Source organism: Copidosoma floridanum, unplaced genomic scaffold, assembly GCF_036245765.1.
Source record: "Copidosoma floridanum isolate Cflo_tuat_1 unplaced genomic scaffold, Cflo_Japanese_pri ptg000029l, whole genome shotgun sequence".
NCBI classification, from domain to species: domain Eukaryota; kingdom Metazoa; phylum Arthropoda; class Insecta; order Hymenoptera; family Encyrtidae; genus Copidosoma; species Copidosoma floridanum.
This window is the reverse complement of record NW_028321906.1, coordinates 4,151,132-4,295,310: the sequence shown is the minus strand read 5'-3', so window position 1 is coordinate 4,295,310 and position 144,179 is coordinate 4,151,132. Positions and strand designations below refer to the sequence as shown.

General features: G+C 34.6%; 2 protein-coding genes across 2 annotated transcripts; one reads left to right on the top strand and one right to left on the bottom strand.

Moving 5' to 3' along the window:
- Positions 1 to 46,997: 46,997 nt before the first annotated feature.
- LOC106637631 (uncharacterized) lies at positions 46,998 to 138,679 on the bottom strand. The gene is made up of 18 exons (XM_089595910.1): positions 138,521 to 138,679; positions 133,905 to 134,376; positions 130,187 to 130,197; positions 85,801 to 86,128; positions 84,819 to 85,246; positions 83,653 to 83,991; positions 82,480 to 82,627; positions 80,953 to 81,316; positions 73,434 to 73,791; positions 71,985 to 72,185; positions 70,810 to 71,334; positions 67,826 to 68,110; positions 67,442 to 67,739; positions 63,178 to 63,444; positions 50,647 to 51,056; positions 49,798 to 49,983; positions 48,424 to 48,770; positions 46,998 to 47,614 (listed from the first exon to the last, which is right to left on the bottom strand). The coding sequence occupies exons 1-18, from the start codon at positions 138,677 to 138,679 to the stop codon at positions 47,563 to 47,565; spliced, it is 5,178 nt and encodes a 1,725-aa protein (XP_089452036.1). The 3' UTR covers positions 46,998 to 47,562.
- On the top strand, positions 99,123 to 129,943 carry LOC149373698 (regulator of chromosome condensation-like). The gene is made up of 7 exons (XM_089595911.1): positions 99,123 to 99,207; positions 99,333 to 99,428; positions 128,034 to 128,153; positions 128,376 to 128,752; positions 128,857 to 129,220; positions 129,300 to 129,572; positions 129,654 to 129,943. Coding segments are annotated over exons 1-7 (1,413 nt in total). The 5' UTR covers positions 99,123 to 99,206; the 3' UTR covers positions 129,836 to 129,943.
- Positions 138,680 to 144,179: the final 5,500 nt, after the last annotated feature.

Genomic DNA, 144,179 nt, shown 5'->3' with positions numbered 1-144,179 from the left:
TTATAAAATATTTTCTCAAGTTTCCAGAGCATAAAACAAGTCCTTAGTAAATGCATGAAAATAAAAAACTTGTACTTTTTTAGTCATACAACTTCTAAACAGACAATTTTGTGGTAAAATATGACTTTTATGCTGTAATCAGCAAAAACCAATTTAATAGATTGAAACATCTATTGCCTTAGAGACTGTGTAAATTATCATTCGAATAAAAGTATTAGTAATACAAAGATATATTTTGCACTACAAGTGCAAGTACGTTGTGTTATTCTTTAAACGGTCAAAAATATGTTTATAACTCGCTATAAATAAATTTACCACGCTTCACGTAAATAATGATAGGTATAGCATTTTTATTTGCTTGAACATGATTAAGCTTGTGAAGAGATTATTGTGAATCTGACGACTATTCCAAAAGAGAGTTTGAAAAAAAATAATTTATTGCTCTGAAGCAACATCAAGTCACGTGGAAGCGCGACAATGTAATTCCGTAATACTAGACCATTAAACTTTTCAATTTTTTTACGTACAGGATCTTGTCAATTCTCGACTATTTCATAAAAATATTAGTGAAATCTAAATCTTGACTTACTATAATTGGTCCAACGCTGAGCAACACGAATAAAATGAAGAGACACATGCCAAACAACCCATTGAATGAATCTTCTATTGTATCCACAAGACTATGAATATGTTAAAAAAACATTTGATTTTGTTACTTGATTTAAGTAATCAAGCATTAGCTACGAAAAACTAAATTGTTTAAACCAATAAATCTTACTCTCATGTTAAGAGAAATATGACATACTCCAGAAGGCTGGTATATGAGGTCTCAAGGTAGAGGTGATTTCACAGAATAAACAAGTCACGATAAAGGAAATTCGTAAAAATTAAAGTTAAATCGTAACTTTGGTTATTATAAAAGATAGGAATGTCTCTAACAGAGATAACAAAATATGTTACATTCAAGTGTACGTCACTAACTGTGCTGTTGTTTACGCCTAGTCATGATTATCACTGTTTGTGTGATTGTGTGCTAATCAGTAACTTTCCAAATCGTACTTACTCAATATTATCTTCTTACATCATCATATGAGACGTCTAATTTGCTTATGTCCCTTGTATTGATAATAAATCAAATACTAGTTTAAATTACGATTTCAGTAGCAATCAGTTGCTAGACTTCATTTACTTTTCTACTGGAGTATATCAAAGCATATGAAAGTCATTACTAATAAATTATAGAAGCACTAAGGGGAAAAAAAATTTCTATAATTTTTATCGTGACATTTTCTACAAGAGTTACCATACTGCATAGTAATCGTATAGGATAAAGCAACATCGCGGGACTTTTTTCTTAACTTGGTCCTTATTACCATGATGCACAGTAATAATCGTTGGGTACACAAGAAAATTTTCTCTCTCCGCTCTTATCTGATAGATTGGAGATCATATGAATAACTTGATTATACTCGGAAGTAAAATCACAAAATAATTTGACAAAAGTTTTATACGTTACTCATTGGGTCTTTGTAACAACAGTATTTATCGGATATTCGAAAACATGATTCATGCAAAAATAATTTTAACCTAAAAACATGCAACCTGCACATTCAGTCAAAGAAAGTATGTGATGAAATTCGAAATACTGTCCTTACTTACAACATTGTTTAATCAGGGCTCAAAAATACACACGTGCATTAATTTTTCCGTTATATTATAAAACAACAAAACTTTTATGAGCTATTTAGCTTGAGATATATACAGGAGTCTGTATATTTTGCAAAGAAGCTCCCAAAATATTGAATATTTAGTTTTATACGCGTATTTTTGCAACCAGATTAAAAAATTATGTACGGAGAAAAGCGTAAGCTTAAAAAATTCATAATAGATTTTCATTGATTGAATGTGCGTGTTGCGTGTTTTTAGGTCAAAATTATTTTTTTACAAATAATAACGTTTTAGATCATTAGATAAATTCTGTTACTTCGTAGACAGAATAAAGAACGTGTAATAACCGTGACCTATTGCAACAGTATTACAGGTGAGAGCAGTTAGCATTATTATACTCCATTAATGTATCAATTTATTTTTGACATTTATAAATATTGAATGGTGTATGGCAGCATCATCTTGGTAGGTATAGACGAACTACGTCAACGTGTACTCGAGAAACTTTTATGCGTTAATTTCGGCACTTAATATGCTTACATGCTTGGATAAAAGACCCTTAGTTTTGAAACAAAAATACCAAATTTACGGCACCTAGATTTTTATTATATCGTAGAGTAATAGTTGTGGAAAATTACTTGTTTAGAGATTACAAACAATTTCAATTTCGAACTAAATGAGGTTAAAATATTTCACTGTATTCACAACGTGTACGTTTTCTATTTCTATTTTCATGACAGAGCTCTTACAAAAGACATTGAAACTCCGATACCTTTTCTTGCATGCTGTTATTGAGTTGGCATATGTTAGTATTTTTTATAAAACATTAACTAGTTAAAGAATTTGAAATAGATTTTACTTACGTGCATCTAAAAAATTGAGAAATTGTTGAAGACAAGTGGAATTCGTTAATAATGACGAAAATACTTCGTGACGGATACAACTTAAGCTCCTTACATGCAAGAAAACAATTTAAGTATTGGAGTTTTAGTCTCTCGCCGCGAAAGGGCTTTTATTTGTCAGTATTGATTTTTTGGTGGATGTGGGCACAGAGAATATTTTATGGAATCAGCTTGTTACGTTTTCAGACGAACCGGCATGATTTTTTGTTTCGTTAAGCTCGAACAGAACGGGTTACCTTTCGTTTGAGATTAGGACTTGGACTCGTAAGTCTCGTATACCTAGCTATCTGAGCTACAAGCTGATAACTAATTGTTTATAAAATGCTCTGCTTATCGCTACTTAATGCATACTCAACTTTACAGACTCCTGGTGTAATTCTATAGCGGAGATAATCATGTTGGTAACTTCCCTCTGTTTCTCTAAGAAATCTGTCGTAGCTTTTTGTATTCGGTACCTAAAAAAATTTGTCGTTTATTAGATGGATTAAGTTACTGAAAAAGAAAAAGATTTTTTTATATTCCATGGAAAAAATCTGAAATTCAACAAAACCTTAGATCACAGACAATTTATTAAAGAATGATCTTGAGCGACCCAATTCTTTGAATCAAAGAAATTTCTTTACCCTCATTCCGTTCAATATTTTCTTATGAGTAAAAAAATATAAGTTACTTGAAAATAATATTATACTAAATTTAAATTTTCTTTTCTTAATTACGAATTTCTCATTTAGTTGTACGAAATATTTTTTTGGATCGACTAAATTTGTTTCAATTAAAAGAAAATGTTTAATGGAATGAGGGTAAAGAAATTTTCTTTGATTCAAAAAATTGGGTCGCTCAGTGTATACTGACATGGTAAGTACGTGTAATTATTATGAGGACTGTCATAAATTTTTTTACCATACTGCGCTGAAAGTAGGAACTTTGGTCCCATTTTGCGAAACGAAAATTTTTTCTTTTGGTGTAAGATTGGTGAAAAATAGAATACGAATCACGTTCGGAGGTTAAGAAATGCATTAGATTTTACGTTAACCACTTGAAATCTAAGACATTTTTAACGTTGCTCACTAGGTGCTTAATATACTATTTCTTCGAGAGTTCATACAGTAACTTTTAAGCGCAAAAATCATGAGAGAATGGTATAATTATCAACTTTAAACGTATAACAAAAGTTAATACTATGTAAACAAACTATATACTCCACTCAATGTGGATCGGAATTGAGGTATAAAGGAAGTTGACTAATAATAATAAATAATAGCTATTTGTTGATATGGTGTTAATATAATTTAAAAGCCGACATTTCTAATTTTTTTTTAACGTGATTTATATCTTACTTGATAACATTTATTGTTCCAATTACATGAAGCAGACCATTTAAGTAGTTTAAGAAAATAACTAGGCTCGTATAGGTACTAATAGCGAAGATAACCACATGTGTAAAAAAATATTGAAAATAATATTCATTTGGACCGACGATGAATTTTCCTTTTATAAGAAAATATCTTGTTCGAGGTTTATCTAGCGGAATAACTAAGTCCAAAGTTACGGGTAATAATATCAACTGAAGAGACGCTGCGAAACCTATAATTGTCATTCCTGTATAAAAACATGGAAAAAAAATACAAAATTATTTGTATTGTTGTTGTTCACACAATCAGGTTTCAAAGTACAGTTACTAGTCATAATAAAATTCAGAAGGGATTCAAACTCAGCCTTTTTTGTCATGATAGCCTTTTCATTGTCATCGCCCAGTAATGTCCAATTTTTTTCGATTCTTTTGTAAACAAGGCGCAACTTATAAAAAGAGGAAAACCACAACTGATTAAAAGTATTCATGAACGAATTGAAGTATAAATATAACTTAATACCTTTTCTTCATTTAGTATCACAAAACAATATTCCAACAGTCCCATCGTTAGAAAAACAGCTCCACACACGTTTTCAACACATACTAATGTATCATTACTCCAGTGCTGCATTGCACCTAACATCTGTAAATTGTTTTTTATTATTGTTAATAACGGTATATTTTGAAAAATTTTCTATTCAGGAATAGTTATTATTTATTACACGCCTAACCAGTAGAAGCTCCATTACACACGAAAATCTACGCACAACACAACTGACCTAAAACATACAGCATACTCACATCACCCGCACACATACGCAAAACTTGACTTACTTGACACTCGCCACCGATGTGACTTTTGATAGAACGTTTTCATTTTGCCTATTGAGAAAAAGCACCTCTTCTTTTCTGTCTTTGGAAGCTATTTAAGCAGAAATTGAGGTTGGGATAGGATAAAAATGTCTGTTTGAAAGGCCTTAAAAATGATCCAACTTAATAATTTTGGTGTCTGTTTCTTGATGATAGTCGATTTAATAATACGTAGATGGAAAACTTACTACTTACTAAGTTTCATTTTACATGGTAACACAAAACTCACTAAGATTTTTTACAAGATTATCACTAAATACGCACACTGTGCATATTGCGGCACAAGTATTATTTTGCCGTAGTATGCTCAGTGTGCGTATTTAGTGATAATCTTGTAAAAAATCTTAGTGGGTTTTGTGTTACCATGTAAAACAAAACTTAGTAAATAATACATTCTCCATCTACGTTTCATTTAAAAATTATGTTTTCCAATACTGTACAGTTCTCAAAATTCTTTTGCAGAACAACGGAGAAGTAATAAAATATAGCCTTTAATATTAATGTAATAATTATGTAGGATTCCAATTAGATTTTTAAACTTGAATATTAATAATAAACATAAGAGATTCAATGGTTTGATGGTTGCCTCCAAATATTTTGTTCATGAAATAAAGGAGGACAAAAGTGGAACATTTTTTGTGGATATACTCATATGCATACACGTATAATAAAAACAAGGGGGTCGCCAGACCCATTGAAAGAACGAAGCTCTATAAACGTTAATACTGCATTCATGTAGTTCACTAAACAAAAACTTGAAAAACGAATAAAAAAAAAAAATAAAAAAAATAGTTCAGAACTCACGATGGTTGAACTTCGTGAGAACGTCGTGCATAAATACAGTACTCACGAAGTTCAACCATCGTGAGTACTGAACTATTTTTTTTATTTTTTTTTTTTATTCGTTTTTCAAGTTTTTGTTTAGTGAACTACATGAATGCAGTATTAACGTTTATAGAGCTTCGTTCTTTCAATGGGTCTGGCGACCCCCTTGTTACCTGAGAAATTGTGTTTTTATACTCGTCATGTTCAAAGAACTTCGTTCTTACCGTGGGTCTCATGACCCATTTATCCCCCCTGGTTTGTTGTTGTTTTTTTTTTTATTTTTTGTTTTTTTTTTTTTTTCTTTATTTCTTGTTTTATTTTTTTATTTTTTCATTTCTTGTTTTATTTTTTTTTTATATTTCATTTTATTACATTTTTTTCATTTTTTTGTATTTCCTTTATTTAATTTCTTTCTTATTTTCATATTTAATTTTTTTTTTTTCATTCCCTTTTTTTTCATATATCATTCTTTTTTTTTCATATTTAATTTCATTACTTTTTTTTTTTTACAGCACATGATGCCATTTATAAACAAATCAAATATTTACTTTAATACATACTATTTTTCTTTACAATAAATAATTATTTCGTTAGAGGCGATACAATTAAATATTTATTTGGCTAAATGAAATACTTACCCAGTAAAGAAGTGAATGTTAAAGAGAAATAATCATTGTTTTGAATATTCGTAATTAATAGGTTTCGGCCAATCATCGTTCAAGCCAATCAGAAATAAATTACAAAAAAGAAGCTCTTCAAAGGCACTGCTTTCCTGATAGCTAATTCTTCAAAAAAGTGATGAAACAAATTAGTTTCTAGCCAACGTACGTGTCTATAAATGTACTGACAACTAAATTTTTTTCCCGTGAAGTAAGAATAGCTAAAAAAAGACAGAAAGAACCAAAGTACTTGTTTTTAACTCAATAATGAAGAAAATATCTTCAAAGTAAAGTTATAAATGTACCTACATCTAAAATTGCAGATTGTAAATTAATTTCTTTCATTCTGGTAGCTACATTTACATATTGAGCGAGTTTAAAGTTTATTAAACTTCTAATTCTTTGAGTTTCCAAATTCGAAGTTGCAACGCATACTATACTTCATAACTCCTTAGTAACATAGGCTCCTAATTTTGTAGTATGAAATAAAGGCCTTGTTAAGAACACATCGCCTCTATAATGCTAACTTACAGTTAGCATACTTAAAATGAAAACTACCAAAGGTTCACATTACATATTCTTGTGCAGCAACTAAGTTTGAGGACTTAAATTTCTGTATCATGTAACAAGGAAGCAAAAATAATAGGCGGTCTTTTTACGAAGCTAGAAAATCCATTTTAAAGCAATTTAGAGAAAACTTCAGAAACTGGTGTAATTAAGGTCGATAATCACTATCTTATGAATAATACTATTTCTCGTACAAATGATAAAACTTCGCGCTTGTTTTAGTACATAAACTAATTTGAACCGTTTGATGCAGCTATTTTTTTTATGAAAAAACAGATCGATGAGTTTATACCTCTTCCTCCCATATAAAATAAAAAAAAATAAATAAATAAAAAACTGAAAATTAACACAATAACCCTGAAAAGTCAACGAGTAAGCCGTAAAAAAAGTATCGTTTTCTCAGATGATCATTAAAACGACAGATTTCTTAAGATTTCTGGCCTTATTAGATATTTTGAATCATCAAAATTAAAAATTAACTTGGTTGAATTTAGTTGTTAAAATATATTTATCTTCTCAAACAATTTTTCTCGGTGTCCACAATCAAAATTTAACGTATTGTTATTTATTTTTTATGACTGATTGTGAAATTGCGAAACTATTTAACCACCTTATACGTCTACTTTAAAGTAAACTCCCGCCATTTCAATATCTCTTTTACAAACGCTTTATATTCCTTACTTTTAATTGTTTAACAAACAACAATAGCGATAATGTAAAAAAATTTATCTTTGAAGTATCGTGTCAAAAATCACATGCATCTTATCCGTGTATTATTTAACTTTTTTATAACTTATTTAACACCCAATTGTGTGTATGCTGTTATTGTTCAACTGAAAATGGCTCTGATTCCACTGTTCTTTTTGCTGCTTTGTATTTTAGTTAGTTCGTAAGGCAATGTGGGTAATGGCAGTGCTGCAATACTAAGAACAATAGCTAATTAATTTTAAAAAATGACGTCCGTTGGTAAAAATTATTATTCTATATTTTATTAAACAATTTTTGAAAATCGTAGCATAAGTTGTGGTCATTTATGATTATTACTATTTTTATTGTTACCATTATCATTATGATGATGATTATCCCTCCTATTGTAGTATTTAGTTATTATTTTTTTTTACTCTTATTTTTATTATTTTTAAAATCAATATTTGGATCAAATATGTGGTCGTGGCTTGAGTGAAAGGCATTGCCAATTTATGCCACATTTCTCATGTAGACTTATATACATTTTTTTTATCATATACGACCTGTTTAAACATTTTTTTACTACTTCACGTTGCTACTTGAAGATTTGAGAAACCTTTTTTCGACCCGACAAGGCCAGATCCGAAATGGTACTTGTGATCCTATTTGACTCACAACCATTGTAAAGAGAGTCGGAAAGCATTCGCTTACAAAACTCGCGTGGTTTAGTGTCACTAGGATATACTGCAAATATGAAGACATTAAATGTGTATATGATAACATCTGGAGACAAAGAATGCGATATTACTCACACCAACGACTCGAACAAAATATCTCCTGGCTTCTTTGTACGAAATCGTTCACGCAAGCTTACACGCAAGCAATCGTACACTTTTGAAGAAAAAAAAATGTAATTATCTATTTTGTTTAATGAGGCTCGTGAATTTTTCTTTTTATAAAAATTTTGACATCGAAGTATGAAGATTATAGTTCATATCTACTGACTTTAACAATAATTTTTAATGAAATCCATTTAGTTTACTCAAACTGGCCTCTTTTCTTAATTGTTTTTTTTTTTTGAGATTTTTTTTTTTTTAGGAGTAGATGTACAAAATCATAGTGCTTTGACAAAGAAGCCATGCATGCAGGTGTGCTCATATGCTCGATCACTACGCAGTACAGCACTGTGTTTATATGCGTTGCATTTCAATATCACCCTCTTACTAAGTCTTGCATGTGTATTTTTGTACAAGTACTAGACGTCAAATTACAGGAATCTTAACTGATACAAAAAGGCATTGTGTGCGATTGTGTTGCGTTTTGAATAGTATATATTGCGTATTTCAACTCTAACATTTTGCAGTATTTGTATTTGAAGTACCCCCCCCCCACACACACACACGCACACAAAGCGATTAAATCTGAAGTTTTTTTATATTTTTGAATTTTTAATACTTTAATAGCTTGAAGCATTAATATTCGTCAAGTGATAACATTTCATCAAGTAAGAGGCTCTAAAAAAATTTATTAATATCAATTGAATATTCGTGGTATCATTTCTAATTTACATTTAGTTTAATTATTCACAATCCAAGTTAACAAAATCACTGCTTATTTAACTTGTTTTATTTCATTGAAGAAACTGAAGAGACCTTAAAATATACAGAATAGTCGGATAAACACAATACAATAGCGTAATGTAATTGTTGTAAACAAAAAAATTTTTATCGATGAGAAAATGTTTTTTTTTTTTACAGCACATGATGCCATTTATAAACGAATCAAATATTTACTTTAATACATACTATTTTTCTTTACAATAAATAATTATTTCGTTAGAGGCGATACAATTAAATATTTATTTGGCTAAATGAAATACTTACCCAGTAAAGAAGTGAATGTTAAAGAGAAATAATCATTGTTTTGAATATTCGTAATTAATAGGTTTCGGCCAATCATCGTTCAAGCCAATCAGAAATAAATTACAAAAAAGAAGCTCTTCAAAGGCACTGCTTTCCTGATAGCTAATTCTTCAAAAAAGTGATGAAACAAATTAGTTTCTAGCCAACGTACGTGTCTATAAATGTACTGACAACTAAATTTTTTTCCCGTGAAGTAAGAATAGCTAAAAAAAGACAGAAAGAACCAAAGTACTTGTTTTTAACTCAATAATGAAGAAAATATCTTCAAAGTAAAGTTATAAATGTACCTACATCTAAAATTGCAGATTGTAAATTAATTTCTTTCATTCTGGTAGCTACATTTACATATTGAGCGAGTTTAAAGTTTATTAAACTTCTAATTCTTTGAGTTTCCAAATTCGAAGTTGCAACGCATACTATACTTCATAACTCCTTAGTAACATAGGCTCCTAATTTTGTAGTATGAAATAAAGGCCTTGTTAAGAACACATCGCCTCTATAATGCTAACTTACAGTTAGCATACTTAAAATGAAAACTACCAAAGGTTCACATTACATATTCTTGTGCAGCAACTAAGTTTGAGGACTTAAATTTCTGTATCATGTAACAAGGAAGCAAAAATAATAGGCGGTCTTTTTACGAAGCTAGAAAATCCATTTTAAAGCAATTTAGAGAAAACTTCAGAAACTGGTGTAATTAAGGTCGATAATCACTATCTTATGAATAATACTATTTCTCGTACAAATGATAAAACTTCGCGCTTGTTTTAGTACATAAACTAATTTGAACCGTTTGATGCAGCTATTTTTTTTATGAAAAAACAGATCGATGAGTTTATACCTCTTCCTCCCATATAAAATAAAAAAAAATAAATAAATAAAAAACTGAAAATTAACACAATAACCCTGAAAAGTCAACGAGTAAGCCGTAAAAAAAGTATCGTTTTCTCAGATGATCATTAAAACGACAGATTTCTTAAGATTTCTGGCCTTATTAGATATTTTGAATCATCAAAATTAAAAATTAACTTGGTTGAATTTAGTTGTTAAAATATATTTATCTTCTCAAACAATTTTTCTCGGTGTCCACAATCAAAATTTAACGTATTGTTATTTATTTTTTATGACTGATTGTGAAATTGCGAAACTATTTAACCACCTTATACGTCTACTTTAAAGTAAACTCCCGCCATTTCAATATCTCTTTTACAAACGCTTTATATTCCTTACTTTTAATTGTTTAACAAACAACAATAGCGATAATGTAAAAAAATTTATCTTTGAAGTATCGTGTCAAAAATCACATGCATCTTATCCGTGTATTATTTAACTTTTTTATAACTTATTTAACACCCAATTGTGTGTATGCTGTTATTGTTCAACTGAAAATGGCTCTGATTCCACTGTTCTTTTTGCTGCTTTGTATTTTAGTTAGTTCGTAAGGCAATGTGGGTAATGGCAGTGCTGCAATACTAAGAACAATAGCTAATTAATTTTAAAAAATGACGTCCGTTGGTAAAAATTATTATTCTATATTTTATTAAACAATTTTTGAAAATCGTAGCATAAGTTGTGGTCATTTATGATTATTACTATTTTTATTGTTACCATTATCATTATGATGATGATTATCCCTCCTATTGTAGTATTTAGTTATTATTTTTTTTTACTCTTATTTTTATTATTTTTAAAATCAATATTTGGATCAAATATGTGGTCGTGGCTTGAGTGAAAGGCATTGCCAATTTATGCCACATTTCTCATGTAGACTTATATACATTTTTTTTATCATATACGACCTGTTTAAACATTTTTTTACTACTTCACGTTGCTACTTGAAGATTTGAGAAACCTTTTTTCGACCCGACAAGGCCAGATCCGAAATGGTACTTGTGATCCTATTTGACTCACAACCATTGTAAAGAGAGTCGGAAAGCATTCGCTTACAAAACTCGCGTGGTTTAGTGTCACTAGGATATACTGCAAATATGAAGACATTAAATGTGTATATGATAACATCTGGAGACAAAGAATGCGATATTACTCACACCAACGACTCGAACAAAATATCTCCTGGCTTCTTTGTACGAAATCGTTCACGCAAGCTTACACGCAAGCAATCGTACACTTTTGAAGAAAAAAAAATGTAATTATCTATTTTGTTTAATGAGGCTCGTGAATTTTTCTTTTTATAAAAATTTTGACATCGAAGTATGAAGATTATAGTTCATATCTACTGACTTTAACAATAATTTTTAATGAAATCCATTTAGTTTACTCAAACTGGCCTCTTTTCTTAATTGTTTTTTTTTTTTGAGATTTTTTTTTTTTAGGAGTAGATGTACAAAATCATAGTGCTTTGACAAAGAAGCCATGCATGCAGGTGTGCTCATATGCTCGATCACTACGCAGTACAGCACTGTGTTTATATGCGTTGCATTTCAATATCACCCTCTTACTAAGTCTTGCATGTGTATTTTTGTACAAGTACTAGACGTCAAATTACAGGAATCTTAACTGATACAAAAAGGCATTGTGTGCGATTGTGTTGCGTTTTGAATAGTATATATTGCGTATTTCAACTCTAACATTTTGCAGTATTTGTATTTGAAGTACCCCCCCCCCACACACACACACGCACACAAAGCGATTAAATCTGAAGTTTTTTTATATTTTTGAATTTTTAATACTTTAATAGCTTGAAGCATTAATATTCGTCAAGTGATAACATTTCATCAAGTAAGAGGCTCTAAAAAAATTTATTAATATCAATTGAATATTCGTGGTATCATTTCTAATTTACATTTAGTTTAATTATTCACAATCCAAGTTAACAAAATCACTGCTTATTTAACTTGTTTTATTTCATTGAAGAAACTGAAGAGACCTTAAAATATACAGAATAGTCGGATAAACACAATACAATAGCGTAATGTAATTGTTGTAAACAAAAAAATTTTTATCGATGAGAAAATGTTTTTTTTTTTTACAGCACATGATGCCATTTATAAACGAATCAAATATTTACTTTAATACATACTATTTTTCTTTACAATAAATAATTATTTCGTTAGAGGCGATACAATTAAATATTTATTTGGCTAAATGAAATACTTACCCAGTAAAGAAGTGAATGTTAAAGAGAAATAATCATTGTTTTGAATATTCGTAATTAATAGGTTTCGGCCAATCATCGTTCAAGCCAATCAGAAATAAATTACAAAAAAGAAGCTCTTCAAAGGCACTGCTTTCCTGATAGCTAATTCTTCAAAAAAGTGATGAAACAAATTAGTTTCTAGCCAACGTACGTGTCTATAAATGTACTGACAACTAAATTTTTTTCCCGTGAAGTAAGAATAGCTAAAAAAAGACAGAAAGAACCAAAGTACTTGTTTTTAACTCAATAATGAAGAAAATATCTTCAAAGTAAAGTTATAAATGTACCTACATCTAAAATTGCAGATTGTAAATTAATTTCTTTCATTCTGGTAGCTACATTTACATATTGAGCGAGTTTAAAGTTTATTAAACTTCTAATTCTTTGAGTTTCCAAATTCGAAGTTGCAACGCATACTATACTTCATAACTCCTTAGTAACATAGGCTCCTAATTTTGTAGTATGAAATAAAGGCCTTGTTAAGAACACATCGCCTCTATAATGCTAACTTACAGTTAGCATACTTAAAATGAAAACTACCAAAGGTTCACATTACATATTCTTGTGCAGCAACTAAGTTTGAGGACTTAAATTTCTGTATCATGTAACAAGGAAGCAAAAATAATAGGCGGTCTTTTTACGAAGCTAGAAAATCCATTTTAAAGCAATTTAGAGAAAACTTCAGAAACTGGTGTAATTAAGGTCGATAATCACTATCTTATGAATAATACTATTTCTCGTACAAATGATAAAACTTCGCGCTTGTTTTAGTACATAAACTAATTTGAACCGTTTGATGCAGCTATTTTTTTTTATGAAAAAACAGATCGATGAGTTTATACCTCTTCCTCCCATATAAAATAAAAAAAAAAAAATAAATAAACAAGAAATAAAAAAAAAAAATTAAAACAAGAAACAAAAAAAAAATAATACAAGAAATTAAAAACAAACCAGGGGGTATAAATGGGTCATGGGACCCACGGTAAGAACGAAGTTCTTTAAACATGACATGAGTATAAAAACACAATTTCTCAGGTAACAAGGGGGTCGCCAGACCCGTAGAAAGAACGAAGCTCTATAAATGTTAGTACTGCATTCATGTAGTTCACTAAACAAAAACTTAAAAAACGAATTAAAGAAAAAAATTAAAAAAATAGTTCAGTACTCACGATGGTTGAACTTCGTGAGAACGGCGTGCATAAATACAGTACTCACGAAGTTTAACCATCGTGAGTACTGAACTATTTTTTTAATTTTTTTCTTTAATTCGTTTTTTAAGTTTTTGTTTAGTGAACTACATGAATGCAGTACTAACGTTTATAGAGCTTCGTTCTTTCTACGGGTCTGGCGACCCCCTTGTTACCTGAGAAATTGTGTTTTTATACTCATGTCATGTTTAAAGAACTTCGTTCTTACCGTGGGTCCCATGACCCATTTATACCCACTGGTTTGTTTTTAATTTCTTGTATTATTTTTTTTTTGTTTCTTGTTTTAATTTTTTTTTTTTATTTCTTGTTTTATTTTTTTTTGATATTTCATTTTAATACATTTTTTTTATTTTTTTGTATTTCCTTTATTTAATTCCTTTTTTTATTTTCATATTTAATCTTTTTTTTTCATTCCCTTTTTTATTTTATTTTTTTTTATTCCGTTGTATTTATTCATGTCTTTTGTAATTTTATTTCATTTTATTTTCATATTTCATTTCATTAATTTAAAAAAAATTTTTTTTTCCACTTATTTTTTTGCGATTTTATAGCTTATTAATGCAATTTTTATTTTATTTTCATATAATTACTCAATGACATTGTGCCATTATTTGTTTATCAAATTCAAAATAAGTACCCTTAAAAACCATTCAAATGATATGAAACTCGAATTATATTTATATAATGATCTTACATAATTCATTTATAATTGATTTACTTTGAATTACTTTATTTATATAATTATGTGATAATGTAACATAATTTGTTTATCGAATTCGAAATAAGCGCCTCTAAAAACCATTGATACATTCTTTAACTCTATTCCAAGTATTTAGAAAACAAATACAAAAACAATTTATCATAAATCGAATGTATTATCAGTGAATGCATGTAAAAATGGAATATTTCAGTTACGAACTACACCATAAGTACAAGAAATCAAGTTTCTATAAACGGCAGCGCTCGTAGCAGAGTGGGTAAGGTAATGGACTCACATGCAGAAGGTCGAGGGTTCAAAACTCTTTATTGGATAATGTTTTTTTTTTTTTTTTTTTTTTTTAGAATTGTAAAAGAAAGAAATTCAAAGTGAAATAAAAATTATTGTGAGAAAATAAAATTGGGAGTGTGAGGGAGAATGGTGGGCAAAGGTGTGTGAAAGAGTAACACGGCACGGTTGGCCGATATACATATATAGTGGGGAGAGGGGAAGTGTATAGAGAATAGTCGGTGAGGGGAACGGGGTAAGGGGGGGAAACTTGAGAGGAAAAGGAAACCACTTTCGTTTCAAAAAAAAAAAATCTGTCGGTTTTAAAATTCCAGCCCCCCGAGTAACGCGACATAAAGAACTTCGTTCTAAAAATAAAATGGACTTCCTTGAACGAAATTGGTGTACAATATTACATATAATTAAATATATTTTAAAATCACTAAGGACGGTCATTCTATGTATATATATATATATGGCAGCACAAACTACTGTTGTTTTAAAAACCTTTTTTCAATTTAACTAGAAAGTAACAAAAATAATTTTAAATATTTACTGTAGGAATAAGTGACATTTGTATCAATAGCACGGATGATATGTTTCCTTAGTAAGCTTCAGGTTTTTTAAAAGTTTTCTTTGGAAATTTTTTACAATATTGTCGTGCATGAAAATAACGAATTTTTCTTACGAAAACATCAAAAATCATCGATCACACAATTATAGATCTCACTTTCGTTATTATGATACTAATATCTTATTTACAATGAAACAAAAATACATGATGATAAATTGATCCTACAAAACGTTATTTAATCTCAATAAGTCTTTGATCACGTATCCGTATCAAGCCCTGATTTTCAGTCAAAATTTTCTTATTTTTGCTTGCATTAGTAGCCACCGATGTACGACGCAACTTCTGATTTTTCCAGTTTTTCCCCTCTCACTTATCTTTAAGTTTTGTGCAAAGTAGTCAATAATACAGGACCAGGCACTATTTCCATACTATGTTGGTAAGAGGCTCCTGTTTTTTAGGCAGGAAAGCTGTTTTCAGCAAAGAATAGGAAAAAAAACTTGGTTGCAGACTAAAAGTAATTCACTTTGACCTATTGTACTGCCCAAAAAATTAAATATCTGCCTTTCATGGCATGTAAACTAAGTTAATAAGGACATGCTATACACGTTCCGTTCATTATTAGTTCAAGCAATTTCACACTTGCAATCTCGATATAATATTCAGTTTCACTTGTTGCAGATACTTAGAAATGATGCACAAACAAATATAAATGCAAACTTACTTACAAACATTGATATTCCAAGCCCCATTGCGAATAATACAATGAATCTTACAATTAGTTTTTCCAATTTAGGTCTATAAAACCATAAACCTATAACGGTATTGCTGTATTGGAATGGCTTCAAATATTTGTTGTTGGAAACATGATAGGTCGGTTTTGAATCCATTTTTTTACTGAATCTCCACGTCAGTCTCATAGACAACTGGGTATTTTCTTATACGCTCCGTCTATTCTATGACAGTTTTTTTTCTATTGACTTACAACACTTGCTTTTTATGACGTTAATATTTTATATTACGTTTGCGTAAGCTTTTGATTGTAGGTCAATTTGCATGCATAATTTTTTTCTGGTATGCCTATAAGCTTGAACGTTTTATAAAACTTAATAGTAACACAGACTTTCATTACCTTCTACAGTTGAGCTTTTTATTCAAAACTGAAGATGTGACTTTGTATGAAATCTTAGTTTCTTAAGTAATTGCGATTAGGTGAAATACACTAGAAAATATACTAATTTCCATTATGATTATATTATAATTCATGAGGTGTTTTTAATACTTCTGCAGTTAGTTAAAGGCTGACTGTAAAAAAAAAACTAAGGTGTTAAGTTTTTAGGACTCCTCCTGGCGTAAGTGATACTTAGAAACGGGGTTTTACTGTAGTTGATTTTTATAGAATTGGAATAATAAATAGGATTATATTGAATAGTATTATTAAAAAAAAAAAAAAAAATTAATAATGTAATATATGACAGACAGTTAATGAAATAACATGAGTACTGTACTAACATGATTGTTGAAGATGTTATTTACTGATACTTTTGTTACACTAATACTACGAAATAAACGAGATCAGTTTGTTCTGCTCTAGCCTGACAAAATTGAAACTATGGTACGGACTTTAGTGTTGTAATTTTTTCGCCGTTACTAATGTCAGCCAAACTCTTTGCTTTTACAATTGACAATACCAACAACTACGATTTTTATAGTTTTTGTCACTTGTCTTTAATGCTGTACATAGTAATCAGTCAATAAATATAAATTCTTATAACAGAAGATGGTGCCAATATAATTTTTCGGACATACATGGCAGAGGCACGTCGAATCTTCTTTTTTTAACTAATGTTATTTTGTAGCTGCTGAATTTTTGTTCTTCTTTACTTCTTACCCTAATCTTGAATACCTGGATTCCTTTGCATGTGAGATCGTGTTAATCAGATTCTTGGTAACGCATGCCGTTTTTTTCCTCGTCTACCTCATTTTCCGAAGTCCTACGTAAAAAGATCCATTTTGAATATGACAACTTAAAAAATTTTTACGTTTCGTACTGTGACAAAGAGAAAGTTTCTACACATAAGAGCATAGAAAATGAGTACTTACATTAAATTTAAGGTGCAATTGGCATGGTTTCTTTTGTACTTCCGGTGGTAATATGGCTCTAGGCCCGTGCTTATCCTGAAATCTTTAATCACATAACTCAGTAAGCCCCCACGAATTGAACCCCGTGTGCCGGTAACCCTGGTTTCAGATAAAACTTGCAAAGTAGGATCGCTTTTTTGCTTCAGATCAATTCATTACTATTCAACAACTTATAATAAATAGAAGACATTCACTAGCACTACAATCTACTTTTAATGTATAACTAGAAATAGTTTATGACCCTTTTAATCTGGACATAAATTAAAAAACTTTTCACGTATGAACCTGAAATTTTCTTGGAACAACACATGCTGTGTGGTGATGATTTTGTATCAAAAATTGATATAAACTCCGAAACCTCATATATATCCTTTTCTAAAGCGATTTCACTCAAAATTCGTTACCTAAGACTTAATTAACCTCACCACCGTAGAATCCCATTGTTCCATACTTTTGACATTATACAAGCTGTTTTAAGCTTTTTTTTACTGTTTGACTTATCTAAATAAGTACGTTACGATACCTTGAGATCAGCATAGCACTGGCGAATCCTAGGCTATAACCGAGCTCTTATTCTGGAAACTTCCAGAGGCAAAATACAGCATTATGTTCAATGAGGTTCCCCATTTTGTGCAACAACTTTTTAAAATACCACGGAGTTTCTAGAGACCAGTACCTCATCTGGATTAAACACATCACAAAGCCATGATGATACTTAAAAGAGTTTAGACGCCTTCAAAAATCTGTAGGAGATGCATACGTCTTTGCAAGTATGTAGGAGGCATTTCCACCTTTGGAAATAATAGGTTATGGGAGCATTAAAAGTCTTTGTTATTGTGCGCGAAATATACAAGTCTTCGTACACCAGCTGTAGAGGATGTACATCTTCACGAGTCTACAAAGTACGTGTACGATGTGTGAACGTGTATAAAAGCCACGTGTCATCACGAGCATGTGGGACAGCGTCCTTTAGAAAAATTGCAAACGATTGCAGAAGTATGAGATATTTATTTACGTATAGTCAAGAACATGGAAGGTCATTTATTATTGAGCGTCTGTACGAGCGCGTGTACACAGTACATCGATCCACACGAGAAACAATATGCCTTTATATAACACGGTATATGGACGTACACACACGTAATTCAAAACTTTTTTATAAAAAATAAAACTTTTTATACTGTCTATTTTTTATACAAGAGGTTAAAAAAAATCTATTTTTTTTGGAAATTTTACAGTCTTTAATCTAGGTAGGTATTTAATGGTATTTACTAGCCCCCAGGTATATTTTAAGTTAAGTAGTACCTGACCTTGCTCAGTATTGGCTTTGTCAATTAAAAAACTAATTTATGTATTTTTATGCAGCAGCTAATGCATAGTATAGCATTTTATTGGTCATCAAAGTCAATATCCATCCGTGGATGAACGAATTAATAGGCTTACGTTAAAACGTAATTAAAAAAAATTATATTGATTCATATATGGCCTGGAGATACTAGTATGTATAAATTGAGCCATGCGTATACGCTCTGAATTAACTACAGTGACTTTAAAGTATTTGATCAACTTTCACATATTTTCTGAAAGTTTTCAAGAAAAAACGACAAAAAAATTTTAGGAAAATCGTAAATTTCATCAAACTATTAAATTAAAATTACACTAATAAATTATGTGCTCTAAACATATCACGTGATCAGTTCGGAGGAATCATACAATGATTGAAAAAGTAGAGTTCCTAGTGGTTGAGTGGTAAAGCGCTTGTTTCACGGATTTTGGCACTGACGACTTTTTTGGGTATCTACTTTTTTTTATTAATTTTTAAAGATTCTTGTCCATTCTTTTTTATTAACCAAAATTTTAATCATTTTTTTTAAAGTCGGTTTTTTTCGTAAAATTTTTTGATAGAAATTTCGTACGTAAGCGAAGTATGTACTTAAAAGTATTAAATAATATTTATAAGTTCATTGTAAATAATGAAAAATCAGAGTAACATACTAACGTGTCTTCCGGCTTACACCCTGCACTCCCCTAATATTAAATATTATATGTCATAAGAGTGTGCAGGACGTCTATGACTGTTAGTGGGGGAAATGTTTAAATAGGAGTTTTTAGAGGGGGAAGGTCAAGATAAGGGGAGCTAAAACAAGTAGTAACACTGGGTGTTGTTTTGCTGGTATGAATACACTCATACATACACATTTACGGATACTCTGCCCCTTCTTTCTTATTGTATTAATAATTAAATGAATATATTTGAAAATTTAATGTAATGGTATCGTATTTTACAAAAAAAATTAGGAGATTCCTGCAGGTCATTTCCTTACAAGTGTAATATTACTAGACTCTTCCATAAGATCGTATCTTCAATTGGGATTAAAAAAAATTAATCGTGTAAATAACGATACAAAGAATTTATCTGAAATTTTATAAGGGATATTTATGTATTGTACAACGAATGTATTATAGACGTTTAAAGTTTCAACAATATTTATCTGAAAAATCTAAATGAGATGGACGTAAAAATAATCACTTGGTATACCCTGTGAGCATATGCAGGTACAACCTGACAAAGCAAGCAAATAGGCCTCGTTATCATGTAACACACGTCATGCGAGCGTAAAATATTGTAACCTGTCACAGCATACTTACGGATTATGAGACACGTTGGCTGTCTCTGAATATTTGAGAGACTCTTTAAGAAACAACTAAGTACGAGCAGTGTCTCGGGAATACAGGAGAGATACTTACCCTATATTATTCTGAATATTAAAAACAAAAAATAAAGAATAACTACAATAACAAACATTCGTCAAGTCAATCGTCGATTTGTATGTCCCACAGAAAAAATCCTCTCGTAAAAAGAATGAAATCATTAAAACTTTACTTAGATCCATCGCTCACATTTTAATGTCATTATAAAAAAAGGTCCCCTTTGCTGTCGTAACTGATTGATATCACAATTAAATCTGAGGCGATTTGTTGCTATGCCAATGACGATAGCATACATATATGCATAGTAACACAGTATTGCAGAGCCTATTGGGCACAGTTGTCAGAAATGGCTGTAAATTATTTAAAAAAAAAAAAAATGAATAAATAAAAAAATAATAATAATAAAAAAATAAAGTAGGGTCTTATGCAAACTTCAATCCTTTTGATACATAAAAAATATATTCTCATCAAGGACAGTGTACTTTTAAGTAGTTGTACAATTTTAACGCAAAACTAATTATTTTATTTATATTATGCATAAAACATTTCAGTATGAAGTACGAACAAACTAGAATAACGTTTTTAAATGAAACAACTTATTACTATTTTTTAATTTGTTAACAACTTTTTATTGCCAATTATTTGTATATCTAGTCGAGAAAAATTGAATGATAAAGTTTTTATCTATTCTTGAGAGTAGATGAAGTTGTGCCATTGGAGTTTTCTTGAATGTTCCTTGGATCATAAATTACTGTCTTACGGAGCGAAGAAAAGCATTAAAAGACCAAGCCGTTTTTAACATCTGAAAGATAAGAAAGTTATGTAACATGTGATGTAAAAAAATTTATGATACAAAAAATGTATATGAATATTGTACGCTATATTTACAAGAACTCGTGACCTAAGTAATTTTACATGGTACTTCCTAATTGGTTGTTTACTATTCCATACCTATATATATTAGTAGTACATAAAGGAATTCATTACTGGCTGTTTTTCAGCTTAAGTGCTAAGATCTTAATGAAAAATTTTACGAGGCTTTGCATTTCTGATAAGCAGCGCATTGTTTTTTGTTATTATTATAGATTTTTAAATTTTCTTTTATTTTATCGTGAGTCTTACAACAATAGACATCGATATTTTGCGTAGCTTCTCTTCATTTTCCTACTATCAAAGTAAGCATGTACACAAGTTATTTCACAGGTATTAATTTTAAGTCACGTGTTAAACTCTTTCTGCCAGAGTTAAAAAAATCCATCGAGTGTCATAACTTTAGTTTTAGGATTTGGATCCACTACACTACTTTCTGAGACGAGAAAAAAATCTCAAGTGCAGGTGAGGTGACGAATTTTTCAGTATTCACTATTTCGGCCCTTGTCTCGTCCCTCTTACTAAGTGGAGCTCTTACTTGAAAATGGAGATACTCATCAAATAGAAATATACGGTTTTATCAGGAAATTAATGAAACAAAGTAAACTTAATCCGAGATTAAAAAGTACCTAAATTTTTTTACAGTTTATTAATGCACTAAGAGCACATGCAAGGTCACCGTAATAGAACTGCTTAACCACATGGTATATAAAAGTAGCGAACTTGCGCTGCTACCTAAATATCTCGTTTGATATTTCAATAGATGTATGCTTTTACTATTGTAAGTTTTGTCAATTTGACCTAATTAATGTACTTACCGTGATATGCAAGACTTCGAAATATTTAAACCAGACTTATGTAAGTCATCGTAATTATGCTGGTGATGATTCAAACCATTGAGTGACGTGCTAATAATTTTTAATCTCTTTCATTTATTAGCATACAATTATCTTACATAACGTGATAATGCAGCTACGAGGTCATTTTAAAACAATGATTAAATGTCTTACATGAGAGCTGTGTGCTGTTATTTCGAAGGTCTATGCATCGTACACTACCTTTTGCATTGTCATTAAATGAATTATCGATTCACCCAAAAATACTTATGACACATTTTGATAATTTATAACAAGTGCATTAGACTATAACTATGCTGAATTGACTACGTCATATAAACTTTGCAAATGATATGAGTATGCATAAAATTCAACTCAATGTTGAGTTAAAAGCTACTCATAGCAGTATTCTACCATTGATATGGATAAATAAATTCCATTCGAGACATATACATTTTTAAAGGTACTCAAAGGTAAATCTTTAACATATACGAATATACACGTTTTGGATATACTTGCCTGTCCATAGGTCTCATAATTTAAGAAACGAAATCCTCCAGCGGTAAAGACAGAAGGCTGCATGCATCGAAATCTCATGATTGTAAGTAATTTTTTGGTTCCTCTAGGCAATTCGTACCATTCGCCCATGTACCTTCAAAAGTATGCTTGGATAAGTTATCGTTTAATTGATCAATGACAGAACTTAGACGATGGATTAAACATATTTACGTTGATGTAAGCAGATCATTACTCTCGTCTATGAGACGTTGTCCAGGCCAATTAAGCATGAATAACATTACAGCTATGGCCCCTTCAAACATACTTAATCTGACTACTTCAAAAAGTTCCTCCTCTTCCATTATCTATAATATTATAATTTATATCTACAATTATTATAAATATTAAAATTTTATTTATTATTTCTTTTAAGTATGTAAATTTACTAGTACATTGCTCAATTATGTCACCAAGATGATCCAGTTATAAGCTAGTTTTGCATGCCCCAAAATTAATAACCAGGAAAATACTCAACTATAACGACAGTTTTTCCAAAGTACCTTAGCACATATCAAATTGCTAAATTTTTTATGCTGAAGCCAAATAGAACTCACTCATGTCTCAATATTTATGTATGATCGTAGTTTTGTCAATACAATTTTTCAAAGACAGGTGAGCAAAACTAGTGCTTAAGTACACGTGATCATCTCAGTAACGATAAAGGCTACAAGTAAATATAATAGGTATAGTAGGTGTAATAGGTAGTTCTAATAATTTTCTCTGAGAATGTCGTGAGGTGAATGTATTTAAAGTACCAGACTCAACAAAGAGCGCTGGTCCTTTGATTAAGTTCAGGTAAGTTGTAGGCGAGTCCCATTAAACTGAAGTTGAGTCAGCTTTTAGCACTTTTTTACTCACTTACGATATTAATGTACATTTTAATGGCTTGCTTTTATTATTTATACATTAAAAGCGAATTATAACAACTATTTCTAGTCTAGCCAAAATTTACTGTTTATTTTTAATGCAAGTGCTAACAGATGAGTTGACTGTACTTGAAATTGCTTAATCGAAAATTTGAAGGAAAAAAGTACCAGTCAACGCTTGCAAATAAATATTGCTATTTGTCTTTCGAGCCCTGGTTATGCTATAAAAAAATTAAAATACCAACTCATATAAGTTATCAAACTAACTTTTGTGTTTTTTTCCAGAAAAATTTTTGTGACTGTTGGAGAAGTACATATAAATTTTAGTAGATATAAACTTACAACAATGGGTCCAATGCTGAGCAATGCTAACAAGGTAATAAGACCAATGCCAAACAATCCATTGAACGAGTTTTCGATGGTATCTACGAGACTTTAAACATATTGAAGAAAAAAATATTCAAATTTTATTTTCACTTAAGAAGAGGAAGTATACTTCATAAAATAAATTACGTTTTTAAATTCACGCAATTAATTAATTCTATTCATGTAAAAATAGAGGATTAAAATATTCCTGCAATCATGGAGGTGCGTAAGATGGCAGTAAAAGTATATGTGATCCGTAAGTTACTTTAAGAAGCACAGTATCCACTGCTAGGGTTTATATGATAACAAATTCTTGGTGATGGTGACTTCAATAGTGCCGTTACAAAATACAACACTACAATAAACAATGTTTAAAACTATGAATGAAGAGGCTTTGGACGCGTAAAAACCAATCATTTTTGATAGAATTATCATTTTCCTAAGAAAACTTTTAAATATTTCTTATCAAATGACAGATATAATAGTTAGTTTTAAGTGCTTTAAAAACTACGATCACTTTTTCCTGAGTTTAACTTAATTGCACTGTCCATGAAACATTCCTATATACCAATTCTCAGGGTTCTAATGAATAATGTGTATTCTGTAAGGCCTCATATATGAGTCATTCTACAAAAATCGGCATATCTGAAAAGCCAGAATAGATGAACATTGAAAATAGGTTTTTAATTATTAAAATATTTTTTCTGTATTGTCTATGAATAAAAAAAAAAGCTAAAATTTTTTGCCCCTTGCTGGATGTGCACGAGAAACTTTGAATTTATTTTTACATTTATATCATGTACTTACTATTAACATTCATACAAGTCATTATCCAAATCAAAATTGAATTCAATCTAACATTAAACGAATATAAAATGAGTTTTGTATCGTTATGGGATAGCGTTACGAGCTCTTACAAATTCGTTGAAAAATCTATATTCTCACGCACCAAATAAAAATTAAACTTCACCACTGCACTTGTATCATATACAAAATAGCTACATGTTAATCCGCCACCTTTCAAATTAACGATTTAACTCCTGGCAACGTTACATAACATTCTATAGCGTTACGGGCTCTTAGTTTTAATTTTGAAGTGATCGAATTTACTGATTTGCGAGCCTGTAGCAATGTCTTATCGGGTTATAAAAATCAGAAAAATATTTCTACAATATCCTTGATCCCCACAGAATACAAAAATTTTCAAATTGAAATGTTAAAATTTATTTGCTTGCATTTGTAAGAGAATTTTCTATTGCAATGTTAAATTTTTCAGGTTTTGGTCCCACAACTCAAACACTATCCAAGTCTTCGATACAATTTCTTTTGCTTTTCTAAAATACGTAAAAATGTTGTCTGCGTTAATAGCTTTGAGGTCCCATACCGTAGAAAAAATAAATAGTCCGAAAATTTCTTACACGTGTCGTTAAAAATGAAATTTTTCGAATGAGTTCCGAGTCGGTAACACTAATTTAGCCTCTTTTTTCATCTAAAACTAAAGGAGTATTGGTCTTTTTGATGGTCTGAATTCTGTTGTAACTCTAGCAGGAAATATACATTAATTATTTAAAAAAATTTTCAGATCGATATTTTCTTACAGGACGTTGTAATCGACTACGACATAAAATACCGTTTTTGGTAGAATTACCCATATTTGCATAGAAAATGGAGAAAAAAACTTTTGTATGTCTCATTTTCATTATTTGATGCAGCTAAAAAAATAGTTATAGATGTAAGTGATTGTTAATCCAATAATGATTTGTGTTACTACATGGGAATATGTAAGCTTTTCCCACGTAACATACGATTTTAGACTCATACTTAAAGTTTATCCGTACTTAACTCTAAGGATTCTTGGTGTAATTTGATAGCGGAAATAATCATATTAGTAGCTTCCTTTTCTTTTTTTATGAGCTCTGTTGATAAAAATTGTATACGATACCTGGAAAATTTAATGGATGACCTCAGTGTTTAAGACATAGTTTGCAGTTTTATAAGTTCATCACATTTTGATTAATTCAAGTTGTTTATTACAAGTTGAGTGAGAAGTTATAGCTCATGAAGTCACACATTTAATATAAAAGATAGAAGAAGGGACTTTTAAAACATGGGTTACGTTAATTATGAACTATAAATGTTTAATCTCCCAACAAATAGTTTTTTTAATTTAGCAAAATCGAAAGTCGTGTAAACACAGGGTATCAACTATTACTAAAAAAGTTGGAGTATAAATATTACTGAGTGCCTTAAAAAAGTTCTTTCTTTGAAAATTAAATATGCTGTATTGTAGTTTTTCCAGTAAGATGATTTTTCAGGTTACTGTTAATATTTAACTGCAAACTTATTCTAACGAAAGTTGTAGCACTAAAAAATAGCATACTATTTTGAATTCAAAAAAACTATAAGTTTTACTTACTGTTATTAATATGAGTGGGGTATAGATAAGATGTACATTTTATTTTAAAGGTTAACGTTTGAAATAAAATAAAAAATGATTTGTATCTTACTTGACAACGTTAAATGCTGCAATTATTTCGTTTAGAGCATATAAATAACTGAAAAATATAGTTAATGCCACATAACTAGCAATTGTAAAGATAATTACATGTGCAAAAAAATATTCAAAATAATATTTATTTGGATCAGCAATAAATGTTGCTTTTATTATAAAATATCGTGGTCGAGGTTCATCCAACGGTAAAACAAAGTCCATAATTATTGGTAATAAGACTATTAGACCAGATGCAGCAAAACCTATAATTATCATTCCTGGAAAAAAATATGGACAGAAAATAAAATTACACTTTCAACTTCGTGATTAACTTAATGACGTTGTAGAAACACAGTTACTTGTTATAATATAATTTGAAAGTAATCCAAACTCAGCCTGTTTTATCATAATAGCTTTTTCGTTGAGATCATTTATTAAAATCCAATGTTGTGCTAATTTTTCACACATTCGACGCAACTTGAAAAAGTTATATCATGGTCAACTACAATAATTTACATTTAAATTCAATAGTCATTTTTCGTAAATACCTTTTCATCATTAAGTATTGCAAAACAATACTCTAATAGTGCCATCAACAGAAAGAAAGCTCCACAAATATTTTCAACACATACTAATATATCACTGTTCCAGTATTGCACGATACCTAAGCTCTGTAAAAAGAATTGCTTATAAGCCTTATTTTTTTTTTTTTGTAACTTCATTCTTATACTCAGAATTTATTATAAACTGCGTTGGTTCTATAACGTTGTTAAATTCAACTTGGCCAATGAAACAAACTATTTTACTTCCTTGCAGACAAAAAATTATAATTTTTAACCCATTGTAAAGATTTACAAATTAAATTTTGCTTTCAATGATTAATAAAGTAAGTGAATAAAATCATGAAAAATTATATTCTCTGATTATTAATCATATCTTAAAATCAGGAAACGCTACATACGCTGATTAATACATTTTGAACTTTAATTTACTACGTAGTCCTAATATTCTAATATTGGTAGTGTAAAAAATAAACTTACAAATAATATTAAACCACACATCATTCCAAACATCACAATGGATCTCAAAATTATTTTTTCAAATAGAGGTCTGTAAAACCATAAGCCTATGATAATGTTGCTGTTTTTAAACAGCTTGAAGTATTTATTGTTAAAAACATCATGGATTTCTTTAAAATCCATTTTTCACTGAATTTCCTCGTTAATCCTACTGAAAACTGAACCTTTTGCCAAATGCTCTATTTCTTTCTTGGAGATTCATTTTTTATTTAAAGACTGAAATTGATGTTAATAACAATAGTAACGCAACTATCTTAGTGCGTTTGCGTTGGTATACAGTTTTAATTGCGGGTCAATTTGCATGAGAAATACTCCGTAGACACTTGTTCACTAGTTTGCCCTTGCGTATAACTTTCAAGGATTCTAGAAAAACAAACAAAATTTTAATAATTGTGGCAGTTTTTTTTATACACTACTACTACATTCAGTAAGAAAAGCTACATGAAAATTTTTTTCTTGTTTGGCAGGTCCGGTGAGTTTTCGAGAACCATGGGGTTAGTATTTTTTTTTACATAATCAATACATTGTTACACCGAGGCTGAGCCTAACCTACCTCATTTATTTTTTTCTTTTCTCTTCTTTTCTCTTCTTTTTCTCTTTTCAAACCCACGTTTTCATATCAATCCAAATACCATAATATACATTTGCCAAGCAGCAGAGCTAGTGCTTTGTGACGTACGTATAAAGAGACCGAGTAAGGTAAGAACTACGTAAGAAGTAGTCTGCATGTCCTTCTCTCCTTGTGTGTTGACAGATTATCCATATCGTTCGGTGAAATTCAATAATTATTTTCTATCTTCTCCTTCTCTTACGTATTCGTAAACAAGGTGACGTAGTTAAATAAGCCAATGGAAGCCAATGGAGAACCCGGTCGGTGCCTATACGTGACCTGGATAATCCGGTCCATTCGTTTCGACTTAAATTAAATCCTGGATTTTGCCTTGAGAGACACCTTTTACCCTCTTCTAGATAAAAATCAAAGTGAGTATATTTAATAGTAATATTTATATTCGTAGTTTATTTTTACGTATTCTCGATATTTTTCCGCGTAAAATTCACTATTGCGTACGATTCAATCCGCATATTGGTGGTCAAACAGGTTGCAAAAGAAAAAAAAAAAAAAAAAAAAAAAAAAAATAAAATAAGAAAATAATACCAAGTTGTGTGCCAGTTAGTGTGAATTCCGACAGCCATGTATACAAAATACATGGTGGTAATCAGACCGACTGACTTGAAAACGCACTTGCCACTCACGGAACAATCAAGCGATGCACACATTTTTAATTGTTTAGTAGCCTGAGGGCTTAACTTTATTTCTTTTCATAATTTGATACAAAAAGTACTCAAAATTATTAACGAATTGGACATTCCACACACCATCTACACTATTTAGCTGAATTAGTTAATGATTTTCACGGATACAGGCTTTCTTTTTATCATACCAGAGGGCTTACGTGCAGCTGTTCAGGTCCGATTTGTACATTGTACATTCATGTGATGCTTCTGTGATCCTGATGTTTGTAGTGATAGAGAGTAGGAAAAACAAAGATAACATTACACTTGGAGACATACGTATAAATTGTATATATACCAAAATCGGTGAGGTTGATAAAACAATTATTAGAAACTGGCTGAGATGTTTTCAATTTTTTGAGTTGCAAAATTTGATTTTGTTTAAGAAATGTAGTTGTACAGTACGTTAATTACAATATATTTACTAAAGCTAAATTACAATATATCGAAGACTATTCCCTGCTTCGAAGCCTGGACGAAGACTATGCCCTTTTCTGGAGTATGGACGAGAACTATGCCCTTTTGTCTGTTCCAGACGAAAACTATGCCCTTTTAGGATCCCGGACGAAGACTATGCCCTTTTCCGGATTTCGGACGAAAACTATGCCCTTTTTTCGAGTCCGGATGAAAACTATACCCGTTTTTTCTAGTCCGTGTGAAGACTATTACATTTTTTCCGAGTCTGGACGAAGATATTGACTTTTTCTGGAGCCGGGATGAAGTACAATTCATTTAAGCTCACCCTACATTTGTTTTTGTAATTAGATATATAGTCAAATATACTTATAAAGTGGTTGTTGTTTACATTTACATAAATAATTGTAAATAATAATACAAACTCAGGAATCGTTTTATAAGTATGGTAATTTGCAATTAATGAATATGAAAGACTATTTTATGTTTTATTTTCAAATTTAATTTCTTTTCTACATTTTTGTTGATTATAATAAGTAACTAATATTATTATTGTAACTTGAAGTTAAAAAATTAATACAATTTGTACGATTCGTGATATAATAAAATATAATATTCTTAAGAAAATTGAGAAAAAAGTAAACTTTTTTTTATTAATTAATGTTTGCAAGGCACGAATATTTAGATTACAAAGTGTTTTTTAACACAAGAATAAATTAGCGAGTTTAAATTAATTACAGTTATTGTTATGTACAATTCAAGGAATCGTTTAAAAAAAGCTCAAAAACTCCTTTTTTCAAACACTTACCAAAACTCCAAATACTGAAGCCGTTAGACCTGCTAAGAATAATGATTACGTGTTGTTTTTTTACAAAGACGTCTGTAGATTCACGTGCATGTGAATCTCGATGTGAAAATATAACTTATAACAAACGTTTTGACACAAGTATCGCGAAATCTTAAAATGTTTAATCGTTTTCAAAAGCTTCGTATTCGTGAGCTTCTTCCAGCGTACTAGTAACTGTTACCCACCAACCAAAAGCATAAATCAGCAAATCTGGAGGGTTTTTTTTGTTTAGAAAAAGTAAAACACAATAGGGGTTAGTAATTAACATTGGGGTGTTTTTTAACTTAGTTTTCGTCTGAACTCGAAAAAAAGGGCATAGTTTTCGTTCGGGGCCAAAAAAAGGGCATAGTTTTCGTTCGGGGCCAAAAAAAGGGCATAGTTTTCGTCCGGGTTTGAGAAAAGTGCATAGTCTTCGCCCGGGCTCGAAAAAAAGGGTATAGTCTTTGTCCGGGACCAAAAAAAGGGTATAGTTTTCGTCTGGACTAGAAAAAAGGGCATAGTCTTCGCCCGGGACGTCGAAAGGGCATAGTTTTCGTCCAGGGCCAATTAGGGAATAGCCTTCGCCCGGGGCGTCGATGTTACGAATAACTTTTCTATTAAGATCTCAAAGTGACACTTTAAAATAATAATTAGCTTAAAAACTGAGCGATATTTTGCAAAGTTGCGAAGCACTTTTTGTTGAATTCGTTATGAGCCATAAGTTATTGACGTTACATAAAATTTTGTGGATCAGATTTTCATTGTGTTGGTGTCAATATTTTTGATCAAATAATTTTTTTGTCGTTTTTGGCAGTTTGTTTAAAATAAGTAATGAGAAATCACTGTAGCCGAACCTTAAGAGATATGAGAGCTCTACCTAAGAGATCTATCGTGTGAAAAAGTGTATGGTATTAATAATGGTAGTTTTTAAACTTGGTTCTGAGCTTCATCAACATTAAATAAAATAAATATTGGTAATTTTTTTATGAATACCGAGATAAATAAATATTATTGACTTTTAAGGAGATTTCATCGCCATAGTACGGCAAACCTATACGTATGCTATTAAATAGTTTTAAAATCGTGCTCAATCTAGTGGTGCCTTTTTTTTATGATTCCAACCAGTCAGAATTTATAGATATTCGATTTTTGTTAGGTATCAGAGATTCGGTAATACTCAAAGTAATTTTAAAAATTCAAAATTTTTAGAAGAAGTTTAGTCATAATTGAAAGAAAAAAGAAATTTTACATCAATTTATCAAAAGTGAGGGTGGTGACTACGTAGAGAATTGAAAAATATTTTCCTACGAGCAGTGAATATGATTTGTTATCTGGAAGGACTGTAGAACCTTACTCTCTGAAAGCAGACAAAAAATACTTGTTTCGGTGGGAGTAAGGAAAAAATAATTTAACACCCGCAAGTGCAAAGCGATGAAAGGTCACATAGGCCTCGCTGCATAGGCCTTACTGCTGAGCATGCAAATCAACACCTGAGGCACTATTATGATCACCCTGGCAAGATACGGAACAAAGCAAACGCTTTTTTTCCTTCCCTATAAACGTTTAAGTGTTAAAAAAATTCATATAATTAAAAAAAGTATACTACAGAGTTTTATAATAATCTCCATATAAAAATTATGTTAATAATTTATTATGTGAAGAAATTATCAACTTATAAGAGACTTTGGTTTGAAGAACTTTGGTTTCGCTTTTAGATAAAATAAACATAAAAAAATAAGATTTCCTTAATTCTTTATAGAACAGTAGTCTAAAATTTTTTCGTAATTATAATTACAATCTTTAATAAAAAAATCTTTTTCTGTAAAAAAAGAATCAGTTCTAAAAGAACAAATTTTCAGATGTTCCATATTTTCTAAACTCCTTGAGAATCATAGAAAACAGAAAGGCAGGGAAACAACTTCCAAGAAATGTTACACATGCAAATTGACGTAAAATTAAAATTTTATGTATACGCAATGTTACTGTGATAGTAGGGTAGTCATCAATGTTAGTGCCTGAATAAAAAATAAGGTGTTATGGATCCAATGGAGTACTTGGCTAAGGACTCAGTATTCAGCAAGGTTTTGGCTGAACATTAGTAAAAAAATGAATCCTACAGAATTCGATGATGTTTTTGACAACAAGTATTTTAAACAATTACAACATTCGTTCACAATTATTGGCCTATGGTATAAAAGACCTTTACTGGAAAGAATCATCGTAAGATCAATTGTGCTATGTGGAATGATTTTTGCAATAATCTTATATGTAAGTAAGTTTTTTTATTAACAAACGGATGTGATAGATCACAGTCGTACGGAAAATGCTATCTACTACATGCCAAAATTAAATTTTTTGGTTCAACGTAATGAGTCAAAATGGATCATTTTTAGTATGCCAGTAATCGAAAAAAAATTAGTTTACAACAGTTGTCTTTTACTATTGATTACAACAAAATTTAAAATGTCACTCTTAACTCGCAGGATTCTTGTAGAGTACTGATACTTGAAAAAATACTAATACTTAATTTTTTTATAGTTTTTGGGTGCCATACAGTACTGGAGCATCGATTTATTAGTATGTACTGAAAATATATGTGGAGTTTTTTTTTTATCAAACACAATAATTCAATATTTGTGCATGTTGCTTACTGATAAAAAGGTATTTATGTGAAACAATCAGTCAAATTTATGTAAATAATTTCAATGAATCATCATCTCACTGTTTAAACTGCAGTTGCGTGTACTTTATCAAAAAATGGTATCAGATTGGGCATCAATAGATCATTACGATGAAAAAACTATTATGGTAAAACAGATTAAAATTGGATACCTTGTAAACTTTATCATGTCAAGTAACTGTATGAAAAAAATGTCATTACATAAAAACAAAGGTAAAAACTAAAGTTAATCCATATTCTTTTCCAGGAATGATTATTTTAGGCTTTGTAATATCTGTGCAGATAATATTATTACCAGTACTATTGGATTTAATCATACCACTGAATGAGCCTCGACCACGAATTTTTATTATAAAAGGAAAGTTCATTTTGGATCCAAACGAATATTACTTTATATATTTATTTGTCCACTTGATTGTCTGGCTTATAACTAGCTATACGACAGTAATCATTTTTTTCAGTTATGTTTTCACTATAACTAGAATACTTGCAACACTCGACATTGTCAAGTAAGCTAAAAATCATTTAAAAAAACTGAAAATGTCATCTTTTGAAATTAAATCTACACTTTTTTTGATACACTTTTTTTATCAGCAAGATTAAAACAGTTTGTTTGCATAAGTTTAAAGTAAAATATTGATTTCAACCTAGACTTTTGGACTTTCATACTGAACAATGGATGTGTCGTATTTAACTGTAGATTTATAAAAGAGTGATGTTAAACCTTGCTTATTTCTGAATTTTGTTTTGTAGGTAATAAAAACATTTAATTTTGAAGGTTATTTTTTATTTTTCTATTTACAAAAGGGAGAAAAATTTCTAATATTTGCGCTCTAATTTATCAAACAACCTTAATTCTTTTTAGAAATATCGATTCAATTTAACCTTATTATCCTCAGTGAACTCTAGTACCCGCTTAAATATTTAATAAGTGTGATGTAAAGAACTGCGAGTTGTATCTGAAATAGTGAATTAACCAAATAATTTTCTTAGGTATCGAATAGAAATGGCCTCGACAGAACTTGCAAAAAAGTGGAAGGAAGCTAATGACGTTATTATTTCCGCTATTAAATCGCACCAAGAAGCTTTACAGTTAAGTGTGCATAAAGTTTATGTTGAGAACCAATGCAGAGATGCTCATAAATTTTAGTATAGTAATGAATATAATAGTTAAAGAAACAAAATTGATAAATTATTAACAATTTAACCAGATCTACCCAACTAGATAAGAATTTTTCCACATTTAATTATTCTGCTATCTACAGTCATATAACATCAATAGTATTAAAAACATTGTTTGATTCTGAAGAACGAGTAGAATAGATGATAATTTATTATTTAGTAGAAGATTCCGAGTGCTACGTAAAAAATCAATATCAATTTTAATTACGTCCTATTGACGCAATGATTTAAAAAATTTGGCTTAATAGCATAAACAAATAAAAAAAATTATTACCAAAATATCCAAAATTGGCAAGTAGGAGCAAATTTTTAAACTTGTTTTGTATTTGTATATTCTTCCACCTTATTTGTTCTTACGTTTACTTATACTCGAAAATTCATGATAAAGATTTTAGCATATAATTTTTCATTTCTATTTTCATTAACTACCGAATTTCAAAATCCATTTTATTCCGATTTTTATTTTTTTCATCATGATTTTGTTTTAAAAAAAAGTAAAAAGCTTTTAACAAAAATTAAAGTTGTTACAAAAGCTTTCATTTTACTTCGTAAGCATATCAAAGGAAGGTCAGCATCAAAAGTTATGAACGTTTAATATAAATATTTAGATTTTTAAGAATTTCCGAACTGTAACTTATGACGTTAATTACTTTATATAAATTTTTCCAACGTTTTTAAATGTAAATTAAAGATTAAATCAAGAGTTTTAGTTTTCGAAATTGAAGCGAGACTTGGGAAACCATCATTTATTTAAGTTATTTTTAGACAGCATAGTGTTACATTTTTTTCTTTATGGAATTTCGTATGACGTTTTGAAGCTTCGATACGATGGAAAAATTTAAAAAAGTTGGACAAATGTTGTCTTGAAAATAATCTCTGAAAATTTAGTAAAAGATTAAAAAAAAAAAACATTTTGATACTCAAATTGTCTTTTTAAAGTATATTTTACATGCTATTAAATTTCTAGGATAAAAAAAAAGCTTGATATTATCCCAGATCTAAAAGTTATAAACAGTTTCAGTTAGAAAAAGTTTGGCTAAGGCTCACTCACATTCCGAACTTTCAACGCTCATAAGTTATGTTGACTCTGATATTATTCTTAGACATTTCAAAAAAGAAATGAAAATTTTTCATATGCACTGTCTTTTCTCATAATAGAAGATTTTTTGGTGACTTTTTGGAGTGAAAGTAAAGTGAGATGGTGAAAAATATCTAAATAGTACGCCAGAAGAATTTCTACTATTTTCATCGTAATTTTGCACAGAAAAATCATAGGAAGTTGTTTGAAAAAAGAAAAATACATCGTTCGGTTTGATATTCAGTTAACATTTTGAAACATTAGAATAAGTGGTAAACCTGAAAAGTAATAATTCAAAAATACTCAAAAATTTAAATATTTGTGAAAATATCGCTTAGTCGTAGAGTTATTACTGTTTAAAACTTTTGATACAGAATTTCTTTTTGTACGTTCAAAAACAAAGTTAAATCTTCTCTCATGTATTTTATTATTTTTATTATTTTTTTAAAGAGATTTTTACGTCTTTTTTAAGCAAAACTATGCTGAAAAGAGTAAAAATCGTCGTAAAACAAGTATTTTTATTTAATATTGAAAACTGTGTTGTCATAATAACTTTTTTATTTTATAAGCTATGTTGGAACAAAAAAATGGTGCCCAAAAGGTGAATCTCTCCATTTAAATGTAGCATTATTTCACCCCGATCATTGAAAAACGAATGAAGATTTTCTTATTATATGAATGTTATGCTTACTCATAAACTGCATTATATATAAATGTAGACGCATGGCAATAGAAAATACATGAACTACCATGCAAGCAGTGATGAAAACAAGAGGTCAATTTATTCTTACGTAATTAGGATGACTTTAATAGAGCTGTTAGAAAGTATGCAAAAATAAGTACTGTCTGTAGAACCTTAATACTACGGGCGCTAAGAGGGTTTCGTAGCCAAATAGAGATCCCCTACACTACCAAAATTTTTTTATGTATTTTGACCTCCTGAATCCAAATTTTAAGGGTAGAATGTTGTTAAAGACTGAAACTAGTTGTTATAAACAATTTTTATAAACAACCAAACAGAACGAACGTTTCTATCAGTAAAAATTGTTTTTTATATTATTTGTATTTATATTAAAATTACTATCTATTCTATGGAATAAACTTTTGGCGCGTAAGATTGCGCGCATGATACGAAACTTTAATGTTCAAAGTAAAATATGTATGTTGTTAAATCCAAAAATTATTATTGAAACTCGTCAAATATAAAATTGTTTAATTATAGGATTGTATACGTTTTTCTTATGCTTACAGTTGTACTGACGTGGTTAAAATAAAACAAAAATGTACATTTTTTCCTAAATTTTTTGCTTTTCTTATTTAAATTGTAAGCTTTTTTGAAGAAATTTATTTGTTTTTTTTTTTTTTTTTTTTAATAGAAGCCAAATAAGATGAAATTAGATAAATAAGTTTTTATTAAGAAAAAAATAAAAATTCAAAAATTTGTCCAATAAATTTGTATAACAATTTGAAATACTATTGTTTATTGTTATACTTTTTAAATTGATCTGATCAACAAAAATATTGATCAAACTTGATATAACTTAAATCTTGGTAGAACTATGGATCTAAACTGTCTTTGATAGGAGACAAAAAATGTTTAGTCACAAAACGTCCAATACACTAGTTGAAACATGCACTTTTGAAAATTTACTAATAAAAATTATGAACATTTACAAGAGTGGCATAACCCCATCATCATACAGATAAATTAAACTTACATTGAAGGCTTCTTACACTTTTCAAAATATACCAGAGAAGTGTGGTATGGACCGGTCAAATAACTAAAAATGCGAGTTTTTAAGTTTTTGCTGATTTTTTTTCTCAAAATCTACTGTTTTTTAGATAACTTGTAAAGACAGTTTTTTTGCTCAAAAAAGCCCAAATAATATAAAAAAAAATTTTCTGACAGAAATGTACATTCCGTTTATTTGCTTGTTTAAATTATTCTTTATTAGGACGTCGAGTAAATATAAGATCGGCAGATCAGCCGTAACAGATATTTTAGAGTAGGCAGATCGACGTGGAGGTCCGGTTCGAAAGTCCCCAGCGAAGCAGGAGGTCGAGGCGTGCACACACGTTTTTGTTCCACTCGAAAAATCAGTTCGCTCGCGCCGGCAGAGACCACGGTGTAAGATAAGACAGGTGGTCCGAACAGCGTTGGGTTAGGCGGATTCAATATCGGAAATTTTTCCCTAGATCGTATATATAGCTATACGATCTAGCGAGAATGTTCCGTCGAGCAGACAGCACAGCAGTGAAGGGGCATTGCCAAAGACACGTGGAAATTCAAAATTGTAATATTAATAACACAAGTGCCTATCACCCAATGACCCGGGGCGCTAACTGGCCACTCTTTTAAATTAATAATTATTAATAACATAAGCGCCTATCACCCAATGACCCAGGGCCCTTACTGGCAGCTCTGTTAAATAAATAATTTTAAATAACACAAGCACTTATCACCGTATAACCTGGGGCGCTAATTGCAAATCTAGTAAATAAATAATCATTAATAAATATGTCAAGCACCTTTTTCCTAATGATCCAAGACACTTATTTGTAACACTATTAAATAATAAAAACTTGATCGATAACATATGTAAACCTATCACAATTTTGATTGCCTATCTAGTACGACAAAGATCGTTTTAAATGGCGCTCTTGTAATTCCTTGATAATTTATTATTCAATAGTAGCCAGTAAGCGCCCCGGGTCATAAGGTGATAGGCGCTTGTGTTATTTTAATAATTAATTATTTAAAAGAGTGGCCAGTAATCGCTCCAAGTCACTGAGTGATAGGCGCTTGTGTTATTAAAAATTATTTATTTAACAGAATGGCCAGTTAGCGCCCCAGGTCATTGGGTGATAGGCGCTTGTGTTATTAAAAATTATTTATTTAACAGAGTGGCCAGTTAGCGCCCCGGGTCATTGGGTGATAGGCGCTTGTGTTATTAATATTACAATTTTGAATTTCCGCGTGTCTTTGGCAATGCCCCTTCACTGCTGTGCCGTCTGCTCGACGGAACATTCTCCCTAGATCGTATAGCTATATATACGATCTAGGGAAAAAGTTCCGATATTGAATCCGCCTAACCCAACGCTGGGTCCGAAGGACCACCTCTATGCATAGAGAGGCCTCTGTGACTATTGTGTCTTAATATCAGAGATGACCGCTAGATGGATCAGTGTTGAAAAGGCCGTAGCAGACTAGCAGTGGTTGTAAACCCGCATCTCTCTCTCAACCATGCAGTCTCGCATGCATCAGTATACTGAAATAAAAAAAATAATAATTTAAGTATAATTTTTACAATGTTTAATAAATGTTGTGTAAAAAAGTGTCGCGAAAACAAAAATGACAAATTATCTGTGTTCAAAGTTCCAAAAGATGAAAAGTTGTACAAAAAGTGGATGTGTGCCTTGTCACACGTTGATGTAATTTTGACAAAAAATAGTTACGTTTGCGAAAAACATTTCGATGAACATGATCAACATGATCTCATAAAAGAAAAAATTATCCAGGATGCCAATGGAAAAATAATATTCAAGGTATATTTGTAGTCGAATCCTGCACTTATTTATTATAACCTTAAAAATATTATACAATATGTTGAATCCATATGAAGTTTATAAATTTTTTTTATTTAGAATCCATTGAAAAAACGACATTTTTAAACATTCAAATTCTGTCAAACCAGAAGCTTTACTAGTGAATATACGAAATAGGGGAGGACTTATTCATGCAAATACTCTTTTGTACAACCTGTTTCAAGAAATTGAAAAATATTTCACTGAAGCTACCGACAACAAGCTTGTAGATGTTTATGACTATGTTGTTGAAAATCTTCTAAGAAATTATAAATTTAATTATCCATGTAAGCAACACAAAGAAGATGTAATATCCAAATCAATTTATTATTATATTTATATGAGAATGCGTCAATACGTTAATATACAAAATAGAGATGTTTTGAAGAAAAGTAGAGAAAAAAAAAATTAGCGAAACTTGTTTCAACTTAATTATTGGAGAAAAAAATTTATTATTTCAATGTTACAGCCTTATTTTTTTATTTATTTCAATATTTGTAAATAAAAACAGGTGAGAGTGGATAATTATAAAATGATGTCATATATTTGTGTGCCTTTCTTACTCATGCGCCACCTGGTGGCTGCCCATGGTATCACGACACAATTGCTTCTCGGTTGAGAGCGACTTCGGACCACCTGTCTTATCTTACACCGTGGCAGAGACCAAGCGAGCAGCAGCTCCCTCTTCTTTGAGCAGAAAGAGGGGGAGGGGAGGGCATGGGCGCGCAAGACAAATCTTGCACACTTATAAAAATTGTTTATAACGATTAAATACAGTCTTTTACAACATTCTACCCTAAAAATTTGGATTCAGGAGATCAAAATACATGAAAAAAATTTTGGTAGAGTAGGGGATCTCTATTTGGCTACGAAACCTTCCTGGCGCCTGAAGTATAAACACAGTAACGTGGATGAACGCAAACAAAAACATAGTAGTTAATACGCCTACTAACTAAAAGTACAAAAATATTTATTTTTCATGTTGCCGTTTGCACTTTCTCAAGATTATTACTGTTATGGTAACCGTTCGCCACATAACCACCTGAAAATCACCTTCTTTTTATATCGTATTATATGACAGGAAAATTTAAGCCATCCCAATTAGTTATATTTCTTGAATGTATTAAGGAATGCTAAATTTCATCACTGCCCTTACGTTAACTTATGCAATTCATATTACTAGTACCTTGGAACCTAATATGCATATCTACTAAGAGTTACTATTAATGCTTCTCTTTTATATTAAAAGGCTCATAGATATCGTCGAAGACACATTCAACTGGTTATTCGGAATAGGACTTATTACACTATTAGCGTTGCTCAGCATTGGACCAATCGTTGTAAGTTTCCACTTGTTTTTTAACTAATGTAGATCTGTATCCTTATTTTTTTATGATTGACAAACTCATAAACTTAACCATCGTACATTTTTTACACCAAAACTCTCTTATTGTGCAAAAAGTAATCAAAGACTTAATAGTTATTTACGCAACAAGTGTGGAAAAGACGATTTCCCGCACGAGTCGTGATTGACTCGCACGAGTGGCCGGAGTTGACGGGAACGAGTGCGAGTCAAACACGACTCGTGCGGGAAATCGTCTTTTTCGCACTTGTTACGTAAATAACTATTATTGAACAATTAATTTTCGGTAAAATAAGAAATTTTTTTATTTAAAAGATTTTTGGCAGAAGTTTAGCAAAAGATTATTAGTAATCCAACAATTACTTTAAAAGACGACGATAAAAAATATTACAACCCTCAAATTGGCATCTCATTTCTTAGCCTTTTTTACACGTAAATTTGTATTGGTAATTATTTATATTAAATTTTTTTAAAGAGTATTTTAGTTTACACTGATACAAATCTTACTCTTTGGGGAATAAGTATTAACTGTAAGTTACAACAACAACTTACTACATTTTTACTGCTCCCTTTTTTTACATTAATTGTTGAAAGACTACTGTGGATATTAACAATATTAAGAAACGGTAGTCAAAAAAGATATTATATACAATTTTGTAATATGGTTAAATTGGATTTTCTGGATTTTGCAGTTTGAATCTGATTAAGTCCTTCAAGTAAGCAAAATTTATATATAAAGTCCATTATAGTAAAGTTAGTTAACAGTATAATTATAAGAAGGTGATCCTTGGGTTTCATAACAGCTTTGACTCTAGACTTTTAATAATTAAATTTTTACTGAGGTTGTGTTAAAGAATATTTCTTAAGCAAGGCAATGACATACAAAATAATGTACAAGAGTTAAATTTTTTACAATATTTCAGATAATGGAACAAAAGGACATTTTTGAAGCGATCAGATTAAGTACGTTTGAAGTTACCGTAGCAGTAATGTTGTTTCTTGTCAATTGGCCTGGACAACTCCTTATGGACAAGGGCGATGAGTTATTTGAATCAACGTAAATATATGTTATATATTACTCATAATATACCGTACACTACTTTTATAATAATTTATGGAATAATTAATTATTATATTTATTATACTTTTACAGTTATATGGGCGAATGGTACCGATTGTCTGAGAGTTCAAAAACATTACTAAAAATAATGAGATATCAATGTATGCGGCCTTGCGCCTTAACTGCTGGAGGATTCTGTTACCTAAACTTCGAGACCTATGCACAGGGAAGTATTTGTATGGTTGATTTGTTTGAGTCAATGATTAAGTATCTACATGAAAGTGCAAGAGCGAAGCTCCATTCTCACTTGGTGCGTCAGAATCTCAATTTTACGACGATTTTATAAGAGCCCATAACGCTAGTCAATAATTTAGTATAAGTTATTTTTTTAGTAGGGCCCAAAAATCATGAATCATGGTAAAAAAAATTCAAAAACCTTTTGTAGTTTTTGCCCATTCCAGTCTTTGGTACATTTCATTTTTCATACTTAGAATGACCCGTATATGAGAGTATTCACAGAAAATATCTCGTTTTTATCCGCAATTTCCGAATAAATTTTTTTTTTCCGCCCTCGGGTGGTTTTTGGAGGCTGGTACTTCCTCGGGCAAAAAAGCAGTTTTCCGATACTCGTTCGAAAAGTCTCCTTTACAAACCTCGTTACGGACCTCACCTTCGGCTCGGGCCGCAAACCTCTCGGTTCGCAAACAAAGACTTTTCAAACTCGTAGGAAAACTACTATTTTTGTGGCACACCCTTGAAATCAGGCTTTTTTAATCGTATAATCACGTACTATGAGAGAAAAATTACAAAAACGGGTTTCAGTGGAGGTAACACCTTTTTTCCGCGATTGACATGTTAAATTTATAACTATTTATGATATGTATAGATATAACAATGGCATGCAAAATCGCAAAAAAAGAGTGTTTCCTCCACTTAAACCCGTATTCAAGATTTTTTCCTCGTAGTACACGGCATTGCGAAGGTGCGCTTAGAAAAAATTTTTATTTAATAACTAAAGACAAACAGCAGATATTTTTTTGGATTTTTTCACATACATACACTTGTTACGTACCTCTGGGAACTAATTTGTCCTGAACGCAATTCCAAGCATAGTCCGATGGTTCGGAAGTTATATACAATAAAATGATCCTATTTCTATGTAAGTGATTGATTCACAAAAAATCTGAAGTGGTTTTTCACTACATCAATGATGATAGCATATATACACATGTACGGTAATATAGAAATGCAGAGCCCTTGTAAAAAAATATTTAACTATAGCAACTCGGGCATGAATATGAAAGTTTTACTTGCGTCTGTTATACGAAATGTATTATTACGAACTTTATCATAAAATTCCTGAAGTTTTTTTTAATGGACACAATAATTTATCTACACTTATTTTCATTTTTCAGATGGTAAAAATGGCATGGTCTTTTAATACTTGTCTACGCTCCACAAAACAGTAAGTTGAGGTCCAACCACCATACACAGAAACTCCCGTAGTATTATCTTTATAAAGTACGAGCATGAACTACCAAAAAATAAGCAGAAGAATATTAATGAATCTAAGAAATGTAGTTGTATGATTCAAAAATAATTTTTTTTTTATTTTTACTCCTTATACAAGCTTTACTTTTACATGCACAATGTTTACGAAACTATGAGTTTTGTAGAAAAGTTGAAAGATTTATAATATATCTGATAAATCTTCAGCTATTTGCAGTTAATTAAAATTTATTTGGCACAGAAATATTTATGTCAATTTATGCATGTAGATAAGTTATAAGACAAATGTATGTGTTTTTAAAAATTACGCTTTCAACTAATAGCAAAAAGCTACTTTAATATTATTATAGTAAGAACCATACCAAAATTATGAATTTAAAATCCGTGTTAAAGAACGCCATACGTACAAGGCGTTTGTAATACCGGTCTTAAACATTTTAAACATTTTTGAAGACATGTCTCGTGATCTCAACGTATAATTTCAGTCATCAGTAGTCTCAAAGGTCCAAAAACTTTTTCTTTATCTAAAATAACTTATTATTTTAGTATCTTCTGAAAAATAGTATTTTTTGATGTGTTTGTATTTGTAATATCTAGAAATAAATAAACATTAGTGTTTTGAAGATGTAAAAGTGTAAAAACTAATACCGTCTTTTATTCTTAATCGTCGTTCCCTCTTTGAATCTAATGGCTTGGAGGGAGTAGATCACAGGCATATACACAAGTAGAAAAAGGTAGTTTCTGACCGTAACAATCGATACTTTAGATATTATTTCAATTTACTGTATAATTGCATCGCTAAAATTGTCTCACGCAAACGCATGTAAGTTTTTCTAGGTTTTTTTTTTTTTTTTTCACGTTTTAGTTTGTATTAAAAAAAAGTTTTTTCAGTAAATTTGTGTATGGCAACAAAAAACTATATTATAATGAGATTTTGTGCATCCCAATCAGTCCACATTTTCTTACACCAACAATGACTAATGTAATCACATGTTCTGCAGCTCCCGAAAAGAGCAAAATTTTTTTTGGCACAAATCACTTTTTGCCATCTTTTTAGCATGTTCCAAAATGTAATTTTTTCCACGTGTATTGTGGTTGAAAATGATAAATAAGCACACATACCCGCAGTCATGAGCCTAGAGTCAAAGAGTCAAATGTTCGTTATACTTTAAGAGTCCAATCGACAGGCTCGTGTAATTTATTCTATATTAATCTGTAAATAGCCACATATACTTAAGGTCTCTTAACTTAAAATTATTAAATTTTCTGATTAAGCTGCATGATTATTAGCTATAATATTATTCAATAATCTCAAGCTGGAACACTAAAAATGTTGCTGCTGACGATTGTTCGGTAAAGTTACGGGTCACTGTATTATTGACCGCTTTAAAGATAATAATAATTGGTTACAATAGCCATAATAACTCATATTCATACCCTTGTAACATTTTTGGAGAGTTTGGATTTTGGATCCATTGCTAAACTGTGGTCATGTAGCACCGCAGTTACTTGCAATATTTCTACAATAACAAATAAAGGTGCAATACGCTATTAAAATTTAGAGAAACAGGTACGCCAAGAAAACCTGTTTTCTACGCCTTTGAGATTCCAGAGAAATCTTAAAATTTGGTTTAATACTTAGAGACGAGACGAGTTTTTAAAAAAATTGCTTGATGTATCTTGTAAAACTTTTTAGTCTTGCACATGTCTATATTGACTATAGTACACATGCATTCGTATATATAAATACTGAAACACATCATCTATATAGATATTTAATAAAATTATAGATATAGATTAAGTTACACTCTCTTGTGCTATTTCTTTCAAACCATGATTAATAATTGCTTTTATGAATGTATTAAATATATGATTTATTTCTTTTCTTCCAATGTTCATCTTCTCTGGTTGTAATGAATGCTGATCAAAGACCGATTCAAGTTCATACCCCTAAAGATTGAAGATTTTTCCAATGTATCACATTAATTTTTTATTAGTAGTGGTATATAGTAATGTTTGTAAATATATCATTAACAAAAAAAATAAACAAATAAATAAAAACAGAAATTAGTATAATGTAATGTTAAAGATAATTTGACCATCCTAAAACCTAATAAAATAAAATAAAACCTCGATTAAATTCTAATTAAAAACAAACTTTAAAAAGGTTGAAAAATGTAATGCCATTTTGAAGGTTCATAATTGTTAATTGCAATTTTCATTTTAAAAGTAATTAGATCTATAATTATCTTTTGCCAAACTTGAACTTGCTCTTATTACTGTTGCAAAACTACATGATTCAACTAAATATTTTTTATAAGATTTAATAATAATTACAGCATAATCAAGTTTAGGGTACGATGATTGTAGATTTTACTTCTTTTTTTGGAAAAAATGACAAATGGTACATCACGTCACTAGGGCAAAAAGTACAAACATGAGCGCCCGAAGGACGTGGTTGTTGTACGTTGGTGCCCGAGTTGCATATACTATTTCTTACCAAAGGGGGAAAATTGCAATTTTGCGCCCATGGGCACACTTTTTGCCCTTGTAATCACTTTGGGCCCTAGGGCAAAAAAGAACTTTAGGCCCCGAGGGCGCAAAAAACTTTTCCGCCCGTGGGCCCAAAATGATTACAAGAGCGCAAAGTGTGACCCAAAGGCGCAAAGCGGCAGTTACACTTTGGGCCCATGGTAAGAAAATTAACAAATGACAGCCCTCAAATAGCATCATATTTTTAAACCATTTTTCAAAGTAGTTTTTATCATGCAATGCCATTTCATTTGTATTACAATAGTTTTTTGCCTTTGGATTCGTCGATAACTTGTTTCATCGCTGTGGTTGGTTGGTTTCTTCAAGTACTCACCTCTTCTTTTCTATTCACCTAGCATATACTTAAGTGCTTTTATTCAACTTATGTTTATAATGACTGAAAAAAAGATTGTCCACTCCTCCTTCTCAGACTTGATACATCAGATAATTTTTTATTCGTTTCTGAATTACACAATCAATTCTAATTTGAAAATTTAAACCCAAAAAATTATTGTAACATTTTAATTATTATTAATTTAATTTAATTTTAACTATTATTAATTACAATCGAATAAACATTTTCAACACAAATAGTATCTACAAAATTATTTTAACATTTCTTAAATATGACAGATTTGTCATCATAATTTTAATCTTCGTTACTTCTGTATAGACAATGTTATATTGTATTACGTTTTTAACAGAAGTTTTTACACATAAACAGATGAGCCCTTATACTAATATTAGAAATCATTTTATAATATTTACTTGGATCTGTTAACTAAAATTTATCATTTCTAACATCGAATGATCATTCTCATTAATGTTTAAACTACCCTAGAATCGTCGAATAGCAAATATAGAAACACCTAATCTACTTTTCCGTAGAATATACATTTCATGGATAACAACAGATCGTGACTACTTAATGAATGAAAATAAACTACACAATATTGATTGATTTATATTATTGTTTAATACAACAGTTCAGTTGATTATCATTGTGATTTTAGAAACATGCAGTTGAAACGAGCTATGTTTAACAAAAAGTAAGTAATTAAATAAACAAATAAATGTGACAAGATGCATGAAAAGAAACTTAAATCAATGAAATAGCTTTTGTTACATTACTTTTTTTGAAAAAAAATATTATGTAAGTCTTGCGTAAATCACTAGTTAACACAAAAAAAAAATATCAAGGTATAAAGGAGGTTCAAACAACAAAATTCCAGGAAGGGCTTAGAAAAGTTTAGAAAAATCAAAGTAGCATCTTTTAATCGTTTGTATTAAAGTCTTTATTATAATTATTTTCTATTAATAAGTGATAATTTTGTCACTTTATGTCACTTTATTTTTTTTAGAATGGATTTAATAAATGTTATTAAATTATTATCGACGAAGAGTAAAATAATGTATCGTTGGTCACTTGTAGTACGTTCAAATTCAGTGACGTATATGACAGCATCTCTCTTATTTTTTCTGTGTTATTTACTTCTTTCAGTCTACCTTACACTTCAATCACAAGACATTTAATTACGCTTTTATATGATTCAATCATAACAAACTCTCTAATTTAGCTGTCGGTCACTCGTTAAGTTTTTTTTTTTTTTTTACAAAGATTATTTTTAAATGCGGTCCCCATCCGTTAACAGAGTAGGGATATACGCGCGAGGTATACAAATTTTTTGAATATCGCTTTCTTTCCTACGTTCGTTTTTAAAAATTTTTTTGTGTACAACAATTAACACGTAACATACACACGATAATCTTTCTAAGTGATGGTAAGTGCATAACGTTACTTTACATTATTACATTATTTCTACGTTATTTTGTATTTAATTAGTACTTGAATAAGATCCTTCAAGATTCTTTTTCTAATATTCGTTTTCTTTTGCAGTCGATATCAACCGTATTTATTCGTTTACATCAATAAAATATTTTTTCGTATTGACATTCATCTACGAATGTCTATACACCACGTGTACGATATATAATACGTATGTGTTCACGTATGTGAATTTTTTATGTTTATACTCTTTTCTTTACTTACAGTACTTATCATCACATACTATACATGAACATAAAATCAATAGACAAGCTTACAAACGTACAATATTTTTAGAACGATTCAAGTTATAATTTTTTTTTTTTACATCATTTTACATACAATATATTTTTTAATATTTTCTTACTCTTACTTATTTGTGTCTTTTCATCTTTTATTCTGGTTTGTTTATGTAAATTGTGTTATCAAATACACTTTAAAAAAAAATATCGATTCCAAAGTCTACGTGCATTGCATCATAAAATTGAAGTCAATCAAAAAATTTAATCGTGTCGTTACTTTGGGGACACGAGTAAAGTAATTTCTATCATATTTATTTTATTTTTTAGTATTATAGTATCATCAACTCAAGTGAAGTTAATGAATTAAAATTATCAGACAATACCGATCGTGTGGTACATTGAACAATGTCGGTATATAAAAACGAGGCAAACGTTGGTGTGAACGTTAATACCATAACGTTGACAATAATTCTAAAACTTTTGCCTTAACTGTTCGAATCCGAAAGTTTTTTTTTTTTGGGACGGCGAAGGGGACGATAAAGTATTCGATGGTTAATGCGACTAGGAGTGAAACGCACGAGAACTTTAGCTGAGGGGTGATTTTCGGGTACTTCATACGGTGTAGCGTTTCGTCTCTTTTTTCCTTGACTGACGGCCACCTACGTGTGAGCTTCGCCACTGTCAATCAACTTTTATCCACCGGTCGATCGAGTATTCTAACGCTGCCAGCCATCTGAAAATTGAATTACATTACTATCACTGAGGGATAAAACGATTATTATTTAATGACTGGTTTTAAAAATATGTATCAACTTCATAAAAGGTTGTCCATCCTGTCGCAAAAAAGAGAATAATTTTGAATGAAGCTTCTTATTTGTTACGTCATTGGTTCGCTGAGATCTTCTGGTTATGATTCAAATGACATTTGCAGATTGGAAAGAGTAAACGGTTTGTGAATTATATGTAAAATCATTGTTTGTTTTTACAAAATGTCATTAAAATTATAATTTTATTAAACTATCCTTGAATTGGACAAACAGTTAGATATAAAATGTATATATATATTACGATAATAACACTTTAATATGTATAGGGTCAGTACGTTGCATATTATTGCCTGTGTGTGGTTTTTGGAATTAATTATACCCAAAATTTATACATAATAAAAAAAAAAATTTAACTAAACCATGGATTTATTATTAGTAGCTTGAAGGGCCACAGCAATAATAATATATTCAAGTTGACTAAGTTTTTCTACACATATGAATATGAATAGACTTATATTAATTGATAAAATAACTGACTTTATGATGACTTCGGAGTGAAAATTAACACATTATTTACAATAAAAATCATTTAATGCTGCTTTGAAATATTCTCTTGGAAACTACAAACTCATGACAATCAGATAGTTCAGATGGTTCATTATTGCTTTGCATTTCAAAATTTTTACATCAGCATACAGGAACGTACGCATGACACAAATAAATTATTACTATAATTTTGCAAAAAATTTTCGTACTTTAGTGGATAATACATTACCTCTTCTTGTCCATCTCGGAGTCAGCGGCAAAAGTGTAAACCCTCTGAGTGGGGTCGGGTGGCTGGATCTCGAAGGCATGCTTGCGTCCTCCGGCAGTGGAGGCACTTACTTGGACCCGATAGCCATGCAGGTAGGCAACGCCGAAGGTCTGCTCGGAATTGGCGTTGCTGTAAAAGTAAAGGACCGCGTCCTTAAGGACACAGTAACGCCGGGGCCAGCCACCGGGTGAGCAATCGCGCCTCATGTGCTCGTGCTGCTTGCACAAGTACCCCACGCAGTCGGGCCGCTGGATCATGCAGGCTGGAGTCTGACGCAGTTTTAGCGAGCCGTCCAGCCACGTGTCCGTCTACAAGGGTTATCAGAAGGTATTAAGGAGGTTGGATGCAATCTTTTCGTGGGGAGGCGAAGTGGGGTCAAGGGTGTGTGAAGCTCACAGCCTTACCGACAGAACGTAATACAGATTATTCCTATGGCATACATGCATCCATCTTATAAACCTAACCAAAGTTTTTATTTTTATTTTAAAAAAATCGTGATTTTCTCTCTAATTAGTATGGATACTAATAAAAATCAGAAGATCATATGAATCCGCAGTATTTTAACCATCGAAATATATTTTTTGTCGATTTTTTAACTGTTACTAAGGTATGCTATTTTTAGGTCACAAAATTGTTTCCGTAACAGCTCGCGTTAAATTGTTCATTTTTTATTTTGAAATATCTTAATAACTACATGGCGGGGATCGCCCAAAAAAAGTACGTTTATTTTTTATAACACATAGAATTAATCAAAAACTAAATCGGAGCCCTTAATTATTTTCGATTATATGTATCCAACCTCCTTAATGATGCTTTGTGAAATGTACTGTCTTACTTGAAAAGTATGCACTCTGAAAGTCGTAGATACTTTGTTTACTTTTCATGTATTTTAATGACACGAGGGAAAAAAAAATCGGCTTTGTTACTAATTACAACTAGATATCTAATGGTCTCACAATCAGTCTAATTCAACTGAGTCATAACTTTTTCTTAACCTTCCAAAATAATAACAATAATCAATCAACATTCGATCCAATCAATATACTAAAACAATTTACGTAATGAGTGTGATTTATAAATTTAAATACCAGTCATAACACAATAGACAAAATTTTTGAATAAACAAGTGTAGATCTCAGAATTTACCATACTTGTATGACACTTGAATTTTTGAAGTATAGGTATGTAGGTTAAAATTCAATTCAGGAGGTCATGCGTGGTATTGAGATTGAAAGACCTTTGGTTTCTATAAGTAATACTGTTAATACTGAGAATGAAATTTCTAGTAAAAGCTAGATTTCAAACTCCTATTGTTCAAACTAGTCATTTTTTTACCTTATTATTTCTTTCCACTGCCTCGTGGATAAACGTACACCAGCGAGTCGTGGCCTCAGCCGAGTCGGCTGCGAGATGTAGCGTCGGAGCTCCGTGCTTTCTGATGGCAAAACTATGCGCTCGTGTTTCGTGAGTCAAGTCCACGTCGTACTTGAGAAGCATCACTGCTCCCAGTGGTTGCGCATCCTGAAATACAAAAAAACTTTATGTTGTTGATTTTCTTATTGTCGGCTTTGCTATTTTCAGCAGGAAATATTCACGTTTTTACTCTCACTAAAGATAAAAAATAAATTTAACTCTTTTTATCAAGAATGAAGCTATGCTCAACTTTTTCCGTAGAAAAAAGTGTTTTGCCAACAATAACAGTGCAAGAATAAAAAAATCCGGTGATTGTGAACATAAATACAAGAAAATTTTTTTCCATGCCACTTATAAAAATCCAGACCATTCAGGCCCAAAGCTTCCACATTGACTTTGTGCTCTTGAACGCAGTCGTTAAATTCCCGCGTAAAAAATTTTAAGGTTGGCCAAACTTGCGCAAAAGCTCATGTGGCCAACGTTTGGCCAAACTTTGGCCCAGTTTAGGCAATGAGAAAATCCCAAACTTGGATTTTTGTTGGAATATTTGACTCAAGTTTAGCAAATGTTCTTCCAAACGTCTAAAAAATTAATTTGTTGCGTCAGTATAGTAGTTGGTCTGCATATATGACTTACGAAACATATTGAGTCCAAGTTTGGGATTTTCTCATTGCCCAAGCTTGGCCAAAGGTTAGCCACATGAACTTTGGCGAAAGTTAAGCCAAACGTTAAAATTTTTACGCGGGTTATCGACATAGAGTGAGCCCTCACCGTGTCAGTCTTGTAGTAATAAAGGCAGTTGTCGCGGCGCAAGGCAAACCAGCGGCGCACCCACTTGTCGGCTGAGCGAGCCTTTCGCCACAGGTAGCCCGAGTGGAGGGCTGGCTCGGGCTTGCAGGCCTCCTTGTTGCTGGCCTGGGGCGCGAGGACGTTGCAGGTACGGGCAACCTCGAGCTCGAGCACGTCGGGTCCAGAGTGTGCTAGCCGCACGACTTCCGAGTGCGACGCTTCGAGGACGTTCTTGCCGTTGACGGAGATCACGATGTCGCCGACCTCAAGGCCCGAGTTCTCGGCTGGTGTGTCGGGCTCTATCGCAGACACGACCAGTGGCTTTGAGCCGTGAATGCGAAAGCCAAATTCACCACCAGCTTCGCGTCTCACGATCACCCGCTTGTCGCTCTCTGAAGTAGACAAACATATGGATTGTACTGTTTGATATCCTTTAAGTCGAACATACTCAAGTTTTTTTAATGTTAAAACAATTTAATTTTTTACGAGTTTACTTTTTTACTCGCAGTAATGGTTGATTTAATATAACTGTATAACTTAAGTTTTATGATAACGCAACTACCTCAAAACAAAAGGAAATAATTTACTTAAACACTAAAAAGTTGTTAAAAGAGATGATAATTTGAAACATCAGTGAGAAAGATAACAGTTAAACTATTATTAAAAATATTGTAATCAGATGACAATTAAAAATTTGAAAACCGCGAAAGCTCGACCGTAAGGTGTATTAATCAAAACTTTCTACTCATTTGGCCTTACGTAACTGAATTTTTAAATAATTTTTTGTTCTTGTATACTATACTTTACTCTCTGTATTTCTGAAGATTACTCCTAATCTTCTTGAAATAAATTTTTCTTTGATCCCTATTTTAAAAAAATGTTTAAATTAAAATCTTCTGGTTTCCCCTAGAAAATGCTTTTTTCAAATCGATAAAGTACACGCATATTCTGCCTTCATTATTTCTTAACTTGTTCTTCATTATATTATTCAGTGCGAATGTATGATCTTCCGAACATTCACATATCCTCTCTAAATCTTGCTCAATTTTCATTCAATTTTTTATTTGATTCTATCCAATTATTTCTCATTCAGTTTGGTAATACATTCGTGTGTAACCAAATATCCTATAACTAAAAAATATCCTCCCTCAATTTCTGGCATTGTTTTCGTCTGCTACCTTGTGTATGAAGTATATCCATGTCACCTTCACCCTTTAATAAGCTCTGCTTTACTAAACACTTCGTCTAATCTTTTTGATATTTATCTGACTTCAATTTTTTTTAGAACTTGGTCCAATGTTAAAACACTTGACATAATGTCATCATGAAAATTTTTTTAAAATATTCGATGTGAAATGAGTTAGATGCTATAGTTTATCAGAAAATAATAGCTTTTCGCGATTTCAAGAATCCTTGCAGTGAACAATTTGCATCTATGCCATTATGCTTTAAATATTTTTGAAAATTTTTTATGGTGACCGTAATTTTATGGTGTCCTTAAATAACTAAATTTCCCAGAGAGTACAACAAGCTTTTGAAAATTAAATTTGGATGAAAAATCAAAAAGATTCCTGTCTTTTTTAAGTGCGATTGTAAAATTTAGAATTATACACAAATGCAAAGTAGTAAGTTTTATAAAATAATTTGTTCTATCTTATAAAGTACCCCTTTCTCGAACCACACTATTTATTTATTATTGTATTACAACATACAACTAATGGTAGCTTGGGAGCTGTATTTCGATTCTACGGTATCTCGTTGCATTCAAGCAATAGCTAATTTATCAAAGAATTCAAATACATCGTTAGACAAAGTAATTGGAGTAATGAGCACTTGTAGGAATATGGATATTTTAAAGAGCAAACTCCCGATAATTCCGAAACACCACATATACAGTATGATGTGATGTATCATTTGGTCGGTGTTTTAGACTGATTTATTGCATTCAATTAAGTTTCAAGGCCCGACGAACAGAAAATATTGTGACATTAGCTTAAAAAATAATATAAAGTTTTTCTCTAGTTCAACGTCACTTACACCCACATCTATATCTGTATATATTCTAAGTCTAATAACTTTTTTTGTAAAAATTTAAGGATATTTCGAATTCTTCTCCATAAAATATCCTAAACCAACAAGATTTAGTTTTTGAGACACATAAAATCAAATTAAAAAACAACCAATCGATCAAATTGAAATTTGCTTTTCCAACGGTAATATAGGTAACAAGGAATTTGAAAAAATATGCCACGATTCATTTCGATTGGTCAAGAGAATTCCAAAATATGACAAACTACACACATACACACCCAGCCAGAAACCTAAGCCTGAGTACTCTATTTCTACCCTCAACTGTAGGAATAATATCTACATAATGTTATCTCAACATAAAATGCTTTGTCTATTAAAAAATTTCTCTATGACAAAGCAAAACTACTCTACAATTGTAGAACTCATGGTATTAATTGCATGAAAAATTTTAGTCAATTCAGATGTAGTTTAAGCACTAACTTGACGCGAAAAAATTGTCGAGTCTGCCCTGTGGCTTGTCAGAAACCTCTTCCTTTAACGCAAAATTGCACATTGTGCATTTTAACGATACAAAACCTGCAATGCAATGGATTCAACATTACAGCCGCAACTTACTATCATTTAATGTTTTCGAATTTCCAAACGGTGTATGCTAAATGAAATACTTAATGGCAAACAAATTTTGTTTCAATACTAGAAGGCGATTAATTTATAAATTATCGGTTCTGACATTACGTCATAAAGACAATATCAAAGTCCGTCCTCAAGTTTTAAACATAATACACCTGATGCGTTTCATAGTACAAAACGAGTGCTGGTAACGTGTTCGAGAATAGCTCTGTAAAAGGGGCAAAAAATTATGATTGTATGTCAAGTGAACTCGTGGCAATAAAATAGTTCCAAGGATAGCGGATTACCGAGAAAATCATTGAAACAAAGGTCTAGGCGAAGCAAGTGTAGACAGTCGGTGAGCGCAAAGGCGTCCCAATGGTTGGTCCACGCGCAAGCTCGATTTCCAAGGGCGCGAGAGCCGATCGAGCGAGTCAAGTTTAAAGCTTGGTATCGAAGTAGGCCTCTGCCGAAAACACGTGCTCGTTCCGTCGTGTGTTTGCCCGTCGGTCGTATGAGCACACGAGAGGCGACTGCACGTGGCTGCCAATACCGCAGCCTAGCGGTAAGTAGCAGTGGCCACCTTTGGCTTTGAATTCGAGCATCAAATTAGGCCCGAGTTTATTAGGCAAATTATCACGCTTGGCTTGCAGGGGGTGCCAAATTGAAGGGCAACTGCTCTAATGTTTCTCCGTATGCACATACAGCTAAACGATTCATGACCATCGACTAGTTTGTTGGTTGGAGGTTTTTTTGATGGGGGTTGGTTGATGAACTCTTGTTTGTACCAAAGTTGATACTGCCGTTTATTTTAAATGAACTTTAGTTGAGAAAAAAGTCGACTTTACGGAAGATTCAGATAGGTTGAACCTACTTACATTCAAAAAAGTGCAGCTAAAATGTAACAAAAAAATTTTTATACTGCTAAGTTTATTCAAAAAGCTTGCAATCTTTTTTCTTAAAAAAAAATTTATATATATATATATATATATATATATATATAAAGTAGGAGAAGTCTCAATGTTTGTTGATAAAAATTTTATGAAGTCTAGGCCCACCGAAAAAATAGCTTACAACAGACAATGCTTACTTGTTTCCCGTGTATTAGCTAATGAGTATCTTCCAGCTTTGTTTACATTAATTCGATTATTCAAAATCCCTATAACGACTTAATTTTCTTTGGAACGTATTTATTTTTGTACCAAGTTATCAGTAAAAATTTTACATTTTATTTAAACATGTTTTTACCATATCGTTGTCCGAACAATTCGTAACTAAATTTTGTCCTTTCGTAAGAATTCGTGTTACATTACATGTTCTTGAAACTTTTTTTCTCGAAAATTTCTTGGTCAAAATATCCAAAAGAAAGCTTTTGTGCATTAATTACTCACTCAAAAACAATGGCTCTATAGATTTGGAACCAACCCTTTTAAGTACAGTCTGTCTATTTTGAGCTTTTAATTACTACAATGAAATGAGTTTACGTTAACCATGGCCAGTACTGTAATAATAGATAATAATCTGACAAATCTTAAATGTTATACATTAACTACAGTATAAATGAAAAATTTTTAATGTAACTGACTGAAGCTGTGGAAATTTTTAGCATTTTTATTAAATTTTTTTAATTATCTACTTTGAAAACAGTAAAACGTTTCTATGTGATAAAAGACATGCGATTCTTTAAAAGTTTATTAAGTTTTATATTACTACGGATACAGTAATTATAGGAAGTTTTGTTTAGAAATGTTAAGCAATATCGGGAGAAACAGAAAGAAAAAATAGTTTTGTGTTGAAAAAAAAATAAAATAAATGTGCATGGCAATAAACATATTTTATCATAAACAAAATATCCACGACACGTCTTATAAATTTTTTTTTTGATTGATTATGTAATTGAAAACAAATCTGTGAAAATGGTAATGTAAAAAAAACTGCTTTTATCGAAAAATATCTTACTTGTACATAAAAATTTGTATAAATTAAAAAAAAATCGTTTTGATTTTTAAATAAAATTATCGATGTAGCCACAACATTCCATTTATTTATAAAAAAAATTGTACCTACTCGAGTAGATTCAGATGAAAGACCTGCAATTGATATTTGAGTCAAGTTGCCTTTGAAATAAAAAAAGGTTGCATTATCCATGTCAATTAGAAAAGTTTTGTTATGATATTCGCGTCAATAAGTTATTGAACTACCAGTAACATTTTTTTCTTCAATCAGCTAGTACAGTAAGTAGTTCTCCACAAATGCCGTGCATTTACAAAATTCATTAACCCAACATCAGGAAATTACTAAGCTCAATGTTATTTCATGTAACAGCTTGCTTTGTACAAATTACGGTTATAAGCCTGAAATCACGTTAATTATACAACTCACACAGTTCACTACCCTTGAATTACTCCTCTGTCCCCAAAAATCATTTGAGCCGTCGAATCACTGCTGACGAATGTATAGCACTACACCATAGCGACGGCACAACCTCGAAAATTGCCTTGCTGATTGAAATTCGCTATTTACTCCATCTCTATCCATACGATTGATCTGTGCTTAACTACCTAACGACGAATGCTTTCGCGTCGCGCACCACCACTGTTTGATTTCCATGCATCCTTGCTAACAAGTTTTCATCGATTCAGGCGCAATGCTCACATTATTTGTGTTGATTCGTGCACGTACGCGAGTACCATACTGTCGCAATGAGTATTAATTTGACGAGGTCATGTTTATCTCCTAGAAAACGGCTCTTCAAAAGGAGCACACAGAAAAAGTGCCGATTATCCTGTAACCGGCCACTTACTTGGTAGATTATTTGTATTTCAGCTGATAAGTTAAAAAAAGTAAATAAGAAATAATCGATAAGTAAAAAAAAAAAAGGTAAAATACAGACGCGTGCAATGCAGTGAGGAAAAATACTTGTCTCAGACTTAAAAAGTTGTGAGTAGAGTTGTAGATGTATGATACATATATATATATATATATATATATGTATACGCATACTTGACAGTCGAGGAGTTCGATTTTTCCGAGAAACAGGTTGAGGGTCTGCCAGTCTATTATACAGTAGGTACTATATGATGGCACTAATCTAGTTTTGTTTTATAACAAAAGTCTACAATGTACTGGGATGTATTTTAGGATGGGCTAAGGAGCTATTTGTTGCGTATCTTACTAATATATAAAGCAAAGTCGCTAAAACCGTTGTAATCGCTAACCGCGAAAACTACTAAACCGATTTTGCTGAAATTTTGCACACTGATTCATGATATTTCCTAGATGGTTTTAGTATAGTTTTTATCTTAAGAAATTTAATAACAATAGCAATAAATGAGCTCAAAGTTTTGCAAAAATACGCCAGCTTTTCACTTTAGTTCAGTAAAATCCGCTAGGTGGCGTCGACATAAAATCGGAGCTACCTGCAACATAATTAAATAAGTGTGGTTATAATACGCCGGAGCGTCTCGATAGTGATTGTAGTCGAACTTCGGCAGTTCAACGAGCTGTATAGAGAATGGAGATGATAGTCTTGCAGCTGGGAATCCCGGTTACGGGCGACACTTTTCTCTACGGGGGAAGGGACCTAGGTGTCCATTCACCCTGAATCTCGACAAGTGCGATAAAAAAAAAAAAATTAATTTCAACCGATGCCGTCTCTGCCCCAATATCAGGAGACATATCTATAGCCAGAGCACAATCTGCACCAACTCTTCAAAGTTGTGTGGTAGTCCCACCATCCCACCTGGTGCAGTTAGAGAATTTTTGGCTACAAATGTAAGCAAGGGAAAACAGCTCTGAGGGGCATGGGCAGCCATAACGGCTACCTTCTTGGTCGTCGTGTCCCCAACGCGCTTACCCACATGTTCCCGTCTAACGATGAGCGGTTGGTTATCCGGAAAACGACCCGAGACGAGATATTCTCTGGTCAGCGGCGTACCTTCCTCCATCATTGTCTCAGCACATCGAGACTCCCAGGGTAAGAATCAAGCATCCCGTAGCCAGCTCCTCATCATCAGGAATAATAATAAAGAATAGTCTGGAAGTTTCACCACTGGCGCTTTTTAGGGCCATTATAAGTATTTACGTTCCCTACTTAACCATCAATTTCATCGGTTCTTTTTAGGATCCACCTAAGTGTAAACTACCTTGCCAACAAATACATTTTTACTACCATTTCCGGAAGCAATTCGTCGACTAAAAGACTATATTAACTAAAGACGGGCACTATTAAACCAAGTCAGCCATTCACTAGCAGACGTCACCTGCCGAGTTGTTCTTCGCAAGGCTGGAAAACCCGGTGACCGACGACCCTATACTACCCTCTCGACTCTAAGCATTCAACCAGGAATCACTGATACTCTCCAAGGTCTGCTCTGGGCAAACCTATAACAGCTATGTAGGAAAAAAAACTTGAGCCAACGGAAAAGCCTCCACTGGACAAGTATCACTAACCAATCTCCCCTTCTAAGATCACCAAAACAACTGAATCTGCCAATAAAAAAGGTGCTTTAGACACTAACGTCTTCAACGTTATACCGGGAGACGTTGGGAAAGAGCACAACAACTAGCCCCAAAGCTTCAGACTTTGTAATTTTTCTCCCGATCAGTCTGAGTCTTCAACAGCAAGTCAGAGAAGATCACCCTGAGGTATCCAGGCAGTCACAATTGCTGTTAACTGCAGTCAAGAAAGAGTTAACTTAAGAAGCTCACCGGTCTTTTTTAGGGCCATCGGACGTCGAACTTCCTTGCCAACAAATATATTAGAACTTAACAAAGTTGACGGAAAACATCTTTTAGGGGTCACAAAAATTTTAAGCATGCCAAAAGTCGCAAGAGGGTGAATTGGAAGAAAAACTTCAAGCGTATCTAATAAATACAATTTTACTTAGGCGTCAAGAAACTGACGCAGAAAATTATCGTGATTGAAACGGCAGCGTCAAAATCGACAACTAAAGAGTCCATTACGTGAGAGATCAGCTTTTCATTGTACCCTCACAGCAATCTCTGAAATCTTTAAAGATCCTACTTCAGATTTTTTAATGAGTAGAAAATGTATTTGTGTTTTTGTGGCAATAAAAATGTAGGGTTTAAGGTCCAGGACTTTGTTGCTCTGGTAATAAAGTTGTGAGATATGAGAAAAAAAAATTTTTTTTTAATATAAATTTTTTGGGGGTTTAAAATCTTAACAGCTTTAAAAAATAGCCGTTTTCGTGAATTACACGGAAGAAACTGTAAATCAACGGCTTCTTATGGCCACCGATTATTTTATGGCATAAAGAACGCACGGTACTTTTCAGCATAATTATTTTTTTTAATTTTCACAACCCAATAACCTTATTATTTGACCAAATAAACTATATGGATTCCGAAAAAATATGTTTTTAATAAGAAGATTTTTGTTCCGAGATGTATCAGGAATATGTGTAAAATTTCTAACTGAAAATGTTTCACATTACATGTCAACACACTACGGTATTTTATTTAGTAAGTCTCGGGCGAAGCCGAGACGGGGGGCTGCTAGTGAGTATATAAATCTTGAATTAAAAAAAAGAGATTTTTTTTTTACTTCAAACAAAACTTTTTTTTACAGCAAATTTTCATCTGTAGTGCCGTCCTAATAGTTAAGAAGGCAAAAATGATCAGAAAAAGTGGTTTTTGGCCTTCTGATATAGAAAGTTGACACTTAAAACTATATCTTTGTATTAGATAGTTGTAGATCATCGAAAGATAAACTCTTAACATGATTTGTGAGTACACTACTGTAGTTGTTGAAGTTTGTGTTGGAGCTACTATTTTTGCTTTAACGATAAATTTATCAGTAGTGCTTAGTACATAAAAGTTCAGCCTTTTACATAAATTTAGGCACATGTTTTCGAAGGATTTTTATGCTACACATAATATCTGTGCAAAGCCTAAGTAGTTGTTGGATCATTATATTTCTTTCCAGTTCTAATTAAATGCAATGAGAAAAAAACAAGATAAAACTTACCATTAGTTCTGTAGGACAAATTAATTACTAATAGAAAATAATTTCCGTTAAACAATGTGTAAAATTATTTTAAATTTAATAAATAAATCTCAATACAAAAATAAAAAAACTTAAGCTTAGCTTTTATGGTATTTTCTTAAATCTGACTCTAATTAACAATTTTCGTAAGATAATTTGTCCAAAAAAATTACTATATACATTAAAATTCACAAAATCAAAAATAATGATGGTTTTATACGTAATAAAATACTGCTGTTAGGTACATATTGATGAATCAAAAACAATGTCTTGACCTTCCTAACTATTGAATACAGTGTTTTCTAACAATTAAAAAATAAGAACTAAAACTTATACATTACTTTTGTGTGAAATTAATCAATTATGAATCAAATGTAAATTAACCAAGCTATTACACTACTCGTATATTTATTATTAACATGCAAAACGTCCAAATACCCATATGGAAATCCTTTTTTTCTATTTTAAATTATGATGCTACATTGATTTTTTTCTATCGACAGTAGTAATCTACTAAGAAATATATTTTAAAGAGATTATTTTATTTAAAATGCAATAAAGAATATTATATTTCATGTAAAAAATAAAAAAAGTATAATTTTCTTTTGATCAATAACAATGGATGTAGTTTACAAGAAAATTGCTATCAAGAAACTTTCTGCTCATTCATTAACAACAATTTTTCAGGCAATTTAATAAAAACAATAATTTATCCATAAAATCTTTCCGAGCGAGACTTGATATTTAATTTAAACTCGAGAAGATGGTTTAAAATATCTAATAAAACATAAACTGCAATATTTAATACAAGCGTGTTTAGATTTAGGTACTGTCACTGTACATAAAAATTAATTGGTTGGTTGTCAAACTTAATTAAACTAAACATTTGTAATTCAAACTGCTTTTAGTTTGAGGTAATACTTGAATATTATTATTCATTGTAGTTATTATTTTCTTCAGAAATATTTGATTTTCAATTGAAATGTAAAATCATCGTCTGAATTATGTGCTTTAATTATGCACATTATTTACTTCAATTTGATGAGCTACGACATAAAAAATAACTTGAAAATTTTCTTACCACCGATGAAAATTATACCAATGTAACAAATCTACCAATTTTTTTGTCACTCTAAATCATGTACGCACACAAAAAACTAACTATTTGAATCAACTATGATAAAACATACATAAAAGATCTTAAATTATATTTTTTATGTCAACTACTCTAACAATTTTCTTATGCAATACAAAAATATTTGCCTATTTAATATATTTCTCAATAATGAGCGTTATTTCTAAAGATATTTGTATTACATTTGTTTAAAAAATCCTGATGCTTGCGACACGCACCACCAAATACAAAAACTACCATTGTACGACTTGGCAATCTCACACGCACCATATCAACCGACTCAGACAACAGAATATGATAATATTACCAAAAAAATTTTTACTGCCATTAGGTCGGTCAGATAAATAATAGAAAACACAATACTTTTAATTTTTTAACGTAAACAATAGCTGATGAAGATCCAACTGTTATAAGTTTGAAGTGACGTCACTGCGTATAGTAAAATGCTACATTTTCAATGCATGTAATCCTATGACACCACTTTATCAATAAAGTAACTTTGACACGCTCTATCTCTGTCAGTTTTTGTGTATGTAGAAGAAGAAGAAGTAAGAGTTAAATAATTTTTGACAATCCTAACTTTTGGTATTTTTTCAATGTACCTCGACTAATCATAATTCAACGTGAAGTAAATTCCCGATTATCGAGTCACAAAAGCAAAAAAAAAAAAAAAAAAAAAAAAAAAAAAAAAAAAAAAAAAAAAAAAACGATTCGTCAAATGGTCCTAAATTTCCATACGTACAACGAGTAACTTAGCTCACACCGCGCGCCACCATAAAATTCTCATGTGTACAAGTGCGCATCGTTACCAGAGGGCTTGAGCACTCCTAGCCTCGTGAGAGCCTGTCCCTCGGTACACCAGACGCGCAGCATCGACCTGAGCAGCTCCTCGAGGGAGCTCTTGAGGGTAGCTGGCCCGTCGGGCTTTTGCTTCGAGTCGCTGAATCCCGGCGACGGGCACTCGGTGCCCGCGGAGTCGCACACCATCACTCGTTCTCGCGTCACGACTACCTTGCAACCGCTAATAACAGTACAGCGAAAACCCTCCGGAAACTAAAACTCCCGCCACTCGAGTGCACGTCCACGCCGCTACTGCCGATGTTCTCGCCAACTGCGTCCGCCTACGGTCGCTCGCTAAGCGGTCACAGGCGCCACCGCTGTTCATTATATTTAGGTGCGTGCTTTCACGCGAGTTGCGCGAGTACTCGCTTATTTAAAGAACCGTAAAGGAGCCACCTCGGACTTTCCGCGAAATTATCGCTGTCCCTTCCTCACTTGTTTTATCGATTCGGGGGGGACACCCTCGAACCCTTTCGCAAGCGAGCGGAAGCGGTCGCTCAAACCCCCCCCCCCCTATGTGTATAAGGTCTGGAGGAGCGCCTCGAGTTTCATCGGGCAGTCTATCTCATTTCGAGTTTCACGAGCCAGAGCCAAATCGCTTTCGGGCTGTTGATGCAATTTTGGAGTCGATTCGGATTCAAAGTCAACCTTGACGTGTGCTCGTCTGTATAGGTGGTCACGCCTTTCCACCGGTCTGTTCATTGGAGATATTATCGTGATTCGGTGGTTGGATGCATATGGATTAGAAATACTCGGTCGGTTTGAGTTTGAATTAATTACGGTGTGTTATAGATCCATCAAATTTCGTTTGGGGTGAGTAAAGTTTTTTCGTGCGCTCAATGAAGCCCATCCCTCGCGATGGAAGAACGGAGGGAAAGCCGTTTCACGTGAGGTAGTACCCGAAATCACGCAAACTCGGCATCGCAGCTTCTCGAAGGTATAGCGAGGGAAGTACGAAAAGCGAGAAATGAAAGGAAAAAAGCAACAGAGTGAGGCCACGACCCAAATTTTCCTATACGCTGGATACGGATGCGCGTATATGCATCGCGGGGCGCTGTTAAAAATAATATGGGAATCGGAGAAATCCGGCGCCGTGTCCGCAAATAACCGTAGCCGAGATGAGCGTGGCTCGCGCCTCTGCACCAGCTCGCGGACGCGAAATATTATTACGGGGAGTCGGGCTGCTCGAGATATGAAAGAGCGTACATATGCCAAAGGCTGCTTACGCATGTGCGTGGATTGCTGTACTCGCGGTTCGAAAAGCTCTTTTTTGGTGGACTGTAAATTGGGCTGATGCTCTTTTTGTTGCGTCCACTACATGGACTGAGAAAGCTCGTGGGAGTTTTCAGCTTAGAAAACTAGACTTTTTTGTTTTCGAGGATTTAATCACGAAATATTTGTCAAACTGCATTTAAATCGAAAGTAAAACAGTACTTTCGATGGCATCAGTGGAATGTATTTTTTTTTTTACATTTAAAAAATACCGTTGATTCATAAAAAATCCAACCATTTATTTAAATCAGTCACCTACGTTGTAAATGTATTTTAGGTATGAGCGGCAGGCATATGAATTTAAAAATAGTACTCGCTCAGCTGCAACTGTCCGTGTCAAAGTCAAAAGATTAATTTTAGTGTCGTAATCTTTTTTTAGAAGAAATTTGTCTGCTACAAGACAGTTATGTTAGATAATACTCTTACGCTGTTAAAAATGCTTTTAATATTACAAAGTTTCGTGAAAATCTCTCAGTTATTACGTGAGTCAATGCAAGTTCCAATACAAATAATTGGATACAAGAGTTTCCGAACTAATTAACGATAAAAAAAAAAAAAAAATCTAAAGACCAAAATCTTTCATGTAAGCACTTCAATTGGCACAAAGTCATATGCTTACCAAACGATTTCGTCTGTATTCTCTTGTACATCTCGCCACTGCTCTTTCGGTGGACCATCCGGTGCGTGGTGGTCTGGTACTTTTTTCGGAACTGCCTCTCGCTCTCCGTGGATTCTTGCGAGCCCCGGCGTTCCTTCGGGCACTTCAGCTCATCGTCACCATCTCGGCTGTCTGGTCGGCTCCACACATGTCTCTCCTCGTACTCGCCGATGTAGATCCAGTCACCACTTGTGTATGGCTCTATGTAGGCGTCCTCGTCTTCTCGGCCTATTGAGGGATAGTATGGTAATCACAGAGAAATTTGACTTATGAGGAGTATAAGTACAGAAATCTAGTATTTTTTGAAGAAAGCAGAGAATTTGATTCATTATCCGTTGTTGATTAATTTCAGTCATAAAGAAAGTTTTTCTTTCAAGAAATGCATGTATATACGCTTATTCAACAGAAAAAGTTAAGTATCGAAAACATTGTACTCCGCTGAGTTTCAAAGATTGTGACCTGATTTTACAGTACATCTTGAAAGCCGGGAGAACATACCTAGAAAATAAGGAAAAGTTTGACAGCTCGCTGCTCTGCTTTCGAAATCAATAAATCAAGTGAATTCGAGAAGTTCTAGAAAGTTGTATATAGATTCATATTTCATGCAATGTTTTTGAATACTGTAGGTAAAAACGTATCGTAAAATGCGAATGTCTCTAGTTTTTCATACTTTTCTATCCTTGAGCTTTTCTCATTTACAAAACAATAAATTGATGTGCTCAAAATAATCAAACATCCATAACCGGGTATTTTTGGAAGTATGAGACATGCGAGTAACAACGATACCATCGTAAAAAGGAGAATTATTTCGAATGAAGCCTGTTTATTGATTATGTGATTGGTTAAGCTCAGATCACGTGGCTATATATATTCATTAGAATGCATTTCTGAGGCAAAATATTAATTTTCTAAATTTTTTTACCATTGGCGTTATTTAGAGAGATTCCGCCACCCACCCTTATGAATGTTTCTTAAGTTCTAAGAAATACGTAGAAAAAAAAATTATTTAAAATCGGGTGCTGTTTCCTAAGTTTTCTGTATTTTCCGGCTTATTTACTTTATTATACGGGTTTCTAACTACAAAGTCTAAATTTTAGCTTAATTTATTCTTCAAAAGTGAAAGAATTGGCTTTTACGAATCTTTTTGTGAGTATATAGCTATTTTTAATCTTATCTTACTAATATATAAAGCAAAGTCGCTAAAACCGTTGTAATCGCTAACCGCGAAAACTACTGAACCGATTTTGCTGAAATTTTGCACACTGATTTTTTTTTTTTTTTTTTTTTTTTATATTATAGTGCTCTACGTCCGGCTCCTTTTTAATAAGGGCACTACTATGGGCACTTAGCACTTGGGAAAGGGACAAGGAAAGGGATGGGAGGCCTCCCCATCACTGGGAGGGGGGTAGGGGGAATTAGGCAAATTTGCTGCGAGAAGGTCGCCTAAACCCTCCTCGAGGAGCATTGCGTGGTGAAAAAGCACATGTGAAAGACACAGAGGTACTTTGCCCATAAAAGTCGCACTGGCCGGGAATTGAACCACGGTCTCCCGCGTGCCAATCCACGACCTAGCCGACCGAGCCACCGCGCGCTCTTTGCACACTGATTCATGATACTTCCTAGATGGTTTTAGTATAGTTTTTATCTTAAAAAATTTAATAACAATAGCAATAAATGAGCTCAAAGTTTTGCAAAAATACGCCAGCTTTTCACTTTAGTTCAGTAAAATCCGCTAGGTAGCGTCGACATAAAATCGAAGCTACCTGCAACATAATTAAATAAGTGTGGTTATAAAAGGCCGGAGCGTATCGTTAGCTGTATAGTCGAGCTTCGGCAGCTCATGAAGCTGTTCAGAGAATGCTGGTGATAGTCCTGCAGCTGGGTATCCCGGTTACGGACGACACTCTTCTCTAAGGGGGAAGGAACCCAAGAGTCCCTTCACCCTGAATCTCGACGAGTGCGATCAAAGAAAAATAAATTAATTCCAACCGATGCCGTCTCTGCCAGAATGCCAGGAGACATATATAGCCAGAGCACAATCTGCACCAACTCTTCAGAGTTGTGTGGCAGTCCCACCATCCCACCTGGTGTAGTTAAAGAATTTGTGGCTACAAATGTAAGCAAGGGAAAACAGCTCTGAGGAGCACGGGAAGCCACAACGGCTACCTTCTTGGTAGTCGCGTCCCCAACGCGCTTACCCACATGTTCCCGTCTAAAGATGAGCAATTGAGCAGTTGGTTATCCGGGGAACGACCCGAGACGAGATATTCTTTGGTCAGCGGCGTATCTCCCTCCATCACAGTCTCCGTACATCGAGACTCCCAGGGTAAGAATCAAGCAACCCGTAGCCAGCTCTTCATCATCAGGAATAATAATAAAGAATAGCCTGGAAGTTTCACCACTGGCGCTTTTTAGGGCCATTATAAGTATTTACGTTCCCTACTTAACCATCAATTTCATCGGTTCTTTTTAGGGGCCACCTTAGTGTAAACTACCTTGCCAACAAATACATTTTTATTAGCATTTCCGGAAGCGATTCGTCAACTAAAAGACTATATTAACTAAAGACGGGCACTATTAAACCAAGTCAGCTATTCACTGGCAGACGTCACCTGCGGAGTTGTTCTTCGCAAGGCTGGAAAACCCGGTGACCGACGACCCTATACTACCCTCTCGACTTTAAGCATTCAACCAGGAATCACTGATCCTCTCTAAGGTCTGCGCTGGGCAAACCTATAACAGCTATAAAGGAAAAAAAAACTTGAGCCAACGGGACAGCCTCCACTGGACAAGTATCACTAACCAATCTCCCCATCTAAGATCACCAAAACAACTAAATCTGCAAAATAAAAAAGGTGCTTTAGACACCAACGTCTTTGACGTTATACCGGGAGACGTTGGGAAAGAGCACTACAACTAGCCCCAAAGCTTCGGACTTTGTAATTTTTCTCCTAATCAGTCTGGGTCTTCAACAGTAAGCCAGAGAAGATCACCCTGAGGTATCCAGGCAGTCACAATTGCTGTTAACTGCAGTCAAAAAAGAGTTAACTTAAGAAGCTCACCGGTCTTTTTTAGGGCCATCGGACGTCGAACTACCTTGCCAACAAATGTATTAAAATTAACAAAGTTGACTGAAAATAGCCTTTAGGGGTCATAAAAGTCGTAAGCATACCAATAGTCGCAAAAGGGTATATTGGAAAGAAAACCTCAAATGTATCTAATGAATACAATTTGAGGCGTCAAGAAACTGACGCAGAAAATTTATCGAGATTGAAACAGCAGCGTCAAAATCGTCAACTTAAGAGTCCATTACGTGAGAGATCAGCTTTTCATTGTACCCTTACAGCAATCTCTGAAATCTTTAAAGATCCTACTTTAGATTTTTTAATGAGTAGAAAACGTATTTGTGTTTTTGTGGCAATAAAAATGTTGGGTTTAAGGTCCAGGACTTTGTTGCTCTGGTAATAAAATTGTGAGATATGAGAAAAAACAATTTTTTTTTTAATATAAATTTTTTGGGGGTTTTAAATCTTAACAGCTTTAAAAAATAGCCCTTTTCGTGAATTACACAGAAGAAACCAAATCAACAACTTCTTATAGCCATCGATTATTTTATGGCATAAAGAACGCACAGTACTTTTCAGCATAATTATTTTTTTGAATTTGTACACCTTATTATTTGACCAAATAAACTATATGGATTCCGAAAAAATATGTTTTTAATAAGAAGATTTTTGTTCTGAGATGTATCGGAAATATGTGTAAAATTTTCTAACTAAAAATGTTTCACATTACGTGTCAACACACTACGGTGTTTTATTTAGTAAGTCTCGGGCGAAGCCGAGACGGGGGGCTGCTAGTTCAATAATATGACAAAGTAAATACAAGTAAATACCGTGCAATTAATATCGGTAGTATCCTTTAATGATATTCGGATAGTCCCTTAAATAAAGCTGTAATTGTTTATAAATAAAATAAAATTTATCTTTGATTCAACATTTATTTTATTGTACGTCATGTAACTCTAGTTAAACTGACCACAGTCAAATTTCAAACCTAATTTAACGAACTATTGGCATAACCAATGGACTTCATATCAAGCAATTAATTGAATGGCTTGTGATGGAATTTAATAGACACATTTTAAAATAACACTAAAAACAATTTTGCTAGAGGTGTCCTACCTTTGATCAATAAAAACAAAGTACGGCACAGTCCAACTCACCCGTCAAAATTTCCAGACTAGCATCGGTACTGCGGGCGTGGAGTCTTTTTCTGCTGAAATCTTCCCCATACCTACTGCTGGACTTGGCATCTCGCTCCTCAGATTTGGCTCGCACATCCGATCGTCCCATACTGCCTCGATGATGGCGCCGATCGCCACGGTCCTCCGATCTGTAGCGCTTATCAAATTTCTTGAACAATCGGTGACCTGGAGTATGCTTCGTCGAAGATGACGGTCTGTGACCAGCATCTGGTGAGTCTGCAAAACCAGCTGGTGGCTGGACGATTTCCTCTGGTACCTTGAACAGTCGGTACCCAGCTTGTATGAACTTTGCCCTGATGAATAAAAGTCAATTGGAGGGTGGAAAAACAAAATGACATAAACCTCTCGACCACAGTGATGGCAGTGGGCTTGGTCTACGGGTTGCTCCTCAACGCTGAAGAAAACACTATCACTGCCAGGGCTGACAGACCTTAAGCTTTCAGCTGACATTGCCTTAAGCCTCACTTCAGGGCTTGGTGACTTGCCAGCTGTGGGTGGCGAGTGTCCACTCTGACCGTAACGGCTTGTGTTGCCACCGGGGCTCAGTCGGCTACTCGAGCACACGTATTCCACTGCCTGGCGCGATCGCCGTCGAGGTAAGCTACCCGTCAGAGCTGCGTTCTTGTCCTTTTAGAGGAAATTTAGGATTGAATTCACCCTTGTGTCTTTAAAAACAGTTATTATTTTTTTCCTACGTTATAGTGGAACACGATAAGTATTTTAAACTTATTTTTAACATTTCAGCGAATTTAAATATTTGTATTCTTTCAGTTCTAATGCACGATTATAGGAATATGAACGTATTATTACTTAACGGAATAATAATTTTAAAGTGTTAGATATAACAGTTAATCATATAAAATAATAACGAACTAGTTTCCGCGATGATGTTGCGTCTATTGTTGTTTTTCGTTAAAACTCCCGTCAATTAAAAAAAATTTTAATTCCAAAAGTTCACTCTTTATGCGGTTAAATCATCATGATATAATTCATTTATTTGAGAAATAGAATATTAAATCAATTATTTAAAAAAAAAATTCTTTCTGGTTCCCCAGGACCATCCATGAAATATAGTTAACCTTTTCTCTTATCATATTATTACGCAAATATTTATGTGATATTTTTCGAATTGTATAATAATTATGTCTTATGTAAATTATACTATTAATGATAATAATAATTATTGTTATATGTATAAAAAAGAACAATAAAAAATACAGCGTGTTTAATAAAATTATTCATTACAGAATTATTTTCAACATATCTCAAACTGATTGCAAAATTTATCTTTTAAAACGCTTATTATGTAGCAATATCATGCAATTTTTAACTTTTCAATGGTGTTGCTTTATTACTTTGTTCACTTTTCAAAATAGAATAATTTTAAAATTGAAGTACAATTTGATAAATTAGTGAATTAAAATATAAAACTATTCAATTACTTCCAAATTTATACATAAATAATATTTGTAAGCTTTTTGCATTCATATACTATATAGTTAATACTTTATTATTGTGAGCGGCGAGCGAAATAAGGTAAAGCCCCATTTATATGTTCTAGTACAAATATTGTATCTACTAACAAATGGGCACCAAAAGCCAAAATGTATTAATCTGTCGTATGAATGCCGGATGAAATTAAGATATAAGCTAAATATTTTTAAAAGATTTTCTCGATCATTTATTCTGGTGGTATTGGTTTTGACCATTGTGATGAATACCATTTCGGAAGGTTGTACTTTATATCAAGGATGAGATATCTTTTTTATGCACGGAAGTAATCTGACCAGTATCATTACTGTTATATGTAAAAAAGAATGTGGTTAATTTTTAGTTAATATAATTCTTTCAAATAACTTTGAATTCCTGTATTTTGCAGGTACAACTAGACATGCTATTATAATTAATTCATGAGTACTTTCTATCGTTTTACGTATTACCATTAATTTTAGTATGAGTTAAATTTTTTTCCAACTTGACTAGTTAAATTTTTCTAATGTTTGAATGGATTTTAGGTTTATGTAATTTATGAGTTTTTTTTTAGTTTGTAAATAATCTATAGTTTTTTATAAATGGTAATAATGAACTGACATTGATTTTGAAAGAGGTTCAGGAAAAACTTTGTAATACGTCTGTATTGTCAATTTTTTAAATTGGAGATTTGTGTACTCATACCTATTTAGCAATTTGATCGCTCTATCTACAAAACGTGTAACACAAGCGTATGACTTCAGTTGTATTATTTAAATAAATTGTTTCGCTTTATTTAAAAACAATTTTTTTTTTGTTTTAAGTTACAGAAGAATATTTTTTTTTTTAATGAACATGTTAATGACTTATATAAGTAGAATAGGTGTATAAATAGTTTTATACTATTGGACAACATTTTAATAGAAATGTTAACATATTAAAAACATCAAGTCGTTTAATTTATCTCAGCTTTTATTAAATATCCACAACAACGACAATATTTATTTACGTAACAAGTGCGGGAAATCGTCCCGCACGAGCTGCGTACAAGTTTTTTCGCAATAAGTGTGCGGAAAATAGGTGTTTTCCGCACACTATTGCAAAAATTACATTTTGAATTGAGCTTGTTTGTTTGAGTATAGTTTCATATTATTATGGAAAATTTTCGAATAAGAAATCTCTAAAAAATTGGATATTCAAAACTTTATCGTAGCAAGGGTAAAAAAAAAATTAAGGACCTTGATGTTCCACTTTAAAACTGTAACCTCAGCATAGATTAGAATATCCGATACTCCTCCCATTTTTGTCAAACGAGAAAAGCTTAATAAATTTTTAAATAGTATTTAGACTTGTAGTTAGTCATGTTCCAATGACAACTACTTGATAATTCAAGTAGCTTACTCGTCAACGACTTATCTCATATCAGAGTGCTTTCATATATCAAACATTATATCAAGTACGTCCGATCCATTATGTTTACGGTGTTATATAATATTAAACATGAGAAAATTTAGTGCTTTAAAATTTGTATAAAAGATAATTATTTCTTAATCCAAGATTAAGTATGTTTCAAGTGAGTTGTACTTCAACTTTTTAGAACCATACGTTTGACATAAAAAACAAAAATCTACCGCAGCAAAAAATTTTCTCAAAGACTTTGCCCGTCCAGCACGAAGTAATCGCAAAACTATTGTCGTGACAAAGCAAGCGACAAGTGGTTAAGGGCGACAGAGCCAAGTAGGTCGTTGGTAGAGGAGAGCGAGTCGAGATCCAGAGGCAACGAGGGTGGTGAGACAAGTGTCTTGCGTGGTCGTAAAAGTGGAAAAAAAGAAAAAAAAAGGCGTAACATAGCCTACCTCATTGCTGCGCCGCCTGCCCGAGACGTGGGCACTACTCTTCCGACGAGGGCTTTCTCGGGACCTACGATGTCCGTGGTAATGTTGGTGGTGATGGTGCAAGTGGTAATGGTGGCTGCAACTCGAGTCGTCACTAGTTTGTACGTGACTCGGCTCCTCGTTAGCCACCCCTTCGTCCCTCGGAGGACTGCGGCCCTGCTGGGGTGGCTGCTGTGTCTGCTGCTGTCCGGGTGTAAGTGCCGGCTGGATATCGCTAATCGAGCGCCGCCGGTGATTGTTTCGATGGGGTGATCGCACGGCCGAGCTCTTGGTGCGTGAGCGATGTCTGGGTAATGGGCTCGTCGTAGACGTGGTCTCGTGCAGGCCTGTGGAGTCGGGCTCGGTGGTGCCAGACGGAGTTGGCTCCTGGCCGCCGGGAAAGTCGAGGCTGAAAGTCTTTTTCCGACGCCGGCGCTCTTCCTCCGTCCAGAGCTGCCGATCGGGCGGTGACTCGGCATAGCCACCCGACGATGAGTGATGGCTCTCCTATAAAATGGGCTTTTCTGTATGTTTGTTAATGTATGTTGCCAAGAATCGGGTGGCTTGTAGCTTTGTTGTGGTACGTGGTTTTTCATAACGATGACGGTGCGTTTTTTTTTTCAACGTGTCTACGATGCCTGAACAGAAAAAAGCTCGCGGAAAATATCCTCTACAAATGTGGGCTGTGATGCTTTTGAAATATCTTGCTGATGGGGCAGTTCAATTGACTAATGCACGTGAATGGGATAATCATTAGTTTATAAAATAAATTAAAAAATCACTTGTGATATGAAAACAAGTACAGAAAATGGGAAATAAAATAGCAATAGTCAAAGACACGAAGTAAAGAACCGATAAGAAAAAGGGCACGCAAATAAATCAGGTCTTTTGTGACTAGATCGACTTGCAAATAAATAAAGAAAAGTTCTCTTATATGTATGAGGGAAACACAAAGAGCATAATATGTTTATCTATACGGCCCCGAAATACTATTACAACGTGACAAGTTTAGTCGTGCCTCTAAAAAGATCTCAACATTTGGACACGCTCAAATGTTTAGAACAAACATCTGCGTGATTCTTTCTCAGGCGAGATCTTTGGTGCCAGTCTGGCTGATGACAAAAATTTGAGGGGAACAAAAGAAAATGTCAACTCACGTCAACGTCTTGCTCTGCGTGAGCTGTGGGCTTGAAACTGTCTTGCTCGGGCGTTGCATCCTCTAGATCGTAGCTTCCGGAGCTGCTGCTGGTGGTCGACCGCGCCGGTGATGGTGGCTGCTGCTGGCCACAGTAGGAAGAGTCTGTTTTGTCCTTGGGCACGGTTGGACTACTCGGCTCCTCGAGTCCGGCCTGGTCGAGCTTGGTCGTTTTTATGCAAGATATCGAGCTCTTGAAAAAATTCATGACCACGGAGGCTTATTTTTTTGGGGGGTTTTCGGGAAAAAATGTTGCTCTGCTTACGATGAAGAAAAGAAAAGCTTGGGATGTTTCAACGTAGGAAAACGCGTCTGGATGCTCGGGAAATGGAGATTTTTGTGAGCGCGGGAACGGAAGAGTACAAGTTGCTCATGCGCGGATCAATTACTTTACACTTGACTTTTTTTCTTTCTTGCGGTAAAATTGTGTATGCGCCGTGCATTTGCGCTCTCGTGGTTATTTCGCAAATTTCAAACACATGCGCGTTTGTATAAGACATTACACCTTGTAAAGTTCCCAAGGGACCGAGTTGCAGTAGTTTTTAGCCACTAGGTAGAATGCATGGAAATAATGTTGTAGCAAAATATGTTTATAAAATTGCAGCAGAAAAGATAGTTATTATTCATTTGATTAAAATGAAATTGTTAGCTTGCCGAGTGATAACTTTCTGTTCTGAATGTAAATGAGAACAAAGTGAATGATATATATAAAGGTAAAATGATTTATACCATTATTAACTTAATTTAATTTATAAAATACAGGTTTTTAGGAAAAAACGATTCTAGTGATTTTGAAAGAAATAATGTATGAAAAACATCGAATCACTGTACTTTACGTATGATAAAAATCATCAACGAGTGACAGTTCATGAAGAAATTTGACGCAAATGTCTGAGAATTCAAATATGTTTATAACTAACTAGGCATTTATTCATTTTATTTTATTTTATAATTTTCGAATTCATATTCAAACTGCAATCAGCCTTTGCCATCAATCTTCAAAGCGTTCAAGCTTGGAAGAAGATTGAATTTAAAAATGTATTTTAACAGGCAGCAAGAATTGTTTTCTTTTTTTTGAGACCTTTTATTCTTTTTATGTGAAAGTAATCTAACAAGTTTAAAAAGTAAGTAAAATAGATCGCAGTGATTTGAATAGCAAGTAACTTTTAAAAAATTCTGATGCTAAAATGTATGAGCTTTCCATAATGCGAAGCTTACACATCAAACACACTTACAGACTGATTTATTGAAGTAACAATTTGTTCACTGCCAATATAAATTATTAACTATTAACAAATCTATACCAAAGTACCGGAGGAAATTATGTGCTACCAGTAAAGAAATTGGCGTCTCTTTATTTTGAGCGATACTTAGAAAAATCACCAAATAAACAAAGAGGGTCTATAGATACCTCGCTTCGAGCCAAACTGTAGACTGAGCTGGCGCTTTCAAAGGAGCTGCCTTCCGCAGTAGTGGCAGTGGCTGAGGCGGGTGCGGAAGGTCCCGCAGGCAGGTAAGGCGACCTCGTGAGTGAGCTTGTGGTGCCGCCCGTGGTCGTTGTGGTCCCGATATCCGTCGATGTGTTGGCAGTGATATAATCGTCGGTCGTTGAGGTCTCGCTTATGTCGGTTGTACCGCTACGACTCAGTCCAAACTCACTTGATGACTGCGAGTGGGGTTGCGACAGTGACGTCTTTTCCTGTTGTTGGTGTGAACCTGGGCTCCGCCTGAGATAGCCGATGCGGGGCCGGACGTTTGTCGTCTCATTGCTTTTGCCAACAGTGATACTTTGAGAAATGTACCTCGGAAATTTATTAGAGATCTCCAGCTCTAACTCAACACGGAATCAGAACTCAATTATGTTTGTTAACCTTAGTCGATATTTCTGGTCTAACCAAGCGTACAATAAATTTTAACTTAGCTATATTTCGGAGATAACGTTTTATCGTCAATGAAGTCAGAAACGTTTACATTTTTAAAATGTAACTTTGTTAAGTGCATAAATTTAAATTAGTAAGCAATTTGTTACAACAATAGAAATATATTTAGATGTACAACTACTATGTGAGAGATGTATGATGCGGATACGATAGAAATAAGGTGGATGTCCCAGTACTCGCTCACTTAAGCTGACGAAATGTCCCAATAGTCGGTCACTTTTTTTCTTTTATGGGCCTTCGTTATATTTTTAATTGGGTTTATATATTAACTTGTTTTGAAAGAGTAATTGCTTAGTGTCTGAATAGCTACCCGATTTATATATGTTTTGAAAATTTATGGTGAAAAATTCAGCCAGATGACCGACTATTGGGACATGACCGAGTACTGGGACATCGACCTTACCAAAATTAAAATAGTTATAAGCACAAATTTGTAGTGAATGCTTCAGGATATTCCAGCCTCCAATTGTCAATAATATTGAACCAATAAACATAAGCATGTACTAATAAATAATTGAAATCATGCAGAATCCGTTTTTATATTTCTAACTAGAAAAAAAGTTTTAGGTATTTGGAATGAAAATTAGCTCTTTTCACATTTTTGCTTACCGATAAATTCCAACTCATAATAAAAGTGTCAAAGGTATAACGAGTATACAGGTTTTATAAATTAAAACTTTAACTTTCCAATGCCATGGTTGAAAAAAAAAATAGGTAATTGGATTCAAAGTTAAGATAACTGCAAAAAAGGTAAAATACAGTGTTCATTTTCAGTAGTACAAGAAAAGTTGGGCAGCCATATTGCATATGTAATTTGGCAGAAAATTTACCAATTGAAATACGGAAGGAGATCAAAATTTAAGTAATTAGTGGTGTATTCAACATTTTTATGAATACAATTAGTTGTATAGTATTGTTACGTACGATATCATATAACTATGTGTCCATGTGCCGTTTTAGGTGGAGGAGGAGACAGAAGTAAGAGACCGGGGAGATTAGCTAAAGACACCAGAGCAAAAAAGATTGAACCCGTGACACGCGCTACTGCTGTCAAATAATAGAGTAAAATAAAGTATTGATTGAGTACCAATATCTTTTGTTTATTTATAGACTGAGAAAAAAAATAATACCACTTTTGAAACTGTTTTGACAATATTGAATATACAAGAAAGTATAATAATTTTTTGAATTTTAGTAAATGGCCTAAAACTCACTGGCTAATCAATATCATCAGAATAAAGTGTAAAAATCAAGATAGATAAGGGGGGTAACAGTAACTTTATCACTCAAACGATTTTTTCACTCAAATTTTGTGAATCGAAAGGTACTAAGAAAAAAATATCCGTACGAAAAATTAAGGTCACTAGACTACTCCTGATAAGTGTGATTGGTCTGAACGTGTTTTTCATTTTTTTTTTCTTAAATTTTTTGGCCCAGTATGCAAAAATATAATTTTCCGCTCTCGGGTGGTTTTGGGAGGCTGGTACTTCCTCGGGTGAAAAAGCAGTTTTCCGGAACTTGTTCGAAAAGTCTCCTTTACGAACCTTGTTATGTCCCTCGCCTTCGGCTCGGGCCGCAAACCTCTCGGTTCGCAAACAGAGACTTTTCAAACTCGTAGGAAAACTACCATTTTCAGAGACGTTTCAATTGTTTAGCAAATTCTAGAAAGAGCCTTTTTTTGTGTGTGATTGCATAAAAATTTTTCCAATAAAACATACACTTTGTTTGTATGATCATCAATGTTTCAGATTTAAAAAAATTCAAAAAAAGTCAAAATATTTAATAATGGTATTGTTAAAGTTTTTGTGTTATGTCACTATTGAAAATGCAAAAAAAGCTTTGTTAAACCTTTGTTAAGTATAAAGTTTTGAGAATTATTTTAAGGAGCTTTGTTATTGTTATTTGTTCTAATAATCTTGCACACAAATGCCTAGAATCTATTTATTTATATTATTACAGATTTCCTTAGATTCTTAAAGAATGTGCGGCAGATAAAAAAAATGAAAACTGGTGTTTTCAACGTTTTTTTTTTGCTTTGCAACTACTAAAAATGTAAAAAAAAGGCGCTTAAGACACTTTATTATTATCAGTTTTTGGAAATTATTTCAAGAAGGATAGCTCAGAAAAATTTTATGGTGTAACAAAAAAATGAATTTATTGTTAAAATAAGTTCTGTCACACTACTTGGAAAAGTATATTTACTAGAATTTTTGTCAAATTTCAAACGTTTTTAAAAATTTAAATTAAGCATAAGACGTTAAAAATTTTTTTGTAGATTTCTATAAAATTTAAAAAATTTGTGTCTCTGAAAATTAAAAAAAAAAAACGTCAAAAATTTGACAAATTCCAGAAAAAAACCAGTTTTTGAGTTAAGCTATAAAATATTTTTTTAAATAATGGATAAGCTTCATTGTTTAATGATGCATTTTTTTAGATTTTTACAAGTGGTGAAGCAGCTATAGAAAAATATCAATTGCAATATTTGGCATTTTTTAGTATTATTATGACGACTAATTATAAAGAAAAGCTCTTCAAAATAATTTCTTAAAATTTTTATTAGGAAAAGTTTTCAGAAAGCCTTTTTTGCATTTCAGGTAATGACAAAGTAATAAAACGTTAAAAACACCAGTTTTCAATTTTTTTTTAAATGTTGTGACATTGTTTACAAATCTGAAAATATTGATGAAAATTTCAAAAATTGTATGTGTTGCTGAAAAAAATTTTTCATCTAGTTATATGCAAAAAAATTTGAGTTTTAAAAAATTTGACTATTTCTAAAAACTTAATTAAAGCATTAGAAGTTTTTAGAAAATTCAAGACAAGTCTATTTAAAAAAAATGTAATAAAGAAAATATCTAGTTAATTTTTTTAGACTAGTTGCAACATTTAAAAAAACCTAAAAAATTAATGTTAATACAATAAAATATGTGTTTGGAAAAAGAAATGATTTAGTAGTTTCACACAAAAAAAATCTATTTTAGTATTTTTTTTTTTTATTTTGAACGCATCTAAAAATTTTTTCACAACAATTGATATACATTTGTGATATAATAAATATTTTTGTATTTCTAAGTTGGTAAAATGGATTTTTAAAATAATTCTTGTATATTTACTTTGGCAAAGGGTTCAACCAATCTGTTTTTACGTTGTTACTTGTTAAAAGATAATAAAACGTTAAAAACTACAATTTTTTTATTTTTGCAGCATTTAAAAAAATCTAAAATAATTATTATTGATATCAAAAAAACAAAATTTTGTTAAAAAAAAGTATTCAATAGTTTGACACTAAAAAACTTTTAATATTTTTCAAAAATTTTGAGCGTCTGAAATTTTTCTCACAATAATTGATACATTTTTTATCATACAATAAAATTTTGTGTACTTTTAAATTGTTAAAAAAGGCTTTTTCAAAAAGTTTATCTATATTTACGTTAGCAAAAGGTTCTGCCAATATTTTTTTTGTTTTTTTTTTTAAAGAGGTGCACAAACGTATAATTTACAATTTTTTTTATTTTTGAGGTATTTAAAAAAGTTTAAAAAAATTAATTTTAATACAAAACAAACTTAAAATTGGTTTAAAAAAAACTGTTTGATATTTTTACAAAACAAATCTATTATACTATTTTTATTAAATTTTGAATGTCTCTGAAATTTTTTTACAACAGTTGATACATATTTGTTATATAATAAATATATTTCTATTTCTAAACTGGTAAAATGGCTTTTTAAAATAATTCTTGTGTAATTACGTTAGCAAAAGGTTTAACCAATCTTTTTCTACGTTGTTATTTGTTAAAAGATAATAAAACGTTAAAAACTACAATTTTTTATTTTTGCAGCATTTAAAAAAATCTAAAATAATTATTATTAATATAAAAAAAAAAAAATTTTGTTCAAAAAAAGTATTCAATATTTTTACACAAAAAAAGCTTATTCTAGTATTTTTCAAAAATTTTAAGCGTCTAAAATTTTTCTCACAATAATTGATACATTTTTTATCATACAATCAAATTTTTTGTACTTTTAAATTGGTGAAAAAGGCTTTTCCAAAAAGTTTATCTACATTTACGTTAGCAAAAGGTTCTGCCAATATTTTTTTTGATTTTATTTGTGAAGAGGTACGCAAACGTTTAATATACAATGTTTTTATTTTTGCAGTATTTAAAAAAGTCTAATAAAATTAATTTTAATACAAAACAAACGTTAAATTTGTTTTACAACAATTGATACATATTTTTCATATAATAAATATTTTTGTATTTTTAAACTGGCAAAATGGCTTTTTAAAATAATTCTTGTGTATGTACATTACGAAAAGGTTTAACCAATTTTTTTTTACGTTGTTATTTGGTAAAAGATAATAAAGCGTTAGAAAATACAATTTTTTTATTTTTGCAGCATTTCAAAAAATCTAAGAAATTATTAATAATATAAAAAAAACAATGTTTTGTTAAAAAAACTGTTCAATAGTTCCACCCAAAACAAATTTGTTCTAGTATTTTTTAAAAATTTTTAACGTTCCTGAAATTCTTTTTTGCATTAATTGATACATTTTTTGTCATATAATAAATTTTTTCGTATTTTTCAATTGGTTGAAAAGGCTTTATAAAGTAATTTTTATATATTTACGTTAGCAAAATGTTACGTCAATCTTTTTTTGCGTTTTTATTAGTGATGAGGTAAGCAAACGTAAAAAATGCAAGTTTTTTTTTTGCAGTATTTTTAGAAATCGCAAAAAATTAATATTAATACAAAAAAAAACCTATATTTTGTCAAAAAAACTTTTTGATAGTTTTACAAAAAAAAATTCATTCTAGTAGTTTTTAAAAATTCTTAACATCTCTGAAATTATTTTTATAACAATTGATACATTTTTCGTCATATATTAAATTTTTTGGTATTATTATATTGGTAAAAAGGGTCTTTTAAAGTAGCTGTTATATATTTATCTTAGCAAAAGGTTCTACCAATACTTTTTTGCGTTTTTATTAGTGAACAGGTACGCAAACGTATAACATACATTTTTTTTTAATTTATTGCAGTATTTTAAAAAGTTAAGAGAAATTAATATTGATACAAAACAAACGTACCTATATTTTGTTAAAAAAACTGTTTTATAATTTAACACAAATAAGGAATTTTCAAATATTTGAGCGTCTTTAAAAACTTGAGTGTAACATTAAAAATTTTTATAAAATTCTAGAAAAACTATTTTTTTAATAACATAACGAAAAATTCTGTTATAATAGATTTTGTGTTACATTACAAATTTTTTAACACTTTTAAAAAATAAGTAAATTAGGTTTGAAAATATCAGAAGTTGTTATTTTCTTTCTTTTTTCTGCATAGTTACAAGAATGAATAAAAAACAATATTCTATCAATTTACATTAAAAATTAATTTATTATATTAAAAATACAATTAACGTAAATTCATAAATTTACATAAAAAAAAGGTTTCGCCAAGATTTTTTTGAATTGTTGTAAGTGACAAAGCAGGAAAATGTTCAAAACACCAGTTTTTTTTGTGTTATGTTATTGCACCATTTTTATAAATCTGAACAAATCGATACTTATACGAGAAAAAGTGAATGTTTTGTTAAAAAAGTTTTTATGAAATCTCAAGCAAAAAAGGTCTTGCAAAGGTAAAATTTTAATTGATAAGACCTGTATAATAGTTATACTTTTGACACTTTTGTGAGAAGTTGGAATTGATCGATTAACATAAATGTGAAAAAAGCTAACTTTTATTCCAAATATCCCGAAATTTTGTCTAGTTACGAATATAAAAATGGGTACCTATAGATTCTGCATGATTTCACTTATTTATTAGACTATGTCTATGGTTATTGGTTCAATGTTATCAATAATAGGATGCTGGAATCTCCTGAAGCATTTACTACTAAATATTATGTGCTTATAACTATTTTAATGTTTTAAATTAAGGCATCTCTACCTTTGCTGCATCATATATCTATTACATAGTAGTTGTACATCTAAATGTATTTCTAGGCTTCTAGTTAATCGTAACAGATTTCTTATTAATTTATACTGATGCATGAAACTTAACAAAGTGACATTCGTAAAATGTAAATGTTTTTATCAAAACTTTTTCTTTTCTACAACACTTTTCTGAAATACATCTTGTTACCTGAAATACTGATTCTATTAAGTTTGTGTCAACTTTGATTTATTACAAGATGTAATTGGGTTGAAATTATTATAACATAACTTTTTTGTCGAAATTTTCAAGATCATTATATTAGTTGAAAATTTCTGTAAGCTAACAATTTCATTGTCAAAAATTTTTAAACGGTACATTTTGTGAGTTATATTTATTGTCTAAACCATTAATGTGTCATTGTTTGAGAAGAAAAAAATCCGTATAAAAATAATTCTAGTAAGTAGTTAATTGTTTAGTTTTAGAAAAATTTCCTAGGTATTTGTATTTTTAAAAATGTTCTTGTAAAAGTTTAATTTATGATCTAGAAATTTCTTTCATCATTTCTCTTTGACTAAACGAAGGCATTAAAAAAGGATTATATTAACTACTCAAATTCATGTGGTTGCGTCTTATAGTTAGATAAAATTCAATATTATGTTTTAAAGTTGAAGAAATTAACTTCTTTTTTTTCAATTACTGTTCCAACATAAAAATAGCTCTTAAAATTTTTATCTGCCAAAATAGTATAAAATGAAAAAAAAAAACATACAGGTTTGGACGGCCCATACATAGGAGGAGGAGCAAGTGAACTAAACATGTGAAGTAGTAAGATAAACTAGTTATTTAAAATTCTGGACATTTTACAATGCTTTCCTTTAAAATATCTTACTTGAAATGCAAGCATTATAAAATGTCCAAAATTTTAAGCTGCCTATTCAAGCAATGACTATTTAGTTATATCCATGGCTCAAATTAGTATGGAATCCATTAAAAAAAAAGATAAATAAACATAGTATAAAACTATAACGTCTCAACTTAATATCTCACCTAAAAGTAGCTGTGGTCGCAGTAACAGGAGTGGCAGCCTCGAGCCTGATTCTGGGACTTGTTGGATATACATCCATTTCGTCCTCAGCGTCGAGCGCATCGGTGTCCATAGACGAGCGCTGTTGGTGCTGGAGCATCAACAAGTGCCGACGCTTGGACGAGGGTGTCAGATAAGTCAAGGAGCCACTATCTGCCTGCAGGACGGTCGCCTGTGACTCGTTCCAGATGCCGTCACTGTGGTCACGTGTCGCATCGTTTGCCAGCGAGTCACTTGAGGCAAAGGGTGACGCTGCTAACATTCCTGCCTGCAGGAATTGACGCTGTTGATAACTTGCTGGTCCACCACTTGGCTTTTCGCAGACCCCTCTCGATGGAGCTATAACAGTGATCGAAGGTCCTCTTTGAACGATTGTCTATTGGGTACGTTGATGGTTGACGTATATTTTATTTTTAAGTGCTTGTATAATTGACTGGTCAAAATACTTGTTTGAAAATTGAATACATTAAAAATACCCCAGTTTAATCGTGTTTCTTCAAAACTTATTTAAACAACTTTGTTCGTCAACGTATGTGAAACTTATGTTAATACGGCAGTCAAAAGTACTTTGTCATGCATCGGATTTTTTGATTCCATTTCATTGGAATAAATACTACACATAATAAACAGCTTAATATATTTATTTATACGACTACAAATAGAATCTTACTGTATTAAGTAAAATACGTCCGAAATAAACGTATATTGTCAGATACAGTATCTTGCGTCAGTACTAGAAAGTTCTGATAATATGACGAAATTTTTTTTCAAAGTACTGACAATTACGAGGACAATTAGCATGAAAAATAAGTGTCAATGTAAATGTTTTGCCTACAGTAATTTTAACCACGGGTTAATGTTTTAATGAATTGTTGAACAATATGAGCAAACAGCAATAACCACATTGTGAGTGCACAAAAGCTCGTCGAATATGACGAAATCATTTGGATAGCTATTTCATAAAAATGAAATAAAATTATTACCATAAGCCACAAACTTAACGACGGAGTGCTAATACTTGCAAGTAAAAAATCAAATAAAAAAAATGATAACCATAACGTGAAAATGAGAATATCCGGGTAAGAAAAAAAAAATGAACTCGCTTCACGTTCCTTTTGTAGTACTAAATATTACACGTATTTCCTTTTTGAGGTCACCTACATCCATGCAACCCCTACATGCATAAAATACCCTTGTGGGCATCCCGTGAAGAAACAAGGAAGTTCACTTTAGAACTATACTGCTGCTGGGATTACTCTACTGCTCTGTCTCTCTCTCTCCCTCTCCCTTCTATTATTTCTTTTTTTCCTCCTCTTCTATTAATAAATTCTTGACGTCACATATGCACTGAGTCTCGGCCGGGTAGAAAAACATTTCCATTTAAAAGTCACCCTAAGCCCTTATTACCAATAATAGAACCATCGTAAATGTACGTGGAGTAAAATTAAATTCACGTGATAGTATAAAGGGTAACTAATTAATATTCAAACCTGCTGCTGAAGAAGGCGACGTTGGCGATGTAGGAAGAGATCTTGGTAAGACGAACTCACTCGGCACCGGGACGACTTGTACGCCATCCTCAAGAGATACGCTGCGCTTACGAAACAAGCCTCGGCGCACTAAATTTTCGTGGAACTCCTATAAAGGAATAATGTCATGGCTTTAGCGATAGCTGTTGAGTAATTAGATAAATAAAGACTTAAGTGGTAATGTTATTAAATAATTTATTTTTAATAAAAAATAATGCTTCGACTTAACTATTTATTACGAATGAGGAATATCTAAGGCACCTATTATAAGGTACTTTTAAAAGTGTCCCTTATTATGATACAGCTCATGAATAAATAATAATTATAGCTTTAACTATGCATAAAAATTATTTTGCGAATCGTCATTATATTTTCTATGTAAATCGACAAAAAAGTTTGTTATTTTAGAATACACTATTATGATTTTTTTAAATGTTTTTGTAAAACCCTGCCTCGTAATAGTTACAATAGCAAACATAACCTCAAAAATGTGGTACTTCTATTATGAGGCAGGTTTAAATATCCCTTTCATCACTAGTAAAAAGGGTCAGTATATTTTTTTACAGAATGTATAGATTCAATTGCATGCAGTATACTTGATACTTTTAACATCATTTCATGTCAGTGAGTGCACGTTTAAATAACATGCATGTCTCATAAATAGGTGCTGCCTCGTAATAGGAGGACCCAAAAAAATTTTCTAGCTGTCTCATTATAGAAGCATTTTTAGCGTGGGAATATTTATTTAAAAAAAATTTTTCTAAAGCCAAAATGAAAAATAAAAAATTTTAACAATGTTCAGAAAGGTCTACCACTCCTTATGATGTACACATTAAATGAGAATTAATAAAATAATAATACATTAATTAAGCTTATAAAGACTATTTATTAATTGTAATAGAGACACCTGTCCCAAAAGTGCCTCATAATAGGTGCCTTTACCTTAATAATATCGGTACTTGAGCTGTTATTTATAAAATCCTATATGTCTTTTTATTAATCAGTGACTCAAAGTATGGGTGAATGACAAATAATAGTGTACCTTCTTTAATAATTTTAAAGCTGTTAACTTCGGTAATGCACACAGCGAGTGGTTAAAGGAAAAAATAGGTACAGATCAACATATGTAATAACCTCATCGAGATAGTCGTCGTGATGTGAAGTGATCCTTAGAAGGGACAGATCTTCGGGCGTCGAGGAGAATTGGACAGAGGCTTGGAGCTTGCGGCTCCAGGGATCTTGCGGGTGGTTTCTACGACACGTGTGTGGGTAGCTGGGCTCGCCATTTTCGCCAACGAGCTCGCGTCTCTCTACCTGAATCTCACCGTCCGACAGAGTCTTGTAAAGAGTGACGAAGCGCCGCCAGGGCGTGGCCATCTCGTTCAGGAGAGCTCGGGCGTCCGGCGAAATGAGGGCTGGCTTGAAGTCGATCAGGATCTCCTGGTCGTCTAGTTCTAGATCCTTTGGCTTACCCTGTGATTTTCATGAGTACGGTTTGTCAAAGAGAACTTTATTTGCTCTTTGGGATGACGATTTGTTCGTCTTTTACTTGGAGCCTGTTGTGAAAAATTGATTTTTTCACACTTTTTTTTTTTACTCTTCACCATTCAGAATTCAAGTGACAAAGATCTTACTAAACAACATTATGCTATAATTCATTTGAATTTGTTTCAAAAAATCTTCTGGCTGGGTTGATAGTAAAGGTAATTACAAAACCCTCAGATTTAAATTAACATATTCAAAAACGTATTCAGGAGTAGTACTTGAGAAACAAATATCATTCTATTTATTAAGTATGATAAATGTTTTACTTGAATATCCTTTCAAATTTTATGTAAATCATTTAAATAAATATTATACTTTAAGCAATAATGATGATTACATCGACTTCTTATTAAAAACTAGTAAATTCAGGTGTATTGTCTTTTTAGTGTTCATAAATTTATATCCATTTCATATAACCTTTGATGACGAAGCTCAAAATATTGTTATCTCTTTTGTAATGAAGATATGAACTTTTAAAAGTTTTGTTCCTTTCTTACTACAGAACTCAACCTTGTACACTTTTTTATTAAAGATTCGAAGCTGTCGTTCACCAGTAACAGATAATCATTATTAACTTATGACCTTCAATGAATTAGAATAAATCCTAACTTTTATTAATATTCTGATTGTGGTCGAAATAATTCCCCGATATAAAAAAACTTTCGACGCCCAAGTGGGACTTTCCACGCCATTCAATCAAACTAATCCCTTGACTCAGAAGAAAAAAGTCATCCAGCCCAAAGAACAAATCTCACCCGTCTGACGTGCAAGTCCCCGTTGGGTAGCTGTTGCGGCTGGACGTCCCTAGCGGGTGACAGTGGTGCAAACGCGCTGGGTGACCTGAGGGGTGGTGTGTCCACCATGTAAGGTGAGCGCGGCGGCTCCTCGCTCTGGGTGCGCTGCAGGGGCTCGTGCTCGGTTGCCTCCTGTTTGGCTGCCATCGCGTCCACCACTGCTGCCCTGGCTACAGATGGCGTGCTGAGCTGGCCGGCCTCCGAGTAGCTCTTGGTCAGTTTTCGGGTGCCGTTCGCCAGGCCGTTCGTCTGTGCGCCTTGGGACACCATCTTCACCCTGTGTATCGTGCGGGGACTCAGTGTTACCGGCACCCTCCTAGTCGGGGGTGCCGCCGCGACCTCCGTCTGCGTCGCCTGGGCCTTCATTGCTCCTCTCTTTGGCTGCTTTTCTAAACAGGAGAGGCAGGTTTTGCTTTTATTATTCAGGCCTCGATGCGGCAGATGCTGAGATGCCTCTCGGTGGACCTTGTATTATTTATTTCTGGGACGTGACGGGTGCTCGGGCGCGGATTTGCAAGATCGATTCGATAGGGAACAAATGGAACTCAGAGTTCAATTTTTTGGAAATTGTCGTGAGTTTTTTATATTTTTATACGTTGCATAGGTCACCTGGAAATTTATTCACCCCCAAAATACTTTATAGTAGGTAAAACTGGTCGTTCGAAAGGACGATTGCTATTAGAGGTATGATTTAATTTTATTAAACTTATTTTAAATTTGAAGGTAGTTTAGAACCCTTTATCATATATTATAATCAAGCTATCCATGAAAGTGAAACAAAAATTAAATGTGCTGAAGTTAACGAATTAGTGCTCAATTTTGCTCTGCATCAAACCCTTTGTTCCCTTAAAATTGTACAAATCCTCATTTTGACGTGCTCAAACTAGTATAAGAATAAACGAAAAAAAAAAATAGAGTAAAATAAATTCAAAGCAGCACTCACCAAGTACAAGGATGCGCGGTTCCGACTGTGAGTAGGGGTGCTGCATGGGGGCGTGCGTTGCGGTCGGCTGGGAGTCGATCAGCCTCTCCTGTGTCTGAGGTGGCCGGGGTGGGCTTTTTTTCCGCGATGGCATGTCAAAGGAGGTCAGTGTGTGCGAGCGTGCAAAGCTCACGTGCTTCGGTTTCTGCTGCTGGGACGCTGGCTGCTGTTGAGATGATTGTTGTGGCTGTGGTAGCACAGGATGGGTAGTAGCAAGGACCGAACGTGGCCGTTCCAAGCGCGTTATGTCCTCGTCTTCTGGTGGCCAGCTGTACTGACAAAGTTGCAGCTGTCTGTGGTGCAAAAAATGGGTGATTTGACTTTTTATTTACAAGCATCGTTGATCTCTTATGTTGTAAGGTACCTATGTTATTAAAAACCCTAATTGATCCAGTGATACTGATTTTTCTTAACTTTACTACATGTATGTTAACTTCAGCTGAATTTATAGAATTTTTGCTATTTTAAAAGGATTGAGGCTATCTCATGAAATGCATAGAAAAATAATTCTTAATAATTCTACAGAAATTGAGTGCTAATTAAAAATTAATCAAAAATTTCAGAAATTTCCACAACATGATGTTGGTAATAAAAAGAAAGTTGAAGTTAGGGTGTAGATAGTGCAGCGAACATAGTTATATACTATGTTTTAATTATAAATACATTTATTGTAATCTTAGTAGACTTGGCCTTTCAACTTGCTACACTTGGCAACTCTCAATGTACAAAATATGATTTCTATAGAATGTGATTCTTCATTTATACGTATATATTTAAAATATAATTATAAAATTTGTGGAAAATCCCACGTAGCACTAGGCATGTTTGAAAATTTGATAAACGATTTTTTAAATCACTATTCAAATCTTATTGCTCTCAACATAATTGATAGATGTCAATATGCAATCATAAGTTAAACTTTTGATTCGATAAGTTGCAATATTTTCTATTGTAACTGAGTGCTTGTTATAACTTGTTTCCTTTTCTGTATTCTTATCACGATTTTTGTATCTGTTTGCCTACACTTTTTACTCCTTTGCTTTATCTATTTATCATTGCGCAGTAAATGGTTAAAAGTATATGCTTTTACGTTTGTAATTTTTCCTTTACTTATATCGTATGTTATGTATTGTTACATCTGTCATCTTATTATCTATTCCTGAGAATCTGCTATTGTGGCTGTGCTTGTGCCTTCATATTCCTGTTTGCGTTACTGCCATAGCTTTATATTTATAAACTTTTGAATTGTATACTCGTAAGAGTTCAATATAATCAGGAAATCTGTCCTCTAATCCTGGCTTCCAAGATTTTTTTTTTTAAGAGTAACAGAGACGTGTATACAATTAGATGCATTAGTTAGATGGTATGGAAACATACAGATGTATAAAGTCGAAACTATTACTTAAACACAAATATTCAGACATTTAGAAAAAAGGTATATTTTTCAGTGCCTACATTCTAAGACATACTAAAAAATTTAATATTACAATCCAAAATTCATGTAAAAAAAAAAAAAATAAAGTAAAAGTAGATGACAAAATCGTCGAAAATTATTAAAAAAGAATTACAACAAGTAGTTTCAAAAAACGTACTGACGCACAGATATGAAGATATTATATTTTTTTGTTAAAACAATGATATGATTACTAACTACCAAAGTACGTTATCAAAGATACTCATTAAAATCGATGACACAGAAAAAAACTCATAGGAACAGCAACGAAGAAAAAATTTATCCAATTATGGCCAGAGAGGCGAATAATAAAGTGTTAGATACAGAGTAAAAGTATCAATTACTAACAATTGAATGAGTATAATTAAAATAGTGATATGTTTGTTTAAAAAATTGAAATATTTAATGTAAAGAGAGTAGAAAATGTCAAAGACAAATATAATAATGGTGTCATGGTGTCATAATAATATTTAGAGAATATAACACAAGTAAACAAAATTAAGTATGATCAAAAATAGATACAAAATCAATTTACAGAGAAAAAAAGAGACATAGCTTCAAAGAAAATTTATCACGCACAGAGTCATAATGGCAGAATAAGGAAAAGACAAGTACTGACATAATTTAAAAATTCTATGATAGAAACAAACTTGAAAAAAAGCATTAGGCATCAAAACCAATGGAAATACCAAAATTCAGTTGAATAATACAAAGAGATTGATTTAGATGTATATATATAAATTTGAAAAATATATGAATACATTGTAAGGAAGTAATACAAAAAAAAGAGGTACAACGTTAGAAGTTAAGAAAAAAATGAGGTATATACGAAGATACAACAGCACAAAATAAAAAAAATATGTTAATAGGTAGTTAATAATACAACGACGTAAATAGATAAATTCAAATTTATTAAATCTAAAAATCAAATAAAAAAATTATTTGACTTCATGTGTAGAAAGAGACAAAGACTGCTTTTTAGAAATAATAGTTGAGAGATAAAGCTACAGACATTAGTTTACAAATGAAGTGGCAGAAATACTCTGACAACGACTTAAAAAAAAGTATTTTAGATAATCGATGTACCGTTACCCAAAGACAGACTTAGTACGTAAAGGCACAGATGGAGTAACATACAAATAAAGACAGTATCACTGTGTTTCACGGACTTAATAGTGATGTGTTTAAAAAACTAAGTAGTGTTGGATGTTGAAAGCTAAAATTTAATATGTATAGAAACAGGTACATTTAAACGAGTCCACAATGTAAAAATATAATATTGTAAATGTATGATGACAAGAAATATTCTGAGATAGACATGATAAAATACCGACTCTAAAAAGCAAAAACATCAACGCTGGAGAAAATAGATACAAAAAAAGTATAAAATAATAATTAGTACAATATGAAGCAAAGAAAAAAAATATAAAGATAAGAGTATAAAAACATACGCGAAGAGACAGAATGTACAACAAAGGTAATTAGTTGGATTTAAGTAAAGATTCATAAAAATACAAATATGTTAGAAAAGGAGAAAGGATTTCTATACTAAAGCCCAGCAAATTCAACAAAGCCGTAAATATAAGACTGTTTTCCCACATATGTCTATCACAGTCAACATAGAGGTAATAGATTGTTCTGACTGGTTGAGGAGTGTATGTGCTTTGTGAGTCAATTGTATTACGGTTATTGATTCACGCGTTAATGCTATAGACTACAACGGAACACACTTCAAATATTTGATAAGTTTTTAAAAATTTATTAATCAATTTATTTTTCCTCTAAATTCGTTTCCCATAAACTTTACTTAACAGCTTCTACAGCCACTCTTTAAGAATTGTTAATTCTTGCTCTCCTTGTAATTCGCATGCCAAACGTACTTGACGTGGTGTAAATTAATACAATTAACATACGTGAAAAATCTTACTAGGACAAATCCACCTAAAACTAGAACCACTCAGAGGATATCGATTCAAATATTTTTCAAAACACTGACAAGCAAATTTCAGAGGAAAATTTTTGAAATCGTTGGTATCGATGGCTTTTCAAAGAAATATTTTTTCATATTTTTGCGTCATCAACATGAGTAGCTGAAAAACATCACAGAAATAGTTAACGCTGGGTACAAAAGGCTTTTCTGCAAAGCCGCATGAGGGGAAAAGTCAGTATATACCATGCAGTTGCTCGTTCGAATGACCAAGCTCGCATCATGTACAGACGTGCTAGAGGTGTGGGTGGCTTGTGGTGTGTTGCGGTAAAAGAGAAAGAGATAGTGGTTGGATATTGAGTTTATATGCGCACCCATGTTTGCGTAGCTGCAGGCCCGCAGCATAAGCATGTATAACACACGTGATCCAAAGAGTAGAGGAGAAAAGAAAAAAGGGATGCAGGGCTTAATGCGTACGCGGGTAATTTAAAGCTAAGCTGGTGGGGATCCAAACTTTTATCGGGGAGAAACCTTTTTCCTCGTCTGTTTTGCTAGATGTATTTCGACGAATTTTAAAATACGTTGGTGACTCGCTTTACTGCTGTTCTGCGAGATCAAGGCTCTAAGCTTTAAACGCCATCAAAGAGTTACGACTGTTGAACTTCAATGTCGATAAGGTTTTTATGGACCATTGTGTTATTTAATTTTAGTTGCGATGTTGCTGCAATTATGGTTATATTTTTATTGATTATTGTTGCTGAATTCGGAAGTTTGCAAGTTTTATTGATTAACTTAGGTAAGTTTAAATCACAAGCTGCAAGAAATAAGCAAGAACATACAGTTGATACTGTGGACAGCAATAAACTGTTTTCACAAACAGTACCGCAGCAATTGAGTATATTTTATTGCTATCCATGGTCAGTTTACCTTTCACCAAAAAATTTTTCAAAACATTTTGCAAAAAGAATTTAAGTATTAAGTACAATATTATAACTTAGAGAAATTTAATCCTTATTAGTATAACTAGATAGAGAGAGATTGATAACGTAATTTATTAGGCCAAGGGCCAACACGACCCTGATGGCACATATGTAAATACAAATATTAATAATTTCACTATGTCATTTATTAATAGTATATGTTATAAATATTACATCATAATATCATAGATTTACCACAATAAATTATAAATATCTTATATCATATTATAAAAAGATGATTATTAATTATGTAATTTAATGTCTCGCCTTGTGTGCAATCTCACGCTACATACAGATTTTTGAGGAAATAATCTATAGAAAACCCATTTGCAACATACTAAATCGTACAGTTTTCAGTTAAATTATTCATTAAATGGATAAATCATATTAAATACTTAGAAACATATGAGAGATTTATAGGCGTATCACTATTTTACGATCAGTGTATTACAATAAAAATTTAGCAAAGTTGTAACCGACGTCAATCCATATCGAATTTTGTAGCATTTTAAAGTTCTAATATTATTCATTGGTAAACAAAAAAGTAAATAAAGATTTGTTAAATGCCAAAAGCGATTTTGACATTTTAATGCGATAGGTACAGCAGTTTCTCCCAAAGTACAATTGCTAATATAGTAAATAACCTTTTGTATGCTTTTGTGGATACAGCTGGCTTATGAAGCCCCAATACAACATTTCGCTCTGATCAACGCAGATAATCCGTTGTATTGAAGAAACCTTTCAAGTACGCAGGTTTACTAGTAGTTAAAACAGAGTACAGTGTAATCGAGCTAAAATAACGCCTACGTGGGAAGAGTGTTAACCAACCCAACCGCTTGTAAAGAAATTTTAACCTCCACGTCTCGTCGTAAATGAAAGATGTATCTGACGACTGTATTAAGAAGTCGCCTCAATTTCGTGTCAAGGTAGTTAGCCAGATTAGCATATACGAGGCAACAATAATCAAAATGAGGCAATATAAAGGCACAACCCAACAACTTACGCAAAAACGAGGTCAAGGTACCACTCCTAAATCGAAGACGATGTAAGATGCCACGCACCCTAGAGCATACTGCCGACACATGACGATTCTAGGATAAGTCAACCAGAACATGTGGCAGTGATTCCTTCTCCAAACGCCGTTGTTGTTGACTCGTGGCAAAAAGCACCGCGTGAATTTTCCTGTCGATCAACAGGAGGCCCTACTCCTCCGACCACTCCACAACAGACTGTACATCGAAATTCATCTGCTCAATACCTACATTGAGATCGGCAGGCCTACACTGGATATAAATTTGAAGATCGTCAGCGAAAAGCATCACCCTAGAGAAGGTACACCTGAAGTTACGGAACGAATATCGTCAGATACCTTGATAAGAGCTGATTGGAAACTGTACCCATGCCTAAAGCCAGACTGCAACGGTGAGAGCAAGGACTTACTTTCCAAGTAACCGTACATTTGTTGGGTGATTATATAATCAAAAACTTTAGCCAAATGAGGGAGATTAGCTACTGGACGTGTCTCTTGGGCACTCGTTGGTTCGGCAACTTCGGAAAGAGGAACTATACAGTAGACAGTTTCCACATAGAGAGAGAGAGAGAGAGAGATGGCGAGAAAGAGATAGAATTAATATATACGCGAGTAAAGAGCTAAAAAAAATAACCCTTTTGTGACGCGCACGCTGGAAAAATTAGCTGCATATTAGCAGTATATAATAACGAAAAAATCGTAGTAAAGGTCGAAGGAAAGATAACTGCAAAATTCGAGTCGATACGCAGGCATGTGTGCAATGCATCATACGTAATAAGGGAGTATGTTGAGGTCGAAGTAACAGCTTCAATTCCCTCCATCAGACACGTATAATATATGGGGCATTGGTGGCATACCTGTTCCAAGACGATCAGGTAATCAAAAAGTTTATCTCGCCCCCTATGTCACTCGTGCAGTCAGCGTTTGTTCCTGGTAGCTCTTTATGAGTGGATAATATAAACTCGATAGTGCCTGCTGCCACGTCCAACCGTTCTAGCACGTGTCGCGGTTTGATACGAGTACATAAGTGCACGGATGGATTGCAAATGCTCGTGGACAAAACACGACTCTGACGCTTATACGTACCTGTGCATACGTAATGCTAGTGTTTGTGTAAGAGCGAGCGATGAGTCCGCTGGCTTTGCTTCAGTTTCTCGAATAAAAGCTACTTTTTTTCCCCCACGTGTCCTATATACCATTCATCCCCGTAGATGCGGGGTACTTATAGCTTGGGGTGTTGGCATATGGCTTTCAGTAGTGCAAAGTAGCTTACGCCCGTACGTATCGCTGTCTGTGGCGTATGAAACGGAAAACTGCCCTGCGGCATTGACGTGAAATGGGGACCGGTCTGATGAACCACGAGAGCGCGACTCCGTGACACATGGTACATCTTTTTTCTCTCTTTGTCTTTTTTGCGAAGAAACGTTCCAATTTTTTGCTATTAAAAGAGCTGGTCGATCGATTTTCATTGCGTCGCTTATGCACGTCATTGAGTTGGCAGAACAATGCTATCGTATCGTACGTGTTTTGCCACTCGCTTTTGTACGGGGAATTGCTGATGTTTCAATCAATTAGTTAAAAAAAGCCTCCTATCAACCCTCGAAAGCCACAAACATTGTGAATTAAATTCTGGCATCGAGTCATTTCACGGTAGATACATCAAACAATCAGTGATTGAGGGCAAAGTAGGAAGGGAAAATAGAGCAGTTCGCGCGTTTATGTATACATACGTAGTGAAATGTACATGGAAATGTGGCCAAAGTTATAAACGAGTTTGGGAAAGCTAAACATCGCAAAGTGCAGTTCAGCATAAAATTTAATTTTCGAAAAGATTTTTCAGCTCTCTGGTGTAGCTACGTGGTATTTGACGTTTGGTTCACTGTGGTTTACGCGAATCATTGTATTAAATATAATTTCAAAAATTATAAGAAATGATAATAATATTTATGTGTATGTACCATTTTTCGCCACAACTGTGTCGGTAAACTTAATTCTACGTACAAGAAAAAAATTACACCAGCAATTTAGTTGCATAAAATTTGTTTACACTTTGTGAAAAAACCAAGTAAAAAAAGTAGTTTTTTCCAACTTACAGTAGTTTTTTCTGATAGTTATTTTTACTGTGCTCTAAGAACATTTATTAAAACGAATGGGCATCAAACAAGTATTAAAAAGTTGCTGATAGTACTCGTTGAACAAAAACTAGCCTCATGCTCATTATATTATACTGTTGTGCGATAAGGAATCATCCAAACAAATTGAACTCCGTTGGTTTAAAAAATACAACTTTTATTTTCATAATTAAATTATTGGTTTGTTATGTATACTAAATGACATGGCTTATTTACGCTTGTGAAAAAAGTTTAAAATATTATTTAGTGATTCTGCTACCACTACGTTGAGAGGCTGCGCACTCTATAGTCTTTTGGTGACTTACGAGATCTTTGAAAGACTTAGAATGACTTATGAAGTCTTTTTTAATGACTTGAAGTCTATTTTAATGACTTTAAGCTATAGGCACTCTTGAAGTTCTGGTAAAAAGTCTTAAGTCTTTTGGAGACTTCTGAAATTTTTGAAAGACTTAAAATGACTTACGAAGTTTTTTTTAATGACTTCAAGAGTGCGCAGCCCCTCGCACTACGTGATGGTACAAGTACTGTTTCTGGTAATCGTGGTTTCATTAAAGGCAATGCACATGAAACTTAAAATTTTCTTTACTCCTTCCTCCCCAAAAGTGTCTAATACGTCGATCTCTCAATTACAATGTCCATATAGTAGTCTCATCCGAGTATGAAGGAGTCAAAAAATAAAAACCAAGGCATCAAGCATTCGCAAGTAAGAGAAAACCAAACTGCAATAAAATTCGAAAAAACTTGAAAGCGTAACATCCAGTCCTTATTTTTTTAATAAACATCGGCATAAGCATCGCACACGCATGCATCGCACCGTCTCTCTCGCTAAGCTAATTTTCCATACCCAGCTCTGTGTCTCCGTCGCAAAATCGCCGACGTCACTCAAGCTCGCGTTCATGCAATAATGTCCTCCCGTCGGCTGGGCCGATTACATTATAGAGCCGCGTTTCACCAGCACCGCACCACCGCGTAATAATAATAATACCCAAGTAGACAATGGAAGCAGACAAACGCACTCCCTCACGCACACGTGGGTCTTTAATTGTTTATCGACGAGCCCCCACGAGAGAAAGAAAAATAGCGATCTACGAGGGGAGATGGGTAGGTGGAGTAGGAAAATAAGCCGCAGCACTGGATGTGGAAATAGAGGAAAAGAAATTTGCACCACACGCGCTCTTTTCATTTTCTTCGTCCCTACGTAGGTTGGCCGCGATTGTAAATAATGAATGGACGTAAGCATGGCATTGCCGAGGGTCTCCGGGCTGGCGGAAAAAAGGAATATCGATTTCCTTGCACGCCTCCAGCTGAAAAGGCCCTTCGACCGGTAAAAGGAACAGAGAGAGAGAGAGAGAGAGAGAGAAAGAGAGCTGACTCGAGAATTGTGGGTACTCCCGGGGCGTAATTCGGAAGGGGCGCGGGGAGGAGTTAAGGAGATAAGCAGGGAATGAATAGAGGTGAGAGCTGGAGATTTAGTTTTCACGTGGAAGGTGCATCGGGAGGGTCGCGTTGGCGAGAGGCACGTATATATATTCTTTTTATCTCTTTGTTTTGATGACCGTTTCCGAGCCTACTCTTTCGTTGTTTTTACTCTTATCTTTTCAGCTGCCTTTTTTCTTCACCATTGTTCGCATCTCGTCGATACACACACGTATAATGTAATTCATACCCTCGTGCATAATGTACCCATGCCGCAGTTCTTTCACTGCTTCTCAAATAATTTTTTCATCATTTAAAACTCCGTTTCGTTTTTTCCTTGTCTGATACGCCCAAGGAGTATACGATACGCCCAAGGAGTGTACATATGATACTACAAACGATTATAGGTCCCAAAAAAGCACGCTCAGCATAGAGCTATTGATCCGCGTTTTTATTATTTTCCCTTTTTAAATTCATTTTTTCATTCCTTCAAAGTTACTGACATGCAGTAACAAGTGGTTCTTTTATCGATATGCTCTTTATAGGCTAAAAGAGAAATTATGTATGCATCTTTTCCTATATTGATGAGCTGCGTAAGATCAAGGGAGGGTCTCTCTTAAGGAGGTTCGAGAGTATCATTCAAAGGGACAAGGAAAAGGGAGAGTCCCTCTACCCGCGCAGTTTGGCCCCCTTTACCGCGCACCCCTGCTTGCACCCCACAAACTCTATATTTTCCTTACGTTTAACGTTGGCATTGTTTAAAATGCACTATAACATGCCTTTGAATTTTGCTCACCGAATAAATGAACAATAATTAACTCGTAGGTAGATTTTTTTCAAACCTTTGTATTTTTCAAAAAGTTTTGTTCATTTAAGCAAGACAAAGAGGTTACTTTTACGCAAAAGCCTATGTTAATCAGACGATTCTCGTTTGTATAATTCTTTTAAAAATTACCTACAACAAATATTTAAAAAATTCATATAAGTTCTACGTATTCTAGACTATCAAGAAAACTCAATATCATTGTGTTCTCTGTAGAGTTTCACTTGCAGAGGATGTGTGCGTATTTTTATCATCGTATCGTTTTTCAAAAGACTCAAAAGCTGTGATTAACAAGTTTTATAAAAAAGCATCTTAACGCATTGATTCGCGTGAAAAATATTTATACGTATTATTTTTGTCATAAAATTATAAAAAAAGTCCTAGTAAATAATGGTAAATTATTGATTATAAATAAAAAATGATAAACTGCGCATTTCAAATATGTATACTGTTGATTTTGATATTCATAAATACTGGCAAATCAGTGTACTCATACGAAGAAAAGAGTAAGCTCTTAAGCTCAGAATTAATTTTAAAAAACTACTGTATAATTTAGGGATTTGCTTTGATAATACATTCCGACGCTGTTGATATATCTAATCATTCCAAAAGTATTAGAATTCATAAAAAAATTTTTATTAGTATCCACGACAAGTTTTTAGAGCACAACGTTGAATTGTATATGACAAATGTAATTTACTTGGAAATACACCAATTTGGAAATTTTTTATCTAGTCACAGATTAGACTTATTTTTTTACATAGTTTCAAAGCACATTAATACTTTGTTTGATTAGAATAAAGTATCGTTTTGAAATTCTCATTAAAAAAAATAAAATCTTATTGTGAAATATCTACAACGAAGGACTTCAAAGTATAAAGAATTCAATTATCATTGTATACCTGTGAAATAGTTTATGCTCATTAATATTGTATTTCAAACTCACTAGGATACACAGAATTGTGTTGAAAAATACGTATGATGGTCCGAAATTGAATTTCCATAGAGAACATATGGAACAACCCTCATACATAAATCGAAATTGAAAATTTCATCCGGTCGAATGCAAGGCCAAATCTTCGATGGAAGTAACGCGTGTTGAAAAAATTGCCACCCCTCACTACACCCACACGTTCACGTGTAATACGTCTACTCGTTTATATATTTGATACAAAGTCAGATTACATACAAAGCGTCAGTTGCCTCAGCAGGAGCTGTATACACATACAGTTTGGACACGGCATATATTATATTATACCCACATGCAAGTAAAATTGTCGTGTTATAACGATAATAAATGCTCTGTTCCGTTTCCTTCATGGGTGCAAAAAACACATGTTTATCATCACAAGTACTGCAGCAGCCCATACCCGGTTTTGTGAACATGTACATCTATACATACATGCATAATATATACGTAGGAGCGAAATAAGAGAAGAAGGCGAGTCGGGTTGACTCGAGTAGAGATCGGTATATACACCTATACATGAACAAGCTATACAGCCAGTAATCCGATTTCTCCGTTACCAAGCATTATTAATGACACTAATACCTACGTATTTAAATTTCATCAGTGGTTATCAAACCACTAGAAATAAAAACATACCTCTTCATTTTTCTTTTTATAAAAATCACATACTACTAGCAAACTTGTAAGTCTGTTTATGTATGTCTATTATATCTCGCGATTTTTACATTAAAAAATGCCTTTGTTTGTCCTCACTATCATGTGGTGGCTGCAAAACAATGATTGAATTTTGCATTTAAAAAACATTTTTTTTAAATGGAAAATAGTACTTTTTTTGTACCTGGTGGCGCATGTCTCCGGAGCAAGCACCAGGCCTGAAGGACCCCTCATACTTGTTCCGGTTGGATGCGCACCAGGTGCGAACTCTATTTTTTTTTACTAAGGTCTATAGGTGAAAAAAACGCCCAAACTAGAAAAAATCTATTTATTGCGAACAATTATTTGTTAAGCATTCTAACGCTACTGTTAAGTATTTTTAACTGTAAGATGTAAAGGCTTAAATAAATAAATTAAAAAATTTTTTTTTCCGAAATATGCTGTAATAAACTCTTTTACATAAATGGATTGATTTTTGAACACAAAGAATTTTATTCATCATTATTGATGTATTTTTAGTATTTTTTATATAAGATTGATCAGAAGTTTGTAACTGTAAATCGGCTCGAAATCACGGATTGTTGCCAAACAGTTGTAAATTATGAGTACTGAGATACTAGCTTAACTCAAATAGACTTGACAGTATAGCTAGATCTTAAAAAATCTTTTTTTAGTCTGATTGTTGTTATCAAACTTTAAACTGTAATGTTTGGGCAGTAAATCTCTTAAGTGCGTCTTTTTGGCTGGAGTGCACACTTGTGCTGACTTCAATAAGTATCCATGTGTATATACGTAATTTGTTTTATTGAATTACAATAAACTGTTACCGGGGCATACATGTACGGTACAAACAGACAACTATATCTCTTTATGAAAATCCACAATTTTTTAAAAAATCTATGAGATTGATTTAAAGCAAATTATAAAAGTCTGTGTTTGATGAAGGAGTCGATCGGACTCATAAATTGATTCACACGTATATTTACTATTTCCTGAATCATCCCAATTAGGGGCTGCTTTATGATTGCAGCTCTACGTTATGACTTTGCCTTTATCAGTTGGACACACGCAATGCTTGTTACTTCCTTATATAGCAGTAAAGTTTTTTTTATGATCAAATTGTCTCTTTTATAAATTTCTTTTTCTAAATTAAGCTATCCCGTGACTCCTTGGGACTGCATGTAAGCACAATACCACCTGTATTAACTCCATAGATTTATTTAACTCTGGGATATGAACATATAGATAAGCTGTTTGGTAAACATATTATTGTACTTTTTTGGTTACGATTTGTTTTAAGAGCTCCCAGAGAACGCAGCACATCAGTAAATCAATTTAATATGAAATACTTCAAAAATTACTTTTAAAAATTTAAATCTTCTCTATCACTACTTTAAGTTCATACAGGCGTTCGTACTCTGACAAAAGACTTTCTTAAAAGGTTAATGATGAAAAATATTTTTAGAAGCTTGTGAAATCTACATCCATGTATACTGAAGTTACAGTCATATCGTGTTTTCGAGGCTGCATTCATTAATGCTTTGTCTAGTTAAGTATTCAATAATTGCCTGTCGAAACAGATAACATATCGCTTTTCCCCAAACAGAAATTTTAAGAAAACTACGTCACTCTACTGACAAAGCAACCAATTTGTTCGCTGTAGTCAGGTGATGAAATTTCATTTGGCTGCTCCTAGGCAACCAATCACTTATTAACAACGAACAATGACGTGGTGAATTGAGACAGCGATATCGTGTTGTTTTCCTCACACTTACGACAAATTTTAACTTGACTCCACCCCACGTAGCATTACCTTGGCAAGAGTCCAGCTTTGAATTTCAAAGCGTTAGTACTAGAGTAGCCTCACTCAGTGTGACCGAATATAAGTCAACCACTTGAAAGATAGTACAGTGAAATTTTTGAATTTGAGAAAACTTGATTAAAATTTTGGAGCTGCAAAGACACTTCTGTGAACTTTGAAAAGTAGGTATAAATTTATTTTCTTATTTAATTTCTTTTTCTTACAGCATTACTAAGGCACACGTGTCCATTTCCTGTCACGTTATTAGAACAAATATTATTAAATAATTCTTTCTTTTTATTTATAGTGCAACCGAAACGAGGAAACGGTAAAAAACGGCCAGCTAATGAAGATTTGCTAGAGGAAATCATCCCCATGAAACGAGCCTTTAAGCAAACTGATGGTAAGTACATATTATATACGACCTTTAGAGAAAATCCCTTGTATATATACGTATATAATTTTTTCAAAAGTGTCGAACTATTAGTTTTTCAAGTTCTCTTCATTAAAATTTTTAATGATGCATTCATGCGTACGCCAGCTTTTACCTGTCTATGTGCACATTTGTAAATGTATCGACAGACATAAAATTTGAAAAATTTTTGTGCATTTTTATAAGGAGTAAACCACTTTACATGAAATTAATATTAATTTTGACTCCTACAAACAGTGGATGTCTTAAGTAATTATCGATAGAAACATTTTAAAAACTATATTATAAATAAAAAAAATTTTTTTTTCATTTTCGTTATGCATGAAAAATTTTCTGAAATTTATTGGTTCTTTACTACATAATTAACTTATACTTTTAGATAATAATCATAATACATATTTTTTTAGATAAGACTTTTTGAGTTAAAAAAACTTTCACAGCAGTGTGCAGCATATTGTCATGTTGATAACACTAACCCACAACAAATTTATATAATTTAAAGCTACAAGGCTAGCATACATATGAACAAGTGTTTTTATTATTTGATATGTTAAGAAAAAAATTGGTTTTATAAAAGTGCCAAAATGCCTAAAATAATTAATATTTACCGAGGACATAATTAATTACGTGTTACAGAAAACTATAAAAATTTTATTTTTGTCGTTTTTGAGCACTAAACGTCGCTTATTTAGCAAATTTTTAAATATTAATAATTTCTTATCTAATAACAGTAGACTTTAATGAAAAAAACTGAGATTATTTTTTATTGACGGAATAGAGTTACAATAAATCTATTTTTATTAATCGTTAAAAAAAAATCATTTTAGCTGTATTCAATCACGTTGCTGAGTGTCAGAATGAGTGTACACATGTAGTACCACATTTTTAACACGAAAGCACTGTAAACTGCATGCAAATGATTTTTTTGTCCCATCATTGATCAGCTCGCTGTAAACAGTTTTTAGTAATTTCAATATATTAAACATATAAATTATTTGTTTTAAGATTTCATTGAAAACAATACAGTTTAATCGTAAAAAACCAAGACATTTATTATATTTTATATGAATTACTTGTTACAGTGAAAATATTTACAAAAGTAATAAAAGTAATAAATAAGAAGACACTGTAATAACAGTCTTTAACGGACCGGCCATTAGATAACAGAAATTCCATTTTTTTCGAATTTTCAAAAATGTTTTTCAATGTTACATGTTTTTATCAATCCTGTGCTCATAAAAATTATTTTCTTTTTCTACTTAACGTCCTTAATACCTTAAAATGCAACCATTTTAGAAACAATCTTGGTGTTTTTGTAGGGGTTTGGTCAAAACAAAATACATTTTGATTTTTTATTGATAACAGCTTTTATTTTCCTTTTTACCCTTTTTAGATTAATGATATAAAATTTGGTACCTCCATCCGTAAACATAAATTGTTTTGATGTTGTAAATTTAATGAACTGAACGACTTGTAAAAAATTTCCGAGAGTTGAGTAGTTAATTTCTCCAACAAGATATCTATATTGACGTTGCCAAGTACCCCTTCTACTTCTAAACATTAACTAAAGATCGTATAGCCGTTGCATTTTTCTTCAAAAGCATATTCGACAGTGAGAGATCAATTGGCTAGTTTGTCCATGGGCAAGTTGTCCTTGAAACACTAACTTTTGTAAAAATTCAGTTGCGAAAACCGTGTTGAGATTTGGAAATCTATCTATTCATTTCTACCCACCATTGCAATCTTTGTTTTATCAAGATTTCAAAACGCTTGCATAAGTGGAGGGTGAGTAAAATCAAGCGAAATCCCTAATTACCATGTTTTGTATAAAGTAATAGAACATATTTTCCACGTAAACGAGAATCAGCCTTGAAGAAATATGGATTTAAATAAATCCAAAAGAAAGAGTTAATATTTAATCAAAAGCTTTTTTAATACCTCATACCAGGGGTAAAGTTTTTTTTAAATCTTTTAGAGCTGTATTTCATTTGGGAAAAGAAATAAGGCGTCAAGAAACTTGTTTGGAAAGCAGGTAGAAATAGTGTTAGGATTAGTGTGGGCCCATGGGAGGCAGATTGCAGCAAGGCTTGACGGAAATCTAGGGTTAGGTTGGAGATTTTCTGATACATGGAGTGGTATGATGTTTACTATGCTATTTTAAAAATTTTTGCAGTAATTCCAGATAATTGAGGGATTGACATGGAAGTTTAAATTTCCAGCAATTGTTTTAAAACAATCTTTCTATTTCGTTTTCCATGTTTTTTTGCCTCTACACACCGTTACTTGTACATACTTGAATCGTTAAGTTTTAAGAAAGATTAGTATTTTTTTAATGGATGTTTCGCTTAGTCAAATAGGCTTGACATTATTCCTAGGATACTAATATTTTCATAGTCAAAAAATAACTGTACATCCCCACAAAAGATTCACTAATCAAGTTTCAGGTAGTTTGAACAGAGTTAATTTTAAATGAGGCCTTTCCATATCAAAATTTTTCAATAAAAATATTAATAAAAACTATAAATGATCTGACTCCCAGGTGCTGACGATATATTTGAGATCCTGGCTTAATAAAACGAAGTCCTCGTAAGATTAGTAATTATTTCACACGTTGATATATTTTTGGGTATCAAAATCATGCAGGAAGAGATTGTCAGTTTCAAAAGAATTAAAAAAATAAATACCGTTACTATCAGTTTTGAGGGCAGTTCCGTATTGAATTATAAGCAGTGAAATCGCTTATTAGTATGGTATTGTTGTTGCTGTTACTATTGATCACAATTTTATTTCGATAAATTTTTCAGTTGCTAAATTTTTATTATCTGATAGTTCAGAAATGGCTTTTTGAGTTATAGTTAGATATTCGGTATAACATTCTGTGCCAATCGCAACACTTGACAGGTTCACCTTACAGTAAACTTTAAAGATGAAGTTGACTATTTTATTTAAATGAACAGAGTTGTTGATTTTTGCTTGAAGTTGCATAGCTAGAGCTAACAGTAGTTGATCTATCGCCATTTTGGAGTTTCAAAGAGTGTCTTTATGAAAATCTCTGAGAGGTGTTTTCTTTTTTTTTTTTTTTAGATATCCCTTCCTTGTGATGGTTTGTGGAATCCGATCAGGATTGCATAGACTTCGCCGTTGAAAAAGAAAGTGGTCTCATAGAAGCACTCTATGAAAATTGAACCTCCATATCTGTTTTAGATCGGTAGGCGAAACCGTAGTATGGATAACATCAGAGTTTGCGGTTTCATTTAGAGTATAGTTTTGATTGCCAGAGGAGGAAAAGTGATTAACGTGAAAATGCGTAAAAATTATAAAAATAAATGGTAAACGTTTATAGGCTACGTAATCTTGTATTCAAGCCCCACTGTTTTTTTTAGTCAGGTGGTGCTTTTTAGATAGCTAGACATGACGAATATTGCGCTACAAAAGCAATGTACTGGAATTTCCTGGAATATGATGTTTGCCTTAGGCAAAGCATAGGATATTACATCTAACAAAGCAGTGTTTTTTGTATTTTTTCTGAGTAAGGCGTACTACTTTTCTAAACAACTAATCAAAGGTACATTTATGAATCATAGCAAAGAAAGTAACTGTACATTTTAGCTTACAGAGATAATCACCGCTGTATTTAAATTATGTCTCTTCTTTAGCACTTTTCAAAGATTTATTAAACATTAGGTTTTTTTCTATCTCTCTCATTCTTGTAGTTTTTTTTTTTATGTTTGCCCCAGCGACCCAGTATTTGCAAGTATTTGCTGATTATTAATAAAAAAAATGCCCTAAATTGAGTTGTATCCCCTCAGTGACTGCTATCGTGTTCAAGGAGTGAAAATACCTTATTGGCCCTGATTTTACCCACAGCTAAGCACTAGACTTTTGTTTATCTACACTGCTTGACATACTGAAGCTTATATTCTACAATAAGGACAAAAAAAGTTTAGTGTAACATTTTTTTTTTTTTTTTTTTTTTTTTATATTATAGTGTAGTCACCTCATAAGAGGTATTCACACTAACTTTATTTGAGAAAAATACATAAGAGCCTTAATGAATATTACATACTTTTGAAAGTTATTGAAAATTGTATGCTTAAAATTAGTGGTTACTTTCGAATCCGTTACTGAGTCGAATCCGCACTTACATTTAGGATTATTTATCATATTCTTGCGATGCAAGGATTCAGCTAAGCTGAAATGGTTTGATCGCATCCTATTGATGGTTACTATTACCTCCCTCGAAAGATTCTTACAATGGAACCATGGATGTTTATTATCGTTATAATATGAATTAAAATAAATTTTGCCTTTAGACGGTCCAGCCAATTTGTTCCTTAAATCTGTATCCACAGAAGATGCTGATTTGAACATTTCAAATAAGTCAGTGAAAGATACAAGGAGACAACTGGAAAGGATAATTGTAGCTTGTTTTAAGATGGAGTCTACATGTTCATTGCCGTATATTCCAATATTCAATGGAATCCAAACAAAATGGATGAAGTTGTTTGGATTATTATCTATGTATAGAAGATATTTTTTTTTATATCATATATAAATTGGTTGGTCTTGATGTTTGATTTGATTGAGTTTAAACTTAACAAAACGCTGAGAGAGTCGCATAGAATTGTGAAGTTTTGGCCTCTAAATTCCAAAATATAGTCTGGGGCATCATTGATAGCTGCATATTCTGCCGTAAATACAGATGTCTGTTTTACTAGGCTGTTCATTTTTGGCATGTTAGTGTAGGGGTAGAAAAAGGCATATCCCACACAGGGAGAATTTCTAACTGCTCCCATCCGTGTAAATGTCAATAGAGTTGGTCTCGAGTATAAAGTTTGATAAGTCTTGGTCTGGCGTTTTCGATTTTTTAATTGTTCACCTTATAGAAGTATTTATTGGAATAGAAGAGTAAGCTACTGGATAGTCATAGCAGTATAAATTGTAATTATTTTTAACATTAAGAGCTATGTTAGAGTTAAGAAGGGAGACAATGCATTGAGAAGCAAGTCTCGTAGGAAAATTTGTATTTGTAAGGGATAAATTTACGTTGATAATGGTTTCAATTAATTCAGAGTTTAAGTTGCTTAAAATTTTGGATAGGTAGCACAAGCAAAGAAATTTAGACCGGTTTTCTATGGACGTGAGTTTTGATTCAGCCAAAAGTACGGTAGTTCGAGTACTTATTCGATATGCTAGTGCGTACCTTATGGCTGAATACTGAATCTTTTCTAGTTTGCCTTTTAGCACAAAGTTACAAGGAAAGTAAATAAAATTGCCGTAATCGATAAGAGATCGTACAAAGCTCTTATACAGTATAATTAGTGTGTCCAGGTGAGAGCCCCACCATGTGCCTCGTAAGAAACTGATTATGTTGATAGCAGTCATACATTTTTTGCGGACGTGATTGATGTGTGAATCAAAGCATAATTTGTAATCAAAAAATATTCCAAGGAATTTGACGCAGCGACAAGACTTGATGGTGTGGTTTCTAATTTTAATTTCTAATTGCCCTGGCGGGATATTTTTTTTATTTAGATGAAGAACTCTAGTTTTAGGGTAATATATATTTAGGTCAATGTTTTGGAGATTGCTGTCTATAGTATGTATAGTGCTTTCTAATATTGACAACATATCAAGGTGTGGATCAGAAACAGAGAAGAGAGCTATGTCGTCTGCAAACTGAGAGACGTGGCGTTTTGAGGAAGGTTTTTAACGACTGTGGTGGAATAAATAGCATACAAAAGAGGGCTGAGAACAGCACCTTGCCGGAGAACTTTATACAAAGTTCAACTGATCTCGTAGTTGTTATCTATATATATGAGACGTTCATAGGTGATGTGTTTGATAAACCCAACTAGTTTTCGTTAGCAACCTAAGTTAGCCAGTTTTTGAATTAAGATGTCAATATAGACATTGTCGAAAGCCGCTTTAACATCAAGAAAGGCAGCATTAACGTCACGTCCCTCGCGGAAAGCTGTTTCGGTGATTAGAGTTACGTTTAGCAGATTGTCAATACTTGAGTTTCCTTTTCGAAAACCATGCTGGCCAGTAGAAAACCAATTGTTGGTTTCTGACCACCACTGTAGTCGACTTTTGATCATTGTCTCAAAGAGTTTGCAACAACAGGAAGTAAGAGAGATTGGGCATAGGCTTTGACCATCAGATTTATTTATAAAAAAAACAAAAACATCTTTCCAGGAAGAAGGAAAGAATTCACAGTTGTACATTTCATTATAAATATCTATCAGTATCAGCTTGTATTTTATAGGTAGTTTTTTAAGAATGTCAAAGCCTATACCATCAATACCCGGGGAGGAACAATTCTTCTTACTTTTTAGGGCAACATTAAACTCCAAGAAGGTAAAAACAGAGTCGAAAAAATCGTTAGGATGGCACTCAGGTAACTAATAAGGGTCGGATGGGACCCAGGGAGGGCATAACTTATTCAAAGCTAATTCACGCTTGTTGTTAGGTTGTAAATTTTGATGAACTTTAGAGGATTCGATTTTTAACCATCAATTTTTTAGGGTTTTGCACCTGTTCCAAACAAATGAAGGGTTGGAGCGGAAATTCAAGTTTTCTGTGAAAGAGCGAAAAGACATTTTTTTCTTATTTATGAGAAGCCTTCTCAGCTCAGCGCATCTTCTTTTATACAAAATCAAGTCATTCAGTTCAAGAGAAAATTGATATCTTTTAAGGTGGCTCCAGTGGCCTCAATGTTAAAATTATAAATAACCCAACCGAGGTTAATAAAATTGAATTATATTCTTTGAATTCCCATCTTTCTATTCGTATAAAAAAAAATTAAGGTTGACGATGAAAATTGTAAGAAATCATGCTTACAAAATCGTAGTTTTAAGACGGGTTGGATAGGAAATGCAAGCTTACGCGATATACAACCTACTGCTGCACTTATATAAATAACCCATAAGGTGTAAAAACATACTATCTTGTATATATTATTACGCAGTTTTCGATGACATGAGAAAAGTGTCTTGTTATCGAACAAAATCTTTAAATAATCGGAGACTAAGTATACAGTTGCGAGTGCAAGTCAGCTCTCAGCTGTCTGCATTCTGCACAGTACATATATATATAGGTATAACTACTCTTGAACTCAAGAGCGTACCGTAACAGTTCATCAATTAGGGCACCATAAAACTTTTTGGTTTTTTTATATTAACTCACTAAAGTAACAGATAAAATGTAAAATATGGCTTACAACAGTCTCTACGATAATTTTATACCATATTTTAAAGAAAATAATGATTAGTTTTTAGTCTCCCCATTTTGATACGGCACTAGGCGCCGGAGCCACCTTAAAGGCCGCTCTTCTTAATCTATGAGCACGGTCACAGTCACTATCCCACCAAGAGACAGGTTTTCTGTGTGTTCGTTTAGATACTATTGATCTGGAAGGGCAGACAATACAGTGTCCATAAGGGTGGTAAATTTACAGCTGGGAGCTAAAATTTCGAATTCTTGAGAGAAAAAAATTGGGATATTTACTTTCCAGTACCTCTTCCACCATGTGCCAATTAGTGCGGACCGAACTTAGTTTAAAAGAGTTCTTATAATAGTTGTATTTTTCTATAGAGACGTTAATGAAAACCGGAAAATGATCGCTCCCCCACGTTTCATCGAAATATCCCCTATAACAAAATATTAAATCTAAATTTGGAACAACATTATTGAAGTGAAGACCGCATAACTCACAGATTGATAAGGTGATTGTACATCGAGTTCGAGGAAGTGCCCAGCAAGTACCCGGAAAGTACCCGAGGAAGTGCCCAGCAAGTACCCGCGAAGTACCCGACTGCATAGTACTTGGCGGGGACTTCCGAGGCACTTGGCGGGTACTTCCTGGGCACTTCCCGGGTACTTCACGGATCTTCACGGGCACTTGGCGGGTAATTCCCGGGCACTTCCTCGGCTACTTCCTGGGTACTTGGCGGGAACTTCCTCGGGTACTTCACGGGTACTTTGCGGGCACTTGGTGGGTACTTCCCGGGCACTTCCTCGGGTACTTCCTGGGTATTTGGCGTTCACTTGCCAGGTACTTCCAGGGCACTTGGTGGGGATGTAGTTTGATTAAATTTATTTACTGTATGTTGTAAACTATTTTTATTCTCAAACTGTCAGTTTATACTGATGGTTGAGTTTTAACTGAATAAAGATGTACATTAAACAAACATTTTATTAACGTGACATTTTTAAATTATTTTTCAATATACTGTTAAACTTATGATTTTTTCGAATAGATGTTCTATAATTTTTGTTGAAATAATTAGATGGTATTTAGAGCATTTTCAAACGTATTATTTTAAAGTATGTAAATTTGGATGATAAATAAATAATTGTTATGAGCAATATCAACTGTTGTATACTTTGATTATTGCAATTTATGAATGGACTCGTTCTAAATCGTGTACAGACGACATACCCGGGAACGTAAGCAAGACATACCTAACAACAATATTTTTGACCGAGAAGTTGACTATTGTTGTAAAAATACTATCGTGTAGAGTGAAAAAATCCCTACTGATATGGTATTTTACTTTTATTTGAGGTAACATTACTTAAGTATAAAAATTTAAAGATGTTTTTGTTCAACATGAGAGTGAGAAAGACAGTAAGCGCGTGGATAAACAACTGACACTATAAGGAGCAGACAATATTTACCTTAAGGTAAAAATTTTTACATCCAACCTTCAAGTTACCAGCAGTAGCTGACGCTCTTGCGTGTGCATATGGATATAGTTATCACTGCATACCGACTAAGCTCCAATAACAATGTGGCAACGTCGCGAGTTCATATGGGCGCGCTATAGCTTTCCAACCCCATTAGGAGGTAGTTTGGAACGTATTTTCAATCAGCTCCCATTTAAAAGCTATTTGCCCTAAAAAATTAATTCCAACGGAGTTCGCGTCAGAAAAAATCGTTCTACACGCAGTTCTCGGGAAATGCCACCGTTACATATCATGCTGTATATATATTTTATCGACTAATTTTAGTGTATGCTTCTCAATATATCAATTTAAATTGAGAAGTTTTATCAGCGATGGAGGAATTATCACTCAGACTACTCTCTGAATCATACATGCATTCAGAATTAAACCTTTTGATATACTTGGTAAGTCTTACTCTAAGGCTTCGATGCTCTACCTTGTTATAAACATCATTTAGAAGATTACTAAGAGATCTAAAGTCTTGAGTGTAGGTGCAAGCAACCTCCAAGTAGGAAGATCGAGGTTTTCCATAAAGGTCTTGGAGGAGTTGGGTCAATTTTTCAAAGTTCAGGCAGTATTTATCTTGATTGTCTTCCATTAATTCCTTGGCTGGTGGGAGTTGATTGTTAACGTCATCCGTTTAGAGAGTAATGGCCATCTGACCTTGTACTTCTGGATTTAGTGCGTGACTTTCTAAACTCTGGTCAATGATTGTATGCGATTTTTTAGGGTGATTAACCTGGCTCTCATCTGATGTAGTAGATGGAGGAGGACTTTTCACCTTTTTGATAGCAAGAGTAGTATAATTAAGTACATACGGTTTCTGGAAGCCAGAGTCGACTGCTTCAGTTGACTCTTTTCGGGCTGGTGCATATTTTTTGAAGCTAGGTGTGGATTTAGATACTCATGATTGAGGCGACTTCATTCAGAGCAGTAGTGATATCATTATCAACTTCATGTGTTAAGGTCTCTTGAGCCGATTGAGAGATGGTACTGTTGGCTTCTTTACAATGTTTGACGAGATGACCTTCTTGAGTGCATATGGCGCAAGTCATTTTGGAGGAGGACAAATATATGTTATATAAGATTCCTTCGTGGACTATGTGTAAACATGGAGGAATGTTTTTTTCAGAGTCAGGATGTACAAAAACTTGTCTTCTGAAACTTAGACAGTGGGAAAATTCTGGAATATTGATACCGGATTTTACATGCTGGAGGTTTGAAACAGTTTTGATGTTAAACCTTTTCAGTTCATTTTCAATCGCTGAATTTGGTATACAGAGCTGAACATTTGAAATAACTATACTTACAGATTTAGAATTTAGATGCCTTATTGGCAATGTTGTGTTACCTACAATAATTTTATTTTCATTTATTATCAATTCATCGACCATACTCTTGCTGCTAAGATAGAAGCAGACTCTGCCTTGAGCAATGCGGGAGAAACCAAGAACTTTCGTTGGATCCAGAACTTTAGCAATTGCCATAGCGTAGTCTCTTATCGGATGTCCATCAACGGAATCGACGACAATTGCTTGGTCTCTTGAAGGGTTGTGTGATCCTTGAACGATGGAGCTGAGTGGTGTATTATTAGATACTGTAGAAGCCATTGTAGGTTAGTTCTCCTTTGCCCCTGTAGTCAGAGGCCAAAAAAGGATAAAGAAAGGCTTGAAATAGCCAAAGTCACTCGATTCTAAGGTATAAGTAGTAAAAAAAACTTATTTTGATCAACACTACACATGTTTTGACAGATAGATTTAACAGAGTCGAATAAAATTAGCAGAGCTCGCGTAACTCGTGTCACTTCATCCACCACCCGATATATATCTATCTGTAACATATTTATTATTGTCTTAAATTATAGAAATACCATTCTGTTTAAAAGTAATAATTTAAATGAATAATATGTTGTTTTACAAATAAGTGTGTCCGTTATTTTATAGATTTTGATTTTCTGTCCCATTTGCTTTGCGCAGCAATTTAAAACAACGCCACCAGCAGGAGAAAAGATGTTGATGCAATAACTAATAAGAATACATAACATCTAATAGAAAATTATAGGGTACAAGGGTTTATTTTAACAATAATAGATATTTAACCAATATAATAAGTTTTTTCAGTCCCAAGTAGCATATTTATATCAAACAATACTTTTTTTTTTATTTCATGAAAAAAAAGTAAAATCTAGTATAAATGGGTACAATATATTAGTGAGCATAATGAATATTATTTCCTTATGTGCTGATGTGAAAGTACACCAAAAAAGAAATAATATTCGAGAAAAATCACGATAAACACTCGTGAAACACAAGCATGTAAGGGGACGAAATTTTTTTTCATCGAAGCACTTGTTGGGCAAATGAATCAACTTCACTCACCCTTGGGTCTTTTCAAAAGTCGGTTTATTCAATTTGGTACAAGTAAAGTCTCAAGTGAAAGAATACTATGTAGACGAGACAAGACCTAGAAGAGAAAAAAACGGTGATGCCGTGTTGACTCGTTATAAAGACGACTCACTCCAGACGCGCCCACCGCTCGGAGGGCGCCACACACCCTACTCCCGCTAGAGACCTTTTCAAAATGCAGGATGGGCGATTGGTTAGTGAGACCGGACAATTCAAATACCGGCCAAGACAGTGGTCCGGACGGGGGTCAAACATCCCGCCCACCTTGTTCCTGGAACAAAACAGTAGACCCGCCCGACGTACGCGTGTCATCTGGAGAACTTTGGATAGGTGATGAAGGATGCCCACTCGTGGTCTCGACCGGCAGGAGTGCGAGCTTTGTGACTGGCTGGAGGTACTCGCCAGTGGAGATTCTGATAACGACGGCTCGAACTAGCTCGTCGTGGCCCGGGTGCACACGGAGGATCCGTCCAAGAGGCCAGTGGCCGACCATGGAAAGGAGGGTAGGATCGAAGACAGCTACGACGTCTCCAACGGCGAAATTTTGGCGTGGCGTGGCCCACTTAGGACGCTGCTGGAGGGTGTTAAGGTATTCCCGGCTCCAGTGCGTCCAAAACTGAGCTCGAAGGCTGCGCACAAGCTCCCAATGGGCAAGCCTGTCGGGGCACTGCTCTGCAGGAGGGGCCTTGATGATAGAGTTTAGAGGGGCTCCGGTAATGAAATGGCCAAGCGTGAGCACTTCAAGGTCATCGGCTTCTCCAGAGAGTGGGACCGAGGGTCGACTATTGAGCACTATTTCGAAGCTAACTGACACGGTTGAGAGCTCCTCGTAGGTGAGGTGTCGGCTGCCAATGACACGTCAGAGGTGTCCTTTGACAGACTTAACGCCAGTCTCCCAGAGACCACTAAAGTGAGAAGCTCCAGGCGGAATGAAGCGCCAATCGATGCCTTGGTTAGCCAGGGTCCCAGCGATGAGCTCGCCCTTCAGCTCGACTTGCTGGAGTGCTTCCCGGAGTTCGTGGTCAGCTCGACGAAAACATGTGGCGTTGTCGCTCCATAGCTCGGTCGGACGGCCTTGGTGACCAGAGAAGCGCGTGAGAGCAGCCAAGAACGAGGCAGCAGAGAGATCTCCAACCAGCTCGAGGTGCACGGCCTTCGTGGTCAAGCACACAAAGAGGGCGATGTACCCCTTTGAAGTGCGGATTCCTCGTTCTCTGGTGGCGAGTATGTCAAAGAGGCCTGCATAGTCAACCCCAGTACGACCGAAGGCGCGAAAGAGTGTGACCCTGGATCGAGGAAGGGAGGCCATCTGTTGAGACGCAGGCCGTGCTCGCAAGCGAGCGCAAAGGAGACAACTCCGCAAAAAAAGTCTTGATTCAACAGGTACCGCCAATGATTTAAGCGCGTCTTAAAACGTAAGCACTGGTGACCCTGAAACCTCCATGCAACGCGCGAGAATGCGCCCAGGACAAGACGAGGCGAGATAAGGTGCACGAGCCGTGGATGATGAGAGGGTGCTGCTCATCGTAGGTCAGCGCAGAGTGCTGAATCCGCCCGTCAACCTGGAGGACTCCATCAGTGTGGATAAACGCAGCAACGGAAGCTAGTGGATGATTCTTCGGTAGAGGACGCCCGAGTCGAAGGAGCGAAAGCTCCCTTGTGAAGACACGCTCTTGGCTTAGACGAACACAGGCCAGGAACGCATCTATCAGCTCGATCGTGGTCCAGAAGGATGTCACTAGCCGGTTACGTGTCCGACCGAGGCGAGCACGAACCTACCGGCGCAAACGAGCAAGAACCCGGAGCAAGGTGCCAAGGTCGGAGAATCGATCGAGCAGATGGATCTCAGGCTGCTGGACGACGCAGCAGGTTATAGGCGTCGATGGCCGTGTAACCAAATCCTCGTGCGGCCAACACTCCGGGCCATTCGACAGCCAGGCTGGACCATGCCACCATGAGCTCTGTAGATGAAGTTGGCTGGCATCAGCGCCACGGGACGCGACATCGGCTGGATTTGATGAGGTTGGCACGTAGCGCCAGATGTTAGACGGTAGTAGCTCCTGGATATGGGCAACATAGTTGTTGACCAAGGCATTTCCTGTGGGCTCCACGGAACGAAGCCAGCGCAGGACAATTTGGGAATCAGTCCACGCACGGCAGTTTTCGATAGGGAGACCGAGCTCCGTTGATGTCAATTGAAGCAGCTTGGCTGCGAGTAGTGCGGCTCGGAGCTCAAGACGAGGTATCGTCATCCGAGGCAGGGGCGAAGAAGATGGCTTTAGAGATCGTATTGGAACGAGCTTGGTTTTAGCCAAAAGAATGAAAGAATGTGGCAGCGGACTAAGCCTGTAGAGTCGGTAAGTCGAGAAAAAGTTACAGCTGCATGGCGTGGCGGCTTGCATCGGAGAAGGCGTGGAGCTGCAGATCCAAATCGGGCAACCATCCAATCCATCATGGGATAGCAAACCCATGGATCGCCTGAAGCTCGGAGGTAAAAGCTGACCACTGGCGGGCCATTGACGGTGGTACGACCTTATCCCAGTCGAGTCCAGCGCGCCATAAATCCTGGAGCAGAAACTTGGCGTTCAGGATGGTAGGGGCCAGCCAGCCACACGGATCAAAAAGCCGTGCCAGAGTGGCGAGAATTGTCCGCTTCGTGTCTTGAGCCTGAACTCGGGGAGAAGTAAGACGGAAATGGTCTGAGGCTGGATCCCAGCTAATAATGAGTTCACTCACAAAACCATCAGTGGCTAGCTCTTGCCAAGTGGAGTGAAGGCGCTCTTCTTCTGGGAGATCATCTAAAAGCTCAGGCACGTTTGCTACCCATTTCCTCAATGGAAACCCTCCAGCTTGCTACAGGCAGATAAGCTGGTTTCGAAGTTCACGTGCGGCATCGAGGTTGTCAGCGCCGGATAGGATGTCATCTGCATAGCGATCACGTATCGCAGCAGTTGCAGCTCCAGGCCACCTGTGGCCTTCATCCTCGCATAACTGCTGGATGACCCGCAGTGACAAGTAAGGCGAGCAAGAAACGCCGTAAGTGACTGTGAGCAGCTGATAGTGTGTAGGCGGAATGCTTGGGTCTGGGCTCCACACAATGCGTTGCAGGTCAACGTCCTGAGGGTTAACTTGAATTTGGTGAAACATCATCCGGGCGTCGGTGCAGAACGCGAAGCGATGTCGGCTCCCTGGAGCCTCGGCCCGGTGTACAGGGCATCGTTGAGACTGTAGCCACTCGAGGTCGCGTGCGAGGCATTAAAGACGACGCGCAGCTTTGATCCTCAATCCCTGCGCTGCCAGATGCCATGGTGTGGGATGCAATACACGAAACGAATCGGCGTGGAGACCAAAGCATCGGACAATGGCCTCATATGGCCCAGCGCGACGTACTCGTCCATGAATCAAGAGTACTCGATGGCCATATTTTGGTTCCGATGAAGGCGAGCTTGCAGGGACCTCAAGGATGCTCGGGCGCTCTGTAGACTGCCGCCGATGAGATGGAGGGCGTCCTGCTTCGAGGGAAGCCTCACTATGTAGCGACCATCCTCGTCGCGCCGTTGGTCGGAGAAAGTCCACTCGCATTTGATGTCAGCGGGCGCCTGACGGCGTGCCTGTCTAAGGTCCTCGAGCTCCCAAAAGCGTTGTAGTAGGGAGACAAGTTCCCGATGTCAGGCTGGGGCAGCTTGGTCTCGTAGGGTTGAGCAGGAGAGGACGGAGCTTGATAAGCATCCGGGCGCCCGGCCCGTGAAAACCCTGCCCACGACTGTGCGCTGACCAAAGATCTCACCATGCTGCATGGACTCGGATTTGAGCAGACGAGGATAGACGTCAGCACCGAGAAGAAGTTCAACATCGCTCGGCTAATCAAAGGTGGGGTCTGCGAGGTCAATGAATTACCAAAGCTGCCGGACTGATGGATCCAAAGACATTGCAGGGGTGTAGAGCTTGAGGCGTTTCAGACACAGGGCTGACAGCGTGATCAAAATAGTGTTGTCCCGTGGTACGAGGTTGAGCTGCACTCTCGCCGTTGACCGGACAATAGGATGACCCCCGAGTTCGGAGAGTCTGATGGTAGACGCCTCCATTGGCGCCTCGAGTCGGCAGGACACTCGCGCTGACACTACGGTGACCTCAGAACACGGATCAAGGAGCGCTCTGACAATTACTGTGCATCCGGTGTGGCCACTGGGCTGAACAAGGGCAGTTGGGAGCACTGCTAGACATTGTTGGAGCTTCGGGTTGCCATCGCCAGCCTTGGAGCGAGCCTTGTCCTCGCGCTTGGCGTACTTCGCTGAGGTAGTATCGTTCTGGCACTCCGCGTGACGCTTCTGCCCGTCATGAAGAAGACTGTGGTAGGTGGCGCGGCAGTGTTGGCAGACGGATTTGGACGGCCAATCTTTGACAGAATGCCCTCGCTTCAAGCAATTGAAACATAGTCTTTCACGGAACACGAAGTTCTTCTTGGCCGTCGCGTTTAAGCCCTGGAACTCGCTGCAGTGGCCTAAATAGTAAGCACCATGACAGGTAGGACAGGTAAGTGAGCTTTCTTGAGTTGCAAGGGTGCGGGAACTCTGGGTGGCTGAAGAGGGTGCCGTAGTACGTAAGCTGGAGGGCATAGGAGAGCGTGTTACGCGAGAAGCTTCAACAGATCGGAGTGCGCGACACTCACGACGAAGGAAAGACGTCAAGACAGTAAACGTGGCTATGTTAACTTCTAGCTCTGGGCTGGATGCCTTAAGCTTCTCCAACTCATCCTCCCAGTACGGAAGCGCCTACGCTCCACCTAGCCAGCTAGCCATGCAGCTAGCTAGCCTGGTGAAAATTTCATTTTATGGTGAGGATAGGCCGTGACGATTCAACACTCGAAAATTCGAGTATCAGGCAGTATGAGCATCGGTATCGATGTATCGATGTCTGTACGATGAATACATACATACATATAAAAGGTTATAATGATAAATCGTGTACATATGTATACATACATGTGACGGTTATGTTAAAATATTTATACAGTTTACAGTTACACACATACACAGATGTGTACGTACCACACACATCAATATATATATATATATATATATATATATATATATATATATATATATTGATACAAACATACATATATAATTTATGATCAAACCAACTTACCTGTAAGCGAAGTTCGATCTTAATTATACGAAGAAGCCTCGTTCGAAGATATTACCATTGTATTCCCCCTTTCCCATCACTGTTGTCACAATATTTCAGAGCCTAATTAAGATTTTCGCCGCCGATGGCGCGCGCGTGCAGGCTGTCCAACCACCAGCCCCTCGCGTGCCTTGGCTTGCGTCATGTTTTCAGAGAGAGATTGCCCCCGGGGAGGGAGTTTTGAGGTGGGAAGGTAATATCTTCGAACGAGGCTTCTTCGTATAATTAAGATCGAACTTCGCTTACAGGTAAGCTCGTTTGATCATAAATTATACATCAGGAGCCTCGTTCTCGATATTACCATTGTAGCTGTTTAGAGAAGGGCAATCTCTAATCGACATATATTGTTATTTTTTTTTTTTTTTTTTTTTTTAGAAGGAAGAAAGAAAAAGAAAAACAAAGGGAAAAATTCCTTAGTTGAGTACTTTCTTTGAACTTTGGATTCTTTATTTGGCTTCTTACCTCACAAGAATTGTAGCCTACCTATTTAATATTAGCAATAATACCGCATAGTCAGTCTTGATGTGATAGAACTATAATATATTATTTCTTATTATTGTTTCCTTATTCATCCCAGTAATCGAAAAGGAAGGAACATCTGAAACTTGACAGGAGGCTCAGTATCATCGTGTGTGCCCCTGCTCTAACAGGCTGTTGCCAACTGAATACCTGTCCTCTAGGATGGGCCGATTATAGAATCTGGCAAAGACCTGTGAGTCCTTTGACCATCCTGCTGTCCTCTTGATCAGGTCGATACTGACACCCCTGGCCGCGGCGGCCGAAGCTGATGCATGTCTAATGGAGTGAGCGGACAAGATTTTCGTGTTTATCCCACAATTTTCAAGTGATTTTTTAACCCATTTGCTGAGCGTCTGGGAGCCCACTGGTCCATGAGGTTTCTTGAGGCTGAGGAACAACTTTTCTTCCCCGTTTCTGACTTTTCCCGTTAAGTCTATGTAGCCTTGTAAGCAAGATGCTACGCAGACGTTCGGCCTCGCTGTCAGCCTTGGAAGGATTAGGTAGGGCTGGAATCTATCCGGGCCCGAGGTTTTTACATTTTCTGGAATTTTGATCTTGATTCCCCGGTCAGTTGTTTTTATGTTGCTCAACCCGATTGCCGCTAGGGTCTGCATTCGATGCGCAGTACATATGGCTAATAGGGTTACTGTCTTTAAGGTCAGTTCTGATAGACTTGACTTGTTTGGTGGACCCAAACTATCTAGCTTGGAGAGGACTGTCTCGACATCCCATGTGTAGTCGTATTTGGGCTTTGGTGAGTTCAGTTTAAAGGCTCCCTTCATGAACCTGCTTATCATTGGATCCTGACCCATCTTGCTATCTCCTAAAAGCAAGGAAACTGCTGACCGTGCCGAGTTGACAGCACTGTGTGATGCCCCTGAGTTCACCAGTTTTGATAGAAATGAGAGTACTTGGGGTCTAGATGGTTTGAAGATGTCTGTTTGAGACTCTGAGCAAAACGTTAGCCATTTTTTTATTTTGACGCTGTATTGCTTCTTTGTGGCTTGGGCTAGTGACGCCAATATTATTTCTAGAGCTTCTGCTGGGACATCTGACCTTGTGAACGCTTCCCTGATAAAACTGCTGCTAGCAGAGCTAGGTGCTTTACATTGTGTTGAGTCCTGTCCCTGAAAGGAGATGTTAAGAGGTTAGCATCAGGCCCTAGTGTCAGAGGTTTTGACACCAGAAGTTCTGAGAACAAGGGAAACCAAATTTGGCCCTGCCAATTGGGGACCACCACGATTCCCTTTGCCTTTTCGCGTTTGATTTTTGTCAAGGTCTTTAGTATCATGCTGAAAGGTGGAAAAGCATAGAATTTCAGTTTTGACCAATCAGCGGTGAAGGCGTCAATGAAGCACACCCCTGTGTCCGGGTACCAAGATACGAAGGACTCGCACTTTGCATTTTTTGCACTTGCAAAGAGATCTAATTCTAAGACTCCTAGGTGCTGCACGATCTGATTAAAAAAGGGGTCTCCCAATTCCCACTCTATGTCTGGAGAGGTTATCCTGGACAATGTATCTGCGTCCGTATTCTCTTCTGAGGGGATATAAGAGGCGACTAAAAATAAATCTCTACGTTGGGCCCATTCCCAAATTTCCTTTGCGAGTTCGTTGTACCGAGGGAATCTTACTCCCCCCATTCTGTTTATGTATGAAATCGCCGTTGTGTTGTTGACTCGCAGGAGTATCTCCCCCCCTCGAAGTTCCCCTGCCAGTGTCTCGAGACCTGCTTGGACAGCCAGTAATTCGCGGTAGTTAATCGAGGCCTCCCGTTGCTTAGAATTCCAAAACCCGAAAACCTCGCTTGATCCATCGGTCGCGCCCCAGCCTGAGTCCGAAGCATCTGTGTGGATCGTCATCTTGAAACTGTTTGTTTTAATTTTCTTGGGGTTGTCCAGATTGGATAACCACCAGTCGATCTCCGGTCCCAGATGGTCAGGAATCTCTATGACTGCGTGAAAGTTCCCCCCATATTTATCCAGCCCCGTCGTCTTTACTGCCTCAAAAAGCCTGGTGTGTAGAAGGCCATACTCCACTCCCTGACAGGCAAAAATAAGCTTTCCTATGAGGCTGGCTAGATCAAAGATCTTGCACCAAGGACGCGTCCGTGCGTGCTGCAGCAATTTTCTCAATTCTGTTTTCCTTTCATCAGAGAGACTTAACGAGTACCGCTGAGAATCAATGAGGAGACTTAGATATTTGCACCGCTTGGAGGGCTTTAAGTTGCTCTTGGTGAAATTTACTATAAACCCAAGAGATTGAAGGAGCTTCACCGTGATTCGCATGTTATTTTGACAGTCAGTTTTGGAATTACCCACACACCAGAAGTCGTCAATGTAACACACTGAAACTAGACCTAGTGACCTTAGCCTCCCTAGGACTGGTTTTAGGAGTTTCGTGAACACGAAGGGAGCCGACGTCAGTCCAAATGGTAAGCACGTGAACTCGTAAATTTGGCTTTCAAACTTGAAACGTAGGTAGACTCTGTGTGGAGGAAAGATGGGGACAAGAAAATAAGCATCCTGCAGGTCGATAGTGCCCATCCACTGATCTGGTAACAGGATTCCTTCCACTGCTTTGATGTTTTCTAGCTTAAACCGATGTTTGACTATAAACACGTTTAGTCCCATTAAGTTCAGAATAAATCTGAAGGAACCGTCCGCTTTCCTCCTCAAGAAATACGTAGAAAGGAACTGTTCCCTGTGCGGCTTACACGGCGTTACGGTGCCTTTACTAACTAGTTTGGCAATCTGTTCCCTCATTTTCTCTGACTCTGATGCGTCGTTAAAACTAGTGACTGGTGGCCTCAATTGTATTGGCTGTTGTGAAAATTCTAACCAATATCCCGAGACGCATTCCAAGGCAAAGGGATCCGTGGTAAATTTTTTCCACTCGTCCTTACAAGAGAGTAGCCTGCCCCCCAGTTTACTTACGTTTAAGTTCTCTTGTTGGGGGTCTGTTTGTTTCCCCTTCCTCTTTGAGCAACCCTCTGGTGTCTTGGGAACTGTGGTTGGAAGCTGGGGTCCATCATTTGTGGGTAGGGGAGGGCTCCTTGTGTGCTTGCTGGGTAGGGGAAGGTGCTGTTTCCCGGCAGGCCCTGGGAGTTTAAAGCCTTTAATTGGTTGGATGTTTTCTTGAACTTTTTTGTCAGGGGTGGTCCATAGAGTCGATTGGCTGCAAGGTTTTCTTTGACTTTGTCTGTCAGCCTATCTCCAAACAGAAACTTCGTCGGCTTTGTTGTTAGTAAAGTTTGTCGAAGGTCTGTCTTGACCGCGCTTGAAATGGATAGTCTTCTTGACTTTGTTTGGCATCTAGATAAGTCTGCCAGGAGGGAGCCTGCATCCAGGAGGCATTGAAAAACATCCGTAGGATCTGGCTCTTCCTCCTCGGTAAGGACTTCCATTGCTTTGCCTACTGCGCCTAGCGCTCCGCAGGCCAATCTCTGCCAGAAGTTGGCGTAACTATCTTTCCTTTTGAGATCTGACATGTTTGGCGGGAGAACGCCAGGGTTCACCTCTGGGCTCTGGAAATCTGGTAGGCCCGAGTATGTTTTGAGCAATTTGTCCCGCACCTTGGCATCTATGCCCTTCTCCAGTGCGTGTTTCCATCTTTTGGTTATGTCTTAATTTAGGACAACCGTCTCGGAGGGAGGCCCCTCAGGGTCCTCGCCGAGAGCCGCAGCGAAAGTTGGGTCTAGCGGTTTGGGTTGCCTTTTATTGTCCTGCTGCACATTTCCGGTCTCTGTAAGGAGAAAAAGGAAAAATATTCCCCTTGTTATATACAGAGCCTGTAGCTAGGACCAGTAGCGTCAAACAAAAGTGAATCGCTACGAGGACACATGCGCACATATCTCCCGCATTCGTGAGCTGTGGCGTGTACATGTGTGTACATGTGTGTGTCCCTATCTGCCCCTGCACGGATACAGAACCGTGAGTGGGGTTATGTGTGAGAGAAGAAGAGTTAGCACATACCGGCGGTGTTTTCCGTCTCGTCGACATTTTCGTACTCGGGCTCGGAGAACTCTGATCCCTGTGGCGGCGGCGACACTCTGGTAGATTCGTCTCCGGAAACTTCGCCGTCTGACATGACTCACTGTTTTCGAAAATAAAGACTGCGACTTTCAGAAAAAGCACGAAACCGAGACCGGAACGAAAGAGAGCTCTGCTTGTGAACGCTAGTGCACAAGAAAAGAGAATGACGCAAGCCGAGGCACGCGAGGGGCTGATGGTTGGACAGCCTGCACGCGCGCGCCATCGGCGGCAAAAATCTTAATTAGGCTCTGAAATATTGTGACAACAGTGATGGAAAAGGGGGAATACAATGGTAATATCGAAACGAGGCTCCTGATGTATAATTAACATACACATATAGGTACCCGATCAGAAATTTAATGGGTTTGCCACCTTAGTTAATGGGATCCCCCTTAGGCTGCCTAGTTGGTACCCCATTAGGCGCGTCACGGGGTGAACTGCGGGTCCATCATAGGCTGCCCCAATAACCTATAGCTAAAACTGTTGAAAACATTATACATTTCTGTGTTTGGGTTAAATATATGTAACCGTAATTTAATTCTTTCTTATCTGCAGGACGATAAACTCCATAATCTGCATAGCACGCATGGTAAATCAAGCACGTGCTCTTATGATAATTGTATTAAATGTATATAATGATGTACCTACACAAAAAATACAAAGGGTTAGGTAAACTTTCTTTCCTATTGGGGCACACTAGAGAGGACCACATACACGCCCCGTGACAATGCCATTCTAGGAACCACATGTGGTTAATTTGGCAGCCTAGTGTGGACCCCATCAGCACCCTACTAAGGTTTCTGATCGGGTATATGCATCTTATTATTAATATATAAAGCAAAGTCGCTAAAACCGTTGTAATCGCTAACCGCGAAAACTACTGAACCGATTTTGCTGAAATTTTGCACGCTGATTCATGATACTTCCTAGATGGTTTTAGTATAGTTTTTATCTTAAAAAATTTAATAACAATAGCAATAAATGAGCTCAAAGTTTTGCAAAAATACGCCAGCTTTTCACTTTAGTTCAGTAAAATCCGCTAGGTGGCGTCGACATAAAATCGAAGCTACCTGCAACATAATTAAATAAGTGTGGTTATAATAGGCTGGAGCGTATCGTTAGCTGCATAGTCGAGCTTCGGCAGCTCATCAAGCTGTTCAGAGAATGCTGGTGATAGTCCTGCAGCTGGGTATCCCGGTTACGGACGACACTCTTCTCTAAGGGGGAAGGGACCCAAGCGTCCCTTCACCCTGAATCTCGACGAGTGCGATCAAAGAAAAATAAATTAATTCCAACCGATGCCGTCTCTGCCAGAATACCAGGAGACATATCTAGCCAGAGCACAATCTGCACCAACTCTTCAGAGTTGTGTGGCAGTCCCACCATCCCACCTGGTGTAGTTAAAGAATTTGTGGCTATAAATGTAAGCAAGGAAAAACAGCTCTGATGGGCATGGGAAGGCACAACGGCTACCTTCTTGGTAGTCGCGTCCCCAACGCGCTTACCCACATGTTCCCGTCTAAAGATGAGCAATTGAGCAGTTGGTTATCCGGGGAACGACCCGAGACGAGATTTTCTTTGGTCAGCGGCGTACCTCCCTCCATCACAGTCTCCCTACATCGAGACTCCCAGGGTAAGAATCAAGCAACCCGTAGCCAGCTCTTCATCATCAGGAATAATAATAAAGAATAGCCTGGAAGTTTCACCACTGGCGCTTTTTAGGGCCATTACAAGTATTTACGTTCCCTACTTAACCATCAATTTCATCGGTTCTTTTTAGGGGCCACCTTAGTGTAAACTAACTTGCCAACAAATACATTTTTAATACTATTTCCGGAAGCGATTCGTCAACTAAAAGACTATATTAACTAAAGACGGGCACTATTAAACCAAGTCAGCTATTCACTGGCAGACGTCACCTGCGGAGTTGTTCTTCGCAGGGCTGAGAAACCCGGTGACCGACGACTCTATATTACCCTCTCGACTCTAAGCATTCAACCAGGAATCACTGATCCTCTCCAAGGTCTGCGCTGGGCAAACCTATAACAGCTATAAAGGAAAAAAAAACTTGAGCCAACGGGACAGCCTCCACTGGACAAGTATCACTAACCAATCTCCCCATCTAAGATCACCAAAACAACTGAATCTGCAAATAAAAAAGGTGCTTTAGACACCAACGTCTTCGACGTTATACCGGGAGACGTTGGGAAAGAGCACTAAAACTAGCCCCAAAGCTTCGGACTTTGTAATTTTTCTCCTAATCAGTCTGGGTCTTCAACAGTAAGCCAGAGAAGATCACCCTGAGGTATCCAGGCAGTCACAATTGCTGTTAACTGCAGTAAAAAAAGAGTTAACTTAAGAAGCTCACCGGTCTTTTTTAGGGCCATCGGACGTCGAACTACCTTGCCAACAAATGTATTAAAATTAACAAAGTTGACTGAAAATAGCCTTTAGGGGTCATAAAAGTTGTAAGCATACCAATAGTCGCAAAAGGGTATATTGGAAAGAAAACCTCAAATGTATCTAATGAATACAATTTGAGGCGTCAAGAAACTGACGCAGAAAATTTATCGAGATTGAAACAGCAGCGTCAAAATCGTCAACTTAAGAGTCCATTACGTGAGAGATCAGCTTTTCATTGTACCCTCACAGCAATCTCTGGAATCTTTAAAGATCCTACTTCAGATTTTTTAATGAGTAGAAAATGTATTTGTGTTTTTGTGGCAATAAAAATGTTGGGTTTAAGGTCCAGGACTTTGTTGCTCTGGTAATAAAATTGTGAGATATGAGAAAAAACAATTTTTTTTTAATATAAATTTTTTGGGGGTTTTAAATTTTAACAGCTTTAAAAAATAGCCCTTTTCGTGAATTACACAGAAGAAACCAAATCAACAACTTCTTATAGCCATCGATTATTTTATGGCATAAAGAACGCACAGTACTTTTCAGCATAATTATTTTTTTGAATTTGTACACCTTATTATTTGACCAAATAAACTATATGGATTCCGAAAAAATATGTTTTTAATAAGAAGATTTTTGTTCTGAGATGTATCGGAAATATGTGTAAAATTTTTTAACTAAAAATGTTTCACATTATGTGTCAACACACTACGGTGTTTTATTTAGTAAGTCTCGGGCGAAGCCGAGACGGGGGGCTGCTAGTATACCTATATGTATATGTTAATTACATCTACATTAATACTGTACATACACATGCTTACATATTAATGTATATATAGGTGGTAAACATTCATAATTAATTAACATATACATATAGGTATTTGCTGTTTTATATATGTATATATACTGACACACATATCTTGTGTATATTTACACTTTTTAAATATATATATATATATATATATATATATATATATATATATATATATATATATATATATATATATATATATATATATATATATATATATATATATATATATATATATATATATATATATATATATATATATATATATATATATATATATATATATTCATGTATGTGTTACGTACACATCTGTGTGTTTGTAAAACTGTAAACTGTATAAATATTTTAACATAACCTTCACATGTATGTACACATATGTACACGATTTATCATTATCACCTTTTATATGTATGTATACATATATGTATTAATCGTAAAGACATTGATACATCGATACCGATGCTCATACTGCCTGATACTCGGATTTTCGAGTGTTAAATCGTCACGGTCTATACTCACCATGAAATATAATGTTCACCAGGCTAGATAGCTAGCTACGGGGCTAGCTGGCTAGGTGGCGCGTAGGCGCTTCCGTATCCCAGGCCTGTCTAGTCGATGGAGCCAAGCTCGTGGTGGCGAGTAAGACGAACCAATCGTCCCAGTGGTCCTCAGGGCGACCTAGAGCGCGGAGTTGGTCTCGATGGCACTCAAGGGTGTCCAACAGTGTCTGTAGACCTTTAGCGGACTATTTTCGCATGGGTTTGATGCTGCGCAACGCCGAGAGATGATCGTGCACAAGCAACCGGCAGTGCTCATACCGATTCCCGAGGAGACTCCATGCAGTGCTGTAGTTGGTGCCAACAGTCTGAACGGTGTCGAGAGCAGCTTTGGCGTCCCCTTGCACAAGCGACTTTAAATAGTAAAGGCGCTCGACGTCGGTAAGTTGAGGCTCGTTGTGGACCAGAGCTTTGAACAGGTCGTGGAAGGACTCCCAGTCCTCCCGCCAACCAGAAAACTGAGGGATGCTGATGGACGGCAGTCTTGGCCCACGACGCTGAGTAAGTTCGGTTGAAAGAGCCGGAAAATGAGGCGGCTTTGGCTGTAAGCGGCTGTGGTGGTCGTGGATGCGGGACAGTGCAGCAATATAGTCGGTCTCAGCTGAGGCGTACACGTTACCCGCAGCATCTGCCGTGGCGGTTGTGGCCACTTCCAGCAGGGCTACATGGTTAGCCTGAAAGTCACGCCAGTCAATACTCGTCGAGAAGCTGGAGCCGAGCTTCAACAAGACCCAGGGTCCACTAATTATCCTGGGTGTCAATGGCGGTCTGCGAGAATCATGCGATGACGTTCCCGAGTGATCGCTGCGTTGCGAGCAAAGACGTAGTGCGGTCGTCCCTGTAAACGACAGAGAGTTCGATATATACTCCGTTTAACGTATGTGGCGCATATCAATACAGAGTGGCATGCGGCGCGGGCACGTGGCGGCCGCGGCAGTTCATAACCTACACAGCGTGCCTTGACGCGAGCCTGGTATGCGACGCGGGCTCATGGCGGCCGCGGCATTTCCTAACCAACATACACGGTTCTCTGCATGAGGCGCGGGCACACGGCGACCACGGCCACTACATGGAGAGGACTCTCAAGAACTCTCTCGAGTTGATGGGTGATACGACCTCGACAAGATCATAACCCAGCAGAACCTGGCACACGCCTTTTCCCGAGCAATCACCAACCTCGCGGCATCACTTGCTGCCAAGAGCTCAATGCTCCCGAGGCAATGGTGGAGAGGTGCGCACTAATGCTAATGCATATATATTATGTACTCACATCATAACGATAAGCGTTGCACCCAGACGATCATCACGCTGCTGTGACGCGCGATCCGGCTCGAAGGACCAGATGTTGGGCGGATAAATCAACTACACTTGCCCTTGTGTCTTTTCAAAAATCGGTTCATTCAATTCGGTACAAGTAGAGTCTCAAGTGAAAGAACACTATGTAGACGAGACAAGACCTAGGAGAGAAAAAAAACGGTGATGCAGTGTTGACTCGTTCAAGACGACTCACTCCAAACGCGCCCACCGTTCGGAGGGCGCCACACACGCTGCTCCCGCTAGAGACCTCTCCAAAATGCAGGACGGGCGATTGGTTGGTGAGACCGGGCTATTCAAGTACCAGCCAAGACAGTGGTCCGAACGGGGGTCAAACAGCACTATAAAATAGGTATTTTCAACTTATAAGAATATTCAACACCTAAAAAAGTTACATTAGTCGTTAAATATACATTATTGTTGAAATAAACGCTTTTAACGATCATTGTCTATGAAATTCTATGTTTTATTATTAGTTAATATCGACAAGTCTTCCTCTGCTGGTGGCATCGTGTTAAATTGCTACACGAAGCGAATAATCACTGACACTGCTGTACTTAGCTATATCAAAATTATAATAACCCGAGCCACAAGATACACTGTGATTGGCTATTATAAAATTAAAGGTTTTTTAAATCATGAGACAACTATTATTTACTTTTTTTATGATTTCTTAGTCTCCTTCAAATTGTTAAATTATATTGAGTTAAGTTCACATGATTTGCGATACTTATTGTCTATTTTCTGGTGAGCATGTTACGTTAGTATCAAATGGCAGTACAACAACAACAAGGACAGATAAGTAAAGTTCGTTGCTTATTTGCGGGTAAAAGACTGAGCATGTCTAGACATAAAAAGATGGAGAGAAAGCCTGGGCAAGCCGACACTTTTCGTAAGCAAAGAAAAAGGAATAATACATAGACAGGAAATTGTTTCTAAAGAGAGACAAAATTACAAAAAAGTGACTTTAGAGAGAGATATATAGTATTTACACGTATTATTGAAAATATTATATTGTTAATAATTACATATTTATCGCACACGAAAGGTCGCAAGGACCCTTTTATTTAGCGCTAAGAGAGCTTTGTTACCTCAAGTATGAGAATTCGTCGGTTTAAAACTAAACACGCTGCAGCACAAGTATTAATGCAATTCAACCGTCATTTCCAAATCAGCTCACCACACTCTAGAAAACCACTCACCCTTGTCACTTCCATTAGCCACTAATCATGGAACACCAGGAATATAGGTCTAGAATACGGCCTATTCAACTAATCACAGGTCTCGCGGTGGATGATAACGCTGCCAAGCGCGTCACGCCTTGCACCTTCACTTCAAGGTCACACTTTAAGACTCTACTCTTTTCATTTAAGTTAGGTATAATTTTCACGATAGAACGTCTTTCAGAGTCCAATGCACACACGCACTCATACTATCTCGCAGTGTAACTCTTACTCAAATCGCAGATAACTGTACTTCCTTGCAGAGAATTTGCGTTGATCGATTTTGAAAAAGGCGTGCGTTACCCACTAAAATTTTCTAATCTTCTAAACTACGCCAAAATACCACTGGACTAATTCTCACGCTACGCTTGCCAGAATCACTTCGCCTGAAACTTTTGACCTTACCTCAGAAATTTGAGTATGTAGGTCTAGGTATTTTGATCCAATACTCTCACACCAATAAAAGTTACTAGGATTATTTGAAACAAATATTACTTAAAATTGTTGAGGAGCGCGCAGTGGCTCAGTTGGCTAGGTCGTGGGTTGGCATGCGGGAGACCGTGGTTCGATTCTCGGTCAGTGCGACTTTTCAGGCAAGTCTCTATGAGATTTTTCACATGTGCTTTTTCATCACGAAATTCTCCTCGAGGAGAGTTTTTAGGGCTACCTTCTCGTAGCAAAATTGCCTAATTTTCCCCTACCCCCCTCCCAGTAATGAGAGGCTTCCCATTCCTTTCCTTGTCCCTTTCCCAAGTGCTAAGTGCCTATAGTAGTGCCCTTATTAAAGGAGCCGGACGTAGAGTACTATAATATAGAAAAAAAATTGCTAATAAACCGATCTCCTTGAAAGATACGATAAAGAATGCATCTGGTCGCCCACGCTGATTAAACTTTGATTTAGGTTTTCTAATAAGCATTTTTATATTGCGATTTATATGATAGATTTTAATACATACACGATAAAAAAGAAGAGTATAGGTACATGGATGCTCTAATATATTCACAAATCTTGTGGTAGCGAACAATCCTTATCCTATACTTGAAACCTAACAACGGCAATCCCACGTGATCTTCAAACACGTGATTGTTTTTTGTACTTTTGAAACCTAAACTAATATTAGACAATAATATGCGTTACTAAATAGCTTACAAACAGTAGAAAAGCACAAATAGGTAACAGTTGCTTTTAAAGAAACTGTGTAACAAGCTTACTATCATGGTTCAACTGGCTCAATGACATAGCTTCGAAAGGTCTTTCGCAACTGTGTTAACTTCTATATTGAAGAGATAATTTATTTTTTAAACCTATTACCATACACATATGCTATTTTTGTTGCTTTATTATTCATTCGAGTATAACTAAATAACCCTTTGTTTATCTATTTCTCAACAGTGCCACCGAATAAAAAAGTCACATTCAAACGAAAGTCTTCAGTACCGCAAGACAAGTCAGCCATACCCGTAAAACGGGCTAGGACTTGTAAAAAAAAGCAAGAAATATTGGAGATTGAGGGTACGTGAATTCTAGTTTTTTGCACATTTTGAACCATATCGCAGGATTTTTTTGTGGTTGCCATAATATCGTAGATGCAGTTTTTCACACAATTTGCTAGATCAAACTAATGTAAAAAGTTACAAGTTAATCTAACATTATAAGCCCATAAATCTGTCCCATGAAATTAATGACGAACAAAAATCTAGTACTCCCCAGATAATGATAATTCACATTTTTTAGATCCAGTAGCTAAAGAGATCCGCCGACAAGGGAGCACTTGTGGTGCGACACTTACATGTGGCCAAGGGGACACTGGCCAGCTGGGACTAGGAGAGGAAGTCCTAGAAAAAACAAGATTCACGGAAGTCTCGCAATTAACAGATGTAATTTCCATTGCTGGAGGAGGCATGCATAACATAATCCTCACCAAAGATGGTCGCGTTGCAACTTTTGGTTGCAACGACGAAGGGGCATTGGGGAGAGACACTACAGAGTGTGGAGAATCTACCCCGGGATTTGTAGAGTTACCTGCGCGGGCTTTACAAGTAACCGCGGGTGATTCCCATAGTGCCGCTCTCCTTGAAGATGGGAGGGTTTATTGTTGGGGAGCATTTCGGGTAAGAGAAAGCTTGTTAATTTATAATGAAAAAAACTAAGAACTAATAATTCAGGTAGCAGTAATAAGCATTTTAATAAATTGTCACATGATTTCACTTTGTAGGATTCGCATGGAACATTAGGGCTGGTGACGAGAAAAAAAGAAGAGGCTCCGACTAACATACTTCCAAATAAAAAATTTCTGAAAATATCATCTGGTTCGGACCATCTTGTGCTACTCGATAACACTGGCACAGTGTTAACATTGGGATGTGCCGAGCAGGGCCAGCTCGGCAGAGTTTCCATTAGAAAAGTAGACCGCCATACAAGACGAGGAAAGGACCATCTCCTCACCCCAGAGAAAGTCCACTTTAACATAAAAAAGAATATCAGTATTAAAAACATCTGGGCTGGAAGCTTTTCCACATTCGTTGAAGCAGGGAATGGCGACCTGTATGTTTGTGGACTTAACAATTATAACCAGATCGGTATGTTAGTTTTTATAAGAAAATTTTTAAAATAAATGTTTGACCTGATTCAAATAACTTATTTTTCATTTAATTTTAGGTCTCAAAGGATGTGATAGAACCTTACACCCTAAGGTTTCGAACACATTCAGCAGACACAGATGGATGCAAATCAGCTCAGGTCAGCATCACACTGTTGCTGTGAACGATAAAGGACGAGTTTATACAATCGGGCGTAAGGAATACGGAAGATTAGGCCTTGGGAGCCTATGCGAGGATGCTCAGGAGCTGATGCCAGTGCCCAAGCTGGAAAACTTAAAGTGTATTGACGTGGCAGCTGGTACTGCACAGTCGTTTGCCGTCACAAATACTGGTAAGTCTAATTATAGTATGCGAAATAAAAATTAATGTCTACAATATACGATAACGAATTAATCTCGACAATTTTTTTCAGGAACACTCTATGCCTGGGGCATGGGCTCGGAAGGTCAGTTAGGAACTGGTAAAGAGGAAGATATATACGAGCCTGAATTAATTAATTCAAAACACGTCAAAGATGCATTCGTCCTCCAGGTATCTGGAGGAGGGCAGCACACGATTGTTTTAGTAAAAAAACCACATTCTTCGTTAATATAATGGTATGCTGCCCTCCATCTGATACCTGAAGGACCAGTACATCTTTGACAGGTATTCGCTACGTGCACAAGCTGAAAAAGCGATCTCAGCAATACCTGATGTGCTAATATGTGAAACTAAACGATATGTTTGTCTTCTGCTAGCAGACTGCTAAGCATTACTATAATTAGAAAGTTATGTGTTTATACATCGACAACCATTCTAGGGGTTAAATTTTTAATAAAATTATGAGTAGCATGTAAATATTTTACTCAGACATGTTTATTAAAAAACGCAGTGAAATACATTGGATACTGTGTATTTCTTAGAGTTTTTAGCTGGGGTCTGATCCTCAAAGCGTATCATATGAACGTGTGTACATACTGTGGGAACACGCCGGTATAGGGCTAACGGAGCTCTTTGATTGGTCAGAGGAGGTCTGTGTTGACTGCATTGCAAACTAATAAAATATATCTCGTATCACACAGTACACGGACTTGTGTTGAAGTAATACTCAAGCGCTTATAGTGCTTGTAGTACAAATTTTGTCTTTAGTTATTCACATAGGATTGTACCACTTGAGACATTGTATTAATTCGTGATATAATAAACACAGAACCTTTCGTGTATCAATCGAGGTGCTGTGTTCCTATTGGTATCAAGCACATATCGCGAATATTGCCTTCTGCTGTGTCAGACCAATAGTTCTCGTTTTTCCCTAGGATGGCGCTGCTTCAAAATTGTACACATAGCGAATAGAATTGATGAGAATTGGCTCATAGATACTTTGGTCTTCGTCTACATTCTTTGGATCATTTGTTCGTCTACAGTCTTCGGATGATTTATTTAAGTTAATTAATTAATTAAACTAGTTGATAAAATTTGATTTTATGTTTCATAAAAAATCATCGTATTTTTAAATTTTAATACTTTTCTCTTTAAGTTTATTCAAATTTTAATTTATAAACGCATATTTTCTTCTTTAATTTATATTATCTCTTAATTTATATACGTTGCATCTATTATATAAGCTGCTTCATATAAGTATCAATATAACTCATTTAATTCAAATTGTTGCTACGTAGCTTGCTCATCAACCCGCAATGTGTGGCGGTATGCGAACAGTCATTTTCTTACATACTTATGCATATATATACGCTAAGAGGTTATAAAAGCGTTAGTTTTACTAATCTCCTACGGTTCAAGTTCATATGACTGTTCATATGTATGTACATAAAAGTGCTGAGCTTGACAGAGATTTATTAATTGAATGATGTCATCCAGTATCAGAATTTTTTTTGTATAGAACATAAAACCTTCAGATCTAAAAGTAGCTCCGTACAATTTTTAGCTTAAAAACGCTTTATAATGGTTTTAAAACAAAAATTTCATATAAAAATAATAAATTATAAACATTTATCCTCATAAGTTAAGACTCAAAATTAATGTGTAGGTATACATGTTTGTGTTTTAATATTACATAAGAGGTATCATACATAAGAGTTTTAATATTACATAAGAATTGTGAGTATTACGAGAACAAAAAAACTACACACCGCACACCCTCACACAACATATATCTAGCAATAAATTCACCTTAGGATCTTTTACAAAAATTTAATAAGGTTGAGTTTGAGTAATACTAATAGACAAGATTTGACAGTGCCGATTTTACTTTGAGTCATTATATATAATATATAGGTATGGCCCTAGAATGACAAAAAATGTAAACTTTGAATTTCATGGTAACGCTATTTGTCTAGGACAACTCTGTTTTCAATTCAAACATGTTGAAAAATTATACTTTTGTTTGACTCTATTACTTCAATTAGTCAATTAAATACTAATATATTAAGTCAAGTTTTTAATTTAAATATTTGAAATACAATTAATTAATGAAGTACTTCAAGAAAAAATTTGAAATACAATTATAATTGTAGTGAATTATTTAAAATACACACGTATTCCATTAAATAAATTAAAATACTTTCATCAAATACATTTGTATTTCAACCACATTATTTAAAATCTATTGATCAAATATAATTCTGTTTTAAAATTTGTGTAATTAATACATGTTGTTTGTAATGTTGTATTTAAAATAAAGTATTAAGTTTTTTAAAATTTTCTTTAATGTATTTAAAATATTTTAATTACAACACCATCAATATTTGTTGAAATAATTTCAAATACTGTAATTAACCCTTAGAGGGCTGGAATTTCAGGGGGGTATTTTACCCTTAGGAAAGTGGTATAAAAGGTACTCTATATCAATGATTGGTCATAGACTAAGTGTGGTTCACGGGTTCTGCCAATATACAGGCTTTCCGGCCTGTAAGGGAATTGCTCGTCTATGTTAAGAATTTTGAACTCAAACAAAATTGTTTTTTTATAAGTGCAGATATACATTTTCTATGTATTTTTCGATTCTGATTTCGAACCTGATGTCAAAATTACAATAAATCCTAAAGCAAGCCCTAAAACTACCCTTTCTATTAGAAAATCAAATGATTTTCAATGCGTGAGTAAAGATATCTGTTTCCGTTGTATTTTTCATTTCTGACTTCAAATTTGGTGGCAAAAATATAATAAAACAACCCCACAATGGGATAAAAACTACCCTTTCAGTTAGAAAATCAAATGATTTTCAATGTAATAGTGAAGATATATGTTTTCGACGTACTTTTTGACGTTGACTATGAATTCAGTGGCGATAATATTATAAACCCTAAAACAATCCCTAAAATGGGGTAAGACTACCCTTTTTGATAGAATATCGAATTATTTTCAATGTATGAGTGAACATATATATTTCCAATGCATTTTGATGCTGAATCCGATTTTTTGTCGAAAATACAATACACCAACAAAAATGTACAATACGATAACACTACCCATTCCGTCTTGCAACCAGAATTTCGAAACACCCTCTGCTTTTGAATACGGGCTTGAGACCGAATGTGTCAGTAATCTATAATACATCAATCTATACGAAACTAAGCTGTACTACATCAATAGTAGCATAAAAATTTTTCATAACAGTAATTTATTTTCAATATTATTTTTAAGCAAATAAACTAAAGTAATATTTTTAAAAAGTTCAAGCTAGAAAGTTATGGGATAAGGGGTGGTAAGGTAGAAGTGGTAAATTGGAATTAAATTATATTAAAACATGTAGAAATATCAAAAACATGAATAATTTCATCAACAACTAAAAATTGGGGAATTTTTTTTTTATGTGCCAATATATTGGTTTTTTGGCCCTTTCTCAAAGTTAAAGTTTCAATTGATTGTAACTTTATTTTGAAAATAACTGCATTTAATAAACAAAACAGTTCTTGTTTTTTTTTACAAATAAAAAAGTATTTTTTTTTTCGTGGCAGAGCATTGAGGTAGAGTTGACCTTTTAATTTGTTGCAACGGACAGATGCGTGTGATATTTCGCTGGAATAAGTAGTATAAGTACAGCATTGGTCAGGCGTACATAATTTTTTTAGTTTCATCATTGAAATGCACTAATGAATTGTGTACTCGGTGGTTTTAAATGTTTTTATAAAAAACATAGAATATATTTTACCAAGATCAATTATCATGGTACAAAGAGCGTTTGGCCATAGTTGTAAATATCTTGTATTAGAAATAATTATGTTAAAAAAAAGTTTCATTATTATTCAGAGAACTTTTTTGGTAAACTGTACATGTAAGGGTGATGTAAAATAGTCGACGGTAGTATTTTAAAAGAGATTTTGGAGTAAAAATTCTTGTCGGCAAAAATCTGTATGCGTTGTACAATATATGCATACATTTACTAAAATGAGATGAGCCTTGGTAGGTTCGAATGGCTTCTCATCTTAAATTCTACTCCAACACTTGTATCCGTACTAAATTGCATTGTATGCTTTTATTCTTACGTATTTGGAAGTGTAGTACATTTAAAAATTTTTTTTTTTTTTTTTTTTCTTTTAAATCGATGAGTCTTGGTGACCACAAAAAGATATGTTTGTTGCAACAATCGCAGCACCACATTTTATATATTTCAATTCGATATGAGCACTTACGTACCTCTTGGAATCCGAGAAAGTGGCTAGACTACTCTTGAGCCGGCGTGGAATGTAGGAACTGTCGAACCAGTCGTCCTCGTCGTAACCTGGATAGCTGCTCAGAGGATAGTGGTAGCGCGTGAAGGCCACCTGCCGGGGGTAGGTCGAGTAGGGTGGTTGATACACAACGGGGGGCATCATCATTGCGCGAGCCGAGAGGGTTGACGGGGCCGGCACGCGCTTGTGGTAGGGGTAGGGGTAGGGCGCGTCGAAGAGGTTCTCCTCGCTCGGGGCACTGCGGACGCAAGCCGAGAGGATGGAAGCCTTGGCAGATGCGCTGCAGGGTGAGGGTCCGCGGCTCGTCAGGCAGCCGAATATACCACTGCCCGACTTCTCCACGGCGTCCAGCTGGCGGCTGGTTATGCAGTACTGCTCTTTGATGTCCTCGCGAGAGTAAAGCGGTGTTGCACCGCGCTGCAGCGACGATGTATCGTGGAGGTCCACCTGAGTCGACACGTCCACCTGTGGATCATCATATTGGGGAATCGGACATTTTTCTTTATTAAAATTTTTTTTTTTTTTTAATTTCATAAGTATATTACTTTTAACATAAACAATCGTCATAACTTATTTTCTGTTCTAACAAAGTATTATGACCAATAGTAGGTTGTAAGGCACTTTGCAAGTTATCTAAATTATGTAGAATCAATAAAATTAAATGTAAACACTGCCAAGAATCGAGCAGACGTAATTAACTTTCAAAACAATCAAATTTGTTTTTCTTGTGTATAAATCATTAGAAATTACAAATTTAATTAGAATGGATTTTTTTTGACCATCTTCACAATTAGAGTATTAAAAGTTTGAACAAAAAGTAAAGCAGAAAATTTCTATGTTTAAAGAAAGAAATCATGTATCTATCTATACGTAAAAATTAATAAAATATTAGTTTCGACAAACATCTCGTTTACTTTGTTAAATATTAAAATTAGTCTGAACTGTTCATTAACGTAATGCGTAATCAATTTAATAACAAAAAAAAGTAACATCTTTATTTTGATTTTTAAAAAGCTACTACCTTGAGTTTGAGTATGAAAAAGTGTCATATCGATTTAATTTTTTTAGTCAAGGTTTGAGAAAAATAGCAGTGGCTTTATACTCTACTCTCCATATCTTTAAATGCACGAGAATAAAATTTTTAAACGCGTGTTATACAAATATTTCAGTATTCATAAACTTTTAGTTCAATGCAATGTAATCAGAATTACAGTAAAAAAAAAAACCATCATTTTCATGTACAAAAGGAGCATTAAAAAGAAAATAAGAAATCGCCTTTTCTTTATAAAGCTTTTTTTTTTAAAGTTAAAAATTGGTTACAAAAAGGTACGTGTAATGAAAATATTAAACAATAAAATATCTAACTCAACCCTTATGAGTCGTATAAGTGTGGATATTAAGTCAAGTGCATTAAGGAGTACTTACTGCATTGTACTGTACTTGGATTCCTAGTCATTGTTTCTAGTAACTTTTGCAGAAGTAGTTATGTATGCTAAATGCCTATTATTTAATAATGTATTGTATTTGAAGTTTGTCGTAATTAAAAAATGGAACCTATTAGAGTACATAATAAATGAAAACCTTATCACGTCAATCATGCGAATCATCCCTGTGTGCACCAACGCAATGGACATGTTAGGTATGAAAAGAGTTAATAACAGAAATCCCGGGGGAAATGTTATTTCAGTCAAAGGTACGAGTATAAAAAGATGAGCACGTGAGTTTATGGGCATGGGATATTACACAATGACATTCACGTAGATAAATATGTTTCATTGACGTAATGTATTAAAATAACTACGATACAGAAGTGAAAAAAAATATCAACGTGATATTTATGTTAGACACGGTGTGCTCTCACACTGATAGTTATGCTTATCATGATTGATGACAGCTTAAGCTCTAATTTCAGGAAAAATTCAACTTCTGCCGGGGTGATTTATCAGAAGAAATTTTTTTCTGAATTATAATTTCTCCTGAGAATTATTTTTGGATTATGTATTTATGTATGTGAATCTTAAAAGAAGACTCGTGCAGTGGATTAATTAAAAACGTCGACGTAGAATATATCGAACAAACAAACTAGGACTCAAACTAATTAAAGTTGAAATCACTACAGCTATACCAAATTAAAATTCAAACAATGCGTCCACAGAAAAAAATGACAAGAACAACAGTATAGGTTAAAGGGATAAAGCATAAATGATTATCTTCATTTCCAATTTCAAACATCAACAAACCCCAGCAGGTGCTGCAAACACCATATACATGTTTACACGCCATCAATTATGCGTGACCACGACAGAAAAGGAGAACATGGGATGAACAAACGAGAACACACGACTAAGCATCATAAAGCTTGTATGGGTAATTCCAGCTCAGCTGACGCAAAATGACTTGGATAATGGTTTTAAAAAAAGTTAGTTGAAAACAGTGTTTTTCATGGTTTATTTATGATGAATACCTTTCACTAAAAGTATTTTAAGCGACTTCATTACAATATCATTAAGTCAAAAAGAAGAACATTTTTTATGAGGAAGTTTTAGTCAATCATTGGAAAAACTACGTCTATATTTCTGGTAAGTATAGGTTATCTGCTTGTATAGTTGGAGTATGATTTGCTGGTTCAAATAAAAGTAAGAAATAAACTTTATCGGTTTAAAATTTTGTTCAATGAAGGTCTATCAATCAAAAGTTACTGAGGTTGGAAGAATAATTATGAAATCAAATTAAAAATGAGATATTTTCTGAAAATACATTATATTATTGTAAATCGTTATAACTCCTAAACGGTGGTACTAAAGGGTACAAAACTTTTTTTAATCGATAAAGCTTGATCCTCAGCTTTTACTTAAGCTACTTTAGAACCTTTTAAAGTAGTGTACCACTTTGCTACTAATGTTAAAAGTAGCACTACCGTCACTGGATGATGTGAAAAAAGTCTTTTTTATACAAATGGTGAGACACATGTCTAATATTTTAGCCCAACAGAGGTGAAAGAAAGTTTGGCGGTAATCCCTTGCCATAAAGCGTGAAAAATAGATACTTTTACTGTTGATACGAAGGGAAAGGACATTTCAAGCTTCGAAAAGCTTTTACAGCTCGTAGGCATGAGGGAAGATTTTAAAAATTTATTCAAGAAAACGCACATATTTCCTATCTTCAAAAATAATACGAGTTGCGGGATGAACGTGGACGGAAAAGATGGATACTTTTATCCACCTAAAATTTGAAAGTTCATGCCCTTGGTAACGTGAGAGTTTTAAACACGGATTAAAAACATAGCAGCTGATTGTTCGCTTATATAACATAGTTTAAAAACTTATCATTGTATGTAACTTATTTGTAAGGCTTAGAACTCGATTCAATTTTGTTTTCGGGCCAAATTGTATGCGAATTTTTTGGATTGTTAATAGAGGAATTTGTTTGCAATATTGGTGGCAAAAGATCGACAACAACCCAAAGTTGTTGACCTGTATCCACATTTGGAGCATATGATAAAAGACAATGTGACCTTTTTTTTAATAATTGTTTTATGTTTTCTATGATTGGAGCAAAAAGAGCGCAACTTTTTTCACAAAAATCCTAACCTTCACATTAATGCCCTTCGCCCCAGTACGAGCATAAGAGCTGAGGGAGTCGTTTTAGTCAGTTACACGGAATCACCCATACACAGGCAGGCACATCTCCGTGCCCGAGCTTTAATTGAATACCCATGCGTGATGTGTGTCATTGTTATGCTTCGGGAGTGAGCGGGGACAAAGAACACACGTATGATAGCTGGGACGCGTATACCCACACAGTTGCGCGTTTTTACAGCTTTAAGTAGAAATCCCTTAATTGGGTCAGCCGCATATATAGAACCCATCACGGTGTGTGTATACATATATGTATGAACATGCGTGCGCTCTAAAAGGATAAGCTGGGACTGTCATCTGTTGGATGTGCCAGAGAGCGTGGATTGTGGGGCACAGAAGTGCCTTGTTTTGGGTGGATTGGACACCCCGAGTATCGCATTCATTTGATTATTAACTTTTTCAAACCACACACAGTACAGAGTGAAAAAAAGTGCTGAAACCCTGACGATTATCAAAAATTATGTCACTATTGTTCTCCACCACGTAAAGAAAAATTGTTTTGCACACGCACACCACGTGCATACGTATTTTGCAGTTTGGAGCTAATAACTACGCTTCGACTGTCCAACACTAAATTCAGATGCACCCATCTCCTTTAAGCACTTTTGTCCCCCCAAACCCCCATGAGCCTGTCCATGGAAAACAACAAATGCCATTGTTACCATCACTTCAATGGCATTTTCTTATATTCACCAGTATAATGCCATACTGATTTCAATGATTTTCAATTTAAGGAAATAAAAAGAGGGCTAAACCTTATCGCGAGCTATTCTTCCAGGATGGATGGACGAGGCTCGGAGTTGCGCATGAATGGAAAAGTGGGTTATGCGTGCGGGAGGGCGAGGGATAAGATTGCATGTACATGTACGTATCAAGCCGAGAGGTACGTGCCAGGAGGATGCGCGCGCTCCCAAAAAGAGAGATGAGAAGAAATACACGCAGACAATAACAGGATGCTAGGATTCACTGACCTGCATGTGATGCTGCTGCTGCTGCTGGGGCAAGGTGGGCGTTTTTGTCCCTGGCTGTTGTTGTTGTTGCAGCTGGTACGTGGCACCAGGCAGACTGCGTGGGTCCATCTGCAGCTCGGCTGGCCTCATGCTGCCAGCCCCTATTCCCCCGCTGGGCATGCCGGCTCGGGTCACCTTGGGCAGTGCCAGTCTGGCCTCAACCATGCGCCTATCGATCCCGGAGAATCCTCCACCCCTGGCTCCCCATCGCACGCCGCAGCTGGCCCGCCAATTTTCTCACTTCCACTTCGACTCCATGGACCTTCCTCCTCCCTGCTGAAACTGCCACCCGAAGCCGTCACCACAGCTCCGTTCGATACGCCACTACTGGGGCTTTGCGTCTCGAAACTCACTGCACGCGCGCACGTAAACACACTCGCGACCCGTCTGCCGAGCGCTAAGAGGCTGTGGACGCACCAGCTCGGGCTGGCAGAACGGCACGCGGCCTCAAGTGCCAGCGTCGTCTGGAGAAGCTGGTCGTCCTGGCCGACAATTCGGAGCTGCGCCGAGACCGCGTGCGTGTGTGGGCGCGCCTGCGTCCCAATGCGAGCGTCGTCGATGGATCAGGGGTTATCGGTGCGTGGTAGGAAACCAGGGGTCGGTAAGGGATGCTGCGTGTCTCGTGGACCTTAGCGGCTGGAGATATGGTCGTGCTGGTCCATCGATCGGTCCACCGGTGGTTGAGCGAGTCAAGGTGTGCCGCTCTCTCTCAGCGCTGGAGGGATGGATCCGCGATTGTTTACGCCGGTCGTTTTTATGCGTACGTCGAACGTGTTTGGGGCACGGACCTCGGTATTGATCGTCCTGTTCCTCCTCGTGTCCAATTGACGGATAGCCGAGTTGGTTCGTTCTTGATTAACAAAATGACATTATCCCGGGAATAATTCAGTTCCTCGGAAATGGTTGATGTAACGAAACGATGTCTCTGCACGGGTCTCCGGGATGTGGGTTGCGATCATTTATTAGGGCGACGGTGAATAATTGAGCCCCCATTGTGGACGGAGGAGTCGGACGGCTAAGATTTAAGGGCAGGCGCGTTTTGCTATTGTTGTCGATTTTTTGTTTTGTTATTACCCACACACACATGTCTCTGTAACAATGTCACCACGTGATTTGTGAGGAGTCACAACTCGCAAAAATTACTCGTATGTTCCCTACTCTCTATATTATTATCATCTTCTCTGCCAAACACTCCAATAACTTCTCTTGCGAATAACATAACGAAGTTTCGTAATTGACTTGAGAGGAATTTGTAAGCGTCACACCTGGCCTCTGCGTTTTGAGTTTCTGCTCTTGCAACTGTGGATAATAACAGCGCTAGCAATTATATAGAAAATAAAGGAAGCATAATGACTGTATTGACAATTTCCGATGACGAGAACAACCTCTTTATCCTATTCCAGTACCATCCAAGGAATCATAAATTTTGGTGACTCCCTTTTATTTATTTTTTCCTTTCTTAAAGAGTATAGCTCTGAAAAATAATTTTCTCAATCTGTTTTCAATCTCGAATGCTAAGGACTGTCTCAAATCATCAATTTCTTTTTTTTTTACCGCTGAGTGGGTTACACGATTCATAGGGTTTTTTGATGATGTTATCAATGTTCGATAAATCGCGACGTTGATCGATTTGTTGTAGCTTCACAGTAGAGGTGGGAAGGGTTTTTCTTTTCTTCCCCGCACGTCTTTGTCGATGAACGGGTTTTATCGACTCAGCTGGTCTTCAGTTGCGACGCGCCAGAAAAACTAAAGAAGAAATCGTTCTCTGTAAGGTTGTTTCATTGTCGTTCACTTGATGGAGTGCACTATTTATGTCTCAAAATTGTAGATAATGTAACAGCAGTGAAAATCGTTGGAAATTATTAGTTTGTATTATGCTGCTATTTGATATAAACATATGTAAAGTAAATACACTTGCATACCACCTTTATATTGCGTAGTCTAAAATTATGTTGACGAACCAAATCCAGTGCACGAAGCTGTTTTGTACGTAATGGAAAACATAACAATTCATGCTTCTTGAGATTAAGCAATACCTTATTCAAGCTTCCAAATTAGTAAGAGTTATCATAATTAGCATACATTGGTAGAGGTTTGTATAAGTATAATTGTTTACTTATTTTCAATGATTACAAAAATCTGCTTCATCACTTAATAAAATTAATGCATGAAACTTGTTTTTAAACTATTTCAATCAAGATGCAGTAGTTTTATCCTCTTGAAGGATCGTCATTATTAACTGCAAAAATAATAATTGTATGAATGATCTCAGTTCTTAAAATATGTCTTGTTAATTACGTTGCTCAAGTAAATGTTTTGACAGAAATACACAACTCACCTCAATCACAACAAAAGACTGTTACAATAGTATGTTAGTAATGAGATTTTATTTTATGGATTGGATGTCATTCTAAAAAGTTACATTACTTCAAATTACAAACCTCATGATTTTTTTCTTGAGAACGTATTTATTAAATCATAGAAATGTTTTTAAATTAGAAAATATTCGCCATATTTCATTTAAACAACGTTAGAACTGAAAATTTGCAGATAATTTCTCGAGTATTTAGAAAATTCTTTAAAAAATGTAGCAACAAATCTTCGATCGTTTAGATGCACTGTACATATAGACAGCTTCAAAAAGATGTTTTATTAGATACATATTAAGTTAGGATATTATGACGTGTTTCTAGAGTATAAAATTATATTTTCCTTTTTAAAGGACGCAAAAAAATGGGAAAAATGTTTCTTATAATTGTGTGAGATAGATAGAAATTTTTACTTTAAAAACGTGACGAAAAACATCAAATTTCCACACGTACGATATTAGAAGTTCTACGCACAACTTAATATATTTTTTTAGCATATTATGTTAAATATGTTAAGTTCAGAGACTAAGTAGAGACACATTTAAGGATAAAAAAAAATTAAAATAAAAACAAAGAGTTTCTTCCAGGCAATTCGACATTAGAAAATACAGTCATTTCTAATGTAGTTTCTAGAAATATTGGTTTGTGGATTCAGTATTAAAAAACTGTTCATGAATACGCACAGTTACATGTGAGACCATAAAGACCCAGTAAATAAAACATCTATAGAAGTGAGTACGAGAAATCTGCCATAGAAATATTCCCTGACTTTTTTCTTGACATCCAAGTCATATTTTTTAGGCTTGGATATGAGGTAAAACCAAACAAAGATTAACAATTCAGTTTCTCTTATCATATTTATTGTTAACCAAAAATACAACATTTTTTGATATTCTTTTATTTAATTTAACAGTTATGGTACGGTTGTAAAAAAATACTTTATTAGTTTCATTTTATAAAAATACCTATCACTTTTTTTTGCTGAAAACTGGTATACAAGATTTATAGAACTGAAAAAATCACGTAAAACTTAAAAAACGTATTTATAAAAAATAAAAATAAAAAAAAAAGTAAACACAAAAATGTTAACTAATTTTCATGTCTGTTTTGAATTGTCAATTAGAAATAGCAATATACATGTGGTTTTTGATACATGCAAATCATACATGTAATTATATGATAATTCTTTTATTTTTTAATTCGCTAATTTATGTTCAATAAAATAGATATTTAAAAATAGACAAAAGTAGGAATAATACCTGTATTGATTACTGACGAGTTAAGCGGGGAACACGTTTCTTGGCAACAAAACAAGTTGGTGCGCATACGCAAGATGCTCCCCTATACTATTCATAAGTCTACATGCACAAAGCTTTGACATTTGTTGGAATATCAAATTTAAAAACGGCAATGAAAACTAAGTACTGAGTGTCATAATATTTACGAGCATTAATATCAATCGTCTACTTTTTAAACTTACATTTTTTCAATAGGTGGATTAAAACAGGAACAGTTCATGACTTTGTGTTCTTAGGCGAAGATGTGATTGCTACTACTTCTGGAAATCATGTCATATTCTTTAACTTATCAACAAAGGAAGAGACAATCGAATGCTTCAATAGCGCTTCAAGAGGTGACGGTGCTTCGTGCTTGGCCGGACATCCGGTAATTATATGTATATGTACATTTCCATACGTTTATAAAAATCATAGTCTAAAAAGGTTGCTAGATTAAATTTTACACAGTCTGGTGTCTTGACGTTGTACAACTATATTTATTAAAATGTAAACTTGATGTTTATACATGTGACGTAAAAAAATAGTGTACTTCGCATTAAAAGCGCAAAGTAAAACTTATTTGTCTGAAGGGTACGATTTTTATACATTTTTTCTCGAGTTGCGAACAACATTTTTTTTACCAAGGGTGCAAAGTACTGTTTTGCGTCCATGGGCACACTTTGGGCTCGCTAATCACTTCACGTCCTGTGGGTGCAAAACAATTAAAGGGCGTAATAATAAATTATTTTTACTTTTACGCAGATGATATACGTATTCTCTACTGCGGAGCGATGCTACAGGCCAAAAATTTTTGTTCATACCTATCCCGAAATAGAAAAAGTGTCGGAATGCTTACTAGAAAAAACACCAAGTTCTTATCTTTCATGTTGCTTCGCTGGTACAGATTACTTATTAAGCTTGACATCATTTCCAAACTTTGAAGTTATAGTATGGTTATGGAGAAGTGGACAAAAACTAGCTAACATCTATTCAAACCTTATGGATAGTATTCAGATAATCAGGTTTGTTTTCTGATTTTATAATTTTCACTGGGAGTTTCAGAAGTACGAAAAAAAATTGTTTTCAAAGTTCTAGACATAGGATATAATAGTTAAAAAAGTTATAAGCAGTATATGTAGCAAATTTTTACTTTTAATATAGTTCATTTTTTCCAGTGCATCAATGACAACCTCACTTTTGGTTTATCAGTTCGCACCAGCGTTAGGAAAATTGTTACTGTATGAAATGTATCCTCACGCAAAAAATATAACCATTATGAAACGTGACGTTGAATCCATTAAAATTAAAATTCATTGCGTTTGTTGGACAAAAAATGACAACTTAATACTGTGTGATGAATTGCAAAATGTATACATAGTTAGCAATGATGGTAAAAAAGCTCAATTGATTTTGCAAGGAAATTTAAACATTGGTGAAGAAAGTCAAATTTTGGTTCTCCCATTTTTACTCGGATTTCTTACTATAAATGAAAAATCAGAGTTAACCGTACGTATTTTTTATCTTACTTATAATTTGTTTTAAGAATTATTGCTAAATGTAAGAAAGGCTAGTAATCAATGGAATTTGATTATGAATATTTGAACGCATGGCTTAAAAAAATTTTTTGCCATTGAGTAAAATAAGCTAAACAAATAAACGAACCTTTTAATTTACAAGATAATTGATGCACTGCACCATGAATATTGAACACAACGTAAAAGTAATATTATTCATGTGTACTTGTATTATTATTTTTTTTTAATTAACACATTGCATTAAGTCTAACACAAACTATAGTATTAATTTTAATCGATACAATTTTTAATAAGTAAAATGTAATACCTCATTTACAAAATGTGTAATTTTGTTAGTATTTATACTTGATATAATACACAGAATTACACAAATATTATAATTTTTCCCTTAAATACGTTTTGATGTTACCACAAAGCGTAATGACATCATAGATCAATG

What these genes read in the sequence shown, in the direction of transcription:
- LOC149373698 (XM_089595911.1), top strand. An exon ending in AGCCTTTAAGCAAACTGATG is followed by an intron (nt 99,429 to 128,033) that starts GTAAGTACATAT and finishes ATTTCTCAACAG; the next exon opens with TGCCACCGAATAAAAAAGTC. An exon ending in TAACAATTATAACCAGATCG is followed by an intron (nt 129,221 to 129,299) that starts GTATGTTAGTTT and finishes ATTTAATTTTAG; the next exon opens with GTCTCAAAGGATGTGATAGA.
- LOC106637631 (XM_089595910.1), bottom strand. Translation starts at nt 138,679, where the DNA reads ATGCCCAGCGGGGGAATAGGGGCTGGCAGCATGAGGCCAGCCGAGCTG. An exon ending in GCAGGCGGCGCAGCAATGAG is followed by an intron (nt 68,111 to 70,809) that starts GTAGGCTATGTT and finishes TTCCTCTAAAAG; the next exon opens with GACAAGAACGCAGCTCTGAC. An exon ending in CAGTGGAAAGAAATAATAAG is followed by an intron (nt 48,771 to 49,797) that starts GTAAAAAAATGA and finishes TAACCCTTGTAG; the next exon opens with ACGGACACGTGGCTGGACGG.